This window comes from Hyalella azteca, unplaced genomic scaffold (genome assembly GCF_000764305.2).
Source record: "Hyalella azteca isolate HAZT.00-mixed unplaced genomic scaffold, Hazt_2.0.2 contig6753, whole genome shotgun sequence".
NCBI classification, from domain to species: Eukaryota; Metazoa; Arthropoda; class Malacostraca; order Amphipoda; family Hyalellidae; genus Hyalella; species Hyalella azteca.
In genome coordinates, this window is record NW_025936905.1 from 1 (window position 1) to 106,532 (window position 106,532).

Below are 106,532 nucleotides of genomic sequence, written 5' to 3' on the forward strand. Positions count from 1 at the left end.
TGGGCCTTGCATGGAACGACTCATGGTTGTACAAAAATTTTCAGAGCTATTTAAAAGAGCAAGCAAAGACAATAAATTGGTTTTAGACAAATTACAGCCTTAGCAGCAGTAACTGATGTTGCAATTGAGAACAGATACAAATATTTGAAGAATATAAGCAGGTAGGAGGTGGTCAAGGTATATTGCCTAAATTATAGAAGTAAAAAAATATAAAGCGGAATTGTAGAAAAAAGTATAATGATCTCTCTTTCTGACGTGATGAAAAAAATAAAAGTATCTGTAAAAGTAAAAGTTAAATTTTTTAATTTGCAACAGATTTATATACCTATTTATGTGCAAGGTTTGGACAAAATAAGGGAAATGCTTTTGAACATGTTATAAACAATGAAAACATGATATTTTTATTTTCTATTGTTGCTGGTTCAATCTTTTATCCTTACACAGATACTTTTTGGTAATTCATTGTGTCTATAGCCTAACTTATAACCTATAAATGGCAAACCTCTCTGACTTTCGAAGAGGCCCAATTGTTGGTCCCCCATAAGGCAGGAGCTAGTGTGAAAGAAACTCAGCAAATGCATGACATTTCTAGAGGTACTGACACTTGTTATTGGTATCATTTTATTGAGGTATTTGTTAATATCTGATTGGTCTGCTGGTGTTGCCGAATGGTTGTGACGTCACACTTGTTTGGTCGTGAGATGGCTTTGTGCTGCGCTCTGATTGGTTCGGGGAACGCCGGTAGCCTACGGGGCATGGGCTGGCTGTAACGTGATGCAAGTTGGCGGCAATGCAGTTGGGGACAGCAGTCTAGCGTGAACCATGATAGGGTGAGCAAATTGTGAGCGTGTGCTATTAACATATTGAGCTTCTTATTGTATACCGTCAACCGGGGCTACTCGGGACAAGCGGGGCTACTCGGGACAGGCCTCCGACACGTCGTAAAACTGTTGTAGCGAAACTAATTGGAATATTGCAAAGTTAAAAATAGTGGCGAAACGTCAACATTTTTCCTATCTATGTAGTATAAAGAAAGTCGAAAAATACTACAATTACTTGCTTTGAAAAATTCCTGAAAAAAATGGTGAAAAACTATATTTTGTAAAGTTACAACTGCTAAGGTAAGTAGCAAGAAAAATATTCGCCATATTAAAAAATTTTACTTACATAAAAGTTGCACCCAGGTGTCGGCTTGAAAACGTAATTGACAGAATTTGCCTATCTCATTCCAAAAAGAAATGGCAGCCATTTCCGCACGCCGGGGCTACTCGGGACACCCCCCCGGGGCTATTAGGGACACCCCCAAAAACGCATTTATGGTAGAACCTCAGTTAGCAAAGGCTCCAGTTAAGAATAAATTGATTAAAAACAAAGAATATTGATTACATTTACCTCGCTGAGCGAAAAAAAGTTCACTTATCATCACACAAATTATAAGCCGTCCTGTATGCTTACAGATACAGAAAAAAATGCTATAAGGCTGCCGATATGAAGCTTGCAGTGAACAAGGTTGTTGTAAATGCTCAATGGCATGTTCATGGATAGGGTAATATCACATCAATAATAAGGTAATATCCCATCAATAATAGGGTACCGTCAACTGGGGGATCCGGCCGGTTTCATAATGATGGCCAAAGCGGGTCATAAACGGTCATAAACAATGGCCAAAGTCACTCCGGCGTTTATGACCTGGTTTACAACCCTGGCGTTTATGACCCCGGCGGTTATGACCCCGCGTTTACGACCCCAGCATGAATCAAAAACGAGGCCGAAGTCACCCCAGTTGACGGTAATTAATGTTTATGGTCATATCATATCAATAAAGGAAAAACAAGTAAAAATCACAGAAAATGTCATTTATTCTACCTCTACATCATCTACAATGAAAGAGAAGGACTTCAGAGTACTGTTAGTAATGGATGAGTATGCTCTGCATGCTTCAAATGTTTTGAAATGAAGTTTTATTCCCATTGACAATCTTTATTTTGCGTCTGGCACCTTAGGAATAGCATATGGAATTTTTTTGACAATGCCATTCGATAGCTATGGCAAAGAGCTATAAAATGAGCTTAAATTTGTTCATGAAATGTTTCATCCTAAGAAGTTATTAACAGTTATTAAAAAAAAAACGATCAAATCTGTTCCCAGTAGCCCCGGTTGACGGTACAAACGAAATTGTAGCTCAGTAATTAAATTTGCCATTATTTTCTCTTATGGCTGTAACTCCACAAAAACTTTCACAGATGGACATTGTTACATACTAGTAATGGGGGAATTCACTTATGGCGAGTTTTGGCGAGGTGATGAATTTCACTTGTAAAAAAGCATGAGAATATGGGAGTACAACTTATATGATGAATTAGTAGCATAAATGCATGTCTAGTTCTTTACAATAGCAATCAATGTCAATAGAGGGAATAGACCTTTGTAAACTATACATATGATCGGATCGAGTGGATCGATCAATATAACCAAATTATAATTTATTCAACAAGTATATATGATAAGAGAGATCATTTAAAGTTTTTCAATGTTAACAGCATTGAAATCCATGCAGAAATCTGAATTTTTTTATATTTTTAGGCATTTAATGACTTAGAACCTGACTTCAAGACTGCCTTTCATTTTTTATTTTTAATTCAAATTTGCTGCGGTTGCTGGTGTGGGTGCTGCAGCTGCCATCTGGGCATAAAGTGGGTGAATATCTGAAGATCATTTGGTGATGCATCAGTGGCCCACTTTACACCTTCAAAAGATCTTGCCAAGTTGCCAACACATTTGAATTAAAATTATTGTATTTTAGATTTTCACAAATCTTTGCTGATGCTAACCTAGGAACAGGAGGTACACTAGTGATGGCATTGTTTTTAAAATTTCCAGTTGGTCAGATGAGGTTCCAAAGCACAACCCACTATTTCATAATTTTGGTTGTAATGCAATTGTCTACTGCAATACCTGTTGGTGTTAAAGATACACTCATCAAAATTGGTTTTGTAAGAATTTTGATGAAAATTATGTTTGCAAAGCATCTTGAAGACTGCCGGCCACAGGGCAATGCATCTTGATGACCGCTGGCCACAGGGCAATGCATCTTGAAGACTGCCAGCCACATAGCAATGCATCTTGGGTACTGTTGGCATGGTGACAAACCACAGACTTTTCAAAATTAGTTCATTTTTAATTTCCTCATCTACTGATGATTCAAGCCAATTTCTTATGCATGATAGTGCTGGCATGTAGTATCCATGAAACTTTACTGGTCTAATTATAGAACTCAAAAATTAGCTTTCAAGAGGAATCCTCCAAGTCAAAAAAAAATCTCTGCTTTGACACTATAACTGTTGGCTACATTTTTGGTCTACAAATGCAAAAATTGGCAATGCTTTTACCAAACTTGGCGCCCTGGGCTGCTGACACTGTCTCTTTTGTTTATTTAGAATGTGGTTGGATCTTAGAGAGGTGGGGAAAGTGTGCTGTGTACTGATCCATATAGGAGCATTGATACGTTCAAAATCTCAAAATTAGATGTTCTGTACTATACTGTATCAGTCTCCAATGCAATTAGCTGGTGACTGGTGTCAAGGGTACCTGGGATGGTGTGAACACTCAGTTCACTAATTGCACCAAAAGGTGAGCTCTTATTACCTTGACTGCCCCTGAGCAAAACCAATTGGTTCCTTTACAAAACTTAGGGCAATGTGTCCCTGAGGGGCTGAGGTCTCATCATGATAGCTTGACTTTGATTATGACCAGAAGTCCAGAACCAGCACCCAGTATGATAGATAGCTTTTGACGGTAGCTCCACTTCAAGTAATGCAATAGAGGAAAACCTGAGATTTTTAGAATCCATTCATTTTTAATTTCCTCACCTACTCAATATTTTAATAAATTTCATGTCTGATAATGCTAGTATCTAATATGCATACCGTACTAGTCTACTTATAATACTCAAAAATGCACCTGCATCTACTTGCAGCAGCAGCAACAGGACTTACAGGAGAAGCCTCAATGATACCGTCTCAATCGGAGTCTTCAATAAAATCACCAGAAATAGCAATATCATCCTCCATCATTGCAGCACACTTGGTTAACTCACCAACCTTTGTGGTAATAGACTTGATATAGAAAAAGCATACAATAGAGTTGACAAAAAATTATTGTGCCAGGTACTGGAAAAAAATGGTATGAGTGAAAAGTATATGAGGATAGTTATAAGTATGTATGTAAATACTCAAGCTAAATACCGTAAAATGGGGTAACTTTGACCACTTTTTTTCTTCAAAATGATGCCATTTTTTTTACTAGATAAGTTAAACTTAAATTTATTTTTAAACGTTTTGGGGTTTTTGTTAAAAAAACGAAAAGTGGTCAAAGTTACCCTGCCGGTCAAAGTAACCCTATTTTACGGTATAGGCTTTGAGATGTGGAGACTTACTGGAGTGCAGGGTGTTCAACAAGGATGTATCCTGTCTCCACGTCTCTTCAGCCTATACACTGAATAGATGGCTACTAGACTGAGAAGAATGGATGTGGGAGTGTGTGTTGGAGATGAAAGACTAAAAATGCTACTTTATGCTGATGATGCAGTAATAATGAGCAAAAATGGGCATGGACTTCAATGTGAAATGGGCTAAGTCCATGCAAATGGGCATGAAGTCCATGCAAATGGGCATGAAGTCCATGCAAATAGGCATGAAGTCCATGCAAATGGGCATGGACCTCCAAGGCATGGACCTCCAAGGCATGGACTTCAATGTGTGCCTTTGCCCAGAGAAGAGTCAGGTGCTAGTTGTTAATAAAACAGCTGAGGATGTGGATAGCGTGTGGCAGCTGGGGGAAAATGTGATTGGGAGGACAAATGAGTACATATACTTTGGAATGAGTGTTGACCAAAAACAATGTGAGAGAACTAAAGCATTGAGTCTTAGTAAAGCAAATCAGTGGTTAGGAATACTAGGCAGTGCAGCAAGAGTGCAACTTGTGCAAGTAAATATGATGTTCTAAGAGAAGTATGAAAAAGTGTGGCAGTGCCTGGGATTATGTGTGGAATGGATGCTATTGCATGGAATGATGGCAAATTGGATAAATTGGAGGTTGTACAGAATAGGATAACTAGACTGGCACTTGGAGCCCCCAGAAGGACTGGAGTGGAGGCTTTAAGAGGGGATATGGGATGGGGTATGTTTAGAGAGAGAAGAATGAAAGCAGCATTTAGATATAAGGTATGACTGGAAAAAATGGATGATGAGCATTGGGGTACATTGGGCATACCTGTGGAACTTGGAGAGTGAGTAAATGGGAATGTACGAGAACAGTACAGGGTGCTAGACTCCTGCGTCTCGAAATAATTTTCTCGAAATGAACCAGGACAGACGAAACGAGACAAGAAAATTCCGGGAAAAAAATAACGGGACAGGGGGGTAAAATTTGTCCCGGAATAAACGTATGAACCGAGACAAGACTTCTGTCCCGGACTTTAAAACGTGTGTCCCGGTAAATTATGAACTGGGACGAGACAGACAGATTTGAAACGAGACATAACGAGACGACACAAGATTTGTCCTAATTATTTAAGACAAAACAAGTTTTTTCAATTACAATATGAATTGTTTCGAAAACATGGGTTGAAGAATGACAAGTTAGCCATTTATTGCTAATAGGGCCATAGACAGTTACCAGTTAAATTGAGTTATTTGCAGATTTAGCAAAATTTGTCTGACTAACTGACATGGCAGTTAATTAGTGGTCCGACAAACACCGCAAACCTGTTGATGTATGGCTGAGTATTGAGTAAAAAATGTTACCCTTAAGTCTTAACTAAGGCTTCCATGGCACTTTATGGGAACCGTACGAGTATGAGTCGAGTTCATAACGCATTCGGAACGAGTTCAGGCGCCACGGAGCACATAGGGACGCAGTGTCTAGATTAGTCGGCCAATTAGTAGACTGTGGAGTGGAGTCCTGGTAAGATATTCCTAACAATACTAAAGCTAGTTTTAGATTATCTCTGCCTTTAGTATAATTTAGTGCTACGCCTCCAGGAAATCTTCACAATTGCGCAGTTTCCTGAATTGTTATTAAACGCTTGTTGTTGTTGTTAATTGCCCGGGACCGCTGCTCGGCGGTGCCACGAAGAGGCGGCGGCTCCGGGGGAGGAGGGGGGAGCGGAGGTTCCACTCCAATCCAAAGATGTCGGCGAAGGATGGGAGCGACGAGAGGAAAGCCGCAGTCGGCCCAGGGTTAGACCAGAGGTCCAGCGGGGTCAGCAAGGTGGGATGCGAAGGGCAGTTGAAGAGGTGATGGGTGGTGTGGTCTATTGCGCCGCACTCAGGGCAGAGTGGGTTGTTGGCTGCACCAATGCGGGCAAGGTACGAGTTGAGCCGCGATGAGTAGCCAGAGCGGAGTTGCGAAAGGGAACTTCTGGCCGCCCTGGGGAGGGAAAGCTTGCTGGACGAGACAGTGGGGGCAGGGGTGAGCAGCACCTTGTTGGGAGCTGCTGAGGCCAGGTAGGATGAGACAGCGGAGCTGTGCAGGGTGCTGAGGGCAGCGGAGTAGGAGTCGAGGGGGAGGGATCCCTCTACCAGCAGGTGAAAGACGGAAGGGAGGAAGCGGGACTGAGGCGTGTGCTTCATGGAGCGGGACCCTGAAGTCTGGGTGACAATAGGGTAGCTGGGGTGGTGTGAATGTAGAGCACTGGCCAGGAACTGCGAGCAGAGTAGAGAGAGGTATTTGGCCACGGGTAGGACCTCAGCTTCACTGTGTAGGTGGGAAGCGGAGGCCATTAGAAGAGATCCCGTGGCTATACGGAGGGCAGAGTTTTGAATGGTTTGCAGCTTGGAGATTGCCAAATGAGAGGCGTTGAGGAACCACACTGGGGCAGCGTAGGTGAAGAGGGACTTTATAAGAGCCTTGAAAGTCACCAGGAGGGTTTCCTTCTGCTGTCCCCAGCTGGTTCCGGCGAGGGATTTGAGGACGTTGAGGCGCGGGCGGGCTCGCTGGCATATCTCAGCGATGTGGGGTGAGAAGGTGAAGTGGGGGTCAAAAGTGACCCCGAGGATCTTCGGGGTTTGACAAAGTGGGAGGTCGGACCCTTCCCAGTTGATGTGAGGGTCTGTTTGTGATTGATGGGTGTCAGAGGTGAAGAGGGTAGAGTGGGATTTGGGGATAGACACCGATAACCCCTTCCAACGAGCCCATGCAGCCACATCGGAGGAGTGGAAGGTGAGGACTGCAGACGCGTCGGCGATCTGCACGGCCCCCGCAGCGGCCGTGAAGTCGTCCGCATAGGAGGTGATTAGAGGGGCAGACTGGGGGAAGTCTGAGACACAGGAGTTGAAAAGGACGGGCGAGATGACGGAGCCTTGTGGGACTCCAGCGAGGACCGGACGCGGAGGAATACCCCCCCTTAACGTTATTTAGAAAGGATACACATGGATATCTTGAGTTCTTTTTTGACGATCAAACTATTGTATTTTTCCAACTTAAATTTTGTTGTATTTTAAAATGTTGTTGATATATCTTTCCATACTTTTTTTGAAGGAGATTGATCAAGGCAAGATTGATGAATCTGATTCTGTGATTGAGCTGGAGGCAAATCAAAGTCTGTCCAGTCAACCGATGTCACCAGCTACAGGCTACAGCTAGTAACTAGTATGGCCTCCTCCAGGCCATCATAGAACACAATTTTTGGAAAATATATAACGTGCTTTTCCATTTTATTTGCCTGTCAAGATTAAGAACCATTTAAACCACAACATGTATTCGTAGCAAAAACCATTTCAATTACCGAGCTCCAATCAGAATAGTAAAAGGATACGTCTCAAGTTGTTATATAAATGTATGACGGTAAGCCAAAGTTTATACCACATCAATAATTGATTCGTCTCGTTATGTCTCATTAAAATGGCTATAAATTCCGGGAAATTTTAAGCTACCCATTTTAACCGGGGTGTCTCGTCTCGGTATCGTCCCGGAATTCCGACGGAGGGCTGAAAATTGTTCCGGTATTTATTGCAAACCGGGACAGAGCCTGTTGTCTCATCTCGTCTCAGAAACAAAAAAATACCAAATGCAGGAGTCTACAGGGTGCAACATTCATCAAATGGGATGTCAATGAATGGAAGAAAGAAATATGAAAGATGAATATGAAAGAAATGAAGAAAGTTAAGAAAGAAGAAAGTTAAGTTATGTGGTGTAAGAGCTTGGAAGCAAAGAATGGAAAGTAAGGACAGCCTGAGATTGCACAAAATGAATGAGATGCCAAAGTATGAGTACCAGGGTGCATACCGGTATTTAGAAAAAAATTCCATGACTTTTCTACAACTTTTGGAGCAAGAAACTGCAGCTGCATTGCCCTCAGTGGACCACAAATCAGAAATATGTGACTGCGCTTTGTTTTCACATCACTGTGTTGCTTAGCTAACTTGGTGTGTTTGCTGCCTTTGCCATGGCTCTTCAAAGCTGCTTCCCCCATATTTGACACATCGAAGTCTTTTGAGCACAATGTACATACCGCCATACCTTCATGTTTGGAAGGGCAAGCAAGCCAGTCACTATAAGCTTCTATTCTTAACCTGAAGTCATGAAATTTACACTTTCCAGGCATGGCAATGTAGAAATTGCCCACTGAAGATGGAACGCTGTCACTGCACATCAAAAAGTTTTGAATGCAACTGAGCTTGGTGACCAAGCTCACGTGATTGGTTCCCCAGTCACGTGACCGACAGTCAGGTGATTGGAAAACCAATCAGAATGCATAAAAGAGAGACTGTGGCCTTCTCTTGCTCCATGCATGCTAATAAGAATGCAAGAAACTAGGTTAACTAGCGACTGCATAGACAGTTCAACACACGCAGCACAGAAAAATACTTCCTTTTTTCTTCATTTATTTGCAAATTCCATGACTTACCATAACCTGAAACATCTATGACTTCTCAGGCCTGGAAATAAAAAATCAAATTCCACTACTTTCCAGGTTTTCCATGACTGGTACACACCCTGGAGTACATATATGATGGAAGTAGGGGTAGGGACTGGGGTCCTAATGTTCTTTGTGAGAGTAAATGCTTTGAGTGTGAATGCATGCACAAAGTTGCACATACAGGTGAAATGAAAGAAGAGAGATATTTGTTTTATGTGTGACTGTCAATGATAGAAGGGAGAGGGAAACTGTGGGGCATCTGATGATAAGAGTGTAATGCAAATGATAGGGAGACAGTGAGACTGGAAATGATGGATGAGAGGGATGGCTGATGAGTATGATGGTGTGATGTATGACCAAATGGGAGATGAATGGTTGCAATGATAGTCATAAGGCAATGGCATTCTAAATGCCTTCTAAATAACCATGAGCCTATGTAATTGAGGAGCAGGATGGCCAAAAAGTAGGAGCTCTTATAAAGGGAGCAGTGAGCCATAGTGGCAAAGCAGAGTTTTTTAGACTCTTCTTTAATTTAAATTTCAACTCCTATAAGTAGACCAGCAACTAGCAAGGTATTATGGATACCAACATCATCATACACAAGATATTAGTAGTAAAGGAGAAAAATATATATGAACTGATTCTAAAAAATCACTCGTTTGTCACGATGGGGATTGGGGAGCACATCCTAATAGGAGAGGAATGGCAGCAGCAGCCAGCACAAACGTGCTCCAATATGAGCAGGCCAGCAGCAGCAGCATCGCACTCCTGCTCCTATTGTAACAGAACAAGCCCTGCCGCTCCTGCCAGCCTGCTTCCCCCTGCTCCTCAAAGGGGAGCCCAAAAAAATGGGAGCCCACTGTTGTTGTTCGCCCTTCCCGTCCCACGACAAATGCGGGACAGGCCCTACAACCATTTCTGCGGAGTGCGGCCAGCCCAACCTCTCTCCCCAGCGCGCCAACAACCCTGCCACCTTGATAGGAGAGCTCCACAAAATCAAGGGCGACAAGGGCGTGACCAGCTCCGAGCAGTCAAACTGGTGGTTGGTGTTGTGTTCATGTCTCTGACAGAGTGAACGAAGAGGGGACGGATGTGTGACTGGATCTATCTTGTGTAGGTATTGGTGTAGTAGGGGGGACTTGTTTGTACGGAGTTGTGCTAGTGCTTGGCGTGTGTGTCTGGGTAATTGGGTTTCTGAAGGGTCTATGGCCGGAGCTGGTGCTCTGCCCCTGCTCTGCTCCTCCAGCACAGCCCCAGCACTTATCCTGGACAGTGGACTCCTGGACCTCCTGGTGGCTGGTGGATCTAATCATCTAAATGATTAAAAAAATGACTAGCCATTTCCTAGAATTCCACCATGAGTTGATAGTGGCTATTAGTGCATTTGTCAACATGGGTGCCTGCATGGTGGCAATCCATAGGTTATTCAAAAGAACCTGTTCTTATGTCATTTTGAACCGATCAACGCTTCTTTACAGACCGATCGTAAAACACCTTCACCGGCAAAAGCTTTTGCACTTCTGAAGAAAGTCAGCTGACAGCTACACTGGCCGTGGGGCGTGGTGGACCGACCCCGCTGAGCCGGACCGGGCGATGCTCTTGCAAACGCATAAGTACTCACAATAATTCCCTGCCACCATGGGTGCCTGCTGGCTGCTGCTATGAGCCTATGAGGCTATGACTGAGCATGGAAAGAAATTTTTGAAAAGTTCTTGGAGCCTCCATGATGAGGTTGCCACTTGCCAGGTTGGCAAGAATGGAGGCCAGCCAGGCAGTATAAGAAAAAACACCATTATTAAAATAAGAATAACTGTATCAATAATAATTTGTTACAACACAAATAGTCATCCAGGGCCTAAGAGGCTGTTGGTCTTAGGTCCCTTAGGCTTAGCTAACAGCCTAGCTAATTAGTAAGATCATAAGATGTGAACTTACTGAACTAGCTAGGTATACAGTGTAATAAATGGGATATAGCAATAATAAACCCAATAAATTTCCTCTTTCATTTCTCTTCCATGTTTTTTCTTCATTTTACCCTCAACAGATAACATAAACTTTTACACCCCTGACCCCATCAGCTCCAAGCTCCAACTCCAAGTCCAGCATCCAGCCTCTCCTTTAATGTTGCTTGACTTGTCTCTATCTGGCTGCCTAGGGCCTAGGCCAGGGCCCTACCGCCCTAGGTCTAGGAGGCCAGGCCAATGAGGCCATCATGCCATGCCGTGAGCTCCCTTCTTCCTTCAGTATTTTGTCCTTTTTTCATGGTCCTTTCCATAGTCACCGCGCCCCAATTCCAGTACTACTAGTGTCTAGTAGTCCTACCGGTACCGTGGAGGATGCTGGGCCTGATGGGTTTGGGGTACCAAACCCAGATCCAGTAAGGCACAGGCAGCTAGTACTTCGACCTCTCATGATACGATGCCAGACACTGAGAGTGAGAGAGACGTCAACACACGTCAACTCCTTGTGTTGTGATATCAAATACTTTGCAAAAAGGAGGGGAAAATAAAGAAACAACCCGATGATCGATAAAATTCAAAGAGGACTGGACTGGAAAACCTCAGAGGGATAAGGCCAGTTGGATTTATGAAGAATTGAAGTCAAGAATTTCGTCGATAATAAATAAATGTAAAAATTAATGTATCAAAATTCGCAGGTGTCTAGAGAACTTGATTTTGTACGCAATTGCATTCATCATGATTCATGAGCACAGTACCCGGTGGGCGGTGAGTACCGTACGCAACTGGCTTCTCGACATCTCAAGCTGCCGAATGCCGATGGTCGATGGAAGCTTCTGCCGCCTAATTTGGTTTCAAACAAGTCACGTTTCGACCAGTGTTGCCAACTTTTTTTTTCGGCGAGAATACCAGATAGCCTGGCCCAAAGTACTAGAAATATACCAGAAATTTCATTGTTCAAAAACTGACCAATAATAATAATAGCGGTTTCAGCGTTTATTAGGCCGTAGGCCTGTCGCCGATTCTTAACATCGCAGAACATTCACAGCATTTTGAGGTCTCGAACTCGCAAGGCACTGCTAAATTCTGCTGTGCATAACCGCCCGGCCTTTTTGCCGATTCTGACCAGTGAAATTGGCGCACAGAGCTGGGATTGAACCCGCGCCTCTCTGGTGCGTCAATCTTGGTACTCTGAACTTTAACCACTGGGCCCGGCCACCCCAATAACTTCAAATTTTTGAAACTATTCGGCAGAAACTTTGGTTAGAAAAGCAACAGTCATTTTTTATCTTTTTTACTGTGCATTTATCTGGATTGCAACGAAAGAGTGCAATGCATGACAAATAATTAGCCATATTAATCATGTTATATTTTTTCCCTCCGTTTGAACATTCTGACACTTTTTTAGTGTGACACTTCTTCCCATTACTCCAGATGAGCAAGCCGCGGAAACTGGTCATCTTCCACTTCCTTATTTTCTTACATGCTTGTATTGCATTTATCTAAGATTTCGGGTGTGATCACAAAATTTCGGCTACACTTGTAGCGGTTGATTTGTTAGCTTTTTGTTTGAATAATGGACTCCAGTACCTTACTTGAAATTCTGTTTCGTTGCTCGTTTTTCACATAGGTGGCTTGTGAAAACTCTCTCCCGAATGCATTCTAGACTGGTAAAAGTAGACTAGTTATGCAGTAGTCAGCCTGTTCCATGAATAAATTATGACTTTCAAGATCAGTGAAATCTTGAATGACACTCCAGAATTAAAAAATACCAAACAGATATGGAGGAGCTTGCGTCGCAGAGATCGTAGCTTCAATCGTCAAAGGCCATATCATCACTGCTCAGTAATCAATCAAGAATCATTACTCTCGTGCTCTTACTGCACAAAGCCATATTTTCGAATGTTAACATTTAGATTGGAGTTATTTTATGAAGCTGTTATCTAGCGGCTCCAAAAAATTGCGAGAAAGCTCTAGTGGCACTCTGAAGGTAATCCATATAATACACGCCTACGCTGGGGGAAGTTCAAACTTCAGAGGTGGAACTGGGAACGCAGCCGTGGGTAACAAAATTGACTAGTAAACAGCCTAACAGGCCCTGGGCCTAACGCCAATCATCAGCATACAATATCTACACATAGCCTCAGACCAATGAGCTGTGGGTAACTCCGGCTAACAGTAAATCTGCTTTGCACAACACAGCCACTGCTCCACAGCGCAACTGGCCGGAGCGCAACAGGCGGCGCAGGTTAGGTTAGGTTACATTAGGAGTAGCTGTTGCGGTAGGGCCAGTTGTGCTCCGGCCTGTATGCGCTCCGGCCTGTGACTGAACGGCGCTGTTGTGGTGGGCGCTTTGTGTCAAAAGCCGTGAAGATGCCCGTCTGCGTTACGTTCGGGAAGGTATATGAATCGCACTGTGTACTTTGGCTATGCTGACCTCTAGCTATCCACCCGTGAACTTAATGCAGTAAATCAGAAAAAAACAGTTTTAGGCAAATATACCAGATCTAAAATATTCATCTCAGACACCGTTTGAAAATCCCAGATTTGTGAAATCTGGTATAGAAATATACCAGTTGGCAACGCTGGTTTAGCCTCAGCCGACAGCTATGACACTTTTAATTTTACACGTATTTTTTGAACGAGCTTTACGAGCAGTTTTTCCAGGCGTAAATTTGACAAATCACAAATTCTCGTTCTTTCGTTAGTTACGCCTGTTACGGTATGACGGGTAGGCCTATGTGGCGAAAAGGACTGATATTCGCAACGATTGAGAAATTTCTTTCAAAATTATTTTTTCCCCCGCGATCTTTTCAATCCACCAGTGAAATAATTGTTTTTAACCTCAATTATAGGAAATCCTGCCTAATATTTCAAAATGGCTACAGACTACACTACCTACAAGGCTACAGCCTTACAGGTCTAAAATTTGCACCTGTAATTGGACAGTTTGACTCGAAATTAAAAAATTGGGCACAAGGCAGAAGCCACTCACACCCGTTGATTGGTTAAAACACCTGTGGCTGTGAATAAGGTCAATTTCAGCTGTTTCTGCGGCCTTTTCCAATTTTTATTGTGAAAAAATAAAAATGCGATTTTCCCTGCAATTTCCACAAATTGTGTGCAAAACAATTGTTTCTGTCTGGCGCCTGCAAGCTGCAACCTTAGGCTAAGGCGCTAAGCCGGCTTAGGAAACTTCTGCCCAATATTCCAAATACTAGGCAAGATACAGCACAGGTCTTTATAGTAATAATAGTTTAATACTAATAATATTAATAGGGCTCAATAGTCAAGATGGAAATGTCAATTCTGGATTTTCTTAGTAGTAAACTAGTCTAGAACTAGCTAATTGAAAACAGATGAGAAAATTATTTATTTTCTTAGCTTCTCAAGAAACACCACTGACTGACTGTCACTGAGTACTGACCTCTGACTGTTTTGGAGCCAAAATATTTAAATACCTAACCTGCATTCTTTCATTTTAGATGAGTTGTATAGGCCTGTGCCGCCTGCCTACCTACCTAATTTTTTTGATCTTTCTGACAGAGAACCAAAAATTCTGCAAATGCTTCAGAAGTTCAGTCATTTCATTTAAGTTTACTTCATTGTCTTCAATTATTGTTAATGAACTAATTATCATGTACTGATGTAAATCTTATCGATCTAATTAATTTTTTGAAAGTCTGTTTGAATTTGCAAGTTATTACATTATTTGGCATTGACGGAGTCACCGTCAGTCACGGTCTCAGAGTGAGTATAAATTTTTCTCAAATTAGGTAATATAGCTACACAGCTTTTCAATTTTTCAAACTTGAATTTTTGTATCAAAACACTGGCCTGCCGCGAGTGCCGCCTACATGGATCAAAACTCAAAGTAATATAGAAACCACAATTTTTAGTAAGTATTCCATCCTGCTCATGACTCATGTCATGAGACCATTGATATACTAACTTGCTAAGTTGCTCTCATTCATCAATGGAATGTTGGATGTGTGGGTTGAGAGAGATGCAGACTTTGTTGGTTCAGAATTTAGCACAGTTAAATTAAGATTTAGCTCTGTATTCTTATTCCAAATTAATTAAAAAATAATATTTTAGATAATGTTTCAAGTTAATAATATTCTCTATAATGTTTTTTGCAGATTGGGCACAGAGACTGGGAGTGGGACCTGGGTCAATCTTGACCAATCAACGTAATGAAGCCCATCACACTCTTGATTGAGCAGCTGCTAGTGTGCTCCATTATCATGGCTTTCCTCTCCGGGTTTATTTTCTTCCAGCCTGTTGGAGAACCCATTGTGTAAGTGATTTAATAAATTTTTTGATGAAAGTTTGTAGAATGATATGGTTTATCAGTAGGCTTTCATTGTTCAGCCCTAATTTCCAGCATTTTATTCATGATGCAAGATAGATTGGAAGCCAATTGTGCAGCTATTTTGTGAGTAATTGAGATACTTCATGCCTGAACTTCACACTTCTTGGATCATTGCCATATATCATAATATCAGTGACTTCAGTGTCTTGACTTACCCCTACATCTGCTAAAAATGTAACCTATTGAATCAGTCAAATCTCACAATCAAATCAAAGTGTGCTCTGCTCAGTCTTGAGAGTGAAATACCAAACTCAAGTCCAGTCTCACCTACAGCCTACAGGTAATAAGAAGGTAGGATCTGTCCTTACTTTTCAAGCCATTACTGAATTTGAGTGTGGTTTTAACCCAAGTGTAACTGGAAACACTGCCACAAAGATGAAATATTGGTGCTGACTTTGATGGAAACTTTTGTATCGATTTTCAACACAAGGGCTAAAGAGTTGCGCTTTGGTCCAGCTTTAAATTCCCTTGCTTTGGAGAGGATAGGAATGAACACAAGGGGAATTTTTCATCATATACTAATGATCTTCAAGTGCTGTGCAAGATTCTCCATACAAGGGGCACAATTTTTTAAGTTGACATAGATGGTCCAAAGCTCCAGGAGACAGAATTGCAACTTCAGAGGTACAAGTGTCAACAAAAGGTGTAATAGCAAGGTATGGAATTTGAAATACAGAAAAGTGGCATGGGTATGAGCTGTGCCAAATGCCATAAGCCAGTCACAGTTACTGAGGGTATGATCCCCAATACACTGCTGAGAATAGCTGAAGAGTTAGCTGGAAGTTATGCCCTAAAAGCACAACTACACAGGGTACAAAACATATAAATCAAAGACATACAGCTTGTTCATGCAGAGATGCAAGGTTGGCACTTGGCAACATAGCCATACTTGCCTAGACAAAAATACTGTAGATTGACAGCATTATTTACAATGGGCTGGCAGACGACAAGTGATGCTTATCTGGCGATTGCAACTCAATGCTATCAACAAACAAAATAGCATTGAAAGGAGTTTCCTTGTTGAGAAATAAAAATATGTATGCATTATTAAGTCTATTCTAAAACAGTATAAAGTATGGCCAATGAAAGTCCAATCTTTTAATGAAGTTGAATCTTCTAACTCCAGCCAATACTATGTTCTTAAAAAATAGTTTTTCGCAAAATTCATGTTTGTTCACACAAGTAATGTACTTGCACTATGATTCAAAATCCCTGCCGTGCTCAATTGGCAAATGTATCTGTACAGCAAGTAAGTAATTATGATAAGGAATTCTTACTGCTATTGTTTAATTTATTTTTAGTTCATACAATCTTTTGACTTGGTGTATTCAAGCTCCTGTTCTTGTGTGCTATTCAATGTAAATCATATTCAATAATTGCATACCATTTTCATTGCAGGTCAAATCCTGTACCACTGAAAGGTGGCATTCCAAAGATATTTCTGATGGTGGTGGATGGTCTACGTCAGGACCACGTTCTGACACTGCATTCTGATATTGATGATGGAGGTTCTGCCTCCATTAGGTATCCATCTCGCATGCCCTATGTTGCATCACTATTAAATTACTCTCAAAGTAACTTGGGGCATCAGCACACAATGAAATCAAGAGCAACTGCATATGATGTCATGACGTTCACACCAACTGTCACTGCTCCTAGACTTCTGGTGTGTGCTTCCATTTTGGCTGAATTCATTACTTCTGCGTTGATATTCATATTTTTTGTATTTGTCACACAACTTAAGAAAAAAAAAACAATAAAGGTCCTATAAAGCTGAATTTTCTTCATGATATCATGTGTTTTGTTGAATGTAAGATGAAGTAATCAATTTTGTAGTTGAATCTTCATTGTATCTGAATTTTTTTCTGTGTCCTCAGCAAATTACACCAGCAAGCTACATTAGTGGTCGATACAATTGATTTGATATGCCAGGCTGCAAGTGCATTGTCATATATATTCATTTCTTGCATTGTTAATATTTTTCTATTTTTTTCAGTCTCTAGTAAGCGGCTCAATACCAGGCTTCATGAGCATAGCATCGAATTTTGGTACCTCAGAAGTGACACAAGATAACATTGTGACTAAGTGGAAAAATTCTGGTAGACGAATAAAGTGAATAAAATTAAATTATGATGTTTATTGTTGAGTTTCTTCCTATTTGATGGCATGTTGAAAAATCTAGTCAGCATATTCGATCCAGGATACAATAGCCCTGTATTTTTATTGTATGAAATTTTGTATGCATAATATGAAGCCTCCATATTGTACATACAGAATTTAATCAATTTTATGGATTGATCAGATTCCAGAATGAATTATTGATGGTAAATGTTTGTCTTGAATACATGTGAATTCACTAGTATTTTATCAATTGAAATTCTTCTAGATCTTAAGAAATGCATCTGATTGTTTGTCATGTGTGTTATTAGTACGTTTATTATTTTCTTGCCAAACTTTTGTTGCTATATCACTGAACTTTGTTATTTGAATTGGTTCTGAATTCTTCAGGTTTTTTGGAGATGACACCTGGTCTGCCATGTTTCCTGGTCACTTTGTATTTGCTGATCCTGTGTCTTCATTTTTTGTCTCTGATTATACTGAGGTAAAAATTATTCTTATTCTATATAGTAATTATTCTAGTTGTATCATGTATCTCCAAGTTCTTGTCTCTCAAAGTATGAACAATCAAAATGGGGGCAATCTTGTATTGGTATTTGCAAGGTGAAACTTTAACAATTACTTTTAAAATAATTTTGTTAACCTAAAGTACCATACTATCCTTTTGATCTAGATTTTTTTCTAGAGTGCTATACTTTCAATGTTATTTGTTGAATAAAGTACTACACAGTCAGGGTTCAAAATGTACATTTGTAATTGAGCAAATTAGGTTTTAATGTTGAATGCAAGCTGTTTAATTTTTATTTTTTTTTTAGTTTACCAGATTCAAAGCAAAATTTTTATTTGTCCGTAGACAAGGAAAAAATATATTTTATTATTAATTGATCTGAAAATCTGAATGGTTTTTCAATATTTCTTCCCTTGAACAGGTTGATCGGAACGTCTCACGTCATTTACGAAGTCTCTTCAACGGTGAGATGTAATTCTGTACTGGTTACTTACCAATCAAATATTCCATAACATATCTGAGTGACATTTTTGAATGTTTATATCATTATCAGTCTGATCTTGATCAAACTCAAATGTAAATTCACAGTCCAGCATTATTTCTTCCTTCTATTTTAATTATGGTGTTAGATACTCAGCTTCTGAAACAGCATTTTCATCTTAGTGTCCAAAGCAATTCATGTTCTTCGTTCTCTTGGAATTGATCTATCTTAGTTCTATACTTTATAGAGCAATACAGGTATCTGTTGAGTTCAGACAACTGTAGAGTTTATTTAAGTTCTCCCTACCACAGGATCAGAAGAGCTCGCCTCTTGGGACGTGGCCATCCTGCACTACTTGGGTCTGGATCACATCGGCCACTCCCATGGCTCCAAGCATCGCCTCATTGACGACAAGCTCACGCAAATGAGCAACGTTGTTCGTGCCGCCAATCTCAGACTTGAAGCCTCGGTAAATTTTATATACCTTATTTTCATATCCAAGCTTCTTTGTCTTCGATGAATCTATTATAGTGTGTCACTGTCACTATCAAAAATTCATATTAAATATTAGTTGATGATTGTAGGGCTGCAACTACCTGATCCTGGTGTGCGGTGACCACGGCATGCTGGATGAAGGCGGACACGGCGGCAGCAGTTATGAAGAACTTCATACGGCTGCTGTCTTCATGGGTCCGCGTGTTGAGAGTAGGAAGTAAGAGTTGTGAGAGTCTCATTTGATATTATGGTAGTTACTGAAGCTTATTTATCTAAGAATTTTTTTTTGTATCTTCTAAACATTTGGAAACGCTGTTTAATAGTAATGCTTAAATATACTATTATTTCTATCGAATAGTTGAACCTTGCATTTTGACCATTACTTATACTTGGTCCGGTTTGCATCAGTATGGCGTCAAATGCTTTAGAAGACTTGCAAAGTTCTCGTGGTCATAACGGCAGTGAGTGGATATAAATCAAGGGTGTGAATGAAATACAAGAAAGATATAAAAACCCTGTATTGAAAATTATAGACACAGCAACCATAAATTACTGCAACGGGACTTGTGTTATGAGTAATGTCAGGGAGTAGCACTAGTTAGCTGACGTGTTCCCTTTATATATACGTCCTCGGTTCTAATTTAAACATGAGTGACCTTGGGCGTATGCGTTGTTGCACTGGTGTTGTTAAAGGAAACATAAATTGTGTGAGTGTTTTGGTATATGAATGTTATGGGCTGTTTTCCCAAAGAATATTTGTATTAATATAAAAATGCTCAATAATTCACGTCGGGCTTCTCTCTTTTATGGCAAACCTCAGTCCATTACGAAATCGTCTCGAGACAGTTTGTTATTGCATCGCTCTACTGCGTACTGCTCATTGGATTCCAACATCCATGGCCTCGCTCTTTCCTTTCTGTGTCGAGACTGACTCGCTTGTCGAGCCTACCGCGTTATATTTCCCTACAGGCAACCTCATTTCGTTAGCCCACTAACTTCCTCTAAGTTATTATTTAATCTTATTGTTGCATTCATTTTTTTGGCCTTTATTAGTTGCCATGTAGAGAACGTGTTTGTTCATAGAATATTTTTCTTCATCTCTGTCTTCATACCGCCAAACCGTTTTACTGTACTGTAGGTATACCTATTCCTAAAAGAAGTGTCCAGCATTTTTAGTGCCGGTTACTAATACTCTTTTTACTGAAATTACGATCGTTTAATTCTTAGTGTAGGTGATTATTAATATTATCTGTAATTCTCCTGTTCTCCCCTTAGCTTTTCCTGCATGTTGCATTAAGGTTTAGAATCTCTCAGGATCAGAGATAAACCTAATCTTAACGATAGCTTTTGTCTAGATGGCTTGCACAATAGCAAACAGGTTTAGAAACACGCTTCATTTTGCACTTTTGGATTACGTGAATAGAATCGTACTATTACTTCCAATTCACATGAATTTCATAACGCTATTTGGCAAACAATGTCACGATACTAATGCATCGAGTCCATTTCTTGGCTGCAGGTCAAGAGAACAACTGATGATCCGCCAAGTAGACCTGTCAAGCACCCTGGCAGTACTAAGCGGCGTGTCGGTGCCCGCCAGCAGCGTGGGGGTGCCCCTGTTGTCCCTCCTGAGCCCTCTCGTGGACGCCTATGACCTCCTGCAGCTCTACAAGTCCGAGGCTAAGCGACTCCTCCACATACTGGAGGCTGCTTCCTTACCTGCTGGTCAGATACTTGTGCTGTGGGGAGAAACTTACTTTCATTTTCCTTGAATCTTGAGCACTAATTAATGTACATTGTTTAAAGCAAGGGGTTCTTTTCATATTGCATTACTGGAATATTGAAATAATCTTATCATATTGTATTATTGGAATATTGAAATAATCTTTTCATATTCCGTTATTGGAATATTGAAAAATATTCCAATATTGTTGACTTTATTAAGTCAACTTAATAAGCCAACCTAAGCTTGGAAAAATATTGTTGACTTTATTAAGTCTAGGAAGCTTTGATAGTGATAATTCGTAATGATAAGATACTCCCGTAATATGAAGTTCGATTTGAATATGATTGTTCATGACTATTTTCGTGTTCTATGTATCATAATAAGTGAATTCTATTTTATTCTAAAAGGAAAGTTATAACTTAGTTCTGACAATTTTGTTTACATTAAGCCAATCGATTATTTTACCACTTCCTTTATAAAAATGTATTCCTACTAATTTGATTATTTATTGCCGTTTGTATTTTGTTAAGGAGACGCCTCGGCTCTGATGGTGGAAGCTGAGTGGCTAGAGGCACAGAACTACGATTTCCTGCTGGACCTGGAGAATAGGGCGGCGCAGCAAACGGCTGATGAGCTTGCCGGTAACATCCTATTCGTAGCTTTACTTCAGTTCTTAAAGCGTGTTTACAAAAACCATGATTATAAGAATTAGAATTAATAAGAATAGAATATTATTATATGAAATAATTAATAAGAATAGAATAATAATAAGAATATGGCAAAAGCCTGATGAACTTACAGAGAACGGAATGCAGTTATATCTCCTCCCTACAGTTTCTTGGAGATGTTCACTACAAAAATGCATGTATTAATGTAAATATTCTTCAATGTGGCACTGCATACGCTTGACGACCTTCCTGGTAACAATGCATTCATAGCCAATCCATTTCACTTTGCTAGGTGTGTTTTCTAAAATAATACATACATAAATTAAATTATTCTTTTAAACAATATCTTGTATAGGCTATGACTTCAGTGGAATGCATGAAAGTGTTGATCATCCAATGAATTCTGGTCAGTGTTTGTACGCATTCTTTATCAAATGCCTGTTTTGCAATNTGAAAGTGTTGATCATCCAATGAATTCTGATCAGTGTTTGTACGCATTCTTTATCAAATGCTTATTCTGCAATTATGACTGAACATTTGATGACATAAAAGGAGAGACCTGTTTTGTTGATTCATTATTGAATTCAATTCTATTTGTTGAATTTCATGACTGAGAAAATGACTGTTGAAATTCATGACATGAGAATTTGAAACAAGAACCAACACCAGGGGCCACAGCTATAAACTAAAAAAACTGCGGTTCAACTTATCCACGCGACAACATTTCTTTTCGCTTCGAGTCACTGACATGTGGAACAGCCTCCCTGAAGATATTGTTGACGCTCCGAGTATGGACGCGTTCAAGAACAGACTAGACAAGGCCATGCAGGAGCATATGTTTAGTCTTAAAATGCCTCGTACCCTACGGAACAACTGATATCTAGAAGGATTTTAAATCTACCGTCCGTAAGGCCAGTCTAGTCAAGAAAAGTACAAGAATCGGCGACAGGCCTATCCAGGCCTATTCTTTAATGCCGAAGATACTATACTATGACATTGGTCAAGTTTACTTATAAATAATTCAAGTTCACTGATATTTGTTGAGCGTGCTTATGTTAGCTGAGCTTGCTGATATCAGCTGAGCTTCCCGATGAAACAACCTTAAACATTTCACTGAAGAAATATTTGCTACAGACAACAGGACCAAGAGCTGCGTGGGCCCCCAGGCAGGCAGGGTGCGGGACAGCGGCGTGATGGCCCACGGTCGACTCATGCAGATTGTGGCGCTCTACGAGAAGACCTGCAGGAAAGCCTCTGATATTCTCGTCAATAAGATGAAGACTTATGACCTGCCTGTGCTGGCGGCCAGCGCTGTCGTCCTGTTCCTGGTTAGTCTTCGTCAATAAATAATTGACAATAATTCCAATAACCGTGGTTAGTCTTCGTCAATAAATAATTGACAATAATTCCAATAACCGTGGTTAATCTTTGTCTACTGAAATTATTAAGAAGAAATGTTTTATTATTGATAATGCTTTGTCCTCATGCGATGATGGGAAGCTTTTTAAAGCCTATTGGTGTCATGCATGTCATTTCCTTGGCGACTTTGCAAAAATTCCTCCATAATTACTTCATTTTTTATCTAGACTTTCAAAGAAAAAGGCCCTTGGACTTTCAAATGTGGACTTGAATGTAACAAGATATATCATCTCTTCCAGTTTGTTTCGAGCCGCATGCTGCTGCTCCTGTCCGGCCTGTCGACGTCAGCAGTGAAGGAAGCCACGCTAGGCACCGTGGCGTGCTGTGCAGGCGTCGTGCTGGTGCTGTGGAGTCTCATGTGCGGTATGCTGACTGGACGAGACAGCACCAGCATTTGTGATGCTCGTTCGAGCGTGACGTGGCTGCTGCTGCCACCTGCTATCTATTCCATGCTGCTCTTCAGAACTACCGTGACTACCTTCAAGGCCGGAAAGGTACTATAGATAAGTTCTTATTCTCTATGGATGAGTTCGGTTCTTATTCTTCACTCATATTCTATTATAATGACACCCTTGCTTTCAATGGGGTCGTTTTTGAGAACTGATTAATAATCTTGAGTCTTTCGAGAATCTTTTTAGAATAAAAGTAGTCAAGTGTTTAAATATTTAATCTTTACGCTCAAGATGGGACTAAAGACATGATTAATTTATCTATTCGGTTCCACAATAAACATGGAAAAACCTACATCATGGCATTGGTAGTTTTCATGCGTTTGGGCCATGACGTGCATTTTTTCACAGTGTTGTGGACAAGCAGAGTTGAACACCGTGAACGTAAGCTTCAAAATGTCCTATTACATAAAATAGCATCAAACTCTCGCAAAATTCCAAAATAATACAATGCTATTAGGTAGAACGCAATGACCGGATCTGCCAAATTATTTGATATTAGTTCATTTTTAATTTATGCCAAAATTCTTGCAGTTATTTCCGCAAAAGACGACTGTGTCCACTCGGTTTTTCTGATGAGCGACATTATTCAGCGCCCATGATGTAAATACATGAGGAAAATAAAACATCACATTATTTTGCAGGCGGCTTGTAAGCCTGAGACCAGTGCCACGCCGTTCAAGCTGGCGTCTGTGGTGCTGGTGGTGGGTGTAGTGGCCCACACCCTCAGCCTTTTCGGATCAAGTTTTGTTGAGGAGGAACATCAAACTTTCTATTTCTTCCTGACGTCGGCTCTCCTCGTGGTGCTGCTATGCTGCGTCAGATGTTGTTTTATCACCTTTGGGGGACAACAGGTAAATGTTTCTCTCAACTTTATAAAATTTATTCCTCCAAATACATTAGGATTCTTTCTCATGCCTTAAATTCTATTTTCTGTTAATGAGAAAAACGCAGCTTCGTTGTTTCCCGTCTTGCTTTTCAATTTTTTTCTTCATCATAAAATGTACGTTATCACTTGAAATTTAATTAAAATGAATTTATATACTCTTTGCGCTGTGATAAGATCAAATTCTTGTACAGATATCTTCTGCAGGATGCATTTCTAAAATTCACTTGCTTCCATCAGGCCGTGGTGAATTTATTCACTTCTACATCGTCGGAGTTCACTGATGACAATGAAGCTCCTCGTGACCCATACGACGCGATGCAACTACAAAGAGATGAGCAGTTCGTCAGACTGCGCGGCTCATATGACCATTTGTACGGCCACAGCTCACTTGTCACTTCAAATCTTGACTCACAAGTCGAAACCGCTGACTTTAATCTCGCCGGAGCCCTCACCACCGCCGCGGCTCGTACTATAAGAAAAAAGTCCGAGATTTACCAGCAGATGCGTTTCAGTTGCTACGCTCGTGCTAGTCTAGGGTTGTTGTTGAGCCTTATATTATTCAGAGTTATAAGAACCTGGAACTCATCAGGTGACAAGTGGCGCCACTTGCCCGACACAGCGGAATATTTTACGACGTTTTCTTTGGTGTCGCAAGCAGCTTGTCACATGGTGGGGCTGGCCTTGCTCGTGCTTTGCGACGTCGTGTGTCTTCCTGCCTACATGTTGGGGCTCCTGCATATCCTCTCGTATCACTTCCCCTTCGGGCCTGACGATTACGGCAAGTGAGTGTAAAGATCAATTGCGGATACCATGAATATTAAATCAATCTTTTATAGGATCCAGCTGTTTAAATTATTTATTATATCCAGCGAGTTAAATGGACATTTTGCTGCTAGAAACTAATTTTCAAAAGGAACTTATTCTTCACACAAAAAAATTTGTATATCCAAAAACTTTTTCTTCTCCATTCTTTATTACGTTGACTCTGATTGATTCATCTTGTACTATTATTTCATTTTTTGTACTATTTCGAATGAGGGTTGCCAGACGTTTTTTTTTCCGGGCAAATTCCGCGATTTCGTTTTTTTTTTAATTGTGTTAGCCGGCTAAAATTTATGATAGGGTTACTTTCTGCTTAAATTTAAAAAAACCTAAAAGAAAAGAAAAGGAATTTTACACCGGAACCTAAGAATATACTATTATATATAAGTTATAGACCTTTTTTGTTTGCGGGCTTGGTCGTTTTTTATACCATCTGGCAACCCTGAATTATGTACCACTACGTCCTGGAGAAATACACTTCGTAGTACGCATTTGTGCCACTTCGGAGCCAACGTGTTATCCTCCATTTTTCCAGACGAAATAAATTGTAACGCTTAAATGCTCCAAATCCCTTAATTGTAAAGTATTACCACTCGCAATCCTTTTGACTGACAGAGAACTGGCACCGGTGGTTATTTACGGGTCGTCGCTAGCCCTCCTCGCGTACGGCGTAGCGCGCATCTTCCTCCTGCAGTTCATCTTCAGGAGGAAGCACCCAGGCTACCGTCTGCGTAGGTGTGCTGTGCTGCTGCTGGGGCTGCCACCAAGCTCCCAAGTGAGGACTCTTTACGCCGACGGTGAGCAGTGCCAAGATGGCCGTCTCCCCGCTCTGGGTGTCGACAACAAAAACAATTGGAAGCATTCCAAGTTAACTGGCAGTATCATGAAAGAAGAAAACTTTCGTTTCGTCGTACAAAAGTACAATTCGACGTCGTATCTGCTGCCCCAGGTAACACGTCACTGCTTACATTTTTTATTTAAGATTGATGATGATATTTTTTAATCTAATCTTGCCTTCAACTCAATTTCCATTATTGAAATCTGTTGCAACATTTTGTTTCTAGGCAAACCGGTTTTTTACACTAGTTAAAAATTCTAAGTATAATTATTATTGGTTGAATTATTTCCTTTATCCTGAAATTTTCATCCAAATACCAATAAACGTATCCGCTACGTTTCAGTTACAACAAACTGCCGTGAGGCACTAAATTGTCTACTTTTTGCCACTTCTATAACATTCGTCATTATACTCACGTGTCAATTCGTTGAATTTAAAAATGTCCTATCTTACATATCCCCAACACGCCCCAATGTGCATGTTCCCAAATCTAACCTAAAGACCTCTCTCACACATCCCAACTCTCCTTCCATTACACTTCCTTATTTCCCTCCCTCACATGCACTTTTCTAACTCCACGTATCTCGCAGCTGCTGCGGTACGCGCGGTGCTCGCTGACACTGGTGTGGCTGCTGCTGCAGGAGCGCAGCAACGTGCCCTTGTGTTGCCTGCTGATGATACAGGCGAGTCTGAGCTCGTCCAGCCTGCACCAGCTCACCACCTACGTGGGCAGGTGGAGCCTCAATCGTCGTCTGTATCCATCGATGCCGCCCTCGCACGCGGCGCTGGTCATGCTATGGACCGCCGATGCTTTCTTCTTCTCTCAGGTGCGTGGGTGGCGTCTGATTCGATGGCTGGTTTTGTCATTTCTGTTTTCCGCACACATATATTGTAGTCATGTTGAAATTCTCACAGAAATAACAGTGACTCTTTCATGAATTCCCTCAAAGCTTTCCTGTTATTATTTCTGTCTCTATCCATTTATCGGGGCGTTTTACACGCTGCTACTCATTTGGACCATCGAAGAATTTTTTTATTTTGCTACACGCTCTTCTGAAGTCTCCAAGTACAATTCGACGCACAATTGTATTCCATACAATTGTGCAAATCGAATAAGTTCTAAAGGTACTCGAGTTGACGTTGTTGTCGTTGCAGGGGAACAACAACAGCCTGTCCAGCATTAAGGTGGCGGCGGGGTTCACAGGCGTTAACTCCTACCACGCCTACGTCCACGCCTCACTCATCCTCCTCCACACGTTTGGAGCGCCTCTTCTTACCTTACTCAGGTAGTATACCTATATATTATTACATTTTTTCCTCCCTTTGATGATTTTTTTTCCTTTTCCACCTCTTTTCTCGCCCTGCTCATTAATATTGTCCCTTTGTTACTGACACCATTTATCCCTCACTTGAAACGTTGCGACTAAATAACTACCTATCGTTAACCTACCTCTTCTTCTACCTTTATTTCAGGCAACTTTCTTTTTCTTTCGTTATATTTTTTAAAGTTCTCAATTTAAGGTTCTTAACCCGTGATGTGAAGGCCGGTGAAATATGAATCGCGAACTACGGGCTATGAACTATCGCAGCCGCTATTGCGCTAAATGTATTAACAGAAGAAATGTCTGTTAGAGATTACTGCTGTTATGATCACTTCCAGTAACTTACTGAGAAAGCGCTCGGGTATGATCATTTTGCACGCATATCCATTTGAGTTGAATTTTACCAACCGATCCCGATTGATGTATCGAGACGGTTCCACATAAGTTGCTTATCATTGATCAGGTACTTGAACATAGCAAGGACATTATGCGGTACTGAACCCTACCTGAGCCTCGTGTCGCTAAAAGTAGATTAGACCCGCCCAATACATACGCAAAGTCCTTTATCCGCCGGGCAATTTGTACCACTTCGCACATTTAAATTAATAATTCAACCCTATCTAGGTACCTGCAAGAGAGAATCAGCACCAATGAAATGAATGGCACAGACAACGCCTGCGACAGAAGTCCCTGGCAACGCACCATGGGCTTCGGCTGGTGGCCTGCTGCATCGACCGCCATGTTGACCTGGTGGCACCTCAGACTGCTGACTGTTTGTGCCTGTGTTCTAAACGTTCTAGTTCAGAGGGACCACATATTTATCTGGTCTGTGTATATGCCAAAGCTGGTGTACCAGTGCTGTCATCTCGTTCTCATGCCGCTAATCCACATCTTTGTTATCAGCTTGGCAACTTGTGCTACTTGATACTGAGTTCTAACGTTATTTCTTTTACATGCTGTGATACCGTCATACCGCTATATTCTCCAGCGACATCTCTTACCTTACGTGTGCTCGTAAGTGCCCACTCAACTTCTAGCCACACTTGTGCCGCGTGTCATTAAGCATTAGGTGCAATTCCTCATCTTGTTATGGAGGTAACTAGATGGTTAATTAACGACCTCAACCTAATTATAACTCATAACTTTAATGATCCAAATTATTTTCGCCCTTTATTAATTTAAATACACTGGTAATGGTTCCTGTAAATTATAAGACATGTATTCAATCAGATACATAAAGTAAGCAACTATCATGTATTTTACCTGTTTTTAGTGGAACAATAATGACGCTTTTGAAACATTATTAAAAATATTTTAATCGTGTCTTTAATGTGTATTCAATGACGTGGTTATGAAAATGCGACCCAATTTCATCTTGATATTGTCGATTTTTGTGCTTAATCATTCATTTTTCGATCAGTAATCCTTATTTCATCGTTACGGTATGTCGTCACCACAATCCCTTCCTGCTTTGAATTATCTTCCCTGATGTTTGCAGGATGACCAAAGTTATTGGTTGTGATTCAAGTCAAATTTCCTGACAAATATCTCGATTCATGTTGAAAACGCGGTCGTAGAAGGTATATGTTATGTAATTTGATGCTAGAATTCTCGAGTGATTGCTATAGTTAGCTTCTAACCCGAGGGATTCGTTAAATTTTATTACACTTTCTGAACGTTTTTGTGATAAGTTTCAGTATTTATGAACAACAGAACTGCCTCGTTAATTTTCATTCAATTCAGTCTATTCCAGTGTTTACATTTACATCGTACAAACTTGCTCAGTAGCTTAACTGATGTCCTACTTATCTTGAAGGTATGAAGTTTAGGCGCACTCTGAAAGCATAAATTTCTGTTTGTGAGTTTCGTTGTCTTCCATTTATCGAAATTTTTTAGTCCTAATGGCCTCAGCATTGCAAAAGCTACGGAATTTTATTTTATTATTCACTGGTGAATTAGTCATGGTTTTACAAGTTTGCTTTCTGAATCTTCGCCTCAATAAAATTCTCACCGTCCCGTCACTGAAGAACGTGTTTGTCGTAGTTCAAACAAAATTTTAAAACCGATCACCAAAAAGCTAAACCGAAAATATCCATTTATTTTCGTTACAAATTCTTGAATTATCATAACTAATAATTACCTAGTTATGCTAATTCTAGCTTAACTGATTACCTTGATACTGGCTTCCTGTTAAATACAATTAGTTGTTAAGGCCTTTCGAGATATGCTTCCTAATTCCCCCTGCTACAAGAGCTGTTCTCTTGTTTCCTATAAACTTAATGTCTGTGATTATGCGTTAGTGATTGCCTTATGTTCCTTCCTCTCCTACACTAAATTTCAAGACGATTCATAATAGTTAATTTGTTGGCATTTATGCAATCGTTCAACCATCGTGTCAAGGCATGAATTGAATTAACACGGTTTTGCCATTAATTTTCTTGTGCTGAATAGAGACGCGTCCTCGGCATTTAATACGCAGGGTTCGTACCGGGCATGGAAAACCTGGAAAGACATTGGAATTTTATTTTTCATTTTCCAGTCCAGGAAAGTCATTGGATTTCGTTTCAGGTTATGGAAAGTCATGGAATTTGCAAATAAAAGAAGAAAAAATGAAGCGTTTTTCTGTGCTGCGTGTGTTTACTGTTTGTGCAGTCTCTTGTTTCCTGCGTTCTGATTGGTTCTTCAATCACGTGAGCTCGGTCAGCAAGCTCAGTTGCATTCGACAACTTTTTGATGTGCAGTGGCAGCGTTCCATCTTCTGGTTCGTTCCATCCAAAGAATGGTTGAAAGAGGGTTTTCGTTCAACAAGAAAATCATGACACACAACATGAAAGAGCGATCGGTGGTTGCCCTGCGTGCTGTGGTTGATCATGTTGCACATGTTGGTGGCCTGGACAAGATGACCATCACCAAGAAGATGCTGCTTGCAGCTGGCAGGGCCAAAACAGCCTTCAATAATTATTAGGCAGAAGAGAAAGAGCAGAATGCGAAGGCCCAAAAAACCCAGAAGAGGAAGGCCCTGTTGGATGAGCTAGATGAACTGAAGAAGAAGAAAAGGCGTGCGGAGGAGAGCAGCAAAGCGCTTGAGCAAGCAGCAGATGAATATACAGAAAATGTTAGGGTAGTGGTGTTGAATCGTGTTCTGATCTGTATTGACATTATCATGTACAACCTTGTGTGCATTACTCAATATTTGTTACGATTTGACACTATTAAATTCATTATAATACCAGTGTGGGCTTGATTTTCAGATTAGTCATTTTTGTTCCTCTGTGCCTGCCTTGTTCTATGCATTTACACGTTTGCTATTTATCAACTGTAGATGATGGAATATGCTTGGTTAGTCTTTCAGTCATGCTAAACCTGTCGTATGGAAGTAGTCTTGTCAAGTAGTCAAGTCTTGGAAAATTATATTGACGGTCATGGAGAGTCATGGAAAAGTCATGAAATTTTTTTTTCTAAATACCGGTACGAACCCTGTATAATACGATTTGTAACATTACTTCGCGTCTCTTTTCAACTTCATGTGCACATTTGGCATTGTTTGCTTTTATAACGGGTGTTCTTCATTCCTTCTTGTCCCGGTACAAAATCAATGAAATATTTTGTATCGCTATCTACTTAGTACGCATCTCTCGCATTTTTTAAGTTTATTTGTGTCTCAAGCGCAATTTTATGTTCTTAAAGATAAATTTCAAAAGTTTTGTGTCACAAAGACGAAGAATTAGTGCCTCTTTTACTCCTATACCGATCGCTATTTTTATCATTTCGTTTTAAATAAATATCCATAAATGTTTCCAACATTTTTCACTTCAATTTCAGATCTTATGAATGCGTGGGCGCGTGTTTATGCACTCTGTATTGACAGACATGGCTGTGGTCGCGGTGCTTTAAACATGTATCTTAATTAATGATTATTTGATTATATTTTAATGGTACAAGTTTTTTCACATCCTTTCAGCTCATATTTACCCTAATAAGAGTTCTTATGTACCCTAAAATTTATTCGATGAACTTCTATTGTCTATTTCAACTTGCCGTCGACATTACTCGGATTATTACAAGAGAATGTCCAGGCTGTGCGATGCATCGCAAATGAAATGTTTCAAGATGATTTCACTTGTGATTGAATTTTGTTATGCCGTGTAACCTCAGATGAATTCAATGAATGGTAATGAGTAGACATGAACTGTGTATATGGAATGTTGATAAATTGATACGTCCAAAGTACTTGCTACGTTGTAATACCGGCCAGGAAGCTAGAACACTTGTATCATTTTTATTTGGAAGAGTGCATGGTTTTACAGTAAGCGTTTTACACACCTAGCATATCTAGAAAATTTAATGAAGACGATCACTAAATTGATAACATATAATTTGAAAATCACGCTGTTCACAATTGGAACCTTCCCTTTACTTATTGCCATCTTCGTCGGACCTCGGCATTTTACGCATCCTGTTGGTTCTAGAGTGCCTGAGGTATATATAGTATGTACAGTTATTGAGGCTTCCCATGGTAAGCTGTGCGACAAAGTTAATGCAGGTATTAACTCTTCTTATGCACAATACAGTGCGCTCCGCCTTGAAATGATATAGGGTTGTTTGGGCACTAATTACAGAATTTTATTGGGTTGAAAATATCATGGTTAAACTAGAATAAGGTTGACCCATGAGAACATGGTACTAGTTCAACCATATGCATGAGAAGCTCATTTTCGCGGATGGAGTTTGTTGTTCGCATGTGACGTCACTGATCTCAGTGACGTTAAGGGCATTAACCAATCACCGAAAGGCGATCAAACCAGTCTACCAATCCGTCGTGAGAATGATGGGATTGTTCACGTTTCACGATCTCAGTGAAAGCTGAACTGAAACGCGGAAATCCTCGAGGGTCAGCCTTGTATAGTTCAACCATGGAAAATATGGTCTGAACCCTCACGTCCTACTTGGCAAGTTTCACTTCCTTGGTTTTTCAAGTTCCACTTCCCACTTTGCAAAATTATTCCTAATTTAGGATCGAGATAAAGATGGAAGGTCTGGCGGTTTCGTCAGCTCAGTCTAAATTCAATTTTACTGCACCACTCGAATCATGGAACACATTACATTATTTGTGGACCAAAACAATCTCCTGTCCGCAATTCTGCTTGTTTTTCCTTTTGTTTAAACTTCCTCGGGCGTTATTCAGAGGTACCAAGTGCGGGAGTGCATGTTACACATGCTTGCAATGAACCGATTACTACTACGCACTTAATAAATGAGATCTTCGTATCTAACTATGACCCTGACACAATTATAGCTCATTATCGTTCTTAAAAAATAAATTGAGCCTTCAGGTATTCCCGATAAATTTCATAGCGGTGTTCACTTAAAGAAAAGGTCGACGTTACTTATGACTCGGTCTGGCCCGTAGTCCGAGACGGTCCGCACCAGGGGAACGGGTACCGGGGGGCCGTTGATGAGTTTTTTGAGCTTGACGTGCTGGGCGTGTTGGTTCTTGGCCTTGAGCTTGTCACGAAGCTCCTTTAGGTGCACTTCCCTGTAGTAAGTAATACAATAATCTGTCATATCTAAACATTTTGTGTTATATTTTAACACTAAGAATCGTCTACTTTATTAGGATGAAGTGCATTCGTTCGGGACGAAAGCAGTTTTAGATTCCGTTTGCATTGTTCTATCTGTCAGTGATGGGACTAAACAAGAGGTTTTACCAAACATTATCCATAAACCTGAACTTCAATGGTGGTCGTCGTAACTCATCCGTTCCTCCCGTGATATCCACGGGAGGAAAAGTCGCGAAAAGTACTAAAATCTGCGACAGTCCACATCAGGCCTATTCTTCAGCGCCGACATCACTATGCTATACTAAGCTAAGACAAATATAATTACTTAATTTTATTACTTTTTCGCTTTTCAATTACCATATCGTAAACATGATTTTTAGGTTAGTTTAATTCTCTTTAACTCACCTGTTGGCTATCGCTGTTTCTGTCTTGGTCTCATGGCGCTTGGCTAGCTGTTCCATTTTTTCTTTCTCGCCCTCAGTTTTCCTTATCAACTCTGCCATTTTCTCCTTACGTGCGTCCAGCTCAGCCTGTTACAATTACATTAATATTTTCGTTATTCATCCGATGAAAATTTTCTGACGTATCATTGCATGGCTAACGGGAACATGTGCATGCAGCCTGCAAGATAAATAGGCCATAAAGGCGCATATTTCAAAGTAGAGCAATGAATAAGATGGATAACTAATAATATTATAAGAAATTTGTCATTTTAATTTAGTTTTTCAGTATATATTATGGGATGAATTGCGGGTACGCAATTAGAAGGGTCAATTTCAAATATTAATTGAGTGCCTCTTGACACATTGAGTGCCTTTTCACATGCTCACACCATTCATCCCAAATTGATTTTTCCATTCACGCAAATTTATTTTCTTATAAATACTATTTTTTGTTCATTTATATATCTAACATTTAAACGTTCTTGTTTAAATCCTTAAATCCCGTACCTGGCGCCGCTGCTCGGCGCCGGACCATCGCTCTTCAAGCTCCTCCTGCGTGCGGTCGCCCGGACCGAATCTGGCGCGCCGGGCCTCCATCTTCCGCACGGCCGGAATAGGCACCAGGTTCTCCGGCTTGATGCTCCCAACGCTCACCGTCCCGGGGGCGGCCTCTACCACCTGTCATGTGTGCAATAGTCAAAAATACTAAAAATAACATATAGAATACGATAATAAGATGAATAAGTAAATAACGTATAGAATACGATGAATAAGTAAGTAACATATAGAATACGATAATAAGATTAATAAGAAGATAGAATAAAATTGAAAAAAAGGAATAAGAAGATAGAATAAGATGTAAAAGAAGATAAAATAAAACTGAATACACAGAAGAAATGCATCGGAATTATCGAATGAATATATGACATTCTGAATATAGTGCCACGATTCTCAAATTAAATTAAAGTAAGTAACAAGTTCATCAAAATGATACTACAGAATTTGTTCTCGATAACATAGGAAAAAGGTTGTCCAAATAACACTAAGGAACAATCTTCTCACAAATAGTAGGGAAGAGTTTTCTAAAAAGACGAATTTCAAATAATTTTCTCTCGAAACATTTTTCAAAACAATTTTTCAAAGCAACAGAGAAAATATACCCAGGAGGCATATTAAACGAAAACTAGGAAACTAACCTCAGATACTAGGGAATATGTTTCACAGTGAAAATTTACAGACGCGGCAGCTTCTGATTTGGATTACCAGAAGCTGGGGCGACTCTAAATTTTGATAGGGTTATTAATAGAACACTAGAATACCTCAAAAGATATGCCACCAGCAGACGCTCCTGCTGGTGGCGAGGAAACTAATATCAGATACTAAGGAATATGTTATAATGTTTATTAAGAGAACACTAGAATACCTCAAAAGATATGCCCCCAGCAGACTTGTTCTTGCTGGTAGCGATGAAGCCTTCCTGACGCAGACTCTCCAAGATGGCGGCCTCCTCCACTCTGGTTTGTTGGTAGCCGCTCAGCAGACGAGGACAAGCCTTATTTGTAATTCAAAAAGCTAGTCATAGTTTTGAAAAGGTCATTGAGACAAATCTAATGATGTATAACACAAGACTTCACCATGGGCGCTTTGCCCCGTGACACGCGTGGACCCGTTGCCCCACTAGGTATCATTTCAATTTATATCGTGTCAACATTTTATTTTAAAAGCTAATAGTCTAACTTGATCTCAAAATTATCCCTATAAATATTGCTTCCAAAATATAATTCACAGTAATTTCAAAAGCTTCATCTACCGTAATCGAAAACAATTTTATTTAGCAGCAAAACAATTTTATCTGGGCTGAAACAGTTATTCACAAATAACTTAATAACACAAACACTTAGGAAAACGTAAATCCGTACACTTCATCCCAGTGAAACTGTCGACCGGCGGTAGAGAACATGGACCAATATCTGCCATACTTAGCGAGAAACCCGCTATGGGCCCATGACCCGCAGTGGGCTCGCTGCCCCATGTTACCCTACCCGGGAGGCATATTAAACTAAACTGGGAAACTAACCGCAGATACTAAGGAATATGTTTATTAAGGGAACACTAGAATACCTCAAAAGATATGCCACCAGCAGACTTGCTCTTGCTGGTGGCGATGAAGCCTTCCTGACGCAGACTCTCCAAGATGGCGGCCTCCTCCACCCTGGTTTGTTGGTAGCCGCTCAGTAGACGAGGACAGGCCTTGCCAGTAATTATCAGGTCTGTGCACATACAAATATTTATGTTATTTCAGTACGGGTATAAGTTTTAGAGCGAGCTAAATAATAGGGATTGCTCTATATTTGTTTGGGATTGATGTAAAGGGAACCGAATGTTTTTTGAACTTTCACGAAAAAGATTGATTAAACTAAGATGTTACTAATTCAGATAATGTTATTTAAATCTGAATATTTAACACATTTTTTCAATTTTAATGGAGTATGACTCAGGTCTTTCCTTGATGGCCTTCAGCAAGTTTTGGAAATCGTATGAAATTTAGTTTTTTTAACATTTCATTAAATTCAATAATAATTTTTCGGTAAGAGAAGTATTCATCGACTCAGAAAATATGAACCAAGCTTACATATGAATTATCTTCTCGGAAAAGATCACTTCCTTAGGTTCTAGAGCTGAGAATTACCTTTCAGTTTATTAAATTACCGTAACGTAACATAAAGTTCTAACAATAATTTAAACTCACTTAAGTTCTCTACGGGAATGAATGCTTCTTCGACTTTCTTCACGACTTCAGGTGGGGAATTTTCTGTAATAACAAAAGCATATTCTTCCCCAGGATCTGAAATCCCCGAGTCCGACGACTCCCCGCTGCACGCGGAGTGTGGGGTGTGGAAAAACGAAGCGGTGCCGGGGGGCGGGTTCTCTTCATCAAAATTTGGTTTAAATTCTTCTGTTGGATCTGAAGTTGTGTTTGGTAAGCTCTGAGATTCGTTTCTGAAGAGTCGGGCTGCTCTTCTCACGTCCAGGGATTCCTGTTAAAAAATTATCGTTTTCACATAAAGTAATAATGTGATAGCGAATTGGATATTATGGCAAAATCATTTTGCGAAATTTTTGCATGGCGTCCGACCTTGTTAGTCATTTCCTGGATGTAAAACCTTGAAGGCACCGGTTCATTTACATTTCGACTCAGGTTCATTAGTAGTATATCCTTAATATTAGGACACAATAGCTTCTTAATGTTTAAACTTGTTCGTTACTTTCGTATTAGTTCCTTAATTTTACGGGGGACAAGCTCATGCATTAGGTTTTAATTTCTTTATATTTCGACGCACTAGTTCCTCCACTCTAAATTCCTTAACACTACCACGTATTTTTTCCTTAAATTTAAGTTTTTTTACTATTTTCACGTCTAAAGATGACGTAGTATTACGACACACTTAGTCGGTACTGCTCAAAGAGAATCGAAATGCATTTAACTACGTCATTTGATCTACAGATTTTACGACGCTGTGGAAAGATACCCGTTATTTGTGCGTGAGACTGAAGAAAGAAGAATTTAAGTATTGAATTTTCGGCTAAATAATTCTGCATCGAAAATTAACTGATCACCTAATTACGTAATGATTCGACCTTTTGTCGACTGAAACAATTTTCCGTCCATTTCCAACTTTATCATCCGCCTTCGCGGTTCTCCAGAAATCTTCTCAGTGAAGATGTTCGTGCAAATGTCACTAGAGCGCGGCCTAGTTGCGATGCCCTTGACTTATCTACAACTCATTGATTCATGTACATCACATACAATTATTTAAATCCTACTGCTTGTTTATAAGATTCTAACGGAATTGGTGAAACATCAGGAATGCGGACGCCTTTTCTGTTAAAGAGTTGACCAATTTAGGCGTTTTCATAAGATCATCTACAATATTTTAAATCAATATAATAGGTTAGGTTATGATTCATGCAAGAACTTGCATATATCATGTACACGAACGAAACGCTCTACTTGCCTTGAAAAATATCAAAGCTATCTAGAAAAATTGCTAACAATGTTTTGTATTTTGTATGGCAATTATATAGTCACTCTTGGGCAGCTCAAACAAATTTCAAGCAGAAACTTATAAGCCTCGTTTAGTATCTCCTAATTAAATTCGAATTTGAAGTAAGGCTTATGTCGTTTTCGGCTCAGCAGCCGAGCCCAAACATACATCGTTTAACTGTAATAGTTCAGCCAAATCTATTAAAATTTTAATACAAAAGTTTTCTCTTCTGACGGAGAAAAGATTACCATTTAGCAGATTTCAAATTATGTTTTTCCTGTGCTGCTGCTTAATGTTGTCATGATAGAATATATAACTCTAAATTCTCTTGCACATTTATGTACATTCTATTCCCATAATCTCCAAAATACTACTTGTGACATATATGCAATTAATAAACTTTTGATTGTCATAAATAAAGTGTTAAGACAGCAGACAAGATTGAGGCACTATTAAAGTCATATGAAAATATTCGTCCTATACAGAAACCTCTCTACAACAATTTGCTCGCTAAATTTTTTCGAAATTTTCATCCTCACCACCATATCTAACATTTTTCAATACATCCTAATGCATCAACGAACTTGCTGTTTCTTGAATAAAATCCTAGGATTAACATGTTTACCCATTCGAAACACAATAGGTATTCATTCCATAACAAAGTATTATAATTATCAAGCTGGCTGAGATACATCACTCAGGTTTCAATAAATACAACCCATCGTGGATTCCAAAAAATTAAACCAAGGCATACCGCGCTAACTGAACAGTGGGAAGGGTAAATGTATTCTCTGTAAGTGTATGTGAATATTTTGCTTGAATTCTGATCATTTACAATATTTTAAATCAATATAATAGGTTAGGTTATGATTCATGCAAGAACTTACATATATAATGTACACGAACAAAAAGGCTTTCCTTGCAACTTTCTTAATAAATTACACCAAAAAGAGTTCTAAAAATGTCCTTGAGTCCCAGAACAGCCCCCTAAGTCAGTTCAAATTCATGTTTATCTGCATGATTCCCGGCGGGATCGATCGAGACCAGACATTACGATCGATCAGCCTTTACCTGATGGCCCAACGACCAATGAGCGAGCAGCTGTTCAACAACGTCATTCAATATCGCTTCGTTCCCATGGCAGTGATCCATGTAAATAGAACTTTTCCTGCACCTGCCTCATTTGAAGAAAATTTTTTTGCCTGCCTTTGGTTCATTATTTTAAAAAATATGAACTCAATAACTTGATGCGCATGAATATTTTAGATAATTTCCATATACGATGTAGGCTGCTACAAAACTGCCTCATTCAGACAGCTCAGATGAAAAAAAAATATTGAGTTTTTAGTTCACAAATCGTGTGTTTTAATTTCGAGCACTATTATTATATCTTAAATTTGTTTTTTTCATTCGAAATTTTACATTATTGTTTGATAAACCAGATTTTTTTGCGTTAAAACTGTTTCCCGCGGATAGAACAAGTATAATCTCAGAAGGCTTTGTTCGAAGTCCCAAAGGCCTTAATCACGAATTGTGCCGCTTCATCATTTGGTAATGAGTAACCTGAATAATCGTTCTGTATTCCTGGTAACAAGGACGCCTCTTCTCTAAACAAATTCAGTCGATACAGAGACAAGTTATTTATGCTCTCTAAGGCGCAACGCTTTATACTATCGGGATTATGGTAATGACCACTCAGAGCAATAAGCAAAACCTTGTCCAAATAGCGATGCAATTTTTTATTTATATAGGTCATTCTGACCCAGTTTGGCCTTGCAACATTCCGTATCAGTGCCACAAACAGAAAGTTTTTGAAACGTTTTACTGAAGTTAGATTTGTGGAAAAAACTTATATGATTTCCTTGCACTGAAGCAAGCTCTAAAAACTATACAAAATATGTTTAAATATTTGCGTAAAATAATTAATATCATCATTAAGTCTCTCTTACTTTTAACTTTTATATTTCGAACATTTGTTTTTCGACTCTGATGACTAATAAGGTCAATTAACTCTTGCTTCAAATAGTTGTTATTTGTGTTAACATTTTGCCCTTATTATGGCGAAGACTTACGTGTGCATGTGTTCTCGGAATGCGGAGTCTTCGTAAGACGTGTTTCACAGCGACGGCCTAAATAAATAAATATTCTACTAAATAAATAAATCGATGAATACTGAAAAGTACATGTCTTCTCTGAAGGTGAAATCCTTATATGCTGAGTTTTACAGACAGTCTAAATGTTCGCAAAAACAACATTCCAGTAACACAATAATTAGCAAATTTGATACCAACGGAGATTTTATACAACGAAGAACGGATTGACCATTTCTTTTCTGATTATTTTTCCGTAAAAATTCAATTCAAAGCTTATTATCTTACAAGTCATGTCAAAGAAGCGCCGCAGCTTCAGTATATAATAGATTATTCTTCTCTATAAACTGAGTACAAATTGCAGTCCGTTTTATAAATTCTTCACTGGAAGAGAGGAATTTGATAAAGATTAAAAAAAATCAATATCGTTTTCCTTGACTAGCATGTTTATGGAATATTCTTGGAGGAGTGTTATGTACCTTCCTTGTATGACTCAGTATGGATGTAAGGCAGTTAGTGTTAAAAAGGATTCATTGGTCAATATTCCACTGTTATTACCTTACCTGAAGTGAAACTTGTATGAGTAATACAGAAAATCAATACATCCTACATTTTCCTAGAAAAACTTCGCCGATGCGAGCGCCAGATATCCAAGCCGTGAATTTCAGGATCTCATTATGCTGTGATAAGATCTTCAGAGTTACGAACAAAATTTACATTATTTGCTCAGCGGACCTACTGCAATTTCACAACGCATTGACAATTGGATGAATTTTATAGCAACTCTCACCTTTCGCGATAGTATAAAAAATATGAAACAATTTATGGTTGAAAATTGAGTATAGATAAAAATTTTATTGAAACCATATTATTAAGTCTGTTCGATGTTACGGAGTTGGGATCAGTAGCTAGTATCAGTACTGTATAAATAAACTTTTAATATTTTGTATTTAAATCAATTTCGATAAAAGTAATCAGATGAAATTCAATGCCAGCAATACTTAGTCAGCTGTGCCTTCCCACCCAGATTCAAGTTTCCTAAATTCCCATTTTGTTACATGGTGTGACTATTTACTTCCTTGATTTTATTTCCGCATTATCGCTTCGATTCATCATGCGAGCCCAATTGAAGGTCTCGTTACGTACATTGCCGTCGTCCTGACACATGTAAATAAGAGCCAATAGAACGCTCAGTGTAGCCATAGCAACAAAGTCGCAGCCTTTACCTGCCCTTCAACACGTCAGCAATTATCCCTGACAGGTGCGACGCATTCAACATGATGAACAATGATACGAACCAGTTCAGTTACAGTACGCCTTATCGAACAATTGCTTAGTACAATTTTTTACAATTTTAGAGCACTACTGTCATAGTAAGGCATTGCTCGAGCCGGAGATAACTAAATATTGGTTTATTTTACCGTAGACTATGTGTGTTCAAATCATTTCTGGCATTTGAGAATATTCGTTGGGTCGCTCGGTTCTTTATTTATGTTTCAACAAAACTTTTTAGATTTTTCCTGTATCTTCCAAAAATTAGTATTTTCGCAAGCAAGTGCAATGGACAGGTCCATTATATTAGAAAAATTCTTTTCAATTCTTTCATGTCAGAAATTTCAAAATCCAAAAATTTTCTCCGGCAAATCACAATTTTGATTAGTTTCTGGACGGAACCATAGAAAAGTAAAAGTATTCAAAATATTGAAAAAACATTGATCATGAATGTTCCTTAAATACAACTTACAGAAACAGCCCCCGATAATGATCGACGTATCTTTACTTACAATAGGTACTTGTATCTCAGCTGAACCTAATAAGTGTCACTGACCTCCTGTTCCAATTTGTTCGAGATTGCATGTCCGCTGCATGTTAAACGCTCATGCTGAGGAGTGATTTATCACCTTGACGGTGTTTTATTTTATATGGTGAAATGAGTAAGTCTCGAGTTTAGGTTTTATACAGTTTAGTTTCCGTTATAGCTAAGTATTACCACATTTTTCACCCCTGCAAGTTTTCCATAATTCAACTTGCTAAACTTGTTCCAGTATTTTATCTATAATCTAAGAGGTAATTCGTTATTTTGGAACTTTTCAAAAAAAAACACGGTCTGAATTAACATCAATTGGAACATCATTTTCGTCATAATGGCATGATCGATTAATGTCATTTAGAGATGGCTTACATAGAATATCTATTAAAAACTCTTTTCCTCTATTTTGACTTGACATTTTAATTTTCCGTGTCGCATCTGAAAGTTTACAATTTTATCAGTACTCCAAGAGCCTCTACTCCACTTCTAAATTTATTCACTTTGTAGCCACATTATAAAATCGTGTGTAAAGGTTGGTCTGTCAGTTAAGTCTCAGCCTCGAATCTAAACTTATTACGACAAAAGAAAAGACGCACAATAATGTGAGCGTCACTCACTGTCATTCAAACTTGGCAGGCTCATATTTGGAGTTTCAAACTAATCCTACGCCATTTTATGTGAGGAAATTCATGTATTATTTCATTATTTATACAACGAAATGTACAGCTTTGGTAATGTGAACTTTTCAGATATAATAATGTAGACATATTTGAAAATTGTTATATTAAAATAGTTGCCATATTAAAAGTTTTCATTTTAATATAAGGTAATAAAGTAGAGATATATAATAATGTAAATTATAATACTGTGTGTAACAATAAATACTACTAATAATAATATTTTCTTTTGAATTCAATAACACCCAGAATTCGGCCCTGAGAATGTAATTGCAAAACTTTGTCGTTGCGCAGGCTACCAAGGTCCTCGATCATAACGGCGTCAAACACATCTAACAATAATTGTTCTAGCCTTCATGCCGTTCCGTGACAGAATTTTGAATTAAATAAGCTCATACATATGAACTATTTTTTAACAAATGTAATGTTTTTCTGTACATCCTAAAAATTCCCCACAAAGCACATCGAGCCTACAAAATTGTATCGACGTGAATGAAGAACTTCTCTGAGCTCGCAACATTTTTCCTGGTTAGTGTAAATAAGATTTCAGATAATAAGTAATCCTCAGTAATCTGACACATTTCGATGCTGGTTCAGTGACCAATAATAAGCTTAAAATAAATAAAGCATATTCAAGGTGGTTATATTTACAACCACATGAAAGATAATAAGATATTAATTGTTCACTGCGATTTTTCAGTCGTACATTTCTTGGAGCAGACGACTATGTTGTGTGTCAATGTGCCCCGAGTTCTTAAGTAAACTTTGGAACTTGAAATTCCTTCAGGCATTAAAATCGCTTCCGGGGTTTCTATGGTGGCCCTGTGATGCTCGACACAAGACCTTTATCGACTTACGGCACACTAACATAAAATATTGTAGGAATCACTACGAAATTATTGCTTAGAAATACATCTCATGAAAGATTTATAGATAAAAGACTTCAAATTTTGTGCAACTGCAGTTGAATTATCAGCTAACATTTCTTTAGCTTGAAAATAATGATGATCACTGTCTGATAAGCCTGGATGTCTTTCTAGGCTTTTATTGAGCCTAAAACATTATCTTTGCATCATTGATTGAAATATTGCATTTAAGTAGATAACCTTGGGCATAATAACCTGACACTATGAATAAAAACTACTCAATTTATTAAGCATTCTCTTCAATTTTCATAACATTAGAGACAGAAATCCAATAGATTCTCGATAATCCTCTCACGTATACTAAGTCCAAGCCCCGGCTAATAAATTATATCTATGTCAGGAAGCTGAAGGACGAGACTGAGCTATGGGAAAGCAATGATTAATCGCTAACCGAGATCGACCGACGCGTCGCTGACTCGGGCATCACGCGACGTTTTTTCGTGATCACGAAGCAGCGAGTGGAGCATGACAGGAAGAGGAGGTTAATGTCAGATAAGGTCGGATGGAAGCTGGACGAGAATATCATAATGGCAGTTGGTAATGTCGGATTAAGTGAGAACGAGGCGTTTGCTATGCCGCGGAGGGAATGGGTAAATGTCAGAGGAATTGATTTGCGTTCGTAGGAGCTACATATACAAGTAGGAAGACGAAGTAAAAAAAAGTTGATCCACGAAATCAGGTTCCTCTCCAAGTACGTTTCCTGGATGCCGTACAAACGAATTTGTAAATTCATCTCCGAGTCGATCAAATTCTGTGTCAATTAACCTCGTTCTGAATCTGAGTCTGTTCTTTTTTGCTATTAAAAAACGCTCATGATTTCTTATGTTTGAAAATCAAACTCGACAAAAAATATACATTTAATGGCAGCTTAACGTTCTCCGTAATCAGTGACGCATTCCGTCCGTTTCATGTCATCATTACGATATATATAAAATTGATGTGTTGAACAGGCGGAAAAATGAATAGATTCTGACCTCTGAGTCAATTAACCTTTGAAGCGATTTGCCTTTGAGTCAATTGACCTCTGAATCAATTTATCCTGATGTTAGCCTAGGACCCTACAGAGGACTCTCCTTTGTTGTTCCCTTCTGACAAATTGAGCTCATCACGCCTAACAAATTGACTCGAGTTTCCTGGAAGGAAAGTCTCCACAGAAAATATTGATATATACAAGCTATGATCAAGTAAAACTTAAATTATCACATTAAAGAGTTAGGAACTACCACTTGTGAGGTAAGATAACACTAGTCTAATGTAATGATGCAAAGAAGATAATATAATTCCTCAAAAGTTCCTGCGAATATACACTTAACGTCTATGTATTGAAAGTTATAAAACTACTTTCAATAGTTTATATATTAAAACTTATGAAACTATTGAAACTTCACTCATAAAAAACTACTCACCCCCAGGTCACTGGACGGGATACTGTCGTAGGCCGAGGGAATTCTCCCACTTATGAAGGAAATTGGGGCTCCATTCCCATAAAGTTTGTCCCCATCGGCAGGAGTTGGTGGTTTTGAACCTCTTCCCGACGATCCCGCCGACCCCATATCAACGTTATTGTTAATATTTCTGTTTTTGATGTTAGCGCTGCTGCTTTCTCTGAGGAAGTTTTTCTCTAGTTCGGCTTGGTTTAAGTCCACTAGGGTTAGAGCCGATGTTGGTCGATCATTTTCTTCCGGAAATGAATTTTTCGAAGCTGGGAGTTTTTTCACTTCAGTCTTGTTGTCGCCACAACCAATCGAACTCATCAATTGACCCATCTTCAGTATGTGTTATATTTTCCACGATGAAAATCCAGTTCTAATGTCATACTTGATGAATCACCAAGGATCTATTTAAATTCAAAATTTCCGAGAAAGTACTAAAATAGCTCACGTTTTGAATGAGACACATTCTTTTACATGCTAATTAGTGTAATTTGTCGGGACGGTGGTTTTTTCAAAAATTAATGTTCAAAATTGAACCGTTTTGGAATCAATCACGTAACTTCAACGAAACGAAACTTGCTATCTGCAGGCAGCAAAGGGTACTATAGAATTATGTGCTAAATGAATTTTTCTGCACATGATATACATGAATATACATAAATTCAACAAAATTTTGTTAAAATTGCACTCCAACAAAATAGAACTTAAACTTTTTATATATACTGGTCACTACTACAGTTTTGATTGAGAAGATGGGAAGCTCAAACTACGGAGGAGACAATACCTTCTAATATAATTTAATGTATTGAAATATTTATCAGGTAATTCTGATCGACATGACACATCTTCTACATTAATTCCGTCTGTGAATTGTTTCGGCGTCGTATTAGTGATACATCGTCACACGTATTAATTAATCACAAAACTCGTGTTAAATCCACAAGGTTAGTCCAAGTCCCTGAACTTTGTAGAAGTCATCGATCAACACACCACGATCCCTAACTTTGAAGGGCTAAGGCATTTCCAATACAAAATTAATCTGGTCAGACACTAGTGCGACGTAGACTTTGTTTCAATCCCGGTCCCGCTTGACTGTGTTCATCGTTCTTTTATTTTGGCAGTCATTTGTTCTCTTTTCATTTTGATTGAATTTTGTTTCCTGAAAAATTACATTACCTGAAAAATTTCCTGAAAAATTAAAATTACATTACATACATAGGAATATATGAATTTATTTAAGCTAAGGCTCCACACACGAACGTCCGACACCAACGACCGGTCAGGGCCGACTGAGGGTCGGACGGGCCGTGACTCTGACCCTCACGAATGCGGTAATTTTCTGTGATGTTGACCTTCTGGCGTAGCAACAGAAAACGAGTGATGGCGCTTATACCGCACTCAATAACGAGTGACGGTGCTTAGTCGCACTTAATAACACAACCTTATCTTTTCCGTCGAACGGAAAAGATAAGGTGACGGGACATGCATGAGTACAGCCTACATCTTATCTTAAGAATGCATGGCTGACTTCAAATGCCTGGGAAAATGATAAGAAATCATTTCGGTTTACGGTGGCCATGAACTTTCGCAACTTGCGTTGAATTTGCCATGACTATTTCTCTTTTTAAATTACATCTTTTCTAAATTAGATTATAATCTGAGGTGATTTGGAATATTTTGAATTGTGATTCAAGAATTGTTATTCAGATTCATTGAAACTTTTTCACTCTCTCAAAAATCAGTTTGCATTCCGCAGACTTTATAATAAAGTTTATTTTCTGTATTCTATCCGAGCTAATTTATATATAGTTTTATCTTAACTTCTTAGCTAATTTATATAAAGTTTTCTCAGACATAGAGTTTTATCTTTTTAGAATTAATTGAAATGCACTGATTTAATGTTGGGTAGTCATCATTTGTATTCACTTGCTGCTTGTATTCCTGATACTAAACATATTTCTATGTTTATTAACTTTCTTGTGTTTGGAATTTTTTTCGGTCATCGTTCTACGGGGCTTTTTAATCGTTATCTCTAGGCAAGAAAATGAACATTGGCGTTGTAAAATTCTTGCTCATTTCGGTTAAATACTCTCTCTCTATTCAAATCGTTTAATTTCCGGTACAAAAAATTCCTTTGTAATAAAACAGACCCCGAAAATTCAGTAATCGTCCAAATATTACCTTCTATTGCTGTTATTTATGCTAGAGGGAGGAGGGGTAAAATCCACTTCCCTCTCCCCCGCTCGTTGTCATGGTGACTAAACAAAACAATACAGTGCATTCTGAAATCTCTCACCCCACTCACCCCACTCACCCCACTCACTCCTTTCACCCCACTCACCCCAGATCAACTCCAACCCCCAAACACAAGAGTTGTGTTAACGCTTGACTTACAACATGCATCGTTATCTAAGGTTAAAATAATATACGTTTAAAAATTACTTTTTAAAGACAACACTTCTTAAGAATCCAGTATCTCGAATGTTAAAGATGTACTATGAATTATCATTTTATTTTCGAATATTAAAAAAATTAATTTTTCAATTTTTTAATTATATTTTTTTCAAAATTTTATTATTCTGTCAATTGATTCATGCATTGCCTCCGACTTCACACAAGTAATCAAAATTTCAGATCAATTGGACAGGTAAAAGTGTGTCAAATATCAGTTAAAAGATTTGTAGCTGACAAAATTATTTTTTCAAATTTTTGATATTAAAAAAATAATTCCAAAATCATTTCTTTTGTCATTTGATTCTTGCATTGTCATCAATTTACACAAGTGTGGGAAATTGCAGATCGATAGGATAAGTAGAAGTGTGTTGAAGTTCGATTATAATATTTGTATCAGACAGACAGACAGACAAACAAGAAGTGAAGTTAAAGAGAAGTGTTGTAAAAATCAGATAAAATGTGCTACCTTAATAATTTATTCGTGGTTTGCAACACTTCAGCTCTCAAAAACTTCAAATTGTTTGTTTAATAAAACGACGCTACTTAAATCTATAAAGAAAATTGGCTGTTATATGTAAACATCAATAAATACCGCTTTTGAAAGATCAGCATTTACTTGTACATGTTGACTCTTTTCCTCATTTGATCTGCAATTAAGCATTTTCTTTCATATTAACTTATTTTATGCAGTAGTTGTTATATGCCCAGTGGTCACATTTCAGAGTATCAGGATTGGAGCAGAGAGGCGCGGGTTCGATCCCAGCTCTGTGCGCCAGTTTCTGGTCAGAATCGGCGAGGAGGCCGGGAAGTTGTGTTAACGCTTGACTTACACTATACATCGTTATCTCAGGTTAAAAAAAAATCAAATTAAGTCAGCTACTTTAAAAATTTATTTGAGGTTTGCAACACTTTTTACTCAAAAACTCTAAAATGTTTATTTAATAAAACGACGCTACTTCAATCTATATAGAAAATAGGCGGTTGCATGTAAATATCAATAAATAATGCCGCTATTCAAAAATTTGCACTTACTTGTACTTGTTGTTTCTTTTCCTTATTTAATCTGCAATTGGGCATTATATTTCATATTTTTTTATATGCAGTATAGTCGTTCCATTTAAAGCTACTTAAGCCTACCCTCGGTTGCATAGTTGTCATAGCTTTTCCATAATTTAGTTTCTCGAATCCCATACTATGTTGGGTTATTCCTTAACGCTCAATAGGACCTACCAGTCAGGGCTGACTATATTGTATAATTTTTGGACTCAAAATCAAGATCGCTGATGAGGTACTCGTGTAATCAACGCTTAACTTATGCACCGTTAGCGCATGTGTACCTGGACAGCTGCGCCGTAAGTGAAAGAGTCCCAGGGTTAAAACATGCCACAATAGCTTCGCTTCCCAATCGCCAACAATCGTTTGGCATTTACAAAACTAACAATAGCTCTGCTTCTAAAACGTTGGGAGTTTACAACATCTACAACAGCAAAGACGCGTTCATTGCGATGCAGTACGACTTGCGACTCGGTTGTTTTCATATGCGTTGTGCTATTCATTATGCATTAATTGGCCAACGCATTTAACTGAAAATTTATAAGATACAAGCTGCCTTAATACTATTTATAGACCAAATTAATTGTTTTTACCTTGATACCTTGAATTTGCAATTTTATCTTTTATGAATTAATGTTAATTTTTAAATAACAATTATTAAAGGAATTAACGTAAAAATATACACGTATTATATTGTGTGAGTTGAAATTTATCCAATGAAATTCTATTAACAGCATTAAATTTATTGCAAATAAATGTGAATGGCTTCTCTTCGTAGTCTCATTTGTCAAGCTATACAAATATTTGATGCCTTCATCATAATTCAAATCATGAATGTTGAAAATTTTTCTTGTGTACAATTAACTTGGTAAAAAGACCCTGCTCCTCGTCCTCTAAAATCGTTACTGGAGTACGAGTCGCCCATCACGGCAACTACATAAACTAATTTCCTGTTCAATATTTAGATACGATTATTGAACAATTACATATTATATTTAGACACGATTATTGTTCAATACTCAATATTTAGATGACAAAATACGATCTCTTGTGCTCGCATAAGTTACGTGACATAATTTTTGTGAGATTTAAAATTAGCTCTGTGACATTTTTGGCACAATTTTTTTAGCACAACGAGTTCACATCGCTGATCGATTGTAGCAAAAAGTTTCAGATGTACGGGCCATGTAATGATTAATTGTATTCTTGTTGGTTAACTTACATTCGTGCATGAAATTTTACGTTAAAACTGCACCCAATGTTAGAAAACATTGAAAAAATTTCAAACTGATCGCCAATTATTTTAATAAATGTTCTCAAAATTAATTCATTTGTATTTTGAAATCAATAACCTGCTCAGGTGGTAACTAATCTCCACAGGCGACAAACACTCGACGTTCTTCATTTCCATTTAATTTTATCTGGTAAATTAATACAAAATGTTTAAGCCCAGATGGCAAATTTAAACAAGATTCAGATATTTATTACACCCTCCACCCCAACCACGAAATACAGTTGAATTAATATATTTATTATATTATAAAAATGAAAATCTAAGCTGAGCTGAAGCCTTGAGCCTTCTTTCTTTGCCCTAAATTCACGTGGACCGCGTGACGTTGACTCGTCCATAGCCTGGCCAATCAGTACGCAAGTGGCTCCCGCAGTGGCCGTGCCTGTACCGTTCTACGAAACGTATCTCGCTTGTAATTTTCATTATTCATTCTCTGTTAACATTAGATGGCAGACCAGCCAATGTCAGAGTCAAAATTATAAATTTTCAGCTGAATAAATGCGCTGAAAAATTTCTGAGCATTGGAATTCAGAGTAAAATGTCAATAGTAATTTTGGGATCATATTCTTTGCTAATTTCTGATTAGGAAAGACCAAGAGACCAATAATTCGGCGTCGCAGAAAGTAATTTTTGCTTTTTAAGTGAATGAAGAAAAATGTGGAAATTAAAAAAATATATTTCCAAGAATATAATTAAATGTTAATCGTAATCAAAATCACACACGTATCATGTTTCCTCTTGGCTTGATAATATTTGAATGCAAGTTTTTTTTCCTTTAACAGCTAATGATTGTATTAAGTTTCAGTGAAAAATGTACAGAAAATATATATTAAAACCTCCCGACGTGATATAGTATTTAATCATTTTGAATGAGACCTGCGGATTTATATACGATTGAATTGGTACCCGCATTTAAATGAAATATTTAATATTTAATTGAAGTGTTTGTTAAGGAAAATGATTCGGACATTCTAACTTATGAACTATCCGCGAGCTCTGTTTCTTATTTACATTTAAAGTTTGACCCAGACACAATCCCAAAGTTTTTAAATTTCAAATTGACTTGATTTAGTAACAATTAATGTAACCACCCACATCCTTGCAACACTAATTGATCTAAATAGATTTCGTCCCTAAATTAGCCGTATAGATTACCCTGATTAGCTGCCTTGTTGTTCAATATCCGGCGCTGTAGTCATGACGACGGCGTCAGGCAGGCAATGTCGTCCTGATATTCTCCTCAAGTTATAGCATAAAATAAGTGACTTTTTGAGGCTGGTGTGGGAATTAATGTGAGTATAAACGTTACATTCACTGCTTAACTAAAAACTATTTCTTGAATTATACTAATAACGGATAAAATCCAATCCGTGCTCGAAAATAATACGTTCCGAGATGTTTGCTTGATGGATGCGGATTGTTGCCATGATGACTAACAGAAATCGTTGGCTTTTATCATTGATGTTCGTTCAAATTCAGCGATTTTTGGCTGAGTTTTGATGATCTAGGGCCTGTAAAAAATGGAATCTCTATCCTTGGCAGCAATCGAAAAAAAAAGTTTATTGTTGCACTGGCAAAGTTATTGTCTCCACAGTAATTTATAAATTATATGTTCTTTAATCTTATTATAATTGAATTAAGATGCCTTTCCTTATTATTCTTGATCTCTTTTTGAAAATGTGTTCAGTAGTAGATATGCAGATAACGTGATAAGCACCTGCATCTCGAAACAGTTTTCTCGATCTTAATGAATCTGAATCGCGATTAATGGTTCTGTGACGAGTAATGTCACGGAACAATTAAATAACGAGGCGAGGAAAAATTTTTCCGGAATAAAGTAACATGTCAGCAAATTGTCCGGATTTTTATCGCTAATCGGGACAAAACATTGAGGATTTTCTAAAATACGACAACCCTCAAAGGAGTACGAAACGTACGTGATGAATTTATAACATAATTTTTCGATTGTTGTATTCTGTCAACACAAAAAAAAATTTATGAGGTATCAAAGCCTAAGGTTTCCCACATATTTTAGATGATAAGGTTTTGCTTGGAGCCTAATTATATAAAAAATTATTCAATGCTCTTTGTAGCTCATAAATCTCTTTGCTCTCGAATACGTCAATTTTTTGGTACAATTTGGTGTCTCGTGTTTTGCAGAAACAAGCCAACTGATGGTCGCTAATCTGTGAACGAGCATAATAATTTACTTACCCAATTGAATTAATTCTCAGTCATCCAAGTCGTCAAGCATCGATCAAATTTATCGTCGACTTCCCTTCTACATATGAATATTTTTTTCCTATTTCCAGCAATCGAACTCACTGCCGCAGCCATGCCGGGTCCAGCTGTGACTTTACAGAGCTTACGCGCCGCCAGCGTTGCCAGGGACATGGTGAGTTATCTGTGGAAATACAACGTACCTGCAGTTACTACTGCAAAAACATGCCGCAAATAAAAATGAATAAATTTATCCTAATTTATTCGACTCATCGCTCAAGACGAAAATTGTGTATTAAAGCAAGTTATGAACCTCTAAAAGTATGATTATTCGAGGAGTGGGAGACATCTCACTTAATTAACCTTAAGGAGACATTTCACTTAGTGAAATGATTGGTTTCAGGCGGAGAAAAGAGCTGACGTCAGACGGAAGAGCCTCCTGATTCTGGTTCATCACTATCTCCAAAAAGAAGGGTGAGTCGGTGATTAGTTTGGTAATAGCAACAAACTTGGAACTCATTCTTGCCACAATGGGGCAAAAGACAGGGAAATAGTAAGACAGTTCGAGGCCCGTTAAATATGATTAAAAATATTTTTGTGCTTGCAAATGAACAACTCACTCACTTTCAATTACCTCTCCTCACTCTCTTCTTAAATAGGCCTAAAATGATTTTTTCCGTCAAGTAATGAAAATCAATGCTGCTGGAAGCTTAAAATTATATACGAGCTTTTCTGAACTTACAACCATCGCGCTTTTTAGCGCATTTCCTCTTTTATGGGAAAAAAGGCGCTATTGTGCTCGCCATGTCCGTCCGTCTGTCTGTCTGTCTGTCCGTCCGTGACTTCACGTTTTCGTCCACGAGAAAAAGCGCTCTGTCACTCACTGCAGTGACTGCAGTGAGTACTGAGTTACATTTTTTCTGCGCAGTGCACATCATATGTTCTTAACTTCATTAACATTTCTTTATCCATATGTGTCACTTTTCTACTCTTATTGGTCGATGTGTGTCACTTTTCTACTCTTATTGGTCGATATGTGTCACTTTTCTACTCTTATTGGTCGATATGTGTCACTTTTCTACTCTTATTGGTCGATATGTGTCACTTTTCTACTCTTATTGGTCGATATGTGTCACTTTTCTACTCTTATTGGTCCATCGTTAAATCTCATCGCTTTCCTCATTCGCACAGTTTCACCGCGAGCGCCCAGCAGCTCATCGGAGAGTCACGCTTGAGTGCTGAGAACTTCAGCGTGTGTGAAGACAGCGACCTGGACTCAGTGCTAAGCCTGTATGAGAGGTGGTATTGTGATAAGGTGAGTGTGTAGGAGCTTCAGACAATTTCTTTTCTTATATATTAATGAATTGCATTCTCAATATTGCAGAAAAATAATTTAATACTAGTATTGCGAGGTACCACGTTATTTTCCACACGCACTTATAAATATAGTGCATAGAATAGATCTATTGAAATCGCGTACGATTGTAACGATTTTGCTGTGTAGTACATTACGTTAGTACGACTTGACCAAACTGCATATTTAAGAATGAATGTGTGTTATTTTAACCCAAGTAATTTCATATTTTATTTGGAACATAAATACAATTTTTCTAATGAATATTTCTTTTCTTAATATCATTCTATACATTTTAAAATATCCGTAAATCATGACTGCTACATTGTAGCTCTTTTTTCTATTGATGATTGTAGATCTTGCATAATGTATATTATTTGATATTTTAAACTTTAAATTTTTAAATTACCTCTTTTTCAGTTTGAAAGATATCCGCGGTTTGCCAAGCGCGCTACCGAAAAGGTGGGAGATTCGGGGGTGCAAACTCCCCCCAACTCCGTGGGTAGAAAACCTCCCCCAGACCTCACGGAACACAACAGGGTTGGGGGTGATGTCAGGTTAGAGTTCACAATAACACTTAGTAATCCTGTAGCAATAAATTGTTTTTTTTACTAGCCACTCAATCTCAATTTACTAACAAATCAAGCGACTGCATTAGAACTTCGCATCAAATTTGGAAAATCCTACTTTAGTTCCTACTTGTAGAATTTAGATGTTCATCGAAGTTACTTATTTTTTTTAGTTTACCCTAGAAGTTATCCTAGTGCCTCGAATATAGTACTTAATAAATTTTTTAAACTCGAAAAATTTTTACCCAAAAATATTTATGCCGTAGATAGAAATGCGGTAGACTTGGAATCGAGCTTGGCTTTTAATGCAAATACAATTTTTCAAAATTTAAAAAGAATTTTGAACATAAAAGATAGATATTCCAGTCCATTCATTCACTCAATTAGTTTATTTATAATCAATCATATTTAATTATTAATGTGTATATCATCGTCGAACTTGCATTCCAGCAAACGCTCCTTTCCCCGAAAAGGCGCAAGCTTTAATCGCTACAGCAGCGACCCTAACTTATCGAACATCGGCAAAACCTTACCAGATCGTAAAAGGTGAAATGTATATCAATAAGACTTGCTAAAACAAACATAATCATGAGGAATAAATTGTACATAACATTAAATTGATCGTATATTAGATTGACTATATATGGTAAATTAAGTTATTATTTTATTTAGTTATTAGGTGTAATAATATTAAATTGATTGTACATTAAATTGACTGTATATGGTAAATTAAGTTATTATTTTATTTACTTATTAGGTGTATATATTTCAGGTCGAGAGGTAGTCCCGATATCAAGACGCTCGACCACGTACTAGACAACAGACGCAAACACAACTTTATCAGGTGAGAATCCACAATTTTATTCACGGTGGATTATATTAAAATATATAATATCGAAAAAATACATAATCTCGTTTCTTATCCCTAAGCCAAATGTGTCTTAGGAATATTTGGCTATTTAATGAACATCTGCGCAGATAATTTATTTTTTGGAATTTTGGTAAAGTTGTTATAAATCCTTCCCCACTAAGCATAATTCTGCAAATGAAATTACATAAAATTTCTTCCTAGCCTGCTGTGCGACAAATAATAAAATGAAATGTCGATTTTTTTGTATGCTAAATTTGTTATACATGATTGAATTTGTTAGATCTGTCTCATCAAAATGTACAAAGTATCTTACTGCTTTTGTCATGCTTTGAAAGTGGCAATAAAAACCTAACACGTTGGTCAGTTGTTTGTAAACATTCTCTTGTTTGTTTTTCCGAGTTGAAACATTGCTCACGTTAAATTATGATTTTAAAAATCTTTCCCCGTTCAATTCATGTATCTTCAAAGATATTAAAATTACATGTGTAACATGTTCACCTAATTGGTATTCTCTCTCTTAGAAAACCTTTGGTTGGACGACGATCGCCCGGTGACGAAAAGCGTGACCGCACCAAGTCGTCCTCCGACAGCGACAGCGATAAAGGCAACCGCAGCGCACCAGGCAGCGGCAACCGCAGCAACATCAGTCCATTCCAGCCACTCACTCCCGCCAAAATGGTCACAACTTATCTTCAATATCATTGTAGACAATGTAGACGCAACGAGTTTTATTATAGGCAGAGCTGGGCAGCGCTACTTTGAAATGTAGCGGCCTCTACCGCTATCGCTACATGCTCTAAATGTAGCGGAAGCTACCGCTACATCTAATTTGCTTAAAGGCTACCGCTACCGCTACATGTAGCGCGCTACTGTTCACCTCTGAATATAGGTTAATAATGCCTCCTTAGCCCTTTGGTAGATAATAAAAATTAAATACAGACATAAAAGAAACCGCATCGTTGTGATGCGGGTTCTTCGCACCACAGTTTTGAATTTTTTGCAGAATAATCGCTCATCACCCGAAAAACAATCGGTGCAGCAATTGACATTATTAAATGTGTTTTTCGCACACCAGGGTCACCAAATCCTCGACCTGAAGAGCATGATCAGGGACTACACTCGCTTGGAAGACAACATCGGCGACATCGGCCGTGGCAAGAAGCCCGGCGCAGACGCAACGAAGAAGGCAACCGAAGCGTCGCAGAATGGCGGTGAGCAGAAACGCGTGAAGTGTCAAAACTAGCAGTGAATTTGGCCAAAATGAATAATTTCATCAATGGTTTGTATTCTCGTTTGAGTATTTTTCTGGCCTTGACCAAGTTTCTGTTGTGGTAATGTTCAGTAGAATTTTCAATCGCCTTTTGTTTGTAATACAGATACTTTTATCAGAAATCATTTTTCCAATTTATTTGTACGAATTTGCTCTAGAATTTTTCTTTTAAAATGACACTAGAACTTTTCTGCAACGAAAATTGAAATATGAGCATGGTTTTCTTATTTCATTCATTATCCATACAGAAGAAAATGGAGAAGATCTTCTAGACGAGAGAGTGGTGAAAGGCCCGGGATCTGAGATCCCTCCAAGTCTGACAGGGGACTTGAAAGATCTTGCTATGTCGATCCTTAGGGTAAGATCTTAAATATTTAAATACTTAATGGTAGTTATTGGTCTATGTTTTGGAATAATTTTGGTCACTGAATTTTAAAGGGAAAATTAATTGAATTGTAATACATTTTCGTCGCAACATTCCCATCGGCAAACAATAATAATAAATGCATGAAAATGCATATGCCAATTTTCTACCTGTGCTTAGGTCACTAAAAAATTTAATTTAAGAAATTCAATTTGGTCTGGAATATGCATTTAATATCCAATAAAATGTGTTTTCATGATGTTTTCTTAACAGGAAGTGGTGGTTGAGAACCCTGCAGTGAGCTGGGGAGATGTCTTGGGTGTAGAAGATGCTAAGAAACTTCTGAAGGAGGCTGTAGTTTACCCACTGAAATATCCTCAGTTGTTCGTAGGGCGCTTCAAGCCGTGGCGGGGGGTGCTGTTGTACGGACCTCCGGGCACTGGTGAGTCTTTTTAACGCTTTGCAGGTAACGTCGCACATTCCAAGTACATGGTGAATATTATTGAATGCTGCTTGCTAAGTTTTAATTGATACGGAAGATTTCAAGTGAATAAGTTTTCTTCAGATTCTGTTGCTGAACTAGTTAAAATTAAGATTGTAATTAAGTGTTAAATTCATTTTCTCTATCCGAATCTTTTCGTAACCACATGCCAACTTAAGAAGAGTGTTTGGGACTGGTTGGAGAACAGTGCCACTTGACATTATTTCCCTTTGCATGTAAGAAATTTACGCGATTTGTGTATTTAGTGAATTAAAATGAATAATCAAAACTCACCAGGTTCAACTTTTTGCTGATACTTATTTACCCCACACGAACGCAGTACATGCGTATCCAATACTTGTAAAATCTAGTAAATGGATTTCAAGAAATATTATTCATTAGAATCAATCAGAGGCTCAAAATGAACATTAACTTCTCCCCACGTTATTCGATGTACAAACCGAACGAATATTCGTTCAGATAGTAAAGAAATCAATTTTATCCCATGGCAGTTGATGAGAGGATCGGACATTTTTACAACCAAATTGAGCCAATTTATTGAAAATGTTATTTCTACAAAATGTTTGACGTTAGTAGCCTAACATTATTCGATCCTAACAGGGAAAACACTGCTGGCAAAGGCCGTGGCGACAGAATGCAAGACTACATTTTTCAACATCTCAGCAACAACATTAGTGTCAAAATGGCGGGGCGACTCAGAGAAGCTTGTCAGGGTGAGCAAAAATTCCGAGTTGGAAATAATTTATTCTCTCACGATGGTAAGGTAGAATCACTTATAAATTCATCTTAAGGGGAGCGTCTGGGGTAAAATTTATCTCGGCTATTTACAGACGGATCGCTCTGAAACTTGGTACACATATGTAAAAGAGAAATCTAAGACTTTTTTGTTCATGTGATTTTTTCGAAAAGAATGGAAGAAAACGTGAAAATCTTAGAAAACGGCCAAAAAGGGGGTACCGTAGAAATCTATCTCCTAGGATTTTCAAGCTAGAACAGCGAGACACATATCATTCGATGCGTAAAGACCATATCTAAAACTGAACACGGCGGTTTTTTAGATTTCTCATTTTTGTGGGTGTAGAAGCATTTTTATCTCTCACGATGGTAAGGTAGAATCACTTATAAATTCATCTTAAGGGCAGAAAAAGTTATCACTGAAAGTCTATCATCAAAATTTGCATTTACGACTGCTGGTCTGATAACATTATATTTACAAAAAAAATCTGAGCTAAGGATAGAAGTGTCGGCACTGAAAAAATAGGCCCATGGCCTATCGACATCTTGGATGTATCGACATCATCAAGAAATTTTCCTTAGAGCATTTTTTGGAAGAATAAACTAGAGGGCACCGTAGAGGTGACTTCCGGAAACCACGATGGTGAAATGGTAACACATAAATCTTTATCGGCAGTAGCATTATGAAGTCATTAAGAGAAATCAATAAATTAGTATTCTAAAACACTTTTACTTCGCGTGAGTTAGATGACCTCCTTATGACCTTATGATGAGTTCGGGACTTCCTAGTCCCCGGTCAAGCTGAAGCTCCGCCTTCGTCGTCCTCCGTCTCCGAGTCGTCGCTAGGCAGGTCACCCCGCCCTCGGGTCCCGGATGTAACGTTGTAACGTAGGACGTGTTTGCCTCCTGCAGGTGCTGTTCGAGATGGCCCGCCACCACGCGCCCAGCACGATATTCGTGGACGAGCTGGACGCTCTGATGGGCAGCAGAGCTGGCGACCAGGAGCACGAAGCATCCAGACGCATGAAGACCCAGCTGCTGGTCGAGCTGGACGGCCTGACCGCTACCAACGAACACGTCTTCCTTCTGGCAGCTTCTAATATTCCTTGGTCGGTATTGATCCACTTCAAAGTTATACATTTTTTTTTGTTAGCTTCTAATATTCCTTGGTCGGTCTTGGTTGGAGCTCTAATTGTACATTTGTTCAGCTTCTAATATTCTTTGGTTTGATTCCAAGAATAACACAAGATTAAAAAAATTTTTGTAGAATATTTTGTCAGCACCTAATATCATTTAGTTAGATTTTAAGAGGCTCACACGTTTAAACATTTCTTTTAAACAATTTTTCTTCCAGCCTTCAGTTTTTTTTAATGTGATAATCGGCTCCCGATTAAAAAAAAGTTTTTGGACAGTTTTGCAGCCTCTAGTATTTTATGGTTGGATTTTCAGAATCTAACATGGATTTCATAATGCGCCTTTGAAACCTTCGTTAGGCTAAATATTTTTTGGTAGCCTAAAATCCTCTTGTTCAAGAGTTTTTGAATCATTTTTGGCTTACTTATATAAATAACATTTTGAGTCCAACAACCTCTGCGAGATGTAATTGATTCAAGCATCGGAAGATACTGAATAACATTGTATTATCTTAGTAGAGCCCTTACTTCATGGTTGTTTCCCATCCAACCGAGTGTTTTCATACATCGAGCTAATCATATTCTTAGTGTTATTAAACTCGCGGATACCGATAACATTTTATGGACCTCTCAGTAAACCATTGACATTTTTCAAAAAATATCTGGTTGCTAATATTTAAAGAAATTTCGAAACAACCTTTGATCGTTCTTAATCCCTCGAAAATTGTTTTCAATAGCGACATTTTTCCGTCGCAACAGGGAGCTGGATCCAGCTATGCTGCGTCGCCTGTCTTTGTACCTGGAAAATTATTTCCAATAGCGACATTTTCCCATCGCAACAGGGAGCTGGATCCAGCTATGCTGCGTCGCTTGGAGAAAAGAATCCTCGTGCCGCTGCCCTCAGCAGAAGCGAGATCCGCCATGTTCATGCACCATCTACCACCTGACCTGCTGGACCTGGCCGAGGCCGGACACACTGTCAGCACCCACCTAGACTACAACCACCTGGCCCAGGTCATTACTATCATTGACAGAACAATTCAAAGGGCCATTGACGTTTAAATGAGGCCATTGACATTGACGTGAGTGAATTTAGACGGACTGAATCTTTATCTAGTGCATTTTCATTACAATTTCAGATTTCATCTATTTGCATTTCAATTTCAGACTGGTGGATGTAACCTAATACTTTCTAAAAAGTTAGTATTTTTACTTTGCAAAAAGATCTTTCTGCTCTGAATTTTGCAAGATTTTATGTGGCAGATGAGCGAAGGCTACAGTGGCTCGGATCTGAAGATCGTCTGCAGAGAGGCTGCTATGATGTCACTAAGAAAGATTTTCAAAGTATTAGAGGATCGATCAGGTAAGAAAAATAAAATAAAAATTTTGATCCATTCGAATACTTTGCATACTTTATACTTTCTGTTCAATGCCGAACATGCCATGCAAATTTCATTTCTTGTTGGTTAAGAGTCACGCACTTAGTAACTTTTAACGTGGCAAAATATTGTCAGTGACGACAGAGGTATTACGTGAATATACAAATATCAGAAGCAGCGTTTCCAGAACGAAGTTCAGTGTTCAGCGAAAACATGCAACGAAGTTTTAGACTAAGATTCAATCGCATACTTTTAAAATAACAGGCAAATAAAGTGTGCCTAAAATTACTCGTAAAAAAATCCACCATGCCAAGACTTTTGCCGTATTTTAACCTAATTTCCATTTTTAATATGATGCATATTGTGCAGTTGACGACGACGACCTGCCGGAGCTACAGCTCGAAGACATCACCATGAGGGACGTCGAGACGGCGCTGGCGCGGACCAAACCCGCGCAGCAAGACTCCCAGCAGTACATCGAGTGGCATGAGAAGTTCGGCTCCGTGTAGACTGTAGAACTTTCGCAATACAACTATTCATTACTTTTTTTGATAATTTTTTGATAATATTTTGGCTGATGTCACCGATAGAATAACGCTGGTTTAATATAAAAAATATCTTTCCGTACCTTTTAATTAAACGTTCGGCTATGAGCAAAACTTCAACAAACTCAGCTCAAGCAAATGTTCAAGATTTTAGAACAATACTACGGATTGCATTGCTAGGCTATGATGCTCTGTTGCGGATCTGTGACTGGCTGGAAAATTTTTGTTCATTTAAAATATCGACTTTGCTAATAATTCTTGATGTGCGACCGCAGACATTCTGGCTCTAGTTGTCGGGTCGGGAGTTTTCCAAATATGAACAAAATTAGGTATGCTCATTGGACAAGAAAGTAACCCTCATCGCTAATGAAAAAATGTAAACTAGAATCGAGAACAAACACCAAATCACATATTCAACAGTTTGCAGCTTAACATATCAATATACTGTATTTCAGCGTCGTATCGTGTGCTTGAATATTTCACCAAACACATCCGAGTATAACCAATTCACTTGAAATCCAATGGAGTAGTCGGTCTCACTTCGGATTGTTGACAACTGCATAACGTATTACAGTAAGTTTTGTTAAAGCTGTTCGACGTGTTCGTGCTAGTCCGTTTAGTGAAAAGTTCAAGAAAATATGTACATTGGCATTTCCCAAGAGTTTTAAGGGGACCGGCTACCCTCCAGAAAAACTTCTACAGTTATTATCCGATCATCATGAAACTTCACATACATTCCAATAGCTACATTTTTCCGTCGCAACAGGGAGCTGGATCCAGCTATGCTGCGGCGCCTGTCTTTGTACCTGGAAAATTATTTCCAATAGCTAAATTTTTCCGTCGCAACAGGGAGCTGGATCCAGCTATGCTGTGTCGCCTGTCTTTATACCTGGAAAATTATTTTCAACAGCGATATTTTCCCATCGCAACAGGGAGCTGGATCCAGCTATGCTGTGTCGCCTGTCTTTATACCTGGAAAATTATTTTCAAAAGCGACATTTTTCCGTCGCAACAGGGAGCTGGATCCAGCTATGCTGCGTCGCCTGTCTTCATACCTGGAAAATTATTTTCAATAGCGACATTTTCCCATCGCAACAGGGAGCTGGATCCAGCTATGCTGCGTCGCTTGGAGAAAAGAATCCTCGTGCCGCTGCCCTCAGCAGAAGCGAGATCCGCCATGTTCATGCACCATCTACCACCTGACCTGCTGGACCTGGCCGAGGCCGGACACACTGTCAGCACCCACCTAGACTACAACCACCTGGCCCAGGTCATTACTATCATTGACAGAACAATTCAAAGGGCCATTGACGTTTAAATGAGGCCATTGACATTGACGTGAGTGAATTTAGACGGACTGAATCTTTATCTAGTGCATTTTCATTACAATTTCAGACTGGTGGATGTAACCTAATACTTTCTAAAAAGTTAGTATTTTTACTTTGCAAAAAGATCTTTCTGCTCTGAATTTTACAAGATTTTATGTGGCAGATGAGCGAAGGCTACAGTGGCTCGGATCTGAAGATCGTCTGCAGAGAGGCTGCTATGATGTCACTAAGAAAGATTTTCAAAGTATTAGAGGATCGATCAGGTAAGAAAAATAAAATAAAAATTTTGATCCATTCGAATACTTTGCATACTTTATACTTTCTGTTCAATGCCGAACATGCCATGCAAATTTCATTTCTTGTTGGTTAAGAGTCACGCACTTAGTAACTTTTAACGTGGCAAAATATTGTCAGTGACGACAGAGGTATTATGTGAATATACAAATATCAGAAGCAGCGTTTCCAGAACGAAGTTCAGTGTTCAGCGAAAACATGCAACGAAGTTTTAGACTAAGATTCAATCGCATACTTTTAAAATAACGGGCAAATAAAGTNTCCCTTTAAAGAGACGTCATGAACGTAAATATTGGCGTACAGCGATGGCAGTGGTACCATTGGAAAGAGCAGAATTCCAGCTTTCAGATGAGCACAAAAACCGGAAAACGCCAAAATTTAAAATTTTAGGGTAGCCGGTCCCCTTAAATAGACCTCTAATCCTTGTACTTATCTCTCAAATTTACTTCTACAATTGCACCACAGTAACGAAATTGATGTGGTTATCAAGACCGCACTTTATTATTTTGCTCCTCAGTTGTATTTAAATTCTATTAGTTCTGAAAAATGTACATACCTGTCCAGTTTTCACAGGTTTTTTAAAGCCTTATCGAGAAGTTTGACGATTTAAAAATGTAACTTGAGAATAAATTTGCAGATTGTAATTTAGTTTCACCCTTTATTCAATTCCTAATTCATTCCAATTCTTCCACTACTATTCAAACCCATCAAACAAAACGAATTTCTTTCCTAGAACTACTTATTTTCCATTTCAAATATTTGTTCTTCACAAAGATATTAAAATGCTACACTTAGAACACTGACTTCGATGAAGCATTATTTCCGCAAATGAAATTTTGAGGAGTGCGAATTATCCTTCTGTGCCTTATCCAGGTAATTTTTTCACTTAAATAATTCAATACTTACAAATGGAAAGGAACTCTGCAGCGTTGTAGTTACTATAAATATTAATATACATGTATATCTACCACAGTCGGGTAGCTACCATATCACGAACTGAAATAATTTCAACCCTTTAATATCATGCGTTCGAAGAGAAAAATATTAGAACTCGTAGCGTCTCAAAACTAGTGCGTAATCTCCACTGAATTTTCGGTCAACTTTCTGGATGAACATGGTATTCTCAAAGAGGCCATTTTTTCATCCTCATGTATCAGTTAATCAACTAAATTTGGCCAAAGTTACTCACCAACAAATGATTAGTTATGTCTACGAAGAAATGGAGAACATCGGATCTTATATGTGGTGGAAAGAATATTTCACCGCATAGAGGATTGCTGTTGTAGTCACTGAAGCCGATTACATATGATTATTCTACTGCACCACGAATGAAAATAACGACGGCCTGGCAAACACGAAGGCTCTAAACTAAAGCCTTAAAGCGATGCGGCGCCAAGCGTTATATAACATCGCTCGGAAAACTCAGTCCCAATTCAGTCACAATTATCGAAGCTTACAAGATGTTTCTTACTCCTAAGAGATCTGTTTTTCAAATCGGTCGTTACGTAAATGATTGAACAGTGATCTACATCATTAAATTTAATTTCAATTATGAAACAGTTTATTTCGAGTGTTCTCCTTCTTTAAAATTCGGCAAGTTTTTTCTTAAAACATTCAAATTTGCATGAAGAGTAAACTTTCGAATGAATGCTTCTTAACCCTTAAATGTAATGTATGGTGTATATTTCTGCTAATGACCGCGTTTATTTATGAGTGCAGACGCAAAAGAAACTAAATATGCAAGCAAATTGAACTTGAATGGAAATAAAATTTGAAAGCCGACAGCGATAAGGCAAAAGTACGCGTCGCATTTTCACGTACAGCATTTAGCAATATAGTTACACGAAATAATTAAGAAATAACGGTCCATTCTATTTTTAATCGTTGACCAATTTAACGAACGCAACCAAGAAAAATTAAATTAGGCATGATTTCCGTTGTTTACGTGAACCAATAGATAGCAGAAGCAGCATTCTAATTGGAGATGAAGATGTTGTTCGACAGTTAATTGCGCTCTGGATGAGGGCTAGGTCATTTTTTCAATCTAACTCGAAAATCCACTCGATAATTAGATATGGATTGTATTCCTACTTAATTGAAGCGTGGCGATAAAAGCGAAGATTACATGAAACCCAGAGAAAACTTTCCCAAAGTATCTGTCGCAGTACAGTTAAAGGAATATTTACGATTACGTACAAGTTGATTACTGAACAAAAGAGAGAATAGAATTTCGAAAATAAACAAAGCTTTCATTGCACTACAATAAGTCTATAATCAATAAACAATCTCATGTAATTTCCTCGGTGCACGAAATCAATGCAACTCCATTTCTACCGTAGTACAAATAATATTTCTTTAAAAACAAGCAACGAAGGGCGAATACATGATCCTGTGCTTTAAAGAACTAATGATAACATAAGCAGTTACATTGAATGAGAATGGTTTCATGTGTGAATTCATCAGCCAAATTATATGCAGAGATGGAGCCCTGAATTTAATCGACTCACGGGAGGAGAGAGGGATACATCACCGATCAGGCATCGAATGTAGAGGGAAAAATGGAATTGATCCGAACGTCCTCTTACTATCAGTCTTCGTCTATTTCATATTAAACTATCATTTTCCACAACAAGGAGCATGTATTCCTGACCAAATGTAACAAAGTTTTTCCTTCGGCATCGATTGGTTAAATAGTTATGGATTGTATTTCCTGCTCAATTAAATCGTAAATACAAAAGCAAAGATTGCATGAAAACCGGTGAAGACTTTCCCAAAGTAACTGTCACAGCACAGTTAAAAGAGTATCAACGAGTACAAGTAGATTACAAATGAGAGTTTACTAATGTCATCTCTAAGCAAATTGTTCATAAAATGCAATCTGTCCGTTGTACTTAGTTGAAGCAACAAAAACATCGTCAAAGTTTTACATGGAATGCATTTCTTCACTGCGCCTTCATTTATTCAATGATTTTATTTCAATATTCAGTTAATGGTAGCAGAAACACAGTGACAGCCGCTACAAGAAATCACGCCTAATTGATCCTTTGACTAAGAATAATGAGGATCCTTCAATAATAATTCCCAATCCAGAAAAGCTACCGAAAAACCGTAAACTTAACCAAATCCACAAACGCTCTTCAAGTTTGTACCGCGAGACATTTTACTTTGACTCTAGCTTCATTTTCGTTTCCCAGAGCGACAATGCATAAGGGCAATTCCTTGAGAAGTGATTGTGCCTCTGGCACACGTTTGTGTGACGACCAAAGCCTTGAGTGTTGGCCAGCGAGTGGTTGTTTGGTTCCATCTTGCATCTCGTGTACAACCAACGGCAATCGGCATCGTCAACCTCAATAGCGATTTCCAGCTCGTTAGGAACGCCACATGACTCTTTCTTGAAGGCATACGACCAATAGCTGGAATAAAAATTGTCGTCAATGTCATACTAACTTTTCTACCCGTTCAGGTGTCGGTTTACGCGTTTTCATTCTTAACGTCGCATCAATCATTCAAGACAATAAAAACATTCTAACGCAGATGGCCACCATCATTGAACATCACTGTCACAACCGTACAAACTTTCTACTTCTAAGTCATCTAGAGTCATACCACTTGTTTTCAACCTTAAAAGTTGTTTTGCTAAATAGATGAATGACAGTTGCATAAAAATGAATATACCATCAAAATAATATACCGTCAGAAATGCATTTAATTGTTGTACCTCATTTTGTAAATACTCGCGTCACTACTGGACGTGTCGATTCTGCTGCGAGTGAGAGGAGCTGTCTTGGCGAGTAAAACGCGAACGCATCTCCGATCGCTGAAACTCATCTCGTCCACTTCATAGAAGTTCTCACCAAAGCGAGACACAATATCGTACATTGGAATAGTGAAACTCACGTTGCCGTAACGATTTTGAACATCCATGCTCTTCGTTGGCGAAAACCATAGTATCTAGAAAAAATACAGCCAAGTACAGTTGTCAGTTGTGTCATCTTCACGCGTTTAGATAAGTATTATTCACCGAGCAAAAATATTCATTTGTCCCATCTTAACATAAACAACATGCAAATGCTTGTAAATGGATTTGATTCATTTCCAATATAGAACTTTTCCCCTTTTAAAATAAAAATACCATACCTGAGAATGAATTCCATGACGTTTCCTGAGAGTCATCGAGGGCAAAAACTTCCCTAAATTTCGTGTGTTTTCGAACAGGTCCCAGTGTAGGCAGTGGGTAATGGTGTTGATATCCTCGTAGTAAGGCATGCTCAAAGTTTCCTGCAAAAGGAGTGATGCAGGACTAGCGCATTAGAAAACCAAAACAATATCCCAAAAACTATTAAGAATTCAGGTGCACAAAAAAATTGAAGCAGCCCGCAGCCGTCCATTCCAAGGTCATGCTGAAGTTTGGCAAGTAATGTATCTTACTACAAATTCTATTCAATTTAACCACGATAAGCAATAAGATAGAAGCATCATTGCGCACGGAGGGCATTCAAAAAGGGGAAAAAATAAAATTAAATCCCTGCATCGAGATAGTCAATATCATTATCAGACGAGGTAGATATTTGCGATTTACTCCAAGTTTTATCCGACGTCCGCGTGCCACATGTAATCTGCCAGAAATACACATTCACATTGACTTCATAGCACTCTTTAGACTTAGTTTAGAGTATGTGAATATTTCTATGAATTAGATTAGCTGGGTAAAACTTACTTTTCTAAGGTACAAGGCCGTTGGTTTGAGGAAGCATACGCAGTTTACTTGTCAACCCTTCGTCCCTTCCAGCAAGCAACCTTGAACGCTACTGACAGTAACTGACTGTACTATACTGAACATTGAACGAACGCCATAAGATTATAAGTAGATTTATTCCTTTCGATTTAATCAAATATTTTTTCCTCAACCATTGATTGCTTCGACGCTTCGACTTTTTATTTAGTGATATTTAAATATGTAGTTCTCCGGCTTGTGGGTCAATTGCGTAGCTGGCACGTCTGATCAAACATCGTTCAGACGCGTTCCGAACAGGAACGCGTCCCTAACTAGAAAACGGACGATGATGAATAATTAATCCAGTTGCATGGCAACCAGATCAAATCTTTCATGGACATCTATATTTATGGAAACTATTATTGTTGTTGCATCGGGATATATATTTGTAAATTGACAGTTTTAGTTAACTATATTAAATTCTTTTTTTTTTTTCGTTTCAACGGAGGGAAACATCATCGGAATTTTTACGTTCAGTTTCGATTTCAGCGGGTCCTCTAACTACAACACTTTTGGGACAAATTTCCAGAGCAGGTTTTCTGCGCATAAGTTTGTTAAATCGGAACCGATCAGAACCAAATTGAAGGTGTAGATTTTTATTACCATTATGTTCATGCAGCATTACATCAATGCATTTAGCTCATTTTGCATCAATGCATTTAGCTCAATGCATTTAGCTCACAATTTTGTTTTCGTCCGCTCCGATCATAATTTCCATAATCCGATCGTCCGCTAAATTTTAAGTTTTAAGTTTTTCACGCACAAATTTTTCAGATCGAAATCTATTTGACCTAATTAACAACGAAGCTATTTATTCACAATACACAACTGCGAGGGTTGATAGAATTATTTACAGTATGTCAGCTTCGTTTTCTAGCGCGCTACACGCTGTTAGTTGAGCGTGCAAAGGGGGGCTAAAACTAAAAAATAAAATTTTGTTGATGCTTGCATGAGCATAATGCCGACTAATATATTCATTCGTCCCATAAGTATCGATGTGGTCTTTAACAACACGTTTTTAGTGTTATGAAATGAATCATGAGATTTTTTTATCGTCTCCAGTACAACGCAATTCTTCATAATAATAATATTTAAACATGATTCCAACAGTGTCTTAAATGGTTGAGTTAAAAAATGAATAAATTTTTCGCAGCCAAAATATGCTTGTTTGGCGCTAAGTGGCATGAAAAGCCACTCAATCAATTAGGGAAATATCCTTCCTCACTCACACTCCGAAACAATTATCTACCTACTCAACTTTTCAAGCTAATTTTCAAAGGCTTCAAGCACCAACATTTCTGGCAGCATCCGATCCCCAGTTTCAAATAACACATTAAACATCAAAACCCTTATTTAATACTAGTATCAGGCGTCAATAGCCCCAAAAAAATGAAAAGTTTGGGTACCAAAAGGAACCCTCGTAACATATTATATTCGACACTCGTTTCCACAAAATTATCCGATTCAGATTTCACTGCACAAGATCTGGAAGAATAAGGAAAATTTTATTCGGTTGTGAAAATAGCAAGATGATATGGCATTTGGACAGCTAAGTTTTACATGTTCTGCAGTCGGTTACAAGACTGCAGTCGGTACTCTAAACTGCAAAAAATAGCAAGATGATATGGCATTTGGACAGCTAAGTTTTACATGTATAATTCAACACTGCAGTCGGTACTCTAAACTGCAAAAAAATATCTTCAGACCTCAGGCATAAAATAATACCTCGTTAATTTCATCAACAATGCACCCATCAATTCGAGGTTCGCAAATGCGCATAACAAAAGTAGTTGTAAATGCTGGAAAAGTAGCTGAAAACTTCATTGAGTAACCGTTTCACATGAGATTTACTCCAAGTTGACTCAAACACAAACCGAAATTTTATAATAATACAACGCAAGTAAACTAACGAGCTCACAGCAGCGACAAAATTTAAAGAAAACTACCTAACACAACTCAACTACATTACGAGGTAGCCTTCTTTATTTCCGAGTCGAACGAGAACTGGCTGATATCAGCATTAATCCTTTAGGAATNCTAGATGTGTATAAGAGACAGCGTCTCCATGGCGAGATCGCGCAAAACTGAGCAAACTACTCAGATAAGTCTGCACCGTGTGGACGCTCTAAAAATTGCAACGATTTCATTCCGACTTAAAACTGCGCAGACAAATCGTTGTGAAAACTGAGCGTGTGGACCGGCCTTTAGGATTAGAATACGATGATAGCATTGCATTAATGTAAAATATAAATCTACCGCGTGCTTAAGATTCCAGTACGAATATACTTTACTTCATTAATATATGAATGTACCCTTCAACTGTTCAAGTAATTCATTTAGTTGGAAACTATACGAACAGTAAGTATCAGCTAGAATGAAACAAATGAAAATGTTTGCAAAGATACATATATTAGTATAGTTACCAACTTTTTACAAGGTACAAGAAGTATACAACGCCAGAAGAGATATCCGACCACGTCTTGATGCTTTTGCAGTTAGCGCAAGAATGCCGCATGCGGCCATGCGCCGCTCGGCCGCTGCACCCTTGCAGGTTCTTCGTTCTTGGCGCGCCAGCAAATCAGGGAGCGGGGATGTCTGGGGCCGCGGCCGCGTAGTAATACTACTTACTATGTGGAGTTTGATTCCTAAATAGGACTTTTTCCTGAGTTGTATCGTAAATTCAGAGTTTTCATTCACCCTTGTCAGTTTTAAGATGCCTCAAATACAATAATAGTCTTCAGTAAAATTCAGAATCTTAAAAGAGCACAAATACCACCTAAAACAAACGCAAATTTCAGCTGTAGACTCACTCGTTCGAATAGTACACACACTCATATAACAGCTATCCCAGATCTAATATGCTGAAACGGAACCAGATTTTGATGAAATTAACACCAAAGCTTCTATGGCCATTGCTCGGCAATGAGCGTTTGTCCGAATTCTTTATTCGGTGTCATCCTTTTAAAAAATTACTTTCATAAGCCTGTCGTTTTACCTATCTATACCATATATACCTATCTATGACTATGTAATCATCAGCAGCTCTTTTCATAAACATTGCCCTGCAACGAATGCTGACAGAAATTTTTTGAGCTCAGATCGTTAAGTATCATACACACAATGCAAAACTGTACAACGTGTACTGGTTTATGTACACCGTACTGCCGTTATTGAGATATGCGTGAAAAAAAAAAACTTTGTCAGTTTCGCGTGCTTTTCCGGTTTGGAGCCGGTACCAACGATAAGCAGGTGCTCAAACTTATCGTCAGCCTTGCACGTCATACCAAAGTTTAACCGACAAGACGGAAGACTGACGAGCGTCCACATGTTCAAACTTTCTTCAGTCTTGTGCGCTCGCGGCAATGGAGGAGCTAGTGCTGCTCGCTGCAGTGATCGTAGTTCCTGCCACCAAAATTAGGTTAGAGCGATGCAAACGTACGCGGTGGTCCATGCCATAGCATTCGCAGTCTTGCATGTTTGACTCGCTTGACGTAATACAGTATCTATTGGAGAAAATAACCCATTCGTCGATGTCTCGACGGAATCGACACTACTCTGACATGAGGACTCTGGAATTGACACTTCTCTGACAGACCTTGAGTCCGCTAACTCGCCAGCGGACTTAACATAAAAAATTAATTAAATTATACGGCATTCAGATCTGTGAACGTATCTGCTCGAAATTTGAAGTAACTAATTATCAGCAATGCGCCAAGACGGTAATTTTTGGAGATTTCTAAGTCACTGCGTTTCTAAATAAAACGAATAAAACTAAATAAGTCTTAAGTCGCACAATTATGAGCGGATCTGCTTGAAATTTTGGAATATAAGTAATAACTGACGATAGTAGCATAGAAGAGGGCTTATCATCGACGTTCGCATAAACGACTTTATAGGTTAACGACTATTTTCTCCCGAAAAAGTGATCATTTAACTAAGGTTGACCTTGCACTAAATCATCGCCGTCAGTATTGTTAGTAAACTATATACGTCAATAATAATCCAGGACTTGACCTAGACTCTTGAGCGAGTGTCACGATGGAAGATAATTTTTTAGAATCTATAATCGATTTAAATATTTGAAATACTTCCCAGAACCTGGGTGCTCATCATCATTGATCAACAAAAGACTATATGGTACTTTATACTTTCCATCAGTTTTTTTTAACTCTGCAAAGGGCAAATCCCAAGCAATGTAATCACTGCGAATATTATTCATACCAATGAAAATAAATTCGAATAGAAGTAATACATTTGAATTCGTTCCAATGGCTTGTCTTGGTAATATGTGATAGTTTTGGGATAAGTAAATTTAACTACAGTTGTTATGTCTTGTTATTGTCTTCCACGGGTGAAAAAATATCAACAGAATCCTGATTCTTTCCGTAGCAATATCATGAAAAATGAAATAATTTTTCTTCTGAGGATCTATGTCATTTTGGTTAGTATTTTCGAAGCATTCAATTGCACGTTTTTGTAGATGTCTTTCAGATAAGTTTTCAAGATATTCATCAATATTGCCATGCGCTTTTGAGTCCGCAGGCGGGTCCGGAGAAGTGTAGCTTCGGTAGCACGTTGTAGTTCTCTTTCACAGTTTCGGTCGGCAGAAACGCTATCAAATTACTGAAGTAGCAAATGATGAACACCACATGTATCCGGCATGGAAAGTGTGACCGCAGTTTGCGGCATATGATGAAATGTTGGAATTAATCAGCTTCGACTGAACGAACCATTTTGCCTACCAACTGGCTAATCTGATTCTTTAGGTTGGGGTCACTCGCTCAGTCTGCCTGAAACCGCTTACACGATTCTATTTCATGTACCACCACACCAGCTGCATCACTACTCCTTTCTATTCTTGTTTTCTGGCTCTGTCACTTCAACCTGAATGCTTATAGCTGGGTTTGTTGTCGCCATAGCGTCGGTGAGATCACTATCATCACTCGTCTCATGTCCGTTATCCAATAGAAGAAATTAGGGGCCGATACTCCTCCGGCTGGCATGCTCATACCGCTGTAGTCTGTCTGCACTCGGATTCTCACCGAGATGCAGCTACTGCTACTAGTGCTCTCTGGTTTGTTAGCTGATCGCCGGATTCACCGGTAGTTGAAACTACTGTTTCATACAGAGGCAAAAATCGTGTGGTGCTTGGTGTTGGTAGGCAGGAGTCAACGCACCCTTGGGCTAGAGATGCTGCATCATTGCTGACAGATATCGTAGTTCCCTGTAGGCAGGACACTTCTCGTCGACAGGCATGTCGGGGGGCAGGGTTTCACAGGGCAGCTGGGTGTTGATAAGTCGCCACGATTTCTGAAAATTGCTGCAAATAACAATTTAAATTATATGTCTCGCAGAAGTTATCTTGATTAAATATTTTTGCTCGCGGAAATTAATCCGCTAAAAGCGGTCATTTTTCGAAATTATATCTCTGGAATACTTTTGTCCCGGTCAGACATGATGGATCGGCCGCTGACTGAGAACCGCCTGGACGCAGTGTCTTACCCGCTGTGCAGCGCCGGCGGGTCGCAGGCGCTTGTCTGTTCGGCGTCGAGTGTCAGCTTCAAGGCGGCCGCTTCGCTGGGTACTTGTTTCAAGGACAGCAAATTGTTGTATTTGTGATACGCTCTGGATTCCATGCTGCGACTGAGTAGATTAGCTGCTCAAATTTCAGTGTATTGTCTCCTGTTCTCGAAATTCAAGCTTTGATTTTCTATCTGAATGCATAATTGAATGTATCTGTAGCCGCAGGTCATCAATTAAGGGATTATGTAGTGCGAAATGTTCATATGGCAACACTTAATAGAGTAAACAATTTACGGACACGTATCTCCACCGGCCACTTTTACTGTCCGCGATCAGGGTCGCTATACCTGTTCAGTGTTCCTAGTTCATAAGCTTTTTGTGTATTTTTTGAGATTCTGTGATAATTGTCATAACCTTGCCAAAGTTGTACTATGTATTAATTTTTCGTGTTTTTCAGATATTATCAATCATTGCAACTGTTCAGTTCCTTCACTATTAAACGAAGAAACTTAGTATAAAATTATCGAACCTCCTTTTTTAAGCCTAGAGCTCATTACGTCAGGAGCTGTAACTTGTGCTGAACCGTTCTAGGCGTAGCGTCTTTTGAGGAAGGCGTTAAAGTATCCATAAAATGAAAAAATAATAAGCACCAATTACTATATGATCAAAACCAGTTAAGGCTACTTGTTATTCTTGCGTTATGACTCGAGCAAAGGCGCGTCCTTAGGTTTCTGCATATTTCACTCCAGATAATAATAAGTAATAGCCGGCCCATAAACAATCTAAAATACAATACAAGTAGATACTCTACGTTGCTACTAAAGCATATTGAATCATCTGTTGGCCAAGTATTCTATGCGTCATTTCAATTACCCTATCAATCATTTACAAACTCTACTCCTTTCAAATAAATCTCGAGTAAAATAATCTAAAATATTCGAGAAATTTGAAATAATAATCGATATTTATCGAGAAACTTTAATCGTTTGATCGCGAGGCATAAATGTTGGTCAATTTCGAATTTTTACTTTCCCAGTACTGAACTAAAGATATTAGTACGTTTAGGACATGTAATAATGAATCAGTAGAATATGAAGAAATTTCAAACACAAATCTTTACCTTCAAATACATTAAGTTAGGATAGGAAGCATAACTAGGAATTTGCAAACTATTATATCTTAACGATGTTGGTATCTTTACTATCTTAACAGAAGTTTTACTTCCGCAAATATTGTATATTCTTACACTGAAAAAATCTGCCTCTACCGACAAGAATATTAATTTTCCGAAACACCTATTTAACATCACAAAAAGGGAATAAAACCAAAACGCCAAAGCAATTCAGAAAGAATCATTACCGAAAAGTATAAATGCAGATTAATCATTATTATCACTTAAAAGGCATATACTAGTATTACAATAATGCTTAGAATATAGCCTAACTGATATTTAATGATTGTAAAATATTATTCCCAGTTTCATGATTAGAGTTGCAATTAAATTAAAAATTCACAGCCAATTTGGCACGCTACTCCAGGAATAATGTGAAGAAGTAACCAAGGAAAATGGTAGTCGAAAAAAAAAAGTATCGAAAATCTTTGAGAATTCAGAACGAAAAGTTTTCTCACAAACACAAAAAAACTCTATCTAGCGTGAACACTCTTACTAATATCGTTCATGGAGTGCAACTTTCCCACCCTTCTAAAATTTGTTCAGAATTACAGACTCCAAAAACTCATGTTACGCGTAAGAGCGCCTCCTCCACGATTGTCGTATACGTAGCCAGCCACCTTCTTGTACTCTTGGGCAAAGACATCTCGATCCGTAGAAGACAAAATGCTTAGATTTTCGTGATCTTTTTCGAGGGATTTTACCCACGAACGAACAATTCGAACGCTCGTTTCATCATCCAGAGAATGCGGACACTGACACCGAAAAGTGTTGAACCTGTGACATACATGGTCAGCGTAAGTACCTATGTACGAAGCAGTGTTTGCCTTGGAGTGATTGTTTGCTGAAATTCGGCATTTGCGGAAGAGCCACGAGCTGTCGTTTCCTGAGGGGTTGAAGGCAATCTCGAGTTCATGAGGCTTCATTCTGCCATCTACGTGACACGAAGTAGCGTGTTGCCAATCACGCGGTGTTCCATAACGGGCATTCATGGCCTTCAGAGGCGAGCCCTCTGCCGAAGTGTTCACAGACTTCAGATGAGAATACGAATGTCGCGTGAGTAAAATTCTCGTGACCATATGCTGGCTGAACTTGATTTGGTCTACATAATACATGTTAGCAGGCCTGACGTATTCTAGAAGCTCGTTGAAATCTATTGTGAACGTCATGTTGCCGTAGAAATTGTGTTCGGTAGTTTTCTTGGAGGGAGCCATCCACAAAACCTGTGGAACAAAATAAAGAAAGAAGCTAGGAACGTCAACTTGCTGAACATTTAGTTTAGAGAGTTCGATATGTTAGTACTAATAAATATGTAGTCACTCCATCCGAGCAAACACAGTTTGACTGTTTAACATTTCTTCAAGCAAAAATAACCTGATGACGAATATGTGCTGTGCATGTACGTAGTGTTCTTTAGTCAGCACGGTCATAGGATCCTTATTGAGATTAGGAATATAAATTAGGGAAAAAACTTAAATACATAATATAATTACAGACCTGGAGTCCACGACAACTGATAATGGTGCTGGACAGAGGCCTCGTAACTAACGCTTTTCGCTCCCAACAGTTGTGGAAGTCAGCGAAATGAATGCAACGGCTGACGGTCGTGAAGGACTCATACTGAGGGCACGAGAGATCCCTCACTTCTTGATAGTTAACCATGGTTCCAAAACTGCCTGTAACGAAAATTGCAATTAATTCATCAGTTCAAAGAGTTTGTGCTACGGCGATTTTTTATTCTAACTAATTACTATAATATATTCTTGCTAGGAAGATGACAAGAATCAAAATATGTCCGTTGAATTATCATAGCAGATTTTTTTTATTCTAACTAATTATAATATATTCTTGCTTCGAAGATGAAACGTATCAAAATATGTCCGTTGAATTATCATGGCAAAGAAAAGCAGGTAGGTACATAAATTTTACAAATTGACAATACACCTATGTCAATTTGTCAGTATATGAAATTATAATATAAGATTAGAGACGCTGTCTGCCAGACACTGTCACACAGTGACTGTAGTGCTCTTGATAAGCCATTTTGGGAATGACGTAACAATGAGTAGGTACCTAGGCCAACGTAATGAATCACGGTTCTCAGTCTATCTTTATGATTTAAATCTACATACTAAATATTGTATTAAAAAAAATTCTTCGCAGTTAGTCACGGTATTCCTAAACATTCAAGCGAACATTGAGAAGCTTATATGATGAAAATACTCACCGACAAGACCATGAGCTCCAACTACTGCACCACACTGCACCACACAACTTGATGAGCCAACTTCAACTGTCGGCAATCGCTGTCAAGCGACCGCCAATCGTAGTTCCGTACCAAACGAGTCTTGTTTAGGATAAGAACGAGTTTCCAAACAGCACCAGTGATTGTGAACAATAAACGTTCCTTCGTAATACCAAGTCGTGAAAAAAAGGGAAGCACGCCCTGACAATGAAGTCAATGAAAAAAAAAAAACACTGTACTTGATTCGGTTTTGACGACGAGCTCTCAATTGAACCGAGACAACACTGAGATGACTCACGAGTCACGACAACTAACTCGACGAAACGCGTTACAAACGAGAAAAAAAATATTAGCAAATTGCATATAGTTTTTTTTATTTTTTTACCAATTTACAAGAACTAAATAGTATAAATCCGATACTTTGCTAAGAAGGTTGCTAATTGTTACTGATACACTATAAACGATCGCTTCCTTTTGTGCGACTTCTTATACTCCAAAACACCTAAATTTTGCGTTACATTAGTCTGGGACTCAATATTTTGCCAAAGAAAGTTTTCGTTTTGAGTGGCTCATAGAAAACTGATAATAGTAGACTAATTAAATTTACAATATTTCAATCCCTATATTTGACGTTGCCAATAAATAGAATAGGAGTGTCGGCACTGAAGAAATAGGCCCATGGCCTGTTGCCGATTCTTGAATTTTTCGTGACTTGATTCATAAGGGATCCAGCCTTTGAAACCCGATCTTTCCATAACTGACGATTGATTGAGATAGCTGCTGGACTTATTGCCTGCCAGGCCGTAATTTGCTAGGCATTTTAAGACTGAACATATGCTCCTGCATAGCTTCGTCTAGTCTGTTCTTGAAGGCGAAAAATGATGACAGTAATTCAATAAATAGAATAGAATAGGAGTGTCGGCACTGAAGAAATAGGTCCATGGCCTGTTGCCGATTCTTGAATTTTTCGTGACTTGATTCATAAGGGATCCAGCCTTTGAAACCCGATCTTTCCATAACTGACGATCGATTGAGATAGCTGCTGGGCTTATTGCCTGCCAGGCCGTAATTTGCTAGGCATTTTAAGACTGAACATATGCTCCTGCATAGCTTCGTCTAGTCTGTTCTTGAAGGCGTAAAATGATGACAGTAATTCAACGACGAGCCCAAAAAGTTCCCTCCACTTTATTGACACTCATACTTTCTTGAAAAAATCCTAGCATTTCCAAAAATTGTAAGAACGTTTGTGTTTTGAAGCTTAATTAGCAGTGAGGAGATAAATTTGCCTTTCAACTCTCGGTGTTGATATTTCTCTGTCTGTTGATAATGCAAATACAACAGTTAATAAGCCATTAGGCGAATTAATACGCTAGTTCAATTTAATATCTGATGACATACCTTTCTGCCTGAGTTTTAGGCGAATTCATTCAATTTCAATAGTTAAAAAAATGTTGGATCTATTATTCGGTAATTAAATGTAAATATTGTTAGTTACGCTTATGAGGTCTTATTAAGGCGAAAGAAAGCATTTGAAACGCTTACGAGCGTGTCTCACAATCCGGTTGCCTGTCTGCTCAAAAATTTCTATATTTATCTCTATTTTTCGCTTTGATATTGGTTCTATCAGTTAACTATATTTTTTGATATTCAATTAGAGAAGTAATAAAAAATAAACATTTCACGAATGAAATTCATGATTTACCCTCTTGATCAATCACATCTATTAAAACACATGAAAATTATTCGGTGATTAGGGTTTTACAAAGTGTGAATTGTTGGCTCTCCCAGTCGACTAATTCAACTGTTGTTAATTAAGTATGAAAAGTATTAATTAATTAATTAATTTGCATTAATTAATTAATTAACATTAATTTGCATTGTACGTTTATATGAGATCCCGACAAACATTGTTTACTGCAGCCTGTACTATAACATTTGTTAAATTTGTTATAAGAACTAACTTTTAACGACTGAACCATTTATAATTAATAATGATAATGGATTACTGCCTGTAATTTAAGGATAATACAAGCATTAGATCGGAGAAATTAACACATACTGATTGATGACTGGTTTAAAATTCCAGTTAATTTTTATTTTTTATTTCAAAAGCGGAAGTAACTTTTTCACAATTTCATCTCTCCACATTAGTTTTGTCGCAGTGACCGAGGTTATGTTGATGATGAAACAGCCTTGAAGGAAACGAATTCATTACAAGCATAAAGTAGGAGCTACACTCGTGTAAAAAAAAACTACCTGTATAAAACTGTTAAACTACTGTTTTATACCAGCGTATAAAATTACTTGGGGAAATTTATTTAATTATGCGCTGTATCATTAATACACAGTTTTGTTGAACACAGTAAGTATAATCCATAAAAATATAGGTATTTAAATATGATCAGGTTACACGAACTATGTACCAGTAGTAAGTCTAGAAATATTTAATTTGAATCTCAGCACACGAAGATTGAGTCGGTATCTTGTGTTCAAGCTAGTTTGTTTACAGCGCGCGGGCCATTACGACGGTAAGGTGCGAGGGTGCTCTAGGAACCGCTTGCGTTGTTTACATGGACTCCCTCAGTACCCTCTTGGAGCTTCTGGAGTAAGCATCGTCGAGATTATTCCGCCACTTTTTGAAGTTTAATAATCTTTTTAGCACATTTTTTCAATTATGGAAAAAATGCGCTATTGTGCTCGCCATGTCCGTCTGTCCGTCCGTCTGTCTGTCTGTCCGTCTGTGACTTCACGTTTTCGTCGACGAGAAAATGCGCTCTCTGTCACTCACTGCAGTGAGTACTGAGTTACCAATATTTTTTAGTTTTCAAACTTAGACAGTTTTTTGAGAGACAAAATGTATTACTGTTAAATTGTGTTTAGCTTAAAAATGCGTATCGGTATTTAAAATTTCAGTCTCAAGTTTGAATCTATAAATTATTAATCTATTCAAAATCTTTATTGAACCTTTGAATATTTTTTTCGATCACAGATTATTGAAACGCTGAAATAAAACTTTTGCGTGTTCGTGTTGTTAATGTTGACGCAGTCATTCACGAGAGACAACACTAGCGAATTTGAAATGAATAGAAAAGAAACAAGCAATTAGTGTTAAAGGAAAGTAGCTCATAATCGCTTACAAATAACGAATATTTTTTGAAAGGAAGAGAAGGAAAATGGCTCAGAAGGATTAGAAGCAAGTAATCTCTTCGAGAAACGAACATCATTGAATTTTCAAAGAAAACTCCTAAGAACTCGTAATTAATCTGGAAAAACAAAACGAACAAAAAGATTCCGCAAAGACGAGATTCACAAAGTTTTTTTTGAAAAAAATTGTCCCAGTAAATTTGAGAATGGGAAGAACTGGCGAAGAATCCAGCCAAGCCAGTGAGGGTCGCGAGAGGGCAAGGAAGAAGAACAAAACCCCGAAGAATGTGAGGGATAAAAGTTTACCTCAAGACGAAAAATCTCACAGGTTAGTAAAAAATATAATTCCATATGAACAATTATGACGTAGGAAATTAATAATAAATCAACATCCATAGTTGGTGCATTACTGAAAAATACAAAAAAAACTCCGCTTCTCAAAAAGCAAATAATTCAAAACTATTATCAAGTAATACTGTACGAGCATCAATTAAGTATGCAAATATTACCGTTATTGTAAATATACGTGTAAATCTCGGTCTTATGCAATTTTTTTTCGAGGCCTTTTGTTTAAACTGAACAAATTTAGATAAAAAAAGTGCTATGTTGTGGTCAAAAACGCCATATTGTCGTGTAAACAATAATACATGTAATTCAAATTTTCATTCAACAGTTGAAATTTTAATCTATAAACAAAGTAAAGGAAGCATGTAAGAAGAACTTATATAGTAGAGCACGATTCGATAATATAGAGACTCAGTAATCGGTCATTACAACGCTCTTTGTTTAAAATTTGCCCTATTACTTTAGAGTAAAAAAGTTTGTTCGTAGTTATAACAACCCTGAGACGGACTAGTTCCAAATTGAACAAAGTTTTAAGCCAACACTGAGCTCAAACTTCTTTTTGTCGTAGGGTTGTCCCGCACCTTATTCGGCGTTCTTTGTAAGATTTAATTAACATTCAGAGGAGAATTATCACATTATTCGACTGACTGGCATTAATTCTTGAAACACATGAGCTTATTCAATTTACCTATTGAAATTTGTTACCAAACAACTTTTTAAAACTATGGAAACTGCAATAGGCATCGCGGAAGTAATATTTCATTTCGCTGCACGTGAACAAATTTCACCCGGATGTGGTAGCATAGAGTTTGTTATAAGACAAAGCTCATGATGAGAAGCGAGCCTAGCCTTGGTTCTTGTTTCCAATCAGAGCACGCAGAATATCTGCACAAATCTTACTGAAGACCGCACGGTCGTGCTAACGCAAACACTGCGGTTATTTTTGCCTCTCCTCAAGCAAATGTTTGGCTCTTACCTAAACCACGAACTGAATTCTGCAACACTCCGAGCGTTTCGCAGAGTTTCAACAGTCATGGCCAGCTCGTAAATTGCAACAATACCGTTGATAAATCAATAGGTCAGCTCGTGCTGGAGCTGTAAAAATAATTCAAGATTCTGGATCAGGAGCAATGGGTTTGCTAAAAATTCTAATTAAACAGCATGAGTGATCAAAAACCGTTGATCATAATTATAATGCATAAAATAATATGTAGCCAAATTATGGGAGTGCATCGACCGTACGAGGCTGAAGGACCTGTAAAAATAAAAATGTACTATTATATCGAGTGAATCAAACCCTCCATCTTATATTTTATAATTAATCAGATATGTCTTGTTTACTATAGCCTAATCGCGTATAATAATTCCTTGGAAGCTCTGATATGAAAATTTTAAGCTCATTTATCTTGTTTACTACTGAATAATAAAAATGTTGTGTTTTTTGTACAGAAGCTCTTCCCGCAGTCGCTTCCTCAGTTGGCGTAGGAAATGTCCTGAGAAGAGCAAGAGTTTTGATCAATCTGAAATCGAGACGAAGGTCGATCCCATCAACAGCCAGCTGGAGAAGAAAAAGAGTGAAGATCCAGAGGTTCCAAGTTCTCATCTGCAGAGTAATCCGAAGTATGATTTTGTCATGCATCACACTCTAAAATTGAAGAGTGATTGTCGTGCTAATTTGTATTGCAAACGCGAAGACAACATCAGCCAGCTCCTCCTAGGGAAATCCAAAGAAAACCCTGCCAACCGACAACGGACACGCAGACGTGGTGGTTTTTGGTCTGGATCTGCCAAGGTTCAGCCGACGTTGTGGCCTAAAAACTCCATTGATTTCGATCCTTTACTTTATGGTCATCTCGATGACGGCGGAGTCTGGACTGGAGAAGAACAGGCTCAAGATCTCCACCAACCTCCTGGTAATGTGGGTGCTGAAGCCACATTTGTTTTTTTACTATTATTTGGTGGAAATAAATTCCGATTTACTACGAACTCCGCTCGTTAGATTACTTCTTGCTTTAAATTTTGAAATTTTTACCGATTTACCTTTTGTTTATATTACTGTTATTGATCGGACTCAGTGTTAAATTAGGTTAGATCATTTTATTTGCTGCTGAATCTTTATTTTTTCAGAATTTTCCTCGAGCAGCTACAACTCTCTCTAACCCACTTATAAATTTGAGCTGAAATAAAACCTAATGACTTTTATCCCACGATATACTCCAGATCTCACATCGCAAACCCACTGGCAATCTCCCAATAAGCTCAAAACCCGTAAAATAAATGTGGATCTTCTGGAAACTCTGCACGGCGAGAAGTCGGGTTCACCGTCTCCATCTACCACACCAAAGACATTTTCGTGGTTGCCACCAGGAAGCGAAATGGAAGAGAAACAGTCGCCCAGTGCTCTTTCATCCTCGAGGAAGTCAAGCAACTCTTCAACAGGCAAAGACTCGATTCCAAAGAACAAAGCAACAAAATATTTTCCTGCTGAAGTCATTTTTCAGACGGGTAAACAAACAAGCATCAAACAACACAAAGAAATAGTTGACTCGGATCAGAGGAATGTTGAAACAGATGGTACAACTGTTGTAATTACTGAAGCTTTCGCAAACACGAACGTAGTTCAGTTGCCCGCCTGTCCTGTGAATCCGGAACTATCTTCAAGTGTCAAGAAAAAAGTGCGATCGTCTTTTAAAAAACGGGGAATTAGTGTTCCTGATTACGGTCGAGGTACTGACTACCTTGAACCAAAGACGATAATAACTTTGGAAAGACAGCAAAAAGCAAATCTAAATTTTATCGAGAAAAAAGAAAAAAGTCACAAGGTTAAAGATTTGGAAATTAGTAAAAGCTTTCCTCGCCCTATACCGGCTAGAGATCCCTACGTTGTTACCTATGATTGGACCATTTCCCCAGACTACGGGACTTTACCATCTGCAGATACGAAAGTTGCTGAGCGTTCTTCAGGAAATGGATACCAAGTCGCTCGAGGAGTAGACCAGTTAATTGCTAGTACGGCGAAACTGATGCAGCAAGATACACTGCGTTTGAATAAAGACTACATTACTACTATAGACGCCCCGACGTCGGTTGCTGACAAGTCTTCGCCGAGTACATCCCTTAGAAGCAGCGATGGAAATTCACCCTCCGCTGAGACATTTTTGAACCAGCTGGATGCGGCAGAAGCTGAAAAGGTGGTTCACGTTTCCTCACCCTTGTCGACCCCGTCCAGCTCTACTAATGCCACCGAGAACGTATTGGATACTCTAACAACCAATTCCACCATGCAAGGTAATGTGTATCATATCAGTGAACATGAAGTAAAATTTTGGTCAATTATATAACAATAGACTTTTATGTTGGAATTTTTAGCGAATTTTCTCATTTATGGAAATAAAAGGCGCTATTGTGCTCGCCATGTACGTCCGTCTGTTCGTCTGTCTGTCCGTCTGTCTGTCTGTCCGTCCGTGACTTCATGTTTTCGTCGACGAGAAGATGCGCTCTCTGTCACTCACTGCAGTGAGTACTGAGTTATATTTTTTTTAATTTGGGGGAAATCTAGTTCATTACTAGTTAATTATGTTACATTTAAACACATTAATTTCGAAGCTTTGAAATCGGTAATTCCAGTGAGAGTAATAAATGATTTTTTTTTCAATATCATGATATACCTGCCAGCCAAAGTCTTAACATATGAAAATTGAATTCTGACCTTGGAGCACGTAGACATCGAGCTCACACAGTACATTAATAATTAAGTTGCAACGTAGCCAATAAGATAATCCCGCGTACGCGCGATTATCTCTCAATGTTCTAAATCGAAACTCCTGTCATCCTAATCTTAAGGTTATGTTGAAAATCTATGAACTATGAAGGTTATTTATTTTTAAAATGTATGAAGGTTACTTTGAAATGTGTCGACATTTAAACTTTTTGTACCTTCAGAAGGAAGCTTGCAGATTCCTCCAGCACCTTCCACACCTCCAGTTGATCTCGATCTCGACAAGGAGGATATTTCGTCTTCGCCATCTTGGCTGCACTCAACCGGAGGATTTCTATGGAGCTTCGTGAGGGAAGTCATGAAGGGGGAGGCGACAGGTGAACTCGATGATGATGGAGATGATGAGGACGTGGCTGGCGATGATGCATTCAGCGTCAAAAGGTGGAAACTGAAGTGATGGTATTCTGCCGTAGTTCTATAGCTATTAAAGCCACGTTACCTAACGTTTCATATGTTGATAGAAAGGTGTAGTGCTATTTTTCTAATAATAATTCACTTTGAGTGAAAATTGAATAGTCTTTGTAATTAGTGATTTCCATTATGAAGAAATATCTTTAGGATCTGAAGGAGAGATACAATAATTCATGTAATACGCTATATTCAAGAAATAAATTTCGTGATTTTAGAAGCCAACCTCTAAAACTACTAATCCTGCGCACGTGTTAAAACAGGATGAAGAAAAACATCGACGGGTTCGCCTCGGTTCTGCAGTCAGCTCTGAATTCCTGGTACAACTTACAAGCTTTACTTGACTGGTCTCATCCTCTGCTGACTTGCGTCGTGCTAACTATTTTCTTTTTCTGCATCTCCTACGACTGGTGGCTGTCTGCAGCACTAGTGTTGATACTGGCAAGACTCACACTGAACTACCTCATAGTGATGTGAGTAAACCCTTCAGCCTGTGAGAATAATTAACGACAACTGTTTTTGTCTATTCCAGGCTCCAAACTGACCGACATGTCCAAACTGAACAGCTATAATTTATTATTATTTTTAATAACTATAAAAACTAACTTTTATTATTTTAATCATGTATTATTAACAATTTTATGTTCGTCAATGCCTAACAGCATAAAGAACTATTTCTAAATATCTCGGTATTTCAATTTTATTTGCACGATGTCAAACTGAGAAGGATCTCAATCAACGTACTCGTAAACATTTACGTTGTTCCTGTTTTCATAGAAAATAATTGAATGCTCTCAAAATAATGCGTAGATGTAAATTTTCTGTCTATCAAGGAAATTACATAAAACCTGCGGCTCTAAAATATTGCGCGACTTGCCCTCACCACTCCAAATGAGGAGCAAGAGATTGCATTGTTCGTCTCATTTTTGGATGTGAAGATAAAAAAAATTGATTTTGGATTAAATCCCCCTATTTGCAAATATTGGTCTGTAGGTACTTGAGTTTAATTGATCCTTACAATTTCATGTCTGCAAATTTGAGAATATTTACAAAACTTTATTTGTTTGCATAATTATGTGTACAATAAAGGGAATTAATTTCCAGGCGTTGGCGGGAACGAGTGGATAATTTGAAATCCAAAATTCTGCAGTCGATGAAAAATTTCGCAGTTTCCGTCGTCTCCGCAATGAGGTCAACCATGCATGTTTTTCGGCAGGTTGTGTTAAAGCTATCAGTTCTTAGGTTGAGCTTTGGATTCTATAGGAAATCAAAACTTTTGGATACCATCAGTGAAGAAATGCCAGAAATTTTAGAAGAAAATGATACAGAGGAAATGGCCATGTCGCCTAAAGCATGGGGACTGAAGAAGGCAAGTAGAACAGAGGAACATTGGAAAAAATTGAAGAAAGAAAAGCTGGAGACATCCAAGAAGCTTGCTGGAGGCAGGGAAAAAGATTGTAAATTGACCGCTAAAGATCAGAAAGAAGGCAAGAATAGCGAGAACGGCAAGGCGGAGGGGATTGGTGATAAGATTGTTTTCCTACTCCAGGTTGCGAAGAGAGCGCAGAACATTTTGGGAGCCACCGTGTCCTTTGCCGAATCGTTGAACAAGTGAGCGGTTTTTTTCGTGACCTATGTTTATTCTGAGTTTACTGTAATCTCTTAAAAATATTTTTTTCTCGCTGCTTCAGTGTGAATTCATGGTCAAGGCAACAACGAGACTCGACTGATTCCCATTAATTGCACGTCTACATGTATGAAAGTAAATCCATGCATAATTCATATTTGGCGATGATCTATCGATCATGGATCTTGAATGGCGATTCAAACCTGTTGCGAAGTCGTTTTTTTTATTTGAAAGTTCTAAAGTGTAGTTTTCTGTTCCGAGCGACGCTCGATAATTTTGTTTCCCAAGCCAAGATAATAATCATACTACAATTTTGACAAAACGTAATGACAGTAATTTCAACTGCCCCGCCTAAATGGGACTAGCAGTTACGCATTCCTAGCAGACTTGTGAGCTGGGAGCACAGACTGAGCTGGGTGCTGTACTGCGCTACAGCGCTGCTGCTGCTCGCTTCGCTGGTCGCTCCTTCTCAGCTGCTGCTGCGCGCTGCTGTGGCTGCTGCCGTCTTCAAACATACAATATTGAACCATATTGTGGCCAGGTCTCTCTATTATTATTACACTTCTCTTTAACTTCACTTCTTGTTGTTTGTTTGTTTGTCTGCTACAAATCTTATAATCGATATTTAACACACATATACCTGTCCAAACGATCTGAAATTTTGCACACTTGCGTAGAGTTGGAGACAATGTATGAATCAATTGACAGAATTAATGATTTGAAAAAATACAATTTTTTATATCAAAACAAATTTCAAAATAAGCCGCGATGCCTGAGTGGGGCTTCTGCTACGCCTTCAACCTGCCTCTGTCGGAGGTCCCGTTGCAAGGTGAGATGCAGACGAGTAATTTCTTATTGCTAAATCAAGTATATTGTTACGAAGAAGCTTTCATTACAAAAAAACATGACATAGGCCCGTAAATATATCACTTATCTCATCACTAGAAACTGCACGCCATTGAGTAACATGATTTAGTGACGTAAACGAGTCATATTTACATCACAACCGAATGCATAATGTTGAGAAACATAATCTAGTGGCGTAAATATGCCATATGTACATCACAACTGAATGCATAACGATGAGAAACATGATTCAGTGTCGTAAACATGTCATATGTACATCACAACCGAATGCATAACGATGAGAAACATAATTCAGTGTTGTAATCATGCCCGAGTTAGTTTATTAATTAATTCTTGCGCAGGCTGGACAGGCGGGCGCCGCTGCACGCTAGTGAACCGCGACCGCAGCCTGACGTCAGCTTTCAAGACGGGCAGGCTGTACCTCACACGCAGGTGGGGGTATTTCAGATTACTTGTGGTAATGTATTGTGTTTGTGAAGGTAGTGGGATGGTGATGTGTAGGTAATCTAATAGCAATGAATGGGTAATTTAAGATTAATTTGAAGAAGGTGGAAGGGTAATGTGGGAATAATGGCAAGATAATGGGAGCTTATACGAGAGTCGTTTGAGAGTGATGTGAGCGTAAAGTAAAGGTGATTAGATTAACCTTAATTATAATGTGAAATTTCTTTTGGGGTAATATGATCCATGATGTGAGGTTTGAGCAATATCACAGTGAGAAGTTGATGATGCCAGGTTATTATATTTATTATATCCCTCTCATGCATTACCTATGTGCACCCGCTTGAACCATCTAAAGCCTTGACGGGTTCCCAATCCCTTCCCCAACCCCAAACAAATCCCACTCACCAATAACCGACCCAATCATGCGCAATGCTATTTTTTCCTATCATACTGGGGCATAGTGGCCCAGAATTATTTTTGTATTTCCTTCAGCTTCCTTTGCTTCGAACGAAGTCGCTCTATTCGCGCTAAGAACATCAAGTTGGCACTTGCGAACATCGCTGAAGTGCTGAAGGCCGAGAGTTGCTCATGGATACCTGGAGGTGGCATGGCCATTGAAGTCTGCATGAAGCCGGATGAGAATAATACTGAAGATGCGGGCCTCAGTCCGCAATCTTCGGCGGGAGAGGAAGAAACTGTCGAGAAAACCGGAGTGCTTGCACCCGTTGCTGCTACTCCGGACAATAGCATAGGTTATTGATGATTATTGCCTGATTATTCGATGATAATTCGATTATGATTTGGCTAATTAGAAACAAGACAAATTAAAGTCGCAGTCGCAGCAAGTCTGAAATAATTTCAGACTGAAGTACGAGGCATGATTTAAAAAAATGTTGGTTGAGAGACCAACTCGTTTTCTTCTTGAACAAGAATTTATCAGCAGAGATAAAAATTTTTTTCAATTCTTGAAGCTTGGAAGGCATCAGTGAAAATTACTTAATTTTCAATTTAAAACGCACTTTCGGTTACTTTCAGTTTCATTTATGTTGAAGCTTGAAGCTTCAAGATTCTAATTCGAAAAACATTTCTATAAGTACAATGTAACACAAATTTCCAATTTTCGACAATTATTTTTGAAACTGAAAATACCGCGTAAAATATGCCGGTATTTATCAGTAACCTAATTGGCTTGAATATGTTATTCCACTTCTTTCAGCTGCAGAAAATAAGTCCTTTGGATCAGGCGACTCGACAGACAAAAATATTCAGGGTGAAGAGCCTCAGCTTCCCGACGCCCCGGCTTGTGTCCCAGTCGACAACATGGATGTCAGCTCGCAGGCGGTACAGCGCCGGAAGTTCTCTAAGAAGAAAATGAAAAGGAAACTTCAGAGGCGCAAGAATCGAACTCAACCTCAGGTAAGGAATATTTTTCGTAATTGTATAAGATTTATCTGAAAAATAGTACTTCATTTTAGTCACCGAGTCGTTCGTAATGAAAAGAAACATAGGATTAAACTGTAATGAAATTTTATATTATGAATGTTTCACATTATACACTATGAATATCGTCAGCGTTTCTTTCGAAAAAAGTTCATTCGTCGCGTTCTTCAGTCTACATAAAAAAGAAACATCTAAACTTTAATTGCTGTATTCGTCATGATTTCATCACATAGGGCATCCAACTTTTAAAAAACTGGCTTTTAAATATGTCGATTCAAAATTTTTTGTGAGCCATCTTCATCAGCAGTAATAAAATATTGTATTTACATCGGATTGAGTAACGCCAGTAGCCGGAAAGAAGAATCTTACACACTCAATTCATGAACAGAACTACTAGGTTAGTAAAGGTGTAATTTAATTATGTTTAAGCGTCTCGAAATGATTTAAGCTTTAGAAGATTTGTCCTCGTGTTTTCATTTATCTTTAATGATTTTCAGAGCTACTTTTTCGGCGGCATTCGGAGCCGCGATGACGCCTACGACAGCATCGTCATGGCGGTGGCCCGAGCACAGACTGCTTGATCTTATAACCTATTCATATTAATAATTTAAGTTTTCAATATTTCCGAATATTTAATTCTTTTGTTTACTATTTGGAACATATATAAACAGTCAATTAGTGAGAATTTACACAAATTCGAAACCTAATCAACGAATTAATTACTGTTAATATAGTTTCAGTTCTGTAATATTTAGTAAACTATTAACTGAAAAGTCACACAAATTTTTTGTAACCATTTACTGAACAATTTATTGGAAATTAACTCTTTCTCTCATATATATTTTATGGGCTTTCTTAAGAATATGCACCTGATACTTGTTAAACTATTCGCAAAAAAAATTCGTTGAAAATTAGGCACCAATTAATGAATTTTTAACTGAAATTCTGTTCCAATTTAATCATGTGATGCATTTTTTAACCGCCACAAAAAGCAAAAGGAGCGAGAAATATGAAATATGGCTTAATGACTTTCGAAAAGCCAACGCATTGTTCATATTAACATGAACAACTATATATGAACCATTTACCCACACAACTTATTATATTTTAGCTTCATACAATCGCTTTAATAATTGTCAAATGATACATAATTTTTTCAGTATTATGTTATTTCTATACCCATTGTTAAAGTAATATATATTAAAAAGCTTGCATGATCAAGCGGCTGTATCGGATTTAGAATTCTTGTAAAAAATTGAAAAGAATGCCACATTTTCCAGGTTTGCCAGATTTCCATCTGTGAATGCCACATTTTTCTCAGAATTGAAATGAAGTTATAGATTAGTAAAATTTTGCCTGATTCTAAAATGAACCTCCATTTTTAGTCTTTAGTATAGGGACTATTTTGAACGCTCGACAGCATAATTTTTTTATGATTCAATTTATAAATGTTATTTTGTAGCATTTGGTTGCATCAATGCATAGTGGTATTCATATACTAACCCCATATATCTTACTATGTGCATTTATAAACACTTAAGTTTATGTATTAGGAATAAATATAATAAGAACAGATTTAAGACTACTTATGATAGGTGTCATACAGTTATGTTATTTCTAGATTTAGTGAAATAAAAGTGAATACATGTACGATTTCATTCATTTATCCTCGTTTGCCACAAGCAAAGTAACAAGTTTACCCATATTAAACATTAATGTTAACATAGATTGACAGATAAAAACAATATTTCGATGTATGTAAAAAATTAAACTCACAACAGCTTTATTGTATTATTAATTTCAAATTAAAATGCATCAATTTCAAAGTGGACATTGACTGTGTTGAACACGCGTCTCGTGGTACGTTATTGAGCGTACGGCGTCAAAGAATATCTACATATTTAAATATTATTCAAACTATACATATCAAATATACAATAATTAATATAATAACAGTGAATATATATAATAATTATATTACATATGATAAAATCCTAACTAATAGATCATAAAAGTTTAAATATTTCTTATGCTACCGGCCGAAGAAACGCCTGCGTTACCGTAGACCTCTGGAGCGCCGTAGCGCGTTATTGAAAACCGTAGCAAAAATTAACGAAGTCCGAACTTGCGCGATCTGAACGCCGGACGCTTTTGATGTGCCGGATCATTAGGAGACGCTCCGGGCTACGGCGTGACGACCGGAGGATAAGAGAGGGACGAGTGGGGGAGTGAGAGAGGGGAGAGAGGGATGAGAGTGGGAGGAGTGTGGTAACAAGAGAGGGGAGGAGGGACAAGTGGGGGAACAAGAGTGGGGAGAGAGGGATGAATGAGGGATAAGAGTGGGAGGAGTGGGGTAATAAGAGTGGGAGGAGGGGGCTAGTGGGGGAACAAGAGTGGGGAGAAAGGGATGAATGAGTGATGAGAGTGGAGGGAGTGGGGGAATAAGAGAAGGAGGAGGGGGCTAGTGGGCGAACAAGAGTGGGGAGAAAGGGATGAATGAGGGATAAGAGTGGGAGGAGTGGGTAGAGTTGGTGAATAAGAGTTGAAGGAGCAGGACGTGTGGGAGAATAAGAGTGGGATGAGAGGGACGTGTGAGAGTTTACGGATATTTGAAATGTAGGAAAGTGAGTAGGAATGTACGAAGAACGTGTGAACGGGAGAGGGCGATTGCAGAGAAGATGAGTTGAAGCGATGCATGGAAGAAGAGACGAGGGAATTGGGCGTGCAGACGAGAAAAGTGAATGAAAATCGTGAATACTGAATTTGTGAGGGGAGGAGAGGGAGTGGGTGTAATATAATAAAAGTGAATGAATAAATGATGGAAATAAGTACTGAGAAATACTGAAAAAGAAGAGTGAATGAAGTAGATGAATAACACGGAAAAAAGTAGATTGGGTGAAATTTTTAAAGTCGAGATTTAGGAGAGATATGGAAAAGTGACTCAAAAATATACGAGAAAGGATAGTATATAACGTAGCAAAATGAAAATAAATAATGACACGAAGTATTAGAGGGAAGTGAGGGCATGAGAACAAGCGCGGGTATGTTTGATGCGAAGTTAAAACAGTTGAGAAGAATTAAGGAACGTAAAGAAGAGGGGATAAAAAAAGAAATAGAGTGAAAAGTTAAAATGTGTTATATGAGTTGATGATAATCGGTTGGAGAAAGCAAATGACATGAAAGTATTGAATTTTCTTTTTTGGGGGTTGCATTGAAGAAGCAAATTTATTCTTCTTCAATGAAATTCACATTATATACAAATTCAACATTATTCTAATCCGAAGTTATGTTTAAGTTCAATATCCTTCCTAAAAAGACCAAACCATACGCATTAATCAGGGTTATCACTACATCATGTATGCATATTATGGATTATTAATGACAAAAGAAACATGAACGGACATTCTTCCTCTTCAATATTGAAACGAAATTTTTGGACGACTCAGCGTAATTTGAGGAAACATGGCTAATATCACGATAAGACCACTACGATATATTAGTAATTTATCAATAATTCGGTCCCTTCATCTGCTCATTCCCATCACATTCATTAGCTGATTTTTTCAGTAAAGAATAATACCTTAAAATATTTGTTACTTCTAATTTTAAACAATTAGAGACAATTTGCCAACTCCACCCGTATATAACATATGAATTTGTTCATAGAAATATTCCATTTTTGAATAACATTTTCGGGATAACCTTTGACCAATTTTATTGCATCGTTAATCCTCCTTAAAAGGATGAAAAAAAAAAACTAATTTTCGGCTGTAGCTTTGAAGGATCCCTAGCGTGAAGTTTGAGCTTCAGTATTGAACTCGTGTGTGGAAATATAGTCTTTTAAGCGTCTTAGAAGACTCATTAAATGCGAAGCTTGTTCGGTTTCACGTGCGGGCATCTCCTGACACCACGCCTACCGACACAGCGGTGCCAATGGCACGGCATGGACCGGAGTGGCAAGACTGGTACTTTTTAGACGCATCTAGTACGTTTCTCCTTGGCCTGTTTTAATGACTCGAATAACTTTAGTCAGGATTTAGTAAGAAAATATTGATGGTTTATAATCTCGCCATTCAAATTTTAAGTAATTAAATTCCAGGATTCTTCTCTGAATAATTTATTTGAAACTTTGTCAAGGGCTGAACTAGATTTTAGTACATCCGAGGGCAGGAGGCTTACCCTCGTCTGGGCAAATCACAGTCTTGCAGGACGCGGCCAGCCAGTGTGTCACTAGCCGCCGTTCAGAGAGGATGTCGCGCTGTCGGCCTCGGAACGATGTCTCCCTCGTGGCGCGAGCGCCAGCGATCGGCGCACGTTAAAATCTTCCACTTTCGTTACTGATCTCCTTATTCATATGAACCATGAACACAGTTATTGAAAAATAAATTATATGAATTACTCACGATTCATTGCGTGGATTTTTTATTTGATGGAATGATCGCAAATATCGATAAAAGTTAATAAATCGTGTAACGTACATCGACTAGAAAAAGACAACCATTACCTGTTAATTTACGTTGTACGCATTCATAGAAAGCATAATTTTTCCTAGCAATTTGAACTGTCAGAATCCAAAACTTCACCAAAATAGATTAATTTATATTCGTAGTCTCCGTGTACTCCAACCAGCAATCAGTAATAAAAATTTCAACGATCGATAATATTTACAATGACATTTTCATAATCAGAGTCGACTCTTAATTGTTTTGGCCTTTTAAACATTTTTTTGCCGTTTGGTACAAGTTTTTCCGGGGAACTGAAAATTATCTCTTTATCACAATATTGATTCAGAGCATAGGAATGCCTAATGATATACATGGTAGGTAACACATATGGTAAATATTCGCACGTCATGTGTAAAAAATTTTAATTATTGACGAAAAGTTTTGCGCCAGTATTAAGATGTGCGAGCTTCATCGAAGCTCGAAATTAACTTATTCGATATAATGATATAATATAATAAATTAACGAAATTAACTTATTCGAATTCGATATAATATAATATATTTGGGCTTGAACCGAAGTTTATTTCATGTGAATACCACATTGTCGTTTACGAAATATTCGATTACGTATTAAAGGCGGTATACTTGTCATTCAAACTGCATTCGATCATATCTTCAGTTTTTCTAGGAAATTATTCTGAATTTATTTATTCACGTATTTATTCGCATCTTCTTCGTTGATGTAAAAATAATAATGTAAGATATTACGAAGTGACTGCAAAGCTCACCTTAATAGGTGCAAGAGTTTGATTTTATTATTACTTAGCTTTATGCTGTAATTATTGCCGCTATTTCAATATCTTGCAATCAACTGATCGAGCTTGATCTCTTTCCCAATAAAAATTTTTGAGTTCATCTAAAGTTTAATGTAAAGATCGTAGATTTTTGTTTTGAGCCTAGCTTTGTTCACATGCAAAAAATTAAAGAGTTGTTTTTACTTTTATTAATGCAATAACTTTTCTTTGTTTGAGATAATGCATGTTAGAAAAAGCCCTTTGACATGAGAATATATATATATACCTATAAAAAATATATCTACCAGACACAAACAAGACTTCTTTATTTGAGAAATTATGACACATACCTGGAAATTACTTATTCCCATTTAGTCCATCAGAACGATAATTGAGAGGTAACTATAACGCAGATCGCCCTCTACCCTCATCGCAATTAATACCCTCATCTTTCCCTCATTTTCTGTCACCAGCGTCGGACGAAGCCAAAATCAGAGCGCGTACGTAAGCCTTATTGGCTTCGTGATGACGGTGCACATTTTACGTGAATACCGGGGCTTACTGCTCTATTTTTCTCTGCTAATACGGTAAACATTTTAGCAAACTTTAAGGTCTTTATCGCCTGTTTTTAAAGAGGTGTCATGAATACTTGATTGGATGAAGAGGCTTAGAAACAATTTTCACTCTATCAATATTATTGTGAACATTTGAAGCACTTGAAGGGCATAGATCCTCCTTTTTTTTTTATTTTACTTAATCATTAATTGTTGCTCAACAAAAATTACTCCCTTATGATGTAAACGCATTAGTGAACATTGAAGACCCCATGAGCTTTTTTATTAAGAAGATTATTGCAAATAGCTGACCGAGCTCAAGTTACTTTATAAAAATTTCAATTAATTCTGGAAGCAGATTAATTTTTATGAAACATGTCTATAATGAATTAGAAGTGCGATTCATCACATAAAACTTACAAATGAACTATGCATGATTATCAAAAACGGCGATTGTTATGACAGCGGAGAATACTAGGTTCAACTCCGTGAATTTATTCGCTTGCTTCATATTTATGCTTCCATGCCGTTTTCTTATTTAATAGAAACTCAAATCGATTTTATCTCATAGAAGCACTCTAATGCCTCAAATTTACTAATAATATATAGAATTTATGGATGAAAGAATTCAGCAAAGGTTGAATCAAATTTAATTTGTACTTTTTAAAATGGAGAAGAAGGTGACACATATAGGAAGGGAGGCAATTGAAATTGGTTCGTGAGTAAAGATTGAATTATAAACGAACAAGAAGTCAGCGATGACAGAAAAATCAAGAAACAAATGCTAGGAAGGAAACTGAGGAGCTGTGCAACATAAAATGCAAAGCATAGCTAAGGATATGAACATATAGTAATGCAAACAGTGATTAAATATACAATTTAAAAAACAAATTGCTCAGTAAGTCGTTTGAATATGCTGTACATATTATGTTTATTATGAGGTAAGAAAGTATTATGTACAAATGTGCGATAAAACGGAATTGTTCGAAGCTCAGAAAGTGAATAAATAAGCAGATTAGAGAATAATGAAGTGCTGGAAGGTCACTATGGAGCGAACGTCGCTAGCTGTACTAAAAAAATGCTTGCTGCGAGGGGCGGACCGGAGTTGGTGCGTGACTGCTGCCGTGTAATTAAGATAGGAACTTTTTTAAAGGATGTTTTGTCAACCGCGAAATGCAACAAGCCATGGCTGGGTCCAGGTCTAGGTGACCGCTGACACATAAAATTACGAGAAATATAACTGTTGACAAATAGTAAATTATGGCGGTAAAAGATAAATAAGATGATTTTGGTTAAGCTTAGTATATATTTAAATATACGATATTGACACCTATAATGAATAAATACAAACTTTGGCTAAAAGATGTAAAAAGATACAAGATAAAGAAATTTCTGGGGTTTAGTTATTCAACATGAACTTGGTTTTAAATTTTACAAAAATGTCCCGTTTAAGATCCGAAGAATAATATTGCACTCAAATCGTGCCAAATTGGGATAGTCGAAAACTCTTACGCAATTATTTCCTTGGGTAAAAGTTATTCACGCATCGATCAGGAGGCCAGGGGTAGCTAATGTAACTCTCTTTATTGGAAAACTAGTTCTGTTTTCTGTATTAAAATTTACTAACATAAAAAAATGATTTATACAATTCATTTTGAATTAAAAGGGTGTGTTGATGTAATAGCGAATTCAATATCGAATCAAGTAATTTTTGCGCACTCGCCTGCCTAGGATCGTTGTTGAATGCTTGAACTTATCGCTGGATTGAGAGCTGACACTTGAATATATTGTCGCTCATCTTCACCGCGCCACTCAACGCAGATGTAACACGTTTGGCTCACGTTTGACTTTGTATGTAACATACTTGATACCAGGAGTGCTGCAGGCTAGTAGCCTCATTACCTTAGTATATAAATGCAAAATTTTGAAATTTTTGTTTTAATCATTTATGATACCAAGTGCATTTAAAGGCTAAGTTACTATCGTGAAGAACTTCTCATTTTGGATGAATGCTCCTGGATGTGCATTCTGTTGTACATTGTATTTTCGTTATTTCGGTCTCTAGGTTACGCTCTCTTGTATAGATCAGGGGCCAGACTTTCAAAACTCGCTAAGTGAACGTAAGAACTTACGCTCTATTTTCTTGTCTAAGATTGGTGAATTGTGCTAGAAAGGCCGTCAATGATTGGCTGATGAACTTACGATCTCTTAATTAACCTTTTTTGAAAGTATAGGCCCTGGTATATAAACATTTATTGGACAAAAAACTGAACTATTTCAGGCCATCGAATTGACGAAATAGGATTTAAATTCTCATTTATGCGATGGTAACTAAATCTTGTTCATTAATGTGAATGTTGAGAAGTCATAAATTTTGAGATTAATTGAACATTTGCCGCCCGACAAAAGTTGTCAAAACTTTTACCGAAAATATTCACTGTCCTTACGGTATTTCCATGACTCTTAAACAAATTTTCAAGTTTTTTAAAATTATTAAATTTCGAAAATACGCAACTGAAACATTCATGCATCATTACAAGTTGATAATTTAATAACATTTCAGAATATATAGCTATACAATACTACATGATTTTAACCATCATCATAGCGCCATGGCTGTGGCCATATCCCGCTTTCACAAACACCCTCGAAACCAACAAACGAGGGCAGCAAAGCTTCCCTGCTGCGTGCTCCACAACACAAGTTATAATTCACCCTCAAATTGCCCTCACTCTCATTGGCATTGGCCCAGTTGCAATAAGTTACGTCGCTCGTTCCGAGCCAATGGAGACTTTAGATTTAGGAGCCGGCAGTTGATGTGGCATAACTCTAATTAAAATGCATTCGCGTTACCTGTCTAGAGTTATTCTATTTTGAAGACTGCTCATAACTTTCGTGTTATAATCCAATGATAATTTGAATGCGCTTCGCAATCGGCATATATAGAGGCAATAGCTTGAAGTTTTTGAGCAGAAATTATTTAATTGCAGTTTCATTTGCTGAATTTTGTTTTGTGAATGCACTGCCACTGGTTTATCTCCAGCAATAGGCTTGAATGAAGAAGTTTTGTCTCTAGTTCCGATGTAATACTAAACAATTCGGTTGTTCAATATGGACACTAGATATCAATTCTACATCTCAGCGCTGCTGAGATGAACGTAGTTCCTATATGTTAATGAAAGTTTGTTAGTACAATACTTCTTGTTGGGAGAATGCCCCAGACAAAAAAAATGGATAATGAGACAATACTCAACTTGGTTTTGGGAGTTGTATTAAAAAATTATTTTTTTTTATATTTTTCAAATGAAACACTAACTCTGAAGTGAAGTAAACAAATTTTATTAGAATTTCAAACGATATTCTAAATGACAATGCTCTTACGTTGAAGTTCCATTCATCCGTAACCTCACGTTACGGATATAATCTACGGATATTGAACCAAATATTTAATTATCTCCATCTCGGACATGGAACATGAGTTACAGTGTCAGTAATATTATATTATAATTATCATTGTCAGGGCTCACATTTTTGAGCGTCGCCCATAATGCAGTTAATAAGCGCATCATGCTGTGAAGGTGAAAGCGTAATGTGGAGTACAATATAGGGTCATCGTGCAGTAAGAGTAGTACGTTTCGCTGGGTAACTAATATATTAATGAGGTGACCAACATTTACAGTGTAACCACTATACATATTGTATTACCATTTACGGGGTAACTATCATTTTTGGGGTAACTATTATTCATCGAGTAATTGCCATTTAAAGGGTATTTGCCATTTACAGAGTAATTGTCATCAGCTAGGTGACCACCATGCACAGAATGACTGCTAATCCCTGCATAACACTCACCGTAGAATTATTCATCATTCACATATAAATAATGAAACTGAAATAAATGATATGCGTTTAAAAATTACTTTTTAAAGACAAAACTTCTAAAGAATCCAGTGTCTCCGATGTTCCACATGTGCAATAAATTTCTAATTTTATTATCAAATGTTGCAAAAAATAATATTTAAATTTTATTTTTAAAACTGAAAAAATGAGATTTTTCAAAATTATTTATTCTGTCAATTGATTCATGCATTGTCTCCAACTTTACGCAAGTGTGCAAAACTTCAGATCGATTGGAGAGGTAGAAGTGTGTTCAATACAGATTATAAGATCTGTAGCAGACAGACAAACAAACAAACAAACAAACAAACAAGAAGTGAAGTAAATAATATACGTTTAAAAATAACTTTTTAAGACAACACTTCCAAAGAATCCAGTATCTCCAATCTTACAGATGTACAATGAATTTCTCATCTAATTTTTGAAAATTAAAAAAATTACCTTTTCAGCTAAAGTTTGCTGTGGTACTGGACATTAATTGTTAATGTAATGATGCGGCGTCTCAAACATTTATTGCTGTGCATGTTTGGCCAGTGGTAGTCAAAATAGAACAGGAAATTTATTAGTATGGTCTAATGTGGACACATTTAATAGTTTGAAATGGCGATTTAGTTTTAAGATAATTTCATTCCAAAATTTAATTTTCGTAATTTACCACTTTATCCTAAAAAAATCTAATTTTTGCACCTTACCCTAATCATGACACATCACATCCCTCATGGTACAACGCAACTTTCATCATCCTCACCACACACACCACATGAAATTCCTGAACTTAATCACTTAAGTTTGAATATTAGACAAATTAATTAGCATCTTCACTCACGGACGGGAATAACGGTGATAGTTGTTTCAAAAATGGCATTTAAAATAAATGCAGATACCAGCCGTTTGCATTTATTTCACAAGTTCTATTCAATAAATAATAATTTAAGAATTGTTCGTTCATTTTGATAGTGCAAATACAGGGCATGCCATGTTTCTAAAACCTGTTTATCTATACGTGTATTATTCACGCTGTTTATGCACAACATCTCTAACATCTGATGTTGGAGATGTTCGCTCTTCTCAAACATCATTCGCATTTTTACGCATTATTGTGTCTACGCTCAACCGTAAATTCATCTGCAATACTTCATCATCAGTTTCTCTCCCGCTTCTTTTCTTCGTTGAGTTGTTCCTCCCCTTCATAATTGGATTATGGTGAAGTTTTAATTACAGTTATGCTATCGCCGCGACCTGATGTGGCGTTACACAGCTCGACGGTCTTCTATATACTTTACTAACTTTTAGATAACATGACGGCGCTCTAGCGTAATGTGGAGTACAATATAGGGTCATCGTGCAGTAAGAGTAGTACGTTTCGCTGGGTAACTAATATATTAATGAGGTGACCAACATTTACAATGTAACTACTATTCATATTGTGATTATCATTTACGGGGTAACTACCATTTTCGGAGTGACTACCATCCTATTAAGGGATAGCTACCATTTACGAGGCAACTACTATTCATCGAGTAATTACCATTTAAAGGGTATTTGCCATTTACAGAGTAACTTCCATTAGCCCGGTGACCACCATGCACAGAATGACTGCTACTCCCTGCATAACAATCACCATATATGAATTTTTCAAAAACAATTCCTATAATAAGGATCGCACGATTGGATTTTAATTAAAGTGTTGAACGGAGCGGACGGAACGTTCTCTGTCATTTCGCCCACGTTCCGAGTAAACGCTATGCTAATTTAAGGCTCATTTAAAGGATGCCCTAAATGAAGCGGATGGCCCAAACTACTCAGCCTGAGCTCCGGCCTAAGCAAGACTGCCAGTCGCCCTCATTAATTGGTGGGGGGAGGACGTGCGCCTGCTCCCTCCCTAAAGGGTCAACGCTGAACAGATGAAGACGAACGATGCAGCCCATCCCTAATTAAAAAACACTTTGAAGATTTTTCCTCCCTCAGAGCGGGCAAAAATGAGGGATCTAATGAGTCTTTTACTTCGTTTGCATGCTTTTGCCCTCATCCATTTTACTGGGGACAATAAATACCGCTTGTTTCTCTCCCATTTGGAGACCATCAATAGAAAAAGCGTTGTTCTTTTAAAAAGATGGTACAGTCACGCCTGATATTTCAATTCAACAAGAAGTTGGATAATCTGGTCCAAGCTTTTTTCGATTTTTTATTGTAAATTGCAAATGTCATTTTACAGCCATGTAAAATGACTGGTTTGTTCGAGGACATTTCATTTTTCATTTCTAATATTGAATTGGTAACAAAAATTAGAAATTTATGTCACCAATTATTTATTTAAATTTGAAATTATGATTTATTTTATCGAAATTTCCATGGAAGTTACATTCCTTAGAACGCTTTAATTGGTTGACCAAACAATACGCGTAGAAGAATGTACATCCAGAAACAAATTAAAGATTTGAAACCGTATCATTAAAAAAAAGAATTATATGAATACAAGTAAACGTGCTCATACAATAATCTTATGAATAACCCCTACTTATGGCAATTCAGCTACGAAACAAAGTAATTTTCATGTTGTTGCAATAAGCGATGTATGCTAAATGTCATGTCAATAAATTACCTTACTTCCTATTATATATAAGATAGTGCAAAGACGGAAGAGATAGCCTGCATCATCTTACCAACATTCTCTTTTCTCTTCATTATAGTATAACAAAGGCCCATATAAAATCCACCATAATTCATTTATATCTTCAAGATTGTAGATCAACAACCGTTATCAGCCGCCCTATCCTGCTACTATTGCTAGTAATCAACAGCTGCTATCAGCCGCCCTATCCTGCTACTATTGCTCGTAATCTCCAAGTACCACAACAGCCTCTATCAGCCGCCCTATCCTGCTACTATTGCTCAAATTTTCAAGATAGTACCACAACAGCTGCTATCTTCAGTACTATTCAACTCCCTTTGTTTTCTTGTCATTGAGATAGAACTTAACAGCGTTATCTTTAGCGTTATCCTGCTACTGTTGCTCGTTATTTTTAAGATAGCACCCCAGCAACGTTATCTTTCGCACTATCTTACTACCGTGGCTCGTTATCTTCACAACAAATCAATGGCCCACGGAGACATAGCGAGCCGAGGGCCACCTCCCCTCTTGTGTCCTCGGCGAATTTGTCCCTCATTTGCATATCAATGTGGCGGTTAAGAAGGAATAGCGTGGATACCTTCGCAGAAATTCCTCCCCGTTTTGGGGAAATTTTTCCTGCTTCTTAAAAGATTTTTTTTCATTTACTAGGGCATTTCTTTCCATTTTGGGGAATTTCAGCAAGCTGTTCAAGGACTCACAATGGCGGGGTAAGAGCTGTGAAAAATGCCGCTTTCTGTTTCCCTGGCAACTTTTAGGGTCAAAAAAATGTTCCAAAAGCATTTTAAAGCTCATAGAAATGTAAGATGTAACTGGATATTAGAGGAAATTATATTCGTAGAAAATGAATATTTAGAATATCATTCAACTTGAAGGGGGAATTACAAATTTCTTTAAAACTTTCTCCAAAATCATGAAATATACTGAAACGCAATTTCTTCCAATTCTAAACTTATCATTTTTTCACTACCTCGAATAAATTTTATGGACATGATCTTACTTACCGTAATTGCTCTTCCAGCACCGCTACAATTTTCTATTACTTATACTGTAATTAGTCTACGTTTCGCTATTAATTTCTTAACATCCCGAACACACAACACCAGCAGTTATGCCTCCATCCAACTCAGTTATTTCTCCGTAATCCAGTGAATCTTTACGTAACGTAAAGATTTACTGTGTAAGTACGTAAATCTTTCCCACATGTGAGTTAACCTCATTCCGCTCGCGCATAACCACATCCCACATACGCCAAACTACATCTCACGCGCGCAGCCATATTCCGCACACAAGCGCAACCATATTCTACACTCTGGAACCAACTTCTACACTCCCGTAGCCACATTTAACACACGCGTAATACATTCTACACTCCCGTAGCCACATTTAACACACGCGTAATACATTCTACACTCCCGTAGCCGCATTTAACAAACGCGTAATACATTCTACACTCCCGTATCCGCATTTAACACACGCGTAACTGCAGGTTTACCGCAGCGGCGCGAGATTGAAAGTCTGCGTGTCTCGGGATTGCANCATTTAACACACGCGTAACTGCAGGTTTACCGCAGCGGCGCGAGATTGAAAGTCTGCGTGTCTCGGGATTGCAGCGCCGCGGCCCGACAGCTCGAGATGCCTTTGCATTTCTTAGCGGCGATTGCGGAGCCTGGGCGGCGATTGCTTAACCAACTGTTGCTCTTCTGCTCTGATTACTGCGTGATGAGCTCTGAAATAACAGCCAGTAATTATTGTTATTATTACTGCGTGATGAGCTCTGAAATAACAGCCAGTAATTATTGTTATGATTACTGACAATGTAGGTATCATTATTTCAATTACTATTTTCTTCATTGTTGTGAATAATTTAATAATTTTTAATTATTTGGCACACATATGAATTGGGAAAGTTACCTAACCGCAACTCGTAAGTAATTGAAGATAATATTATCTGGAAATTCTTATTTTTGTTAGAGCCTTGGTTTTACGGTAAGCCGACTCCTTAATATAAATATAAAAATAAACTAAAATATTCTAAATCCTAATACGACCTCTATCACGAATATAGTTGAATATTTTTCTATTTAAATTCCAAAATTTTGGAAAATGCCAATATATAATCATAACTAATTCGACACAGTGATTCTATGGTGGATTCACCGCACTTACACATCCATGCTTGGATTTAACTCATAAATTTTTAATTTTACTTATTCAAGGGACTTTGTTTGCCAGCTGACGATTAAACGAGGACTAAGCGATCAGTAATACGGCGATAATTAATAGACGATCGGCGCCACAAAAACTCCATCATACATTCTTTGTCATCACAATCCCTTCTTCATCATTCAATTTTCGAAGCACAATTTCGTCTATCGCTTGAACCTGAGAACCAGAAGCACAAAATTTATTACGACAGAAGAAATTTTTTCGGATGATAGTTTAACCTCTATCAGATATTATGTCTGCTGTTGAAATGATTCATATAATGACTAACTCCAAAATACAGAAAACAATAATTTAATTTATTATCAATTAAATTTTTGTTTAGCCTAGTATTTAGTGTTGCCATGAATTCATATTAGGCAAATTTTATGGCTTTATAAATTGAGTTATCTTTCATTTCTTTCTGAAAATTTTCGCTTTCCCACCAAACCTTTTCTTACTTTGCCTGAACACCACAGAAGTTCACTTGTTACTAAAAATATTAGAAAACTATCTTTTAAGAATTTCAGGCGTTTCCTTATACTGTATAAGCATAGGCTATGATTGCAAAATGACATTTTCACTTGAACGACGGGTTCTACGTTTATATCAACAGTTGGAATAATTGTGGTAAAGATATGTTAAAACATTTAATTAAAAAAGTTATTAAGCCATGAACACTAGACATTTCCAGTAGCAGCCAGCATAACTAGGAATCCCTATTAGCAAACAGCAGCAAGCGCTTTTAGAGATTGCTATAGTCGGAACCAGCAATACAAGGCACCATCAGTAGCAGCCAGCGACACTAGACAATCATTTAGCGTTGCTAGGCGTTCTTAGTAGCCGCCAGCAGCACTAGGAGACACTAGAAAAGTAGCCCAGCAATCGCCTTCGGGCAAGTAAATCTAGCGGAAATATCTGCCGACTGAGCACTGCTCATTTGGCGGCACCTGAGCGTGCAATTTGTGTGGGAGACTCAACTAAACTCACATGCGGTACAGGCATAGACTTATAGCTGCAGAAATTAATAAATTCAGGGGTGAGTTAAGAAAGGAATATTATTTATATTTATTAGTCTAATTTACATTGCTGATAGCAAATTTTGATTTAGGCTTTTGTTTGACTTTGTGTTAGTAGTCGGTCGCCGTAATTTTCAGTTGATTGCTATAGCGTACATATATGTATATTCTATGTCGAACGTGACGCGTGTTGTCTGGAACAAATATTTATAAATTTATTTAGAATATGATCTTGAGGCACTGCAAAGTACTGTTTGGACTCATGAATGATTTTTATTGTGGTATTAACATATTTTTGATTAAAAAATTTAAATTCTTTGAAACTTAAAAATCGATCCGTTATTATGAAAAATCTTATCTTTGGGCATCTCATGCAGCGCCTTGATCACCTGCTGGAGTATAGGCTTGATATATACTGTATAGAAATCCACGCATATATAAAAATATTAAAATGTAGTTTAAGTTGCAGTAGAATTAATGAAAATGGAAAATTTAAGGAGTACTTTAAAAATTAGTATAGTTGGAATGGTAGTAAATAAATTCTACATAAATAAAGCTAAATAGTTAAATCATTTTAATTATAATATATCTACTATTTCCATTTCATATTATTAGCCACCTATTAACATATAATGTAACCATGAATTAAATTCTGAGATGTGTATCAAGTGTAGAAAAGCGTTTAATATTTGAGAGAGAACAAAACAAGAGAGAAAATAGATTAAGTTGGAAATAATATCAAGCGATTCAGTTCTCGAACTTGTCGCGTGTCTGTTTGTGTTTCAGTGAAATGAATGTTCATGAACAATGTGTTTCAGTGAAATGAATCAGTGACAAAGAATGGAAACATAAATATAGATATGGAAAATCAATCCTGAACGAATAAAGCAACATATAGAGAGAAGTGTAATCAAATAACTGTTGAATTGTTAGAGTTTTCAAGATGAATAAAGCTCAAACGAACCGCTGAATTTGCCATGCGCAACACAATGGACAGAATGCACCGACAAAACAGAAAATGTTTGCCGCTGCTACGATCTGCAGGAGTCTTAGCAGTCCTCTTACTACTGGCGCCTGCTGGTGAGTGATGTTTTATCTTTGTAAAATGTTTTTAGTCACCTATTTGTGATGCTCATTATAGTGTAAATCATTAACATATTTCACCTCACCAACATCCGAGCCTAACCACCTCTGCTATTTCCAAGTCTATATTCCAACACTAGACTTTCGAGTCTCGCAACTTCTAACACCACTTCCGAGTCTCACTGTCTCCTCCACCACTTCCGAGTCTCACTGTCTCCTCCACCACTTCCGAGTCTCACTGTCTCCTCCACCACTTCCGAGTCTCACTGTCTCCTCCACCACTTCTGAGTCTCACTGTCTCCTCCACCATTTCCGATTCTCACTGTGTTCTCCACCACTTCTGAGTCTCACTGTCTCCTCCACCACTTCCGATTCTCACTGTGTTCTCCACCACTTCTGAGTCTCATTGTCTCCTCCACCACTTCCGAGTCTCACTTCCACTCTCCCATCACCGGATTTACTGAAGGCAATGGTGCGTATAATGCAGTAAGCGGCTGGATTACTCGGATTAAGATTAACTGACGGCCTTTGCTAAGGTTCTGGTCGGACTTCGGAAATACGGCAACGATGTTGACTCGATGGCAGATATCTGAAGGAAAGTTTTGTGTTGTTACTCTTTACACGTTCGTAAGAATTACACGGCAAGAGGTTTAGATTTTTTCATCTTGGAAAAGGTATAAGCGTGAGTTTGACTGCCTATATCTGATAATAGTTTATTCAATTCATGAAAACCAAAAATAAAATCAAAATATGTTAATTAGATTGTTTTTAAGCAGTGTGGTGATATTTAGTTATCCTAAACCTTTTCAATGGAGACGGGATTACAAGTGTCATGAGAAAATATGAAATGAAACCTTTAGAGTTTCAATTTTAAGGATAGAATTTCTATGATTAATCACACACTTCGAATAATACTTTTCAATTTACTATATTTGTAAAAAAAATTCAGTTCTTTAGTAAACACTTCTGTATTGCGATCAAAGTTATCATGGAGATAGGAAGTAATACGCTAGAGTTATTAACATGCAAGGGGAGATGAGAAATGAATGCATAATGAGGAGATGAGGAGGGGAAACCATCATAAAAGATAAATATTCGTATTTTATAATGAATTTTCAGCCTTTCCACAGGATAAGAGGGTGTCGCTTCCCAAGAAAAACTCCGGGACGAAGAGCATTCGAATAAAATTGGATACGATTCAATGAGCGTAAGAAAGTGCGGCAAAAAAATTCCGTACGGACATTTTTTATTTTACAGTATTTGTGACATATAGATCTCTATTCGATTATTTAATGGAAAAGCAGAGTTTGCGTAGATAAAAACTTCAATGGAAGTCTAATATTTTAAATTAATAGTTATGATGATGAAAACTCTTGGCAATAGAAAATCGATTGATAGGCATTTCCTTATGAAAGTACTGCCGCGAAAAATAAGGAGAAAATTGTACTTTGTGATTAGTGTACTTCGGCATAAATGATACGTTGATGTGTTTAACACAACATTTTGTTAAAAAAAACAGGCTTACAAATTTCTTGCACAGTAATGAAGCCCTGATTCGCAGTCTCATCAGAAGTAGGTACATTTATATGAAGTTCTTTTTATTAACCTTGAATTGACGAGTACAACTGGCAAGAGTGCATCAACCAAACACATCAGAGATTCAATGCAAGCAAATTCATAATCCACGCCAATCATTGCTTGAAATTTTCAGTCAATTTCACCTCTTCATAATCCACGCCAATCGTTGCTTGAAATTTTCAGTCTATTTCATCTCGATCCTTGCAATAGAAGCCAACTTGCGTATGGCGTCTTTTGTTAGGGTGTTTTGAGTATATGCTAATAGGGGAGTGGTTCACGCTCTTCGTCTTCAGTATTCATGACTGTTTTTTTTCAGTCTAGGAAACAGCTCGGGTGATTGCATAAGTCATGCAAATGGCTTAGCTCAGCACGATGCAGGTCATTGCTGTCAGGGTCACTAGTTTTTCAGCCATAGATAAAATACCTATGCGCAAATAAAATGTAACATTGATCAGTTTGATGCGATTAAATTTGAAATATCTTAGATGAGTTGGTCAAAACTTTTTATTGATATTCACTAGTTAAAGAAAAATTTATGATGGCGATGATTTTATACAAAATAAATGAGTATCATTTGCCATAAAACATTTTCTTCTGATAGTAAGAATGCTCTCTCGGATGCTTCGAGGATCATATGAAATAACCTTTCAACAAATACCACATTTGAATCTTAATTAGTTATAAATCGGGAGGAACCACCTACACTGTCAGGTCTTTTCACCGACGACCTGGTAATTAGATTGATAGATTAATCAATTCGTATCGTAATTTAATATAATTCTTTCCTGAGGGTCTGAGTTTCAGTAAATGTCTGAATAACAACATCTCAGGAATGAATGATATATGAGACGTGTACTTCCTTAGTAGTAATTATTTATAGATAGGATTACAGGGTAAGGCACGACAAGGATGTATACAATATATTTGAGAATGTTAAGTTAATGACACTGCGAGTTTGTAGCGAGTGCCAGACGTACTGACATCATGGGTGGTGACGTACTGACATCATTGGGTGGTGACGTACTGACATCATATGGTGACGTATGCACAAGTCCGCTCATCCAGCAACGTTACGATCAAACTACCACCACCTATACCGCTCACCCAGCAACGTTACGATCAAACTACCACCACCTATACCGCTCACCCAGCAACGTTACGACCAAAGCACCACCACCTATACCGCTCACCCAGCAACGTTACGACCAAAGCACCACCACCTATAC

General features: G+C 38.0%; 8 protein-coding genes and 1 long non-coding RNA gene across 10 annotated transcripts in view; 6 read left to right on the top strand and 3 right to left on the bottom strand.

Moving 5' to 3' along the window:
* The first annotated feature begins 14,431 nt into the window (after positions 1–14,431).
* Positions 14,432–29,532, top strand: LOC108665970 (GPI ethanolamine phosphate transferase 2-like). The gene is made up of 18 exons (XM_018152781.2): positions 14,432–14,628; positions 15,021–15,178; positions 16,652–16,919; positions 17,250–17,365; positions 17,762–17,855; positions 18,301–18,343; positions 18,672–18,829; positions 18,945–19,072; positions 20,375–20,580; positions 21,112–21,222; positions 22,384–22,581; positions 22,846–23,162; positions 23,762–23,971; positions 24,244–24,788; positions 25,444–25,777; positions 26,257–26,493; positions 26,822–26,952; positions 27,613–29,532. Exons 2-18 carry the CDS (start codon positions 15,075–15,077, stop codon positions 27,911–27,913), a joined length of 3,501 nt encoding a protein of 1,166 aa, XP_018008270.2. The 5' UTR covers positions 14,432–14,628; positions 15,021–15,074; the 3' UTR covers positions 27,914–29,532.
* A 2,198-nt stretch (positions 29,533–31,730) lies between these two features.
* On the bottom strand, positions 31,731–45,144 carry LOC108665974. Its single transcript, XM_018152784.2, has 6 exons — positions 43,948–45,144; positions 35,742–36,030; positions 35,114–35,262; positions 33,500–33,670; positions 32,955–33,079; positions 31,731–32,524 (listed from the first exon to the last, which is right to left on the bottom strand). Exons 1-6 carry the CDS (start codon positions 44,305–44,307, stop codon positions 32,350–32,352), a joined length of 1,269 nt encoding a protein of 422 aa, XP_018008273.1. The 5' UTR covers positions 44,308–45,144; the 3' UTR covers positions 31,731–32,349.
* Positions 45,145–49,857: 4,713 nt separating this feature from the next.
* On the top strand, positions 49,858–60,427 carry LOC108665975 (katanin p60 ATPase-containing subunit A-like 2). 2 transcript variants are annotated; one of them, XM_047880992.1, is made up of 16 exons: positions 49,858–50,064; positions 51,085–51,167; positions 51,396–51,466; positions 52,184–52,307; positions 52,767–52,903; positions 53,366–53,461; positions 53,688–53,759; positions 54,308–54,464; positions 54,862–54,997; positions 55,305–55,414; positions 55,694–55,862; positions 56,523–56,635; positions 57,570–57,766; positions 58,633–58,804; positions 59,054–59,153; positions 59,539–60,427. In XM_047880992.1, the coding sequence occupies exons 2-16, from the start codon at positions 51,108–51,110 to the stop codon at positions 59,676–59,678; spliced, it is 1,854 nt and encodes a 617-aa protein (XP_047736948.1). In that variant the 5' UTR covers positions 49,858–50,064; positions 51,085–51,107; the 3' UTR covers positions 59,679–60,427. The 2 variants fall into 2 exon arrangements, with proteins under 2 accessions (XP_047736948.1, XP_018008275.1); XM_018152786.2 differs by lacking the exon at positions 49,858–50,064 and adding an exon at positions 50,659–50,705.
* Positions 60,428–61,855: 1,428 nt separating this feature from the next.
* LOC108665969 lies at positions 61,856–66,129 on the bottom strand. Its single transcript, XM_018152780.2, has 4 exons — positions 66,054–66,129; positions 65,474–65,614; positions 65,055–65,287; positions 61,856–64,749 (listed from the first exon to the last, which is right to left on the bottom strand). Exons 2-4 carry the CDS (start codon positions 65,600–65,602, stop codon positions 64,497–64,499), a joined length of 615 nt encoding a protein of 204 aa, XP_018008269.1. The 5' UTR covers positions 65,603–65,614; positions 66,054–66,129; the 3' UTR covers positions 61,856–64,496.
* A 6,663-nt stretch (positions 66,130–72,792) lies between these two features.
* LOC108665973 lies at positions 72,793–75,317 on the bottom strand. Its single transcript, XM_018152783.2, has 3 exons — positions 75,032–75,317; positions 74,302–74,480; positions 72,793–74,027 (listed from the first exon to the last, which is right to left on the bottom strand). Exons 2-3 carry the CDS (start codon positions 74,464–74,466, stop codon positions 73,353–73,355), a joined length of 840 nt encoding a protein of 279 aa, XP_018008272.1. The 5' UTR covers positions 74,467–74,480; positions 75,032–75,317; the 3' UTR covers positions 72,793–73,352.
* A 3,031-nt stretch (positions 75,318–78,348) lies between these two features.
* LOC125178063 lies at positions 78,349–82,713 on the top strand. Its single transcript, XM_047880988.1, has 4 exons — positions 78,349–78,521; positions 79,988–80,451; positions 80,759–81,826; positions 82,484–82,713. Exons 1-4 carry the CDS (start codon positions 78,400–78,402, stop codon positions 82,711–82,713), a joined length of 1,884 nt encoding a protein of 627 aa, XP_047736944.1. The 5' UTR covers positions 78,349–78,399.
* Positions 82,714–82,999: 286 nt separating this feature from the next.
* On the top strand, positions 83,000–84,778 carry LOC125178067. The gene is made up of 3 exons (XR_007156775.1): positions 83,000–83,197; positions 83,829–84,335; positions 84,737–84,778. It is a non-coding gene; the product is annotated as an uncharacterized LOC125178067 (long non-coding RNA).
* Positions 84,779–85,119: 341 nt separating this feature from the next.
* Positions 85,120–87,683, top strand: LOC125178064. Its single transcript, XM_047880989.1, has 5 exons — positions 85,120–85,180; positions 85,560–85,650; positions 86,155–86,414; positions 86,879–87,078; positions 87,600–87,683. Exons 1-5 carry the CDS (start codon positions 85,120–85,122, stop codon positions 87,681–87,683), a joined length of 696 nt encoding a protein of 231 aa, XP_047736945.1.
* Positions 87,684–103,283: 15,600 nt separating this feature from the next.
* Positions 103,284–106,532, top strand: part of LOC125178065 (hemicentin-2-like) — a gene marked incomplete in the record, with an annotated part of 64,244 nt that continues 60,995 nt past the window's right edge. The window contains 1 exon segment of the mRNA XM_047880990.1: positions 103,284–103,711. Coding sequence (XP_047736946.1) covers positions 103,623–103,711 — 89 coding nt within the window.

Excerpts from the sequence above, each read along its gene's own strand:
- LOC108665970 (XM_018152781.2), top strand. The coding sequence starts at position 15,075 with ATGAAGCCCATCACACTCTTGATTGAGCAGCTGCTAGTGTGCTCCATT. Across the intron at positions 15,179-16,651 it reads CCTGTTGGAGAACCCATTGT|GTCAAATCCTGTACCACTGA; the intron begins GTAAGTGATTTA and ends TTTTCATTGCAG. Across the intron at positions 17,856-18,300 it reads TTGTCTCTGATTATACTGAG|GTTGATCGGAACGTCTCACG; the intron begins GTAAAAATTATT and ends TCCCTTGAACAG.
- LOC108665974 (XM_018152784.2), bottom strand. The coding sequence starts at position 44,307 with ATGGGTCAATTGATGAGTTCGATTGGTTGTGGCGACAACAAGACTGAA. Across the intron at positions 33,080-33,499 it reads GCGCCGAGCAGCGGCGCCAG|GCTGAGCTGGACGCACGTAA; the intron begins GTACGGGATTTA and ends TAATTGTAACAG. Across the intron at positions 32,525-32,954 it reads GAAACAGCGATAGCCAACAG|GGAAGTGCACCTAAAGGAGC; the intron begins GTGAGTTAAAGA and ends TACTTACTACAG.
- LOC108665975 (XM_047880992.1), top strand. The coding sequence starts at position 51,108 with ATGCCGGGTCCAGCTGTGACTTTACAGAGCTTACGCGCCGCCAGCGTT. Across the intron at positions 53,760-54,307 it reads CGCAAACACAACTTTATCAG|AAAACCTTTGGTTGGACGAC; the intron begins GTGAGAATCCAC and ends TCTCTCTCTTAG. Across the intron at positions 55,863-56,522 it reads GTACGGACCTCCGGGCACTG|GGAAAACACTGCTGGCAAAG; the intron begins GTGAGTCTTTTT and ends CGATCCTAACAG.
- LOC108665969 (XM_018152780.2), bottom strand. The coding sequence starts at position 65,602 with ATGCCTTACTACGAGGATATCAACACCATTACCCACTGCCTACACTGG. Across the intron at positions 65,288-65,473 it reads GTCATGGAATTCATTCTCAG|ATACTATGGTTTTCGCCAAC; the intron begins GTATGGTATTTT and ends TATTTTTTCTAG. Across the intron at positions 64,750-65,054 it reads GCGAGTATTTACAAAATGAG|CTATTGGTCGTATGCCTTCA; the intron begins GTACAACAATTA and ends TTTTTATTCCAG.
- LOC108665973 (XM_018152783.2), bottom strand. The coding sequence starts at position 74,466 with ATGGTTAACTATCAAGAAGTGAGGGATCTCTCGTGCCCTCAGTATGAG. Across the intron at positions 74,028-74,301 it reads TCAGTTGTCGTGGACTCCAG|GTTTTGTGGATGGCTCCCTC; the intron begins GTCTGTAATTAT and ends TTTGTTCCACAG.
- LOC125178063 (XM_047880988.1), top strand. The coding sequence starts at position 78,400 with ATGGGAAGAACTGGCGAAGAATCCAGCCAAGCCAGTGAGGGTCGCGAG. Across the intron at positions 78,522-79,987 it reads CAAGACGAAAAATCTCACAG|AAGCTCTTCCCGCAGTCGCT; the intron begins GTTAGTAAAAAA and ends TTTTTTGTACAG. Across the intron at positions 81,827-82,483 it reads AACCAATTCCACCATGCAAG|GAAGCTTGCAGATTCCTCCA; the intron begins GTAATGTGTATC and ends TACCTTCAGAAG.
- LOC125178064 (XM_047880989.1), top strand. The coding sequence starts at position 85,120 with ATGCCTGAGTGGGGCTTCTGCTACGCCTTCAACCTGCCTCTGTCGGAG. Across the intron at positions 85,181-85,559 it reads GTCGGAGGTCCCGTTGCAAG|GCTGGACAGGCGGGCGCCGC; the intron begins GTGAGATGCAGA and ends ATTCTTGCGCAG. Across the intron at positions 85,651-86,154 it reads AGGCTGTACCTCACACGCAG|CTTCCTTTGCTTCGAACGAA; the intron begins GTGGGGGTATTT and ends TATTTCCTTCAG.